The 144,179-nt window shown below is 43.9% G+C and overlaps 3 protein-coding genes and 1 long non-coding RNA gene across 12 annotated transcripts; 2 read left to right on the forward strand and 2 right to left on the reverse strand.

Moving 5' to 3' along the window:
• Window positions 1-1,549: 1,549 nt before the first annotated feature.
• TBPL1 (TATA-box binding protein like 1) lies at window positions 1,550-9,945 on the forward strand. 4 transcript variants are annotated; one of them, XM_083498218.1, is made up of 7 exons: window positions 1,550-1,744; window positions 4,222-4,413; window positions 6,040-6,122; window positions 6,238-6,301; window positions 7,485-7,588; window positions 7,681-7,775; window positions 8,740-9,945. In XM_083498218.1, the coding sequence occupies exons 2-7, from the start codon at window positions 4,279-4,281 to the stop codon at window positions 8,817-8,819; spliced, it is 561 nt and encodes a 186-aa protein (XP_083354344.1). In that variant the 5' UTR covers window positions 1,550-1,744; window positions 4,222-4,278; the 3' UTR covers window positions 8,820-9,945. The 4 variants fall into 4 exon arrangements, with proteins under 4 accessions (XP_083354344.1, XP_083354346.1, XP_083354347.1 ...); XM_083498220.1 differs by having other exon boundaries at window positions 1,573-1,744; window positions 7,681-7,823; XM_083498221.1 differs by having other exon boundaries at window positions 1,689-2,126; window positions 7,681-7,823.
• Window positions 9,946-11,114: 1,169 nt separating this feature from the next.
• Window positions 11,115-32,797, reverse strand: SLC2A12 (solute carrier family 2 member 12). 4 transcript variants are annotated; one of them, XM_083498156.1, is made up of 8 exons: window positions 32,682-32,763; window positions 28,838-30,173; window positions 27,269-27,415; window positions 25,096-25,609; window positions 20,062-21,390; window positions 16,109-16,231; window positions 14,788-14,920; window positions 11,115-13,148 (listed from the first exon to the last, which is right to left on the reverse strand). In XM_083498156.1, the coding sequence occupies exons 4-8, from the start codon at window positions 25,193-25,195 to the stop codon at window positions 13,049-13,051; spliced, it is 1,785 nt and encodes a 594-aa protein (XP_083354282.1). In that variant the 5' UTR covers window positions 25,196-25,609; window positions 27,269-27,415; window positions 28,838-30,173; window positions 32,682-32,763; the 3' UTR covers window positions 11,115-13,048. The 4 variants fall into 4 exon arrangements, with proteins under 4 accessions (XP_083354282.1, XP_083354283.1, XP_083354281.1 ...); XM_083498157.1 differs by lacking the exon at window positions 27,269-27,415 and having other exon boundaries at window positions 30,067-30,173; window positions 32,682-32,787; XM_083498155.1 differs by lacking the exons at window positions 27,269-27,415; window positions 28,838-30,173 and having other exon boundaries at window positions 32,682-32,797.
• A 5,918-nt stretch (window positions 32,798-38,715) lies between these two features.
• Window positions 38,716-111,279, reverse strand: SGK1 (serum/glucocorticoid regulated kinase 1). Of its 3 annotated transcripts, XM_083498188.1 has the most exons (14): window positions 111,099-111,279; window positions 79,742-79,957; window positions 63,470-63,545; window positions 45,038-45,113; window positions 44,177-44,252; window positions 43,715-43,819; window positions 43,220-43,303; window positions 42,972-43,103; window positions 42,494-42,606; window positions 41,979-42,102; window positions 41,479-41,574; window positions 40,843-40,998; window positions 40,632-40,721; window positions 38,716-40,108 (listed from the first exon to the last, which is right to left on the reverse strand). In XM_083498188.1, exons 1-14 carry the CDS (start codon window positions 111,165-111,167, stop codon window positions 39,941-39,943), a joined length of 1,581 nt encoding a protein of 526 aa, XP_083354314.1. In that variant the 5' UTR covers window positions 111,168-111,279; the 3' UTR covers window positions 38,716-39,940. The 3 variants fall into 3 exon arrangements, with proteins under 3 accessions (XP_083354314.1, XP_083354313.1, XP_083354312.1); XM_083498187.1 differs by lacking the exons at window positions 63,470-63,545; window positions 79,742-79,957; window positions 111,099-111,279 and adding an exon at window positions 51,034-51,229; XM_083498186.1 differs by lacking the exons at window positions 63,470-63,545; window positions 79,742-79,957; window positions 111,099-111,279 and adding an exon at window positions 45,328-45,617.
• Window positions 111,280-129,218: 17,939 nt separating this feature from the next.
• LOC310704577 lies at window positions 129,219-134,493 on the forward strand. Its single transcript, XR_014524893.1, has 3 exons — window positions 129,219-129,350; window positions 131,900-132,088; window positions 133,627-134,493. It is a non-coding gene; the product is annotated as an uncharacterized lncRNA (long non-coding RNA).
• The last annotated feature ends 9,686 nt before the right edge of the window (window positions 134,494-144,179 follow it).

The raw sequence follows: 144,179 nt of genomic DNA on the forward strand, positions 1-144,179 counted from the left end.
AAGAAGAGCCCTGCTGGATCAGACGGGAGGGGTCCATTTAGTTCTGTGATCCTGCCAGGTACAACAATAAAAGTCAACCTAGCTTGAACAAATGCTTGGTTGTTGCCAAGCCACCACAATGTTCTTCTCACACACTTAACAAAAGAAATGTTTAAGTCTGGCTCCCAAGTAAGTGTGTACTGGGGAAAGTCCCAGTACATGAGAAAGATGCTCCTATACATGCAAAGTAGAACAGAACACATGCATCTGAACAAGCAGACTGTGCAGTGATGCCATTAGCCAAAATGAACAACAACAATCTAAATTTGATGCATATAATTATACAAAATTTAACTCAATGATAGCATGCTTCAATGAAACCATTAATATTCCTGGAGAATATATTACTATTCTATGGAGTTTTGGGGGCACAATCAAAATTTAAGGAAGTAATAGATTTAGTAAAAATATTAAACTTGCATATGATTAACAATTTAATCTATTTGCAACTAATTTAAGAGTAATATAAGTAATTTACTAGTGTCAATTTGCATTTGCTTCCCCACTGAGAGGGCCAGCTGCAATTTTACACATGAGGAAGACCTACTCAGTTCAACTAACTACTTTCCTATGAGTAAGCCACATTAGTAGTAATAACTTTATTATTTATACCCCACCCATCTGGCTGTGTTTCCCCAGCCACTCTGGGCAGCTTAGAGCATATATAAAACCTAATAAAATATCAAACATTAAATAAGAATAATTTTAATTGAATTCAGTAGGGCTTACTTGTGAGTAGACATGAATTTGCTTGCACCGCTTACCAACAAGCACGAAGCATCGCCCCCACCCCCTCAATCAGTCTCACCTCACAACTACCCAATCTCCCATTTCAGCATCAGGCTACCATTGTTAAATCTCCCCTGCCTTCATTTCCCCCTGCTGTGACAGAGAAGGGCCCTGCCCCAAAGCACACATCAAAAAAAAAGGAGGAAAAGCAAGCAAAAGCATAATTTAATATTTTTTTAAAAAATTAAAAATCACCTTACTCTTATTACTGGGAGGGACTCCATCCCAGCATAAAGCCCTGCGTCAGCCTCAGACAGGCAGCAAAAGGGCACCAGGGTCGCTCGCACACCAACCAAGAAAAGCCTCGTGGAGTCGCACCTGCTTGCGCGCTCGGCCTTCCCTCCTTTTATCCCTGGAGCAGGGCGGGCGGACAACGCTCACACACCCAATCAGCCAGCGCCAGTGCGAATGGCAACCTAAACAACCAATCGCTGCAGCGTCTCCATGCCGTGCAAACCCCTCGCTATTTTAAGGCTCGCGATTTAAGACGTGCAGCGCGTGGGGAGGAGGAGGAGGAGGAGGAGCAGCAGCAGCAGCCGCAGCCCCTGCCCCTCCCCCCGCCTTGAACTCGGGCCGGAAGACAGATTCCGCGCCTCCGGGCTAGCCACGCCCTCCTTCCACCGAAGAAATCCCACCGCCTTGCCTTTCGCCCCGCCCCCTCCTCGCCCCGCAAGCCCCGGCGGCCGTTATCCGGAAGTACACCTCCCAGGGAGAACATCCGGCTGCCGCTCTAGGCGGCGGGGATGCGGGCTCTGTCTATGGTGTTCGCGCGCTTTGTGATGTTTTATTGTGTCGCGGGGATTCGGTGGCCTCGAGACCCGGAACAGCTAGAGAAGGAGGCGGCGGCGTCTTGTTGGAACGGCGGCGGCGACGGGTCGCGCAGCAACTGGGCTGCGCGGGAGCCTATAGGATTTCGGTGAGGAAGAGAAGGGGAGAGGAATCAGCGGCCGTTGCGCGGCAGTAACGGTCCTCGCGTCGCTAAGGCGTCCTCCGCCGGGCCGGGGGGGGGAGAGGGGGAGGGGCAGATCCGGGGGGCTTCCCTGCTCCCGCCGCCCCTTCTTGCACCTGAGAAGGAACCGAGCACCGAAAAGAAGGCGGGATCCGTGTGTCCTTTAAATACAAAACTAAGCAAAATCGGGCAGCTGCTTTTCTACCCGGGGCGGGGGATTCCCTCTCCCTCCTCCGCCCGCCCCGCTTCCCCCGTCTTCCTTCTTCCCCGCGCATACCGCTCCATGTGAAGCGCAGCCCCCTCCTCCTCCGTAGGAAGGGAAGAAGCGCAGGAGGAGGCAGGAGAGCAGGTAACCCAGCATCCCACCCCCCACCCCCGTCCGCAGATTCTGGTTTGTCTCCTGGCAACCCTGAGTGACTCAGATTAGCCAGGAGCCTTTAGGAATAAGGACCCGCTCTGATCACTGCCAACAGGGTTTAGGAGAGAATTGCCTTTTTCAAAAAACGAGTTATCTTCCCCCCACCACCTACCCACCACCTCCATCTCTCCTAATGGCAAACGCTGAACTCCCGTGCCATATCGGTATTGCAGTGAAATTAGCCTATGTGCAGACAAGAAAGAGGTTTCCGTTCTCAATGGGATTGCGGCTCATGTAAAGGACCAGGCTTGCACTCTGGCGTGGTGGACAGAGCCAGGATTGTCACTTGAAGGGGCATGCAGCGCTCTTCGCAAGTTAGGGTTAATGCAACCCCTTCTGGATAAAGCTTGGCCAGAGTTGTTCATCGCCTTGGTAATTTCTAGTCTGGATTACTGTAATCACTTGTATATATAGGACTGCCTTTGAAGATTCTCAAAAATTTGAGTTAGTACAAACCACAGCTACAAGGTTACTAACTTGGGTTGGTTATAGAGAGACCATATCATTTTGCCAGTTCTTAAACAGCTATACTTATTTTCTGCTCTGTTTCTGGGCACAGTTCTGAGTCCTGGTTTTCTATAATGTCCTAAATGACTTCAAGCCTGCCCACCTGCCCAAACACTACAGTACGTACCAGAGGCTTTCTTCTGAGTGCCGCCACCATCTGAGTTTAGGCAACTGATGACCAGAGAGAAGGTTGTCTTGACTGTAAAGCCTTCATATGGAATGCCTTACTAAAGAAGCATCCCTCTAGGAATATATATACCTTTATTATGAGGTATCACATAAGACTGCTGTGGTTCAGTTGCCCTGCAGAGCCAATTGTTAAAGTTAAAGGCTAGAAACTTGTATGTATACAAATATCAAGGCTTGGGAAATGGATTAATGCCTCTTGAATAGCTAGAAAGTGTAATATCTTTGTATGTACTACAAATACCTGGGTGGGTGAGCTGGGTGGATTGGCTATGACTCAGCTTTACCAGCCCAGGTACTCTGTGCAGCACCAACAAATATGTGTATGCTCATCCATAGAGTTTCAATCTGTCTTACTCAAAAACTTGTTTGGGAGCTGGATTGTGAGGCTTTCTACCTGATGTTTGGCTGGAGAGACAGACTACTCCCTGGTGATATTTGGTGTGATCGTAGCTGACTTCCCCTGAAGGGATAGGGACCTATTAAGATGGCCCTTTTCCAAAGATTTATGGTACCTAAGGGATTCCTGAGCACACTGGATTTTTCAGCCCTTGCTCCAAGGGATTTTCCAGGCAGCACTGCTGGTGCTCCAGTCTCACTGTGGAACAGCAGGATGATCAGGGCTATCAACACAATCATTCCAGAAAGTCATGAGGAGCCCAGAAGGTTCCTTGTTTTTCCGAGGACCTGGAAAGCAATAAAGCAGGCTGGTAGATGGCCACAGTGACACCAATACCATCAGTGAACCACCCAGCAGAGCTTTCTCACATGGTGAGCAGGCTGGTCAAGTCCAATTTGGGAGTAAAAACTGCTAACCACTCAGTAGCAAAACACTGAGAGCAAAGTCAGCTGCATCCATTCGTAACTTGACATGGCAGTTGCTGCTGTCTGTGGAGGCTTTTAGAGCACCGTCTGGTCAAAATTTGTGAGATAAACATCAGTTGTTACAGCCTGAGGATGCTGGCAGGCTTTTTTAAAAAAACAAATAAATCAAAACAGAGTGGTATCCATTGTTATATCCATTGAAATCAGTGGACTTAAGTTAGAAAGGCTGTTGATTTCAGTGGGTCACCTCTGAGTATGACTTACTTGGATATCACCCAATACTAGTAGTAATAATAAATAATATTATTTTTAAAGTGACATGTCTTTGTGACACTATCCATAGAAAAAATTATAGAATTATCTCCTTGGTGCTATCCTGAATTCATCCCTAGTTGTTTTGCAAAGACTTGTCATGCTTTTCAAAGCAGGACTTGTAGGATATTGAGGCATTAAGACTTTTTTTCTAGATAACTGACCTGTGTACCTTCTCTCCTTCACCACAATCAAGGATGTGATCTTCATGGTGTCGTGTTGGAATCTTGAGGTTTTAATCTGAGTCACCCCAATGGATGCGGAGAGTGATGTTGCCTTGGACATTTTAATCACAAATGTAGTCTGTGTCTTCCGAACAAGATGTCATTTAAACTTGCGAAAGATTGCGTTAGAGGGAGCAAATGTAATATACAAGCGTGATGTTGGGGTAAGTTACTTCTCAGTTTTAGTTCACTCGTTGACTTCTTCTAATAAGGCATATTCAACACATATACACCAATGTGTTGGTTTTCATTCTCTATGCAGCAGTTTTGTTAGTGTTTCAGGGGCATTTTTCTTCTAAAAAGAAATTGCAGAATTTAACACCGTCATACCCGATTTCAAAATACTGCCGTTGAAGACTTCTGAAGTCGGGTGATCTGATAAGTTTCATTTCTGTGTATTGTGTCATTTTTTAATTTATTTTTCTGAAGTGACTAAATGCATCTGTTTATTGAGCGGTACATGATTCAACACATTCTGAATTTTCATTAACCCCACCTTTTTAAATAAGTATTGTGTCATTTTTGTGAAGGTCATTTCAATATTGCAGATACAGCAGCTTTGAGGAAACATCATGTGTTGACATGTACAGCATATTTGTTTGATCAGAGGTGTGTGTGGTGTTTGAAAACAATTTTTTTAAAAAGACCTAAACTTGCTAAGTGTCAGTTTGTAGCCTATGTATGTGAAGTTCTTGACAGTGTGCTTTCTTTTTATTAGCTTGAAATTTGGTTATTAAAACCTGTAGCAAAGCAAAATGTGCATTACAGTGGTACCCCGTGTTACATACCATCCCCCTTACAAATGCTGCGGGTTACGCGCTCTGCTAACCTGGAAGTAGATGCCCCTTGTTGCGAACTTTGCCCCAAGATGCGAGCGGAAATCACGCTCTGGCGGTGCGGCAGGCACCATTAGGGAAAGCGCGCCTCATGTTATGAGCGGTTTCTGGTTATGAACAGACCTCCGGAACAGATTAATTAATAATTCGCAATTATTATATAACCGGAGGTACCATTGTACCATAACCAGTAATAAGCAGTAGATATTTCAGTGACCAAACATGCAAGAGAATGTTATTTTTGGTAGTGTGACTACCATGTGTGCCATTAGGAGCTGGCTTGGTGTAGTTGTTAGAGCATCAGATTAGTACCTGGGAGACCAGGGTTCAAGTACCCACTCAGCCATGAAGCTCACTGGGTGATGGATGACCTTGGACCAGTTGCCTGACTCTCAGCCTAATCTACCTCACAGGGCTGTTGCGAGGATGAAATGAGGAGAACTATTTACACCACCTTGGAGGAAATGTGGAATATAAATGCAAGAAATAAATGAGTTTACTCCCCTTTCATTAAAATAATGACTATTGGGGAAGTCAAGGGCTGAAATAGTTTTTAAAAAACAAAACAAAACTTTGGAGTTCATTAACGCCTTTAAAAAACAGGAGTGGATACATGAAAAACAATAAAAAAATATTTCTTGTCCTGTTACAACTGCCTGTCTACATGTTAGAAGCAAAGATAGCAAAAGATAGTTGCAAGAAATACTGTATAGTGTGTTAATTAAATAGAATAAATGAATGTCTAAAAGCTTTACCCTTTGGTTAAGGTTAAAGTTATCCAGAAGGAAGCCACGATGAAATTAACAAATAATGGGAATAGTAACATGAACATAACAATAAAAGTGTATGAGCTTTAGCAAAAATGGCAGCATTTGAACCTGTAATTCATTGTTCTCTTTTGCTACATCAGGAACTTTCTTTGTTTAAAGTATATTTTTTCCTGACTGATTTCAGAAAGTATTAATGAAACTTCGGAAACCAAGGATTACAGCAACAATTTGGTCCTCAGGAAAAGTAATTTGCACAGGAGCTACAAGGTATATATTGTTTGTGTTTTTTATCACCCATAAAATCACTTCTGTGTTGCTGTATTTTAACCCTTGCTCCCTTAACTTCGTAACCAATCACTTGTGTGGTTTTTTTCCAATCTAGTGAAGAAGAAGCTAAATTTGGTGCCAGACGATTAGCTCGTAGTCTGCAGAAACTAGGTTTTCAGGTAATTCTTTCAATCACTGCTGAATTGTGGCCTTTTAAAATATATTTAATTCAGAGAATTGCTGTTTAAAGAGATCTGTTTCTAGAAAACCAGGTGATTAGGCTTACTGCTGAGCAGATTTCCAGAAATTTGCTTGGCAGTCATGAGTGCTCTTCCTTTGCGTTGCAAGTCCCTGGGTTTTGTGCTTATATAAAAAACCACACACATAGGAGATAAACCATACCTTTCTACTTGTGGGAAGGAAACAAGGGGTGACGCTCTGTTCTTTTTCTGTAAAAGTTTTCGCTGCTGGTGCTGCCTTATAAAAAGGGAAAGGAGAAATCAGGCCTTTTTATTTGTATTTATTCAATTTATATCCTGTCCTTCTCAGAGGAGCCCAGGGCAAACAAGTATAAAACACTAAAAACATCTTAAGACATCGGTTTCTCATTTGCTCTGGCAGGCACAAAGCTTTGCCAAGTCAAGGGAGATCACTTGCTGCCACTAAGACCAAAAGAAGAATTGAACTGTTGCTTTTAAAAGTTAGAGCCCATCAACGTTTTCTATAAAAGGGTTTGTTTGAAATGAAGCAGGAACATGATTACAAGAATGATTATGGTTACAATGATTGTATTTCCCAATACTCAGCAGAATTTGTGGCTGTTGACAGCCATTGTAGCAACTAGTATAAACGATGAAAAGCTAACTGAACTGATGTCAATGCACTTCAGTTAACTGGAAGTTGACATCCTTTCTGAAAAGGTGTAAATGGCACACCCTAGCAACAATTGAGCACTTTTAGGTTTAATGTGCTTAATTCTCTCCCATTGAAATCAATAGGACTTATTATCTTTAGGTTTGGAATTATTGTGCATAAATGTAGCCTTTCATAGTTGTCTGTGATCTCCTTCAGGTAATTGAAAGCTATATGAGTACATTGTTAGTAATCAAGAGAACTCCATTATAAATTACACTAACTTAATTAGGTGTAATGAGACCTGAAAAGAAACTTACCTTGCCCTAGAACTGTCAAAAATTTCTAACTATTATAGAGTTTTAATTGCCCTTTATGTTGTATTTTTGTTCAAAGTTGTATTAAACCACTGCTGGCCTTTTAGTTAAAATGAAGCCAAAATGTGTATAAGTCCTTGGCTTTCAGATTAGTTCCTAATATTTTCATTTGTGTTCTTTTTCTTTCTAAAAGGTGATTTTTACAGATTTTAAAGTTGTCAATGTTTTAGCAGTATGCAATATGCCCTTTGAAATCAGATTGCCGGAATTCACAAAAAGCAACAGACCCCATGCTAGGTATAGTAGATTTTATATCTATTCTCTCTCTCTCTCTCTCTTTTTTATTTTGCATTTTCATTTTTTAAAGCGAACTTTGCATTTCTCTTTAGTTATGAACCGGAGCTTCATCCTGCAGTGTGCTACAGAATAAAATCTCTCAGAGCTACTTTACAGATTTTTTCAACAGGAAGTATCACAGTTACAGGTATTCACCTTTTTGTGAATAAGTAACTTTCTCCGTGTTGTAGCTCAGGTAATTAAGTGTTTGATAAGGTCAGCATGTGTATATGACTGCCCACTAATTTCTGTGTACCTGTGCCATCTGATTATTGTTGTAGATCAGGCATGTCCAACAGGTCAGTCGTAGGTGTGTCCCAGGTCAATTGCAGTATACAGTTCAGTGATCTCCTTAGTGTTCCTTTTAGGACCCCCTCCCCCGCAAAAAGCTCAACAACTTCTGGCAGTGACAATGGTAGATCACAGCCGGTCTCTTTCTACTGTGAGTAGATTGCACTCTCTTGGGAGTTAGATGTGCCTGCTGTAGATTAAAACGAGAGTTGGATTATGATTTGTTTTGGAGATTTCGGTGGTTGCTTGAGCTAACCCATTAGCAGATAGGATTGCCGCATATTTAAGAAGAGATACTTTGATTTAAGCTGTCTCATCTCAAAGCCAACAGGGCACTCAAAACGTAAATCAAAAGTATAACAACTGGGTTAGGTGTTGGATTGCTGGACTTGCCGGTGGCAGTGTCCCAGACAATTTAGAATACTAAGTGCAGGAAGCATTCTTTGAAAAATGAACATCTCTGCTGGGTTTTGTGCTGCCACTTCCTGTGTGGATTTCTGGCCTCTCTGTTTCCTGGTCGTCAGTGTGAGACAATGGAGATCAGACCAGAATGTACACAGATGTGATGTGGGATGTGTGCACATGGGTGAGGTGTGGCATGTGCTGAACAAGCATTTTCAGGTTAGTCTGAATTTACTTCCTACTTTGCCATGTAGCAGTTTTAAGTAATGCTAGCAATGTTGATATATATTGAGAATATTGGTCGATTCAGGCTTTGTTAGAGTTAAGTTCAAAATATATTCATGATCAAGGAACTGAAGCCATAGGGTTAGCTTTTGTGTGTATCCTTATTCTAATGTTTTATCTTGTCCTACCCTCAGGGCCAAACGTAAAGGCTGTTGCCACTGCAGTGGAACAAATTTATCCATTTGTGTTTGAAAGCAGGAAAGAAATTTTATAAGTTGCCACTTCACGGTTAGGCGACCTAACCAAGCACCTTTTATAAGACTGCTGCGCATTGGACTAATAGCAAAAAGAAAGAAGGTGGGGAAGAAAAGGACAACTGGACCAACACAGCTGAGGAGGTGCAAACTCTTGGCCGCGGTGATAAACTCCAGTCCCTTTTGGATTTTATTTGGAACAGTGCTGTATTGTAAAAACAAACGTTTACAAGATACGAAATTGCTGCTTTTTACAAGACATTCTATTTATTTCTGCAGTAATTTCTGTGTGTTCATAAGCAGATTTGTCATGATATGCACTAAATTTGAAAACACTTCTATAGGTTGAGCTTGTGTTTTTATTTGTGAATATTCTTTACATTTTTGTACGCTGACTGTTGGGCACCAAAGAAGCTGTAGACGTTACCCTTTTTCACCTGATAAAACGTGCACAAATAAAAGTCTGCAAAACTTTTCTTTATACCTGTTCTGTTACGTTCCTTCTCCTTTTTCTATTAACAATTGTATATTGGCAAAGTAACTAGAGCAATGTCAGTGTGATCTTCTGCTCTGATTTTATTCCAATTTTTGTGCGCCTGTAAAGTGAATTGTAGCAGACTAGTTTGACATGAATGAGAGATATGTATGTGTTCTAAGGACAGAATTTGGTTTTATTGTAATATATTTGTAACTAAATGCAGAATTTAGGGGATCTCTTTTCAGCCAGTCTAAGCAAGGGTTAAGCATAATAGGCTTGAGTGATGAGAGAAGAAGCTTCTGTTCTGAAGTATTTGGCATTAGTCAAATCAGCTATCCTGTTTCCAGGTGCAGGGTTGTTTTTAAAAGGAAACCTGCCTTGAACTACTGCTAGTGACTGATTTTAATTTTCAGGAAAAAGTGTATTTTTTCATGGATGCAGTTCTATGCTACTTCTAAAGAACTCTGCACATATTTGCCAAATGTTGCTATAGCACTGTTAGAATTATTTTTTAAAAAATGCTAACAAAACAAGAAAGCTTGGCTTTGGCATGTAATCTTGGACTTGAAAAGCCAATATTGAAACTGCATATGGAACAGATGAGTGGTAAATCATAAGGCAAATGAAAATGGTACCCTTGCCAACTACAATAAATATGTCAAAATGCATCTATGTCTCTTTCCCGTATCTAAGTCTCGAGGTGAACAGAATGTGGGCATGACTGCTGCAGGTGCTAAGCATTCATTGTCCAGATTTGTACTTCACATTGAAACAAAGTCACTGGAGTACTGTAAATAAAATCCTATTGAAAGCCTGCCCTTTTTTATTTTTGCAAAATACTGTGAAATATAATGAGAATCTTGTAGGGGGAAATGAATACAGAAGAATCAACTTGTTCGTGAAAGGCAGAGGAGATGTTTGTAAAAAAAAAGGGGGGGACAATGCCAGCCAACCCTAAAAAGTTCTCTAAAAATGTATTCTCCAAGCAAGTGCCATGCACTCAAAGAAATAGAGACACATGAACCAGGTGATCAGGAGAAATATAGCCATAATTCTAATGGAAGGTGAGAAAGGGCTGCCACAATCAGAAACTGCCACTATGGACTGGATTCAACAAAGTACAGTGGTACCTTGGTTCTCAAACGCCTTGGAACCCAAGCACTGCAAACGTGGAAGTAAATGTTCCGGTTTGTGAACATTTTTCGGAAGCCGAATGTGCTCTGTTTTGAGTGTTACACTTCCGATTTGACTGTTATGCTGAGGTCTGTATTTTTGCTATGTCCAGAACAGCATGCAAGGGAAGGTTGTTTCATTGTGCAAAAAAATCTTGTGCTGATGGAACATTTGTTTTGGTGTAGCATTGAATTCCTTTATATTTGGCTGCCAGTTTTAGTTACACACCATAAGTGCATGCCTGAGAACTTTTGGGACCATTTGCATTTTTAAAAGTGTGTGAAATAGGAGGGGAGACAAATTGGCAAGTCTGATAAGGGGAGATAGGTTAATTAATTACTTGATATGTGTTAACTTTCATGACAGTGGGCCAACCACTTACGTAAGAGTTTGATACGTGGCACAAAGGCCAAATCACACAAAGTCAGGAATCCCAGAAACTCCTCCCACCCAAGAAGCAGAGGGCCACTTACCAGGGTCTGGGAAGGTAGCAGGGAAACCCTGAGAACTCTCACACCACCTTCCTAGAGGCTGGAGAGGAAGCTGCCACCATACTTACCAGGCTATGGGGAGGCAGTGCAAGGGCTCTGGGATGCTGTCCCAGAGCCCTCTTGCTCCCTTCCTTAAGCAAGGAAAGCCCAGATAAATGGAGAGCAGAGAATGGTGGGTTTTCCAGGCTTTCCATTTATTTAGTCCCCCCACCCCCATGTAAAGTTGTGATCTCATAAGCAAAGCGAGTGCAACTTGCAGCCTTACGGTATGTGTTTTGCTAATCAGACTTAAATAAAAGTACCAAAATTTATAAAAAGAAAGTTTCTGCCGATGAGCAGCCTGCTTGGGAGGCGAGTTGAGGAGCTGTAGAATAGAGTGGTTGCCACCCTCTCATCTGCTCCAACCTTAGGAGGAAGGCTGGAGGTATTCTGTCACTGCGTTTTCAAGACAACTGAATAACCAAGGCATTACAAGCCAACCACATTAGTTCCTGTCACCCTTTTCTGCACACAACTGTTAAGAAAACAAAACACTGGGAAACCAAACTTGTCATGAAAATAGAGGGTCTTTCTTGCGTTTTTCAAAATGTATTCTTGTTTCAAAGAACCCACATGTGGCAGGTGAAGATGCTTCTGAATCAAATTATGCTTACCGTATTAACTTTCATGGACTAGCAGACTGGTGGGGGCACAAGGATGGTGAGCAACAGCAATCAAGTACAGGCTGATTCATACATTTTACTGAGCCATGTTGTATATCTGCTATACATGTAGTGTTTCAAGTACACTTGAACAGCTGTGATAGCTCAGTCAGTACAGCATGAGACTCTTAATCTCAGGGTCATGGACAAAATATTCCTGCACTCTACAATACTGCAGTTCTATCTGTTTTGGTTACTTCCTACTTAAGATAGAAGGGGATCAGGTCTTTCAAGGCTGCTAGGCCATAGATGTTGCTTCCCTACTGAAGTTTGAAAATACAGCTTAATGGTTGACGCAGCAGTCATTGAACACAACAGTAGTTGTTAAACTATAATGCTTTTATGAGTAATCACAAATAATTAAGAGTGATCTGCCTATGCCATCATGGAAGTATACTTTATCATTCTTGATATTTGCTAGAGAAGTTGTAGCCCAGGGGTAAGTAATCTGTGACCTTCCAGATCATTTTGGATTCATCACTTCCATAAGCCCCAGGCAGAATTGCCCAATGGTCAGGGATGGTGGGAGCTGCAAGGCCACAGGCTAGCCATTCCTGCTGTAACCCCCTATGCCTGAGATTTGCTAAAATTCAAGTGTGCATAGTCTTTCAAGAAACAGCAGAAAGGCCTGTTGAGGACCTCCTACTTTAGTGCTTATGCATTCCTCCCCTCCTGCGCTATGGAAACTTCTGCTTTCTCCTTTAAACTAATCAGAGTTTACTGTTGCAACCTAACAGGGCCACACTGGTTAGTTTGTGGTGCGTTCAAACTAGAAAGTGGATGCTTCCCGCTTCACTGGAGGAGAGAGAAGTGGTCGAGCAGGCTCATTCATTTAACACTAAACCATGGTTTGGCTGCTGTGCTTTAGTTTGGTCATTATGCTAAACCAGGCTGCCTCGGCCCTCCGGATGTTTTTGGCCTACAACTCCCATGATCCCTAGCTAGCAGGACCAGTGGTCAGGGATGATGGGAATTGTAGTCTCAAAACATCTGGAGGGCTGAGTTTGCCCATGCCTGGTATATTACTATCATGATCATTACTATTCTTGCCTATCCTTCATCATAAGGTTCCTGGGTGAGTTGTAGCATAAAAAAATATAAAAACAACCCATCCCATAATAATAACAACAAATACCCACATTTTGGTCAGATTCACAAGCTCTAAACCACTGGTGGAAGATTCTCTCTGGTATATCCCGTTCACCTAGCATAATGTAATATTTGAGAGATTTGTGCGTTACATCGTGAAAAACCTTTTACAGAGTCCATTGAACCAAAAAATACAGAAAAGCTTATTTGTAGTAGAAGAATATGCATATGGAAGTACTGCCAGCATTTCTGAGTATTCTACCATTTTGTCAACCTTTGAAAAATATATTGATGTGGGTTTTGTGCACCATCCTGCCTTAGTAGAATTGTTCATGGGTCTCTTTGCTGGAAAGTTCTATAGGCATCAGTTGATCCTGGCGTCGGCCCCTCCAGCATTGAGTACTTGTTGCATACTTTCTGGAAGAAAAGGGAGGCGGGATCAAGGCAATATATTTTTACTATAAGAATTTCTATCCCTTACAGGCAACATTGGCAGTTGTGCTTTTGGAGCTAATTGAGTTGTGGTTGGCATGGGTCTTTGCCACCTTAGACCAGTGTGGTTTAGATTTTTTATTTTGTATTTTTAAAAAAGTTTTAACATTAAATGGAATTTAGTCAACTTCACACTTGTCATCAGATATGGTCTGACAACCATCATGTGACAGACAACTGCTTGTTAAAAGATGAAACGCGAAGCTTGTTTTGAAGTGTATAAATCATGCAAATAGTACAAATCCTCATTTTCTTTGCATACATAACATCAATTTATATGCATTGTTCCAAATTTTACAGAATTTGGATTTCTCCTAGTTTTTGCAAAGAACACACTGATGAAGAGACAGATACCATTTACAAAGAGCAGGTGAAAATATTTTTAAAGGCAATTTCTCAAACTCCTACAGTGGTACCTCGAGTTAAGAACTTAATTTGTTCCGGAGGTCCGTTCTTAACCCGAAACTGTTCTTAACCTGAGGTACCACTTTAGCTAATGGGGCCTCCTGCTGCTGCTGCCGTGCCGCCGCTGTGCGATTTCTGTTCTCATCCTGAAGCAAAGTTCTTAACCCGAGGTACTATTTCTGGGTTAGCGGAGTCTGTAACCTGAAGCATCTGTAACCAGAGTTGCCACTGCATTCTGAACAGGGAATTTAGACAAATAATAGTATTTTTAATGTAAAAGAAACAAGGCTGCAAGAGTGTTTTTCAATGCTAACTTCCCACCCCAGCTATTAAATTACTATGGATATATTACCTGGCTGACCTTACAAGTGAGTTAGGAATAAAAAATACTATATATCAGCATTAGCTGAGGTGTGAATTCTGCTATTAAAACAACACATTGATTCACAAAGATCCTCAAAGGCCATGGACGTAGCCAGGATTTTTGTCAGGAGGGGCAGAACCTCAGTTTGCTATGCATTTTTATTTATTTTTATTGATGAGGGGGGCAGCTGCCCCCCCGGCTATGTAACAATACCTTACCTGGCTTTGTTAAAGCTCACAGAATTGGGCTCAGTGTGGCCTCTCCATGTAGGATTTATTAATAATGAAGCCACAATATAGACTGCCCTGCTCTATGGAAAGCTTGCATATAGGTACTGAGCCCACACAGAAAACAAACCATCGGGAATGGTGTTAGTGAGCTCTGGGTTCCCTTCAGCCAGTGTGGTGTAGTGGTTAAGAGCAGTAGATTCGTAATCTGGGGAACTGGGTTCGCGTCTCCGCTCCTCCACATGCAGCTGCTTGGGGACCTTGGGCCAGTCACACTTCTCTGAAGTCTCTCAGCCCCACTCACCTTACAGAGTGTTTGTTGTGGGGGAGGAAGGGAAAGGAGAATGTTAGCCGCTTTGAGACTTCTTAGGGCAGTGATAAAGCGGGATATCAAATCCAAACTCTTCTTCTTCTTCTTCAGCTGCTGCCAAGTGTGACACAATACAAGCCCACTAGATGGCAGCTTTTACTTCCAAGAGCATTTGTAACCTCATGAGGAAGGATGTGCTGTTTTTCACACTGCCGTTTACTAGAATTCTGTTAAAAACACCGTAACTTCCATACTTACTGTTTTGCCAGTTTCATAGATATCTGCTCTAGGGAACATCCTTTTGTCTCGGGGATGAAGAAGACGACAAACGCCAATGCTGCCAGGCTCATCATGGCATAAACAAAATAGACCCATGGTAAACCAATGAGATCTAAGAATTTTTTAAAAAATAAATAATTAGTTATTTTAGGGACCTTGTTCTCAGTCCAGGTCAGCAGAGTGGGGGGGGGATCTATGTCTTTCCAGATGTTGCTGATGATCAGCTCCAGCCTATTATGGGCAATGGCCAAAAAGGACAGGGGCCATCAGCCATTGCTCAGTCCCGTCTGTCCTCCCAAAATGTCACAGGTGCAGGAATAAATAGCAGCAGCAACAAAATCGTTCATTAAATGAGTTTCGTTTCCCAGACATGCTGTGTGCATGAATGCGTTGTCTCTCATGCAAGGGTTGAGTCACAACAACCTTAGAGAAATGGGCCAAAGGGTGGGATTTTGAAATTCTCCCAACAGTTTTCCCTCAGGAAAATTGTCAGCTAAGAAATGTTGGTTCACTGAGTGCAGAAGCAGCAATGTTATAGTGGTGGTTGAAGGAAGCAAGCAAGGGATTAGAGGTCAGGAAGGAGCCAAACCTATTGCTTCCTTCAACATTAAGAGAACTAGGTTCACAGTTGCACCCGGACAGTGAAAATGGGGTGCCATTTTGTAAAATAGTCTTCAGGGGAGAGTTGAAATATTTATCAATGGTTTGTGAGGAGATTTTAAAAGAACATTTCAGATATGACTTTTAGAAGACATCTGAAGGCAACCCTGTTTAGGGCAGCTTTTAATGTTTGATGTTTTATTGATGTTTTATCTGTTGGGAGCCGCCCCGAGTGGCTGGGGAAACCCAGCCAGATGTGTGGGGTATAAATATTATTATTATTTATTTATGTAAGTATAGTCAGCTAAAGCCTAACCAAGCATGGGGGAGAAACTAGATTCAGTTTGTATCGAAGGTGAATCTACCTAATTCATGCTTTCTGAAATAATAAGCAAACCAGGAGAAACTGCCATTCTACAAAATTTGCGCTTTCTAAATGTTGCAGTGCAGTTCTCCAGCCAAGTAATGTATGCATAAAATGTGCCTTTAAATGCATGTATGTGAAAATAAGATATAAAAACACATTATATTAGGGAAAATATACTTTGCGTGTATATTGGGCAAACTTGCACAACCCCTGGTCTTACACACATGCAAAATTTGAAGCCAACCTTATTCTTGTGATTTAAACACTCTTCTTAATGCTGCATTTTAAGTTGTGGTGACCCATTACGCTCACCCTTACCCATACCAGCCTTACCTGTTGTAGTCAAAAAGGTTGAGGAGATTAGAAGATTAACACCCCAGTTCATGCTGGAGGTTAGAGCCATCGCTCTTCCTCTGATCCCACCAGGAAATATTTCACTCAGTACCAGCCAGGACACTGAAATTAAAAATACAAATGTAACAGTGTGCGGTGTTATTTAAGGGCCATCTAGTCTACCTTCACAAACCTCTGTCCTGATTCTATGCTCCCTCGTTCCACTAAATTGGGCAACGGCGGGGGGGGGCACAGGTGCCAGAAGCAGCAAAGCCAGTGGGAGTTTTGGGTATTCCTTGATATAAGCTGTAGGGCACACAATACAGAATCAGGCCTACACTCCTGTTTGTCTCTCCCCAGTACTGTACTAAGCTTCTTGCTGCACCTAGTTCAGCATACTAAAGTAAAACCACCTCAAAAGTATTGGGCCAGGGGGCAGCATGTGACCATGGATGGAGAAGTCTGGATAGCTCAGTTGGTTAGAGCGTGGTGCTGATAACGTCAAGGCTGCAGGTTCGATCCCCGTATGGGACAGCTGCGTATTCCTGCACTGCAAAGGTTTGGACTAGATTATCCTCAGAGTCCCTTCCAACTCTACAATTCTGTGATTCTAAGTCATGGGAAGAACACATTATTTACATTCCGAGGGTCACAGGTGCTTCCAGACTGTCAATATGTTCTGGGTGGGATACAAGTGGCAAACTATAGTTGCACAATTATGGCAGATTTGGTGCTCTTCCAAACTGGACTTTTTGCGGTAAGGAAAGTGATGGCAAAATGTACTGGGAAGAGTGGGAGAACAGTCATTTTACCTGCTGTTGTATAACCTCATCACAAATCACTGCTCAATAAACAGCCAGAGAAGTATAATCTCCATGCAGATTTCATGCAAATAGGAGAGATGCTCAATAAACAAATCGGAAAGCAACCACAGCTTCCATTTCTAATGTCTCTAATTAAAAGGCCTCAGGTAGCTGGGAAATATACTTAAGACATGTGTATGCTGTCTTTGATGGCAAAGCCCTCCCAAGGAAGCAGCAAAGCAGAATGAAAACATTTATTATTTTTTTATTAATCTACCACAATCCAACTTCACAACGGAAAAACAGCATCAATTTAAAAGCCCAACATAACTGTTTTGTGAAAATGCGGTTTGAAATACAAATGTTTCATATGTCTGGCCAAAGTGGGGATATGTACTTAGCATTGTAGAACTGTAGAGTTGGAAGGGACTCATAGGGTCATCTAGTCCTGCAACGCCAAAATCATTTGCCCCACATGGGGCTCAAACCCACAACCCTGAGACTGAGTCTCATGCTCTACCAACTGAGCTATCCACCACCTCCCCGCTTCTCTAGGAGACCATTCCAAAGATATGGGTCTGCCACTGACCAGGCCTGCTTCCTAGAACAACACATCAGATGAACCAATGGTGGACCTGTGTACAGGCCCCTGAAGCTGATCTATAAATGACAGCCAAGTTTGTAAGGGAGGCAGCAGTCTTTCAGATAACATAATCCCAAAGTTTCAGTTCTTCTGTTTCAGCATCTCCTTCCATTGTTATAAAACTATTTTCCTTCTGCCAAGAAGCACCAAGAACCCAAAGGGATATTTCCACTTGGGCAATACCAGTACCCAGATGGCAGCTTTTTAAATTGGCAGCTGAAAATCTCAAAATCTCCATCTATCTTTTCTCCACTGAAGAATCTGAAGCACTCTATCTGGCACAGTGCTTGGCTTCCCATGCCCATTCATTGAAGAAGCTACATTTCAGAATAGGATTAGACTGATGCACCCACTGCCTTTTACGGACAACATTCCAATATTTTGTTGAAGTTCCTCGCTGATAATGATTGATAAGTTTGGGTTTAAGGGTTAAACTGTACAGTTGTCATAATAGTACTCTGGCAGATTAAATGTGGATGGAATGCAGGAAATAACCTCTTTGGGAGGCGAGTTATGGAAGGCTTTCGTTGTGGCTGATGATATGAAAATAAAGTAGCTTAGAGTCTTTGGTCTGATGAACAAAACTTGCTCTGTTTCAGCTCTTATGTGAAACCCTCTGGCTTCTTATTGTGGGCATCCAAGCTATATTCCCAACAGGCCTATGCAGAGTGTGCTTCTGACCTTGGGGGAGAGGACTACCTCTGAAACAGGCACTGAGCCAGAGCTAAAGACTCCAGACTTCCCAGCTCCATTAACCTCACTGAGTTATGCATGTTTGCAGATAAGGGACAATACATACTGTTTTCTCCTGAGCACATATACCTGAGAAATTCATTTAAGAACTTTCCTTTTTGACCTTAACCCTTGCCACTGTAACAGGTGCAGCTATGTGGCTGTAATCTAAACAATATAGCAAAGAATTAACTTGGTTTTCTGACTTTTCTTCTTCTCTGTCTAGCAGCTTAAAGACTATTAAAGGAAAGTGTGTGTGTGTGTGTGTGTGTGTGTGTGTTTCTTTAAAAAGTAGAGTTCAAAGTACTTGAAATGGTTTATTGGGTTACAAAGGTACGCATTGGGGGGGTGGAGATCAGACAGATTTACAGCTTAGAAATGAATGAGGCATGGGATATGAAAGCCTCTGAAAGAAATGCATGATTAAGAAATGGTGCAAGCTGAGGAATGCCCAGTAAAAGGGATTATTCCCCAAGCAATAGGGGTGGAGAAAAGAGAGCCAAACACAGGCATAGGCAAACTCGACCCTCCAGATGTTTTGGGACTACAACTCCCATCATCCCTAGCTAACAGGCGGTCAGGGAGGATGGGAGTTGTAGTCCCAAAGCCAGTGTGGTATAGTGGTTAAGAGTGGTGGACTTGTAATCTGGGGAACTGGGTTCGTGTCTCCGCTCTTCCACATGCACCTGCTGGGTGACCTTGGGCCAGTCACACTTCTTGAAGTCTCTCAGCCCCACTCACCTCACAGAGTGTTTGTTGTGGGGGAGGAAGGGAAAGGAGAATGTTAGTTGCTTGGAGACTCCTTCGGGTAGTGATAAAGCGGGATATCAAATCCAAACATCTGGAGGGCCGTGTTTGCCTATGCCTGGCTGAATACATACAGCACACTTCCAAAGGCAAAAGCAAGAGATGGACTAATGAATGCAAAAAACCCTGCTCTGTGAAGAAGGGACTCAGAAGGTACAGCTGATGACTTAGATGATGTTAGGAAGAAGCCCAGTGTGGCTTATGCACAGTCCTGTGGAACTTCTATTTATACATGCATATGATTGGGCTGTCTGAATGATTTGATGAGTTTTCTCAACAGAGATACAAGCCCTGAGGGAAATCTGATATTTGGGAGAGCTGATACTCACAGGGACATATTTTCTCTGCCTTCTCACCTGAAGTAACCAATAAATAAATAAATATAGGATTGTCCAAGCAAACCCAAAGCTTGTGCCTACAAGGCACTGAAAAGTAAAGCTCAGAATAGGCATCTTTATTTCTTAAACTTCAGGCATCACACAGGTGCTTGTGACGAAAATCCCATACACAGAAGGGGCTTGACTGATTTGCTCCTCTGCTGTGCTTGTACCATGCTGGCCCTTTCCCCTCTCCCTCCCAGTAAGCAAGAGCAACTCACCTGCCAGGAAGCTAGCAGGGTGGGCTCGCCCACACTTCCACTTGCCCTGTGCCTAGGAAACCTTGGTCTGAGAGGTTTTCTGCTTGCTCCATCCCGTTTGCCCTGCCATTTCCCCCCATTAAAACCTGCTCTCTACCACTGAATGGGAGCAAACCTCAATCTGCTGTAAACCCAAATGACATTTGCTCCAATTCAGCAGTAAAGAGTGGGTTTTCCCAGGGGAAAGTGGTATGGCAAGGAGACATGTGGATGAGCCTGTCTAACAGAGCCCATGTCCCACCCTGCAAGCCACTCCTGCCCATAGACACTGTGGTCTCTTCTTACTTATCAGTCAAAACAACTTGCAATTAATAAATTGAAAAACACTTACTTGGTCCAAGTCCTATGGAGAAAGCAGCAATGTAAACAAGCAAGGAGGCCAGAGAGAGCCATTTCAGAGCTGATCGAACTTCCATTGCTTCTGCTGCTACCTGAGACTCTGTGTGGCTTGTGTCAGGGGCTCTGCCCCCCACTGACAAGGTCTTGTTCCACCTTTCTGTATTAGAAATGTCAGCCTTCCATTGTGAAACTGTGCTGGACGAAGCCAGGCTAGCAAATTGCTCCTCAAGAGTTTCATTTGTGGAGGTCAATTGTCCCACTCCGTGGAATGTGGCATCTTCCCAGGACTGGTTTCTACAGACAGCAGTGGCATTCACATGTATATTAAGCGTGATCAATCCCATGGTGAACAATGACACAGACATGAGGGATGAGCCAATGATAAGAAACGTCTTGCTTCCTATTTGGTCGACGAAAAGGGTGGCTGGGATTGTACTGACCACTTTGACCACTCCAACACCAGTAGAGGCCAAACTAGCTGCCTGATTGCTCTGAAACCCAACTGCTTTCAAAACAGTGGAGGCATAAAACAAGATGTTAGGCTGTCCTGTTGTTTGTACAAAAAACACTAGAGTGATTCCGATCAGCATCCGAGTCCTCATATTGTCTTTTGAATGGAACAGATCCCAGAAACGGTACTGGTGCTCATCTTTCAAGGAAGATTTGATCATAGCAAGTTCTTTGGTGGTGTCTGTGGTTGTCCTGAGTTTTCCAAGCACTTGGCTGGCAGCTTCGTCAAAGCCTTTCATAACGAGAAAACGAGGACTCGGCAGAAGGAAATACAAAGCAATGGCTTGTAGAATCCCCAGTGGAATGACCAGGCCAAACATGTACTTCCAGCCATGGGAAACACTGGCAAAGGCATAATTTGAAACATAGGCAAAAAGTATGCCCACTACAATCATGAGTTCATTCAAAGACACAAGCAAACCTCTTCTGTGCTGCGGGGCAATCTCTGCGATATACACACAAGTTGCAGTTGAGGAGAGTGAAATGGAAACCCCTATCACAATCCGCCCTATTATGAGGAGTCCGTATGAGGCAAAGAGTATCAGCACTAGACTTCCCAGTACAAGTAACCCAGATGCCAGCATAATGGCAATTCGCCTCCCATATTTGTCGATCAGGATCCCACCAGTCAACGAAGCAAGAAAGGCACCAATGAGAAGAGCACTTACAACTATCTCCTGTTGCCGGCATGAAAGGACTAGGATGCTAGTTAGCTGAAGAAGAGCTCCAGAGATAACTCCAAATTCATAACCCATCAGAAGGCCACTGATAGCAGCAATGCCAGATGATAGAAGAGTGAGCATTCCGAATCCTGGAAATAAAGGTTATAGAAATATTCAGTTTTAGTTTAGTATTTTCAGAAAGTATATCTTTGCCCAAGATTCTTAAGCCAACAAAGATGAAATTTCCATTGAAGATGATGAAAAAACAACAGTCCAGATCTTTGTTTCTGATACTTCCAGTTATTCGAATTGTATAGTTTACTAATAATAACTACTTAAGCTTCATATTTTAAAAAGAGGGTATATGTCTGAGTGTCCCTAAATATTTGCATGCTTGCTTTTGTAGTTATTCCCCGTGTTCTGTGCCCATTTGATCATGAAATCCTTGACTTATTTAAATTTGCACTCATACTGTAATTTTAAGATCAGCTCGGCCAGCTCGTTTTCTCAATGGTTTTTTAATTACTGCTTTTATGGTTTTGTTTTTGTACTTTGCACACATGTGTTTTAATTTTTATTGTAAACCAGGCTTGAGGCCAAACTGAAGAAGGCAAGATATAAATGCTTAAATAATAAATAAATAAAATTAAAAATGCATTGTGGGCCATAGCATGGCCCATTTAGAACTACATTCAGTTTCAAGTCAGGTGGCTCTGAAAAATCATGGATCTCATGTTGTTTCTTCCTAAAAGCCAAGTTTAGTTCAGTTATTATGATTAATAGTTCTGAATCACGTGCCTAAATCCTGTTGGTTGCCATGGTCGTGTCTTGGGCTGGATAATTCCACAGGTTAATTAAACAGCACTCCCTCTGTTTGCAACATTCAGGCTGTGAGTGCCATAACTAACACAGCCAAAAAGGCACCAGACGCATACAATAAGAAGACTACTGACAGACTGGGGGGGGGGACCCAAGGTTTGCAGAAGTGTATAACTTTATATATAAAGCTTCAGGGAAAATCCTCTGGGGAAGGGGGGGTGTTGCTGTGAGAACTGAGCATGCTCTGGTCGTGGAATGTAGGCTGACTACTAGATGGGATAACGGGGGTGGGGTGGGGTGGGGGTGGAGATGCTGGGGCAATTGCCTCAGGAGCATTTTCTGGGGAGAGATGCTCATATCCCCCTCTTTGAGCCAGCCCTGCACCACTTTGCGAGGTTGGGATCTGATCAAATCCTAGCCTCACAAAGCGGCTTGAGGAGAGTGGCATGAGAAGGACGCCGTGCGCCCTTTGATCACAGCCTCCCCCTCCCCAAGGGCCTTGGACCAAAGGGCACATGGTTGTTGCATCTTTCTCATGTCGCCCTGCCCGGATCCCAACCTCACAAAGTGGGACCCTGCAGACACATTGTGGCCTATCAGGTGTACGACAGTGCATTGTGGCCTGACAACCTCCTTACACTCCTTGTTTTGGCAATCTTAGACAGGCAACAAGAAGAGATTTACCGAATATCTGGTGGGCTGTTTCTCGTGGCAGATGGGCTGCATTTGGATCGGTGGGTCAGAAGTTGGGAAAGGGGAAGGAGGTGGGGGTGGGGGTAGGGGCAGCACCAATCACAAGAAAGCAGAAAAGATAAAAGAAAGAGGCAAAGCCTCAAAGTAGTAGTGAAAAGGAGAAGGGAAGAGAAAGCAATTTAACAGTAACCTATTTATTTATTAGATTTATAGACCACCCTTCATTATAATATCCCAGGGCAGTTCACAGAATAAAATGCAGGATAAAAATAAGTAAATAACTGAAACTAAAAAGCAAAGCCAAACAGCAAAGAACTTATTCTGATAATATACACATAATCGCTAATTATAATGAAACAACCCATTTTTAAAAACAAGTAAAGGACTTACCTTAATGCAACAAACCTAAACCTCTGCTAGCCATCATACAAAACATCACACCTGAGCTTTTCAATGGAACATTAAAACTCTCAAGATTCCTCCTTACGAAACCACAATGTTATAATTAAAATGCATCTTGATGCATAAACCCCTACAAGAATTATAACTGACAAGTAGGAGCCGCAACAGACTGGGAGCGTTGCTGTTCCGTGTTCAAGTTAGTCAGCGAGCCGTGTTTTTGCTCTACTCTATTCCAACCACAATGGATTTGTTCAAAGTAACATAGGTCTCCTTCAGGTAAAGGGCTGTAACTCAGCCAGAGAACACATGTATTTCATGCAGTAGATCCCAGAGCAGATACCTTGCATTTCCAGGTCGGAAAAAGGAAAAGACCCATGTCTGAAATCCTGGTGTCACTACCAGTCAACATAGACAGTACTGAACCTGATGTACCAATTGTCTGACTTGGTGAAAGGCAGCACCCAGTGTTCTTACTGCATAAAGTATTTTACAGGCTGACTGCCATTCAGCCATGTTCCTATTAGCAATTGTGTGCATTGTAAAATGTCTTTTAAGAGAGTGCACTTTATAAATCCACGGCTAATTTTGTTTTAAAACTACTTTCTGTATGTATAAGAAACACACAAAAGCTTGAGCAGACACTGAAAAAGTTTAACGCTTAAAATTCACTTTCAGTTGTCAAATGAAAAGGCCCCAAGATCAGTGGATTAAAGTATAATCTTTTCCTTATTCAGCACCAGTACATTCTGTGTGAATATATTTACCCCATGTAGCTGTTTTGTGTTACTTTTGGAACTCAAAAGCTTGGAAGTCAGTGAAGACCAAGAATGAACAACATGTGGGATAAACAAACTGAAGTAACACTGACACTGAGGTTCTTTTTAAAAAAATTAAAATAAATAAAAAATCTAGAAATAGCCACACTGCTCTTGGTGTGCTTAGAAACCAAAGCCAAAATCACTGGTGAAACATGGAAGAGAAGCATATTCTATAAAGTCTAGAGCAGGGTTTCCCAAACCTGGGTCTGTAGCTGTTGGACTACAGTTCCCATCGTCCCTGACCACTGGTCATGCTAGCTAGGGATGATGGGAGCTGTCGTCCAAAAACAGCTGGAGACCTAAGTTTGGGAAACGTTGGTCTATAGACTTGTTTTCACAGCACAACCCAACCAGCCAGCAGCCATCATAGGCAACAGTGGTGCTCCAATGATTAATGCGACAGAGCTGCAAAATCAGGGTATAGAAATTTATAAATAAACAAATAAAAATTGCAAGCCCCATAAGAAAAGCCAGAAGCCAAAAGGCTTTTCAAAGTCCCAACTAGCCACCATCTCTTAAGTACACCTCAGTGATGCTGAGAAAATAAATGAGATTACTGGGGTCCTGTGTGTACTTCCCCTAGTTCCCTGAAAGCAGAGGTATAAATGTGATGAATATCTAACATATTATAAAACTGTTTGTTCAAAAATAGCTCTTCCTTGTATATCAATACAGTGGTACCTCAGGTTACAGACACCTTGGGTTAGACACTTCAGGTCACAGACTCCGCTAACCCAGAAGTAGTACCTCAGGTTGAAAACTTTACCTCATGATGAGAACGGAAATTGCACGGCGGTGGCGTGGGGGTAGCGGGAGGCCCCATTAGCTAAAGTGGTACCTCAGGTTAAGAACAGTTTCAGGTCAAGAACGGACCTCCAGAACGAATTATGTTCTTAACCCGAGGTACCACTGTAATTAGAAAGCCTAAAGACTGAAGGATTATTTTAGAAAGAAAGAAAGAAAGAAAGAAAGAAAGAAAGAAAGAAAGAAAGAAAGAAAGAAAGAAAGAAAGAAAAGATTGTCCCTTTGGCTCTTGTGTTTATTGTTGCTGGGACTTAGTCACATTCTATCACCATCTGTTGCCCTGTAGGCACAATTGTCACTCAGACTATGTAGCTGTACCTGTTTGAGCAGGAAGCTTGTGCAGGCTGCATTTGCTGCATTCCTCTCCTATATTCTGACATTGCTGGCTGAGGTCCTCTGTGTCCTGCGCAGGTACCATGGCTGTAGAAAAACAGCTCGCCAACTTGGTTCCTTCCCAGCGATGACGAGAGGCTCTACAGCGAGAGCGTTTCACCCTTGCTGTCAAATCTGGTGCCTCTGGCTCTTCTGTCCATGGCAGTGTGGGACAGGAGCAAAGTGAAATCTGGAAGTTACTGAGGGATCCGGGAGCAACTTTTTCTTTCTCTTCCAGCAGGTTTTGCCCTTTTTGGTGACACAGGCTGTTGCTATTTTGGGTAAGCCTATCATGAGCAAGTGGGAGGGCTTTTGCTCAGAGGTATTGTTTTTGCCTTTGAACAAATAGCTGGAGACCTTAGAGGGTTGCGCAGAGAGCTCAACAGGAGTTTCAGAGGTTTTGCTTACAGCTTTCCGCTCCTCCAAGCTGCATATTCTCCCTTCTCCTTTTTTTTTGAATCTGTGAAAAAGAAAGAGTTAAAAGAGGCTGCTGTGTCAGCAAGAAGTGGTGCACTGAGCAAACACACAACAGATGGTATTCATTACTGTGCCATTATGAGCAATTAAGAAATAAAGTAAGAAAAATGATCACTTTCAGCATACGAATTAGGTTTTAATAACAACAATAACAATAATCATCATCTGTGCCACAATAAAGAGAAAACAGAACCGCCACCTGAGAGAGGAAAATAGGTATACTCATAGACTGGAGAAGCTCAAAAGCTTCAAAAAATAAATGTCTGCTGCAAAAAGATGGCCAAGTTGTAGCCAGGCAAGCCTTTCTGTGGAAGGAGATCCATGTGTGGAGAGCCCTAATGTGGCTGCTCATCACCTCACAACAGCAGTGGCCACGGCATGGGAGCAAGAAGGGGAGGTGTGGGAATAGGGTTGACCCCGAAAGCCGGGGATGGTGGCTTCATAATTGGGCGGAAGGTGAAAAGGGTACTTGGTAGTTGCAGTGTGTAAGAGAAGGCAGCTGCCCAAGGTTATCATGTGGGTGGTTTGTGTGCAAGGAGGGTTGCATGGAAGGAGGGCAAGGAGGTGGGGAGCTAGGCATGAAGGTGTAGAGGGGTTCAAAGAGGGCTGCAGAAGAGAAGACCAGACGTGGCTCCCAGAAAAGGGCCTGGGAAGGTAAAAAGCAAGCTTAGTAGTTGCATGGGGTGGGGTGGGGAAGCTCTAGGGAGTTAACAGGGGGTGGTAGGGGGTGTTGGGGTGACCAATAGCACAGCCCCTACCTAGTATGTGCACACACACACACACACACACACACACACACAGATCCAGGTTCAAATTTCCATCACTCCTCCACAGTTGTGACTGATGCCTTTCCCTTACAGTTACAGAACATGTTCAGTGTCCCTTACACTGAATGCCAATGCCCCAGACCTTATTGACAGGGGTCTTAAGTATGTTCACATGATGCATGTGTCAATTTATTTATTGAATTTATATACCACTCTATACCCAGAGGTCTCGGGGCAGTTCACAGTAATGTCAGTTAATGTAATGTACTCCATGCATGTACTTACTTTAAAAACAGCCTTTACATCATTTCTACAATATTGTGTCCTCTAAGTATATTAGTCTTTAATGACCTCTGTGCAGTAAGAATCCATTGTAAACAGTGCGAGTGAGAAACAAATGTTTGGCTTTAGAGAAAGAACACTGCTACGGGGGAAGCAGCAAAAAGAGGCAATATTAAACTTATCCAAGACGCTTGGTATTTCAACACTTCAAAACAAAACTGGACAAAGACGCACATCAAAAACCGAGGTGCTTCACTTCCTTGGAACTAAAAGGAATAACATGCAGCCAGCCCACGCTCCCTGCTGCTGCCGAAGAGCAGCTCAAGATCAGCACATATCTGATCACCAGTGGCGTAGCGTGGGTTGTCAGCACCCGGGGCAAGGCAAGTAATTTGCGCCCCCTAACCCGTGGATTTTAGCAGGGGGCAGAGAGCTGCGAGTGCGAGCGCCCCCCCCCCGATGTTGCGCCCGGTGCGGCCGGCCCCCCCTGCACCCCCCACGCTACGCCACTGCTGATTACTAGTATTGCAGGACTAAAGTCTCTCTGACCATGTGTTGACTGACAGAGTGTGAAAGAAGGAGGCTTGAGCAACTAATCCCCAGATAGTGAAGCAATGAAGATCTAAGAGTCTGGACCGAAGATGGCACATTTTCGCAAGATGGGCAAGAACTCTGCACCCACTTGGAACATCCCAAAGTATCTGATGCAACAGCTCTGCTCCTTCCTCTTCCTTAGTTTGCTGAAATAGAATGTGGCATTCTTATGCCCCCCCCAAAAGTGTCTCCCTATTTCCTTGAGGTTGGGTTTTATGCAAAACATTATGCATAACACCACACACAGAAATTCATTTCCTACCCCTCCTATACCAGGGGTGCTGCAATATACAGGTCCTCTCTCCACACTCATAATGATGAGCATTCTGCCATCCAGTATAAAATAGCACCATCTCTTTTGCATAGAAAGAAATGGGGATATGCTTTTCTACCAGCCCGCTTGCAAATACAACAAAAAGCATGAAGCCATACTCACATCAAACAACAGTAATGGGGTACTAGAGGTCTATTCTCACAACCATTCAAGAAAATGTAAATGACAACGGCCGCGAGAGTTTTAATAGCACAAGGATGGAAGACTGAAGAAACCCCAGCTAAAGAATCATGGCAAGAAAAATTGATGGATTATGCAGAACTGGCAAAACTGACACACAAGCTACGGGACAAGGATAACTGTGACTTTAAAGATGAATGGGAACCCTTTACAAAGTATTTGAAGACACAACAAAGCGAACTGGACTCCTTGGCTAGTTTTGAATAAACATTCACAAACTTGTTATTGATAATAATCAGCTAAATAGTTTGAGGATCTATACAACTGCGTAACATGCAGAAAACAGCATTTTTAGAGAAATCAAAGACTGGAACTGAGGGAAGTCGGGGGGTAGGGGGGTGGGTTCTGTGGGGGATAGGAGGGGGAGGGAGAAAAAATGGGGGGAATAAGGATGATATGTTTCTGGATAATGTGTTTTGTTTTAATTTTGAATAAAAAGTTATTAAAAAAATAAAAAATAAAATTTCACTTGTGAGGAAAGCTGAGCAGGTCCTGTGCATGCCTGTCATCTGCTGAATATTGATTATGGTATGCTATTACTACTACCTTCAATCTGAGTTAGTAATGACCAAGTTCAGAATGTGGCGCTGCAGGCAGACAATGCTAGCTAGGGACAGGTCGAAGCAGCTGGGAATCATCAAGGGTTAGGATTTTCCCAAAATTGCACTTAAACACAGTAGATTCTGGTTCCAGCAGCTATCCAGCATCAGCTGCTGAAGTGAATGTGGGAGTTGACAGCAGCACTCTCCTGGTAAAATTAAGCCGTGGATGAGGAGAGTGATGAAATTACCAGTCAAGTCAACAGGCCCCAAAATAAATCAGGAGCAGCTGTTGAAGAAGAACTTAATTCTGCTTCTTTCTGGTCTTGTTTTTTATGGCTTCTCAAAGTCTGACTCAAATGAATTTTCACAGCTATTAGGATGTGTTCTTTGTATAAATTGGGGACAAGTCACATTGAATGGATTTCTATCTACTATGCTGCAACTGGAACTGCTCATTTGTCTTAAAATTGATGAATCCATGCTCACCAAAAGAAAAGAATTGTGTTTGTGACCTTATTACTAGTATTGCACACAACAGCAGATAATCTGTAACTCAGAGGGAAGCCATTCATGCCATGTTGGGTGAAAAGCTGAGACATCAATATTATTCATGCGCAGTTGTCGATCTACGGTAGGAAGGAACTGGAAAGGGCTCTGGCTGCAGTGAATGCATACAAACAAAGAGAGGAAGCACAGGCAAGTCCACACTGCTCAGTAAAGAAAATCCTTTGGAGAGAATGTATCATAAACCCAGAATGCACACTGTACGTGCACTCAGTCAACAAAAGGCAGGTCACATCGCTGCAGATTTTTTCTCTGTGGGAGGGAATCGTAAGTACAATTAGCTATGTTCAGAATTCAACAGACATATGACCTTATGAGCAATGCACTCCCCACAGAGCAAAATGTCTTGTTAACAAACATTAGTACCGTCCAATATCCCAGAACTGACGTCTATAAAGCAGCAGGCTATGTACATCATCTCTACAAGTTACAGTTACTGCAGAAAACCCACTGCTTTTATTCTGGTATTTTGAGAGGAAACCTGTCTCTTTAAACACTGACATAAATATGCCTAGAAGCCTGAACCCAATTAGGAAGTTTAAAGAAGTGCAAGCATGCATTAGCCACACTTCAGGTTTTGCTGAAGAAACTGCCGGTGCACAACACTAGTGTCTCTGCAATCATAAGGTGCAGAGCTGACTTTAGTAAATTAAGTGTACACCTTTTGACCTTTGAATTTAACAGTCCAGAAGGGTAGCTGTGTAGTGAAAACAGCAAAGATGCAGACCATTCAAATAGGTTAAACCTATCAGCACCAGCCTGCAAAGAAGATGCATGCCTGAGACAATTTTTATTGATGCCTAGTGATTGAGTCAGATAATTAATGTACCCAAGCTTTGGGGATATTTCCTTTTTCTCTTCTTGTGTAGCGGTGGGCTCCCTGCTTCCTCAAATCTGTGTTCATAAACATCTAACACGTTCTCTGTCCGCAGATGAAGGACTCTCTTGCCCATGATAGCTCACACAACAACGCATTTATTGGTCTTCAAAAGGCCACTGGCCTATTTGCTATTTCACATATGCCTGCTTAAGGCACTTCTGAATATGTCTCATAAACCCTGAGGTTGTTACGGCAATAAAACAGACTTTGCAATGCAAATCTCTCCCCTTCTTCATAACTATATATGGTACCGAATTGACAAGCAACAGAACAGCACCAACTGGCTCCCGCAGGCACCTACAAGGAGGAGGCGGGGCCCTGCAGTTATCCTGCCATTGGCCACCAGCACAGTCCCTTCATGGGTACTTCACTCTTGGATTTAGCTGCACGGTTGCAGCTTCCGTCTGAAATTGAAGTGTAAAAATAAACAAAGCAGCAACTTATTTATCACCTCATGCTAAGCAGCCATGCAAATTATGCCATAGGCTGCATGGCTCTGCACTCCAACAGGATTGTAACAGATGCCAAGTGCTGAAGGACTGGCTAAGCTGGACACCTGCAGCATCTAGGTTTGTTTTCTTTCCCTCCCTCCCTCCCAATTTCTTTTCCTTTTGTGCCATGCCTTGTAAGCCTAAGGCAGGGACTGTTGTCAATGATATAGAATCATAGAGTTGAAAGGACCCCAAGAGTCATCTAGTTCAATTCCCTGCAATGCATAAATCTCAACTAGAGCATCCATGACAGATGGCCATCCAATCTCTGCTTAAAAACCTCCAATGAAGGAGAGTCCACAGTCTCCTGAGGAAGTTCGTTCCACTGTCAAACAGCTCTTACTGTCAGAAAGTTCTTCCTGATGTTTAGTCAGAATCTCCTTTCTTGTAACTTGAACCCATTGGTTTGAGTCCTACCCCCCAGAGCAGGAGAAAACAAGCATGCTCCCTCTTCCATGTGACAGCCCTTAAGATGCTTTGGGAGATGCTCTGCGAGCCTTTTGTCAGCTGCAGAGTGGGATAAATATGCTTTCCATAAATAAATATAAATATATTTGGCAGAACTCTGAAATACAAATTGACCTAGTAATCCTGTATTTTGATGCCAGACATGTGAAGATTGGCTTTTGTGGTTACAAAATGAATTACTCTGTGCATGCATGCTGGGTGCTCAATTCCACTCAGCCTGATAAAATACCCTCAATACCATTTCTGGTCCTGACAATGACTTCTAAAACAAATTTCCTACCTGAAATTAGGGAGCCATAGCATGTATGTATGTATGTATGTATGTATGTATGTATGTATCATCTATCTATATCTATAGCGCTCTCTCTCTCTCTCTCTCTCTCTCTCTCTCTCTCTCTCTATATATATATATATATCTCAGGGTGGTGGTGGTTGTAAAAGTGACTACCTCAGCACCTAGTCTATCTAAGGCTTATGCTATGTTTACCGGATGTGGTCATTCCCAGTTGTAGATCCCCACAAAAATAACACCATATAGCAGGGCCAGAGGACCTGTGGCCTTCCAAGAGGTTGCTGGATGAGAGTTCCAACTCTCCAACCCAAACATCCTCTTGAGGGACACAGGCTCACCTGTTATATCACATGTCAGGTGTCCAAAGGACTTTGCGTACATAACATTATTCGTTCCATTCCCTTAGTCTTCTCATATGTGGCAAATACCAGCATCAGCTTCAGTAGACAGGTGGTTATCACTGGCAAACAGCATGGAAGAAAAGGGTTAGCCCTCCCCCTTATCTCAGCATTGCAGTCCTGATCACATTCAGGGGCCCATGCGATGGCTACTGAGATTACAAAAAAACAAGTAGGGCAACCAGTCAAAGGTTTTCTGGTATCATATCTAGGCTGCAAACACACTCCCATTTGCTCTGCATCTGATGCACTCCCACTGCTTGTTTGGGAAGCAGCATACACACAAAGTTCACTACAGTCCATAGGTATTGTGTCATTTAAAAAAATGAAATACTGTCCCCGCCCCCCCCCCCAAACCCAGCTTCAGCCCAAGCTGAGAAAAACAACCTCATTGAATTTTAAGCCAGTGATGTGTACACAGCCCTAGTTTGGTCTTGTGAGGCGTTGTCAACCCCCCCCCCCCCATTTTGACAGGGGGTGCTAACACAGGAACATAAAGGAAAGCACAGCTTTGGTCTGCCAAAGATCCATCTAGTCAAGGATCCTTTTCTCAAAGTTGCCAATCAGATGCCTGTGAGAAGTCCAAAACCAGGAACTGAGGGCAGCAGTGCTCTCCACATTTGTGATTCACAGCAACTGGTGTTTAGAGGCACACAGCCTCCAAGAGTGGAGGGAAAGCACAGCCATGGTGGAGGAGCCTGGGGCGGGAGGGAAAATAGCTCATTTGGTTAGAGTGTGGTGCTGATAATGCCAAGGTTGCAGGTTCTATCCACGAATGGGACAGCTGCATTGCCGGGGGTTGGACTAGATAATCAGGGTCCCTTCCAACTCTACAGTTCTATGAAGAGTGGTCCAAGGATGTGGCCACAGCTAAGTGCTGCCCTGAAGCAGGAGCTTCCTCACTCACACTCCAGTCAACACGACCTGGAAACTGGAAAACATCCTTTCTCCTTTCTTTTTAACAAAAGATACCACTGCATATGCTTTTACAGCTTCCTTTAAATTTTCCGGCGGGACTGAGCTGTGGCATTAAAAACAAGCTCAGAGTTGAAGTGGCCCCTCTTCTGATAAAGCCCTGGTGAAAGATGCTTTCTCATATTTGGGCTCTACATAATCATGGTTTCTTTTTTAAAAAGAATGCCAACCACAAGGGTTTTTGGAAGCCAACACTGAATGACAACCTGTCCTCTCAGTTGCCCGAGACCCTCCAGCCCAGCCTTCCCTTTCCCCCTGCCCTTTGCTCGCCCAGGTGTATGAGCTTACCTGCTGTTGCCAGGCAGCAGGGCTGCAATCTCTTCTGCAGGGTTTCCTTTCTCTCCCTGACCTGAGGCTGTGAGACGGGAGGAAGGCGGAGAAGCAGGGAGACGCCAGCCGACCTTCCTATAGCTGCCTCTTTTCAGCTGCTAGAGTGGCCCCTGCTGACAGGAGGGGAAACTGCGGGACTCTCTCCCAAGTTAAAAAGAGGCCTGCTGGAAAAATGAGGTATAAGGGAATGGCTCGGGTGTTTGGCCTCCATTAGAATGTGCCAAAAATGCAATTTGCAAATAAGAGAAACACAAGCTTGTGTCAAGGGAGAAACGTGCTAAGAGGAAGGCACGCTTGGCAAATCCACACTGTGATCAACTCCCGCCCGGAAACCAATGTCCCCACTGTGGAAGGACGTATGGATCCACAATTGGCCTCCACAGTCACTTACGGACTCATTGTTAAAACCATGTTTATGCAAGACAATCTTACTCGGCTACGAGTGATCGCCAAAGAAGAAGACATTAAAAGCACACCACTTCCCTCAAAGAAGCCCAAGAACTGTAGTTTACCCCATTACACAGCTGCAGTTCCCAGGATCCTTTAAATGTACAGTATGGTATGTATGCAGCAGGAAGAAGAAGAAGAAGAAGAAGAAGAAGAAGAAGAAGAAGAAGAAGAAGAAGAAGAAGAAGAGGCGGTGGCGGCGGCCCGGACTAGCTCTTTCCTAGGTCCTGATCTGACATCATCCATAGACTTTTGGGTCAGGAATCTGAGACCCTCGTTCCAACAGAGGATTTTTCCTCTGTCTGTGTGTTGCTGATTTTAGAGTCCTTTAGACATGATATAGGAATTTGCCAGCTGAGTTTCCTGGACTGGAACCCTGCTTCTCCCTCCAAGCGAGTTTGCAACCGTAAGAACTATGTCTATCCTGCAAGACGGCAGAAAATCCCAAATAACCATAGTGCCTCATCCAATAAAGAAAGAAGCAACTACATGTGCTATGTAACAAATGAAAACTTTATTCCTGGTGTCAAAACATTGTATGTAGTTATGAAACATTTTCTGAAGGTCTCAGGAGGTTTCAAATTGTATGTGTTACTTTATGCTTGTTACTTTGTGTTCAATGAATATCTAAATGGAAATTGCAACCTTTCTCTGTAATTGTCACTTCCTTATGTAAACTATGTTTCTTGGGAGGATGAAGGCCTACTCTGTATCCAATCATCCATGGACTATCTGCTGCAACTGTGAAATCTTGAAATTCTATGGTTAAATATCAGCCACCAGTCATCCTTTCTTCTGTGCACTTGGGAAAAGAAAGGGTTGGCGTGTTCACTCAGTCACCTAGACTATACTTACCTTTTGACATGCCCAGAGGGAACAATCTCCCCACACTCCACCTAACCCCACCACCCATCTGCAAAGCCCCAGGTAACCCATGGCATACTTTCTTACATGTACATGATGTAGGCCTGGCACAAACGGGGTGGACATGGGAAATGTAAGATCACCACCGAAGGATATAAAAGCAGGGCCTATCTTTTGTTCTGGGTTCTCTCACCTGCCTCTCACAGACGTGGAAGGGCAGGGGAAACGCTGCTGCAACAGTACTTCAATAAAGATTGGGTCTACTAACCGCCTTGCTTCAAATACTTTGGCTTCAGGCTCCTTCCATCCCGACTGACAAAGGGCTCTTTGAGCTTCTTTGAGTGCAGGGAGGGTTCTGTTGAGTTCAGTCTCTCTCCCGTTCATTGCATTCATCAGACGCAAGGTATAATCTGCAGAGGAGAAGGCAGGCAGGTAGATGGTTACATTGCTCAGTGACATCTGTTAATGATTGCTAAACATAAGAGGCTTTGACATTGAAACAGACCTTTCGGAGAGCATGAAGTTATCTGGAGATTGTGCATTGACTGGCATTCAGAAGGCGTTGAATACTCTTTTGGATACCAGAACTGTCATCTTTTCTGTTATAAAGCACCTCACAAATGGTCTCATGCTATTGAAAAAGTGACTAGATGTACTGAGAAGATAAGCAGAGCAGTTAAACCTGCAATGCAGGCTGTATTTAGGAAGGATAGCTGAAAGCATTGTACCAAGAGGGCATAACAGGCACCGCTTAGTGTCAGGCGTTCTCCTTCTATAGGAGGCTGTGCCAATAGACGCAAAGGTTGCATTTTACTCTCACCTTCCAGTGGAATGTCTAGGGCTGTAGACCTATGTGGAAGTAAGTTCCTTTTAACCCAATGAGGTTTCTGGGTGGGCAGGAATTATCTGGACACACGTTAATTGTGATTAAGTGATTTCCTTTTTCACCAGGTTTTAAAGATTTTGAATTGGGTAAAAGAAATTGCTGTCAATGTCAGTTTTTCTAATAGCCAAATAAGCCATCACATGAGTATGCTGAGATTATCTCACAGCCTTTTGCTTTCTTAGAAATGAACAACACCTCACTTTCTGTATCTGCATAGATTTTGTACCTTTATGGACTTATTTCAAAGCTTTGTATTATTAGTTTAGCTTTCACAATATTTAGCCATATGGACTGACCCAGACCCTGCAATCATCGTCGGAAGCCCTTCGTTGTGTGTCAGCTCAAGAACAGGGCTTTTCCTGTGGTGGCTCCCTGTGTGTGGAATGCTCTCCCCAGGGAGGTTTGCCTGGCACCTTCATTACATAGCTTTAGGCGCCAAGTGAAAATGTTTCTCTTCAATTAGGCACATTCAGCCGATTAACATTCTATGGCTTTTTAAATGTGTTTGTGGGAGGGGGGTTATTGATTTGTTTTTGCTTTATTGTGTATTTTGTGTTCTCATTTTATATTTTCCTGTTGTGAACCACCCTGGGATCTTGGGATGAAGGCCGGTATACAAATCAAGTAAGTAAGTAAATATTAACTCTTTGAATTATTGCTGTAATTAAAATATGCAAACTGATTTATTCTTACTGAGCAAGAACCTGGACCGCATGTCTTTTTCAGCCCACATGGTGGCATCGTTCATCTAAATTTCACTCTAAAAACAAAATAGTTCAGTAGAAAATTCTGCTAGTAGTCCAAAGTTTTCTATAGAGAGCATGACTCTAATAAAACTCTGGCAAGTGTTAACTGGGTGTTCTGAGCCTTCTTTGGTCTCTCGGCACTTATGCTAACAGGTAACGTTGTCCTATCACTTGCTACTGTTTGCTATAGAGGCCAAAAGTATAGTCAATGTACTGATGGAAAAAATCCAGAAAGATAAGTGTGCTAGTTCTCTTGCAGCAAAAACAAGGAGCCTTGTGACAACTTAAAGGCTGACAAATTTAATGTGGGATAAAGCTTTAGTGCATTAAGACCCGCTTCATCAAATGCATGAAGTGTAAGCTGCAGTTGGCAGGCATATATACAGATGGGTGTAAGGAGGGGGGGGGAGTAAACACTGGAGTTAAAGGGCAGTGGGATGCAAAAAGTACAGTCTGTGATCATTCAACTGGAGATTGAATGTACGCAAAAGAAGCAGAGTGATAAATATATGTGCACTGCAATCTTCAGACCATAAAAGCTATGGAATGCAGTTTGTAATTCCTAGAACATTTCTACTTGGTGAATGCAGGGCTTGCCAATGTGGCACTGTGGGCACCATGGCACTCTCAAGACTTCCTCTGATGCCCATGAAGCCTCTAAGTTTCCTTGGTCATGAAGTGGGGAGGGTGATTACCTTTTTCTCCCTGTAAAAGTAAATAGAGCTGAGGGAGGAAACTGAAAGAGTCACACTCTTTCCCACTTCCTCTTTCAGCTCTGTGTGCTTTTCCAGGCTCTGAAATTCTGCTTTATCAATTCCCCTCAGAAGGCCAACCCAGGGGGATTGGGGAACTATGTTTTCGGCAAGCACAGACAAGCCCTCTTCCAGTAAATGAGACAGAGCCTGGATGGTTTGTTTATCCATGCTGGCAATTAGCACAGCCGCTTGTGCATGTACTTTTCACCCTAGTGTAAAACTGTATTGCACCTATACTGCAGTGATAAAACAAGGCTTTTATTGCCGGTATGGTCAACAGAATCATTGCATATAACAAGTCCACTACATTCCTCTTACATCAGGCATGCAGGTGCAAAACAAGGCCATTTGCTGCTATGGAAATAATTTGGCTTCAAAGCAAGACCTTAAATTGGCTATCAGCCACCTCTCACAGCTGAGCTGACTGAACTCGGCTGCAAGACATGGCTGATGGCCACATTAGCTCTTCCCTCTGTGGCAAATTAATTTCACTTCATATAAGCATTTGCAAGTCATGAATATATACAAGAGAAGCAGAGCTGTGTGTATTCTGAATTCCTGCAGTCACAACAACATATACCACATTTGGTGCCAGGTAAGGAATCTGGTGTGGTTCAGTTTGTGGAAAAAAACAAAAGAAATGGGGGGGAGAGCAAGTTTCTAGATCTTCTGGCTGAAAAATAAGGTTGAAAAGATGCTCAGTGAGATGTTCACAGGATGAGGGGGTTGGTGATCCGAGAGAAAATAGAAGCTGCCTTCCTATAAGGACACAGGAGGCAGTTGCTGTTTACTAACACCATAACTCAGGCTTGCTTTCAGAGAGTGGTAGCATCTTTTCTGGATTCCAGTTGTTGTTCTCCCCCAGCCCTGCTCTGTCTTTTTAACTGAGGATGCTGGGAACTGAATTTGGGAACTTGTGCAAAGCACATGTTCTGTCATTGAGCTATAATCCCTTCCCAAAGGGGAGTGGGGACCTGGCTCGCTCCCATCTCCCATGTCGTATGTGGTGATACTTTTGGAGCCTCCCAAGAGCCAGGAGTGGGGACTGAATATTCTGCACATCTGCTGGTCATTTCATGCCCAGATAATAGAGGATGCACATCTGACCAACCACTCTGCACTGGGGTGAAATATGCCTTTTGTGAAAGAGCAAAGAAAAAGGAATGAAAGATTTGGCATTTTCCACTTCTGCTCTGCAAATAATCCCAGCCCCCCAGTCTCTTTAGACAGTTTTTTAAAAAGCAGAGATTGCCCTTAAATATTAGGTGGTGCTCAGCTATGAGTCAAACTTAGTAGGCACATTAAAATTAATAGGCAGAGCTTAGTCACATCCATTAATTTCAGGGGGTCTACTTGGAGTTGGGTACCACCCATTGCAGAAGCACAGGCACACATTCAAAGCAAGGTTCCTTGCCATAGGGTGTGCATTTTCTCTCAGATCAGGTTGGTTAACAGTGGGTGGAAGGTGAGCAGGGAGTTGTGCACACCATCCCCTCTAGCAGAGATGTGAGATGACTCACTTGTTTGAATCGCCAGGTCCTTTTGCTAATCTAAATACATGATGCAACAGGCATGTTTAGCACTATGTGCAGTGTGACAGGTGAGGAGCAAACTGCTTTAGACCCAGGCGGCTCTGTGGTTCATGATTCCAGCTCCAACTTGCAGATTCATACTTGTAGTAAGAATACTGTTACTGCAGTAACATGAACAAGTGGGTTCAACCACCAGGGAACACAGTAGTGGGGTTTTGATTTTGCACAGCATCTACACAAGTTTCTAGATACTTCCCTGGAAAATCACTCCTTTAGTCTGCTGCCCCCAACATGCATGTGCTACTGGCAGCCTGAGAATGCCTATCCATTAAGTTCATTTGACAACGGGCAATCAGAAAGTGCCAGACCAAAGGAGGTTGGATGGCTGTGATAGCATCAACAAATTCTGCGCAAGGATAGGAGTTTTCACTAGCCTATTACCAAGGCTTAGCTGGGTTGGTGGACATGCTGGGCTGCTTGAGGGGTTTCTCACCAGCCAGTTGGCCACTGTGAGAACAGGACACTGAACTACATGAGCCTTTGGCCTGATCCAGTAGGACTTAAGTCATTGATCTTCTCACTGGCAAGCATTTTATCAAATAGCCCAACTGTACAATATTGAAAAGACTACTCTTTCTATAGTAGTTTTTGACCCTTGGATGTTTAAAAACATATGCATTTGTCTTGTGAAGGAAAATGCTAATGGAAAAGTGGTTCAGAAGAAATGATGTCTTGATCTTATAAAAGGAAGAACTGACAGCATTTATAGAAATATTGTCCAAGATTTTACTGCAAACCAATGGGTTTGGTCACAAAAATTATACATATTGTATAATAACCATGTAAAGTACATTATAATAGTGGTATACATTATAAGCCTTTAAAGGTTTTTTTTCCTTTTTAAATATACATCTACTATTGCAACCAACTGTACAAGTCTTTTTACAAATATGTACAACCAGGAATGAAAAAAAATACAAACCATAAATAATGCCCAGTTTAACAGATGAACAAAAAAATGATAATGAAATAAACCAACAGCTTTGATAGACTGCAGCTGGGGCATTTTGGTCCCTAGAAACCCATTCTAAAAATAGAAATATTTATATATATATATATTTATATTTATATATTTTTTTCCATAGCAGCAATGCTTTCTTCAAGCATTATGGGTACTAAGTCATTGAAGCCCATCATCATTAATTTTTACATTTTTTTTCTTTTAAAAAATCATCTATCTACACATATTAATTTATTGTCTTCCAAATATGGAAGGAACAAGCAATGCCCCCCATTGTAGAGTCCTGCAAGTGTCGCACTGATGCTTCTGAACAAAGTCCATCTGAAAAATGTGCATACCACACTGACACCATTGTCCTCATAGCAAACTCGCACATACACACAAAAGAAACACACGTGTGAATCAGGAAACACTCTTGTGACAGGAAAAGCTTTGGAGCTCACAAGATCTCAGGGGGGGAAAAGGCACGTTTTCGTAAAATCATCCCCATCGTATCCAGAAAGATCTTCAAGCTAGGCTTTTCAGAACAAACTCTCAAAAAAAGGGGGGGAAAGGGGGGATGCACACAGGATGTTGTTCTTAAGCTTACAATCTATGGCAGTCTATGGCAGCAGTAGCTTCTTCCTTCTTTCCTTCTAAAGGCGATAGCACCACTTTGGTGGGTGGGAAGAACTGGAAGTTGAAATGTTTTTTGCAAGTTCATTTAAAAGTAGTTAGAATGTGCTCTTCCAAATGAACGGCAGGAACGACGACAACAAAAGCTTCCAGAAAAATAAAATAAAAACGCAGTTGAAATTAAGGCTGCAAAGCTGCCACACAGTGAGAAGATGTGCAAAAAAAAACAAAAAAAAAACCCTCTCCTTTTTGAAGGTGACCAGACAAACTGGCAGCTCACACAGAAGGCCAACAGAAGGGTCATTATTAAATAAAAAAAAAAAAGTACAAACAGATCACTATAATAGAAATTCACAAGAAAGAATCCATGGGAGGGGCATAGGAGAAGCCCAGAAATGCTTCAGCAGCTTCCTTGACGCTGGCAGTGATGAGGATGCTGTCTGAAGACTGGCCAATGGAGTTCGGGACAGGCTCATCTGTAAACTCAGGGTCAAAGTGCCGCAGGTCATTGGGGCCACTCTGAGAAAACAAAGAAGGTTCTGTTGTTAATGTCGGACTGGGAAGAAATGTTCAGATCTTTCCTTAACTGGGAGTGGGGCCTATGTGTTTTCTTGTGTGTGTTTTTTTAAAGTAAAACCAATCTAGGCACTTCATGGGAAGGCAATTACAAAAAACAAAACTGGATCACCCCCCTGAACTCATTCCAAACAAAAATAGAAATCTAATGGGGTGGGTGGGTGTTGGACTGGAGACTGATCTGGATTGTCTGCAGCGGTCTCACAGGTCAACATACACCTTCAAGCTCATAGAGTTCACCTGACCCAATTGCCTCACCTCATACCTGAACTGCATGAGGCAATTCCATCCACTTATGTATAAACTCAAGGCGGCATTTAAAAATTAAGACACCTGCCCGATTGCTTCACATTGAGAACACACTAGAACTTGCTAAAAACTAGCCTGTCATTATTTTTATCTTCAACCCCTGGGTACCCCAGTATAAATAGAAAAGTCTCTCCCATAATTAGAAGACAACACTTACCACATTTGGGTTGAAAGGGGGTGTAATCTTCTTATTAATGAGATCATCCCAGTTAATTAGGGAGAAGAAGATGTGGTTCTTAATCTCCATCTGTTGAGGAAATGGAAATCAGATCAGTTCAGGCAAGAGTAATTGGAAAAGACTGTTATCGTCTAGCCAACTTCCGAAACTCCCCACCCCCACCCCTCACAACTCGCAGGATTATACTTACAAAGTCCTCCTTTGCACCCAGCCTCTTGGTCCTGTCCTTTTGCAGAAGACCTTCCAAAAGGTGTCTCGCAGAGTTGGTAATATTTGGCTTCAGCTGCAGAGGTTTGTTCAAGATGTTGTCATACATTTCTGCTGTGTTTCTGCTATAGAAAGGGGGCTGGAGAGAGAGAAGAGGAAACAGATTTTTAGTCCCAAGAGTCTAACTTACTGTACTGCCTGTATCACAATACACTTAGTTTGATACCCATCTTGAGGCACTGGAATGGCTCTTCTCATGTCCCACCCACCCAAGGAGCATAAGGCAACTGCTTATATCGGGTCAGACCAACGGTCTATCTAAGTCAGTATTGGCTACAAGGCTCTCCAGGGTTTCTCAAGTAGGGAATAATTCCCAGGCAGGGATTGAACCCAAGACCTTCTGCATGCAAAGCAGATGATCCATCACTGACCTATGGCCACAAATATGTGCACTGTGTAAGAGATCCACATGCAAAATATTGGCTCCAACTGAAGTTCGCAACATTTATAAATTCAGTGGAACCAAGATTCAGCTCTTTCTTATGCTGGTAACTACTGCAGATGGAAACATGACTGGTCTGTGTTTGCAATTAGCCAGTTGCTCACTATTTTTGCTTACCAGTCCATAAAGCATCTCGTACAAAACAGCCCCAAGGCACCACCAGTCAACAGTCCGGTCATAGGGTTGCTTGTGAAGGACTTCGGGGGCAAGGTACTATCGAAAACAAAAAGATAGGAAACATTAGAATAAAGTAGCCAGCCTGCATTCTTTTAAATGCTCCACTTAAAAATAACCTTAGTGACCTGATTGAGTGGGGGCTGCACTTGTGGATGACCACACCAATCTTTACATCTGTAGAACTTTGTTCTGCAAGAGTCCCTAGATAACTTTTTCTTTTTGCCCTTAAAGGCTTGCATTTGTAACCTCTGGCCTTTCTCTCCCTCCCCCACCCGCTGCAGCTTTGTCAGCAGGGCTCATCAATCAAAGCCTGTCTGACTACTTCACCTAAACAACACAACATGTCCTTTTGTCCCATCTGGGAAATTCCTCTTCCCTCTGCACACTTTGGGCACATACATCACTGCCATGTAGATAAAGAAAGCAGAACCCAGACCTACCTCAGGAGTGCCACAAAATGTGGAAGTTGTGCCATTGTGTTCTATGTTCTCTTTGCAGAGTCCAAAGTCAGTCAAGACAATGTGGCCTTGAGAATCCAGCAAAATGTTCTCTGGCTTCAAGTCCCTAGGGCAAAGGAAGGAAAATACACAGGTGAGCCAATGGCTCTCAACTCTTATGTTTATTATAAGCAATGGGATTTTATCAGGTTTATTTTTTTTTCGAAGGGGGGTTTGTCCCTTTGAAAACAAACGGGTTTGATAGATAGCCCCCAAGCACTTTCTAAAGGTCATTTACCAACAGGATTTAGTCTGTGTGCATGAGAAGCATCTATTTACTGGTTCTAACCCATAACCTGGAAGCGAATCTAAAAATTTTGTGCTGCACTGATCCCAGTGCCCAGGGTCAGTGTCTTGGTTCCACAAGGTTCCTGACCTCCCCTTATTACATATTACAGCCTACTTCCCACAGATTTCACAGAAACCATGCACGTGTGCAAACCATCTGCTCTGCTTACCGGTAAACAATATTCAATGAATGCAGGTAACCCAGTGCACTGGCAATTTCAGCAGCATAAAAACGAGCTCTTGGCTCCAGGAAGCAACGTTCCCTCTGGAGATGGTAGAACAACTGCAGGAGACAAGGAAGGAGGGGGAGAAATCTGTTAGCGATCCCAAAACCACTAAAAACAATGCATTTAATTAAGCTCTCTCTCTCTATATATATATAGCTAGAGAGAACAATGGTAGGAAATGGCCTAGTAATCCGCTGGCTGCTTCCTGCTGTGAGAGGCTGGCAAGCAGGAGACCCTGAATCTAGTAACTCCTCCCCAAAACACCTCTTCATACTTAATAGGAAGAAAGCACTGCCTTATTTGTACACATGGCAGGGCTGGCTTTGTTTTCAGCAAGAAGGAGTTTGAATAATCTTTGGATCAAGCCCTGTGTATCTTTGGACACACACCCCTTATGGCTCTGTGCATTCTTTCTGCTTACCTCTCCACCATTGATGTAGTCTAGGACAAAATACAGCTTGTCTGCAGTCTGGAAGGAGAAGTGGAGTCCCACCAGGAAAGGGTGCTTCACGTTCTTCAGTAGGACGTTGCGTTCAGACATTATGTGTTTCTCCTAAGAGGAAGGGAAGTAGGAAATCATTCATTGACTGAGCAGCAGAACAGTAGGACTATTATAATTCGTTTGCTGATTGGCATTTCTCGTGAAATGGGTATAATTCAGTTACGTACCTCCTTCTTTTTCAGGATTGCTTTCTTCTGGAGGACTTTTACTGCATAGAAGTGCTCTTCTGCCTTGTGCCTTGCAAGAAGAACCTGAAATAAACCAAGGCACCCCCTTTGTTTAGGTGTGATCATGATGCAAGGGAAGTATCAAGTCGCAACTCAGCTACGTCCTTTCTGCTATCATGAGGCCCATCTACAGAGCAACCCTGCACAACTCAATGGGCTGGCAGTAAAATACCACATATCAACATAATGGGTGGGTGCCACTGCCTTAAGGCAGGGAATGGGACAATACAGCCTTCATTTCCCCTTTGTGCCGTATGATCCATATAGCAAATTTTCTTACATAAATTTTAATGGAAGCTTGCTTTTCAAGAATACTCCACCTCACACCCCTTCATAGTCACCAGTTTGCTTCTTATTAAATCCCCCTGGCACTCCCAAGTATTTTGATACCCTTAATATTACAGGCCCATTGACCAAATGAATATGTATGCTTACCTTCCCAAAGCTGCCTTTTCCAATGACCTTCAGGAAATGGAAATCTGATGGTTTAGCATGTGGGTTAGAAGAAGGGCCAAGGTTGATCTGCTGGGATGGACTGGGCTGCAGTGAACAAAGAAGAAAAAAGGGGGGGGGAATCAAACATTTGTACTGAAATACTTGGGTGCAGATTATTACTTTTTTAAAAACACAGTAAATTGCATTGCATTCTTCTATGGGGGAAAATAATATGCTTGAAAGAGTATGTCAAGTTAAAAATAAGAGTTTTGTCTGCTCTAGAGGGAAATGCTAAATCTTTATTGCAAAACACTTCTTTCCAAGTTGCATCACTACAATGTGTCCTGAATGGAAAAACCCATGCCAGATTACCAACGGACAGAACATCTATCTTTAAAACCTGTTGCTATTACTGTCACATTAAAGTCTCAGGATAGGCTGTGCATAACAGAAGCTACTTACTGGAGGAGAAGGATTGGCATTCATAAGTTCAGGCTCTTGAGGCTGGGAGATCTTCAAAATAGATTGAACTTCAGGGCTGAAAGAGATTAAAGCCAGGATAATTAGTACAGCTGAACAAGGTACAGAACATTAAAAACATTTCACCACTAGGGGGCATGGTAACATTCTAGCTGGAAAGTTTCAGGTTGGCAGGCTGCTAAAAACAACTGGCTTACTAGGTTTCAGGGCTAAGATGAAACCGGAGACAGGAACAAACCATTCTGAGCAAAGAGACTTAAGTTTCCTCTGTAATTAAAGGTCAGAGGAGGGAATGAGGGATCAGGAAATCTAAACTAGGTGCCTTTCTCCAGTTTTCTATTCTTCAGCCAAACAGTAAAACTTAGCTGAATGCAATTAATTCAGAACTTGTGATATTTTAAAATCTAGAAAATTTTATTCTGTTTCCTACTAATTTTTTACAGCATCTACTCTACTGCTGGTCTTTTTTTTCTTTTTTGGCATAAGGTGTATCTACTCAAAAGTGAGTCCAAGAAGATTTATTCCCAAGTGCATATAGGGTTGCAGCTTTAATGACACCCGTTTCTACCACACAGGTGTCACTAAAGTTACTTTCTAGTAAGTATACTTAGGAGTATAAGTCCCACTGAAATTTCTAAAATTTACATCTGCGTAAGCATGCATGATACTGTAAAAAAAAATTAATTTAACAAAAAAACCGCAAAAAAATCAACAATCTCTCACTGAAAGGAGTTATATAATTTCTCATTCTCTGTTAAATTTTAGAACGAATTTCCACGCATTTCCCAGGCAATTTCTGCAGAAGAGAGTAAGAAGAAAAAACAGCCCACAAAAAATACTTACTGTTTGCATGCGTAGGAGTTGGTGGCTATCTTCTGAATGAAGTCATTCAGCCCCATTCGTCTCTGTTTCATGAAAGCTGCAAACAATCACAAGAGAGAAGGGGGTTGTTACAGAATAATTCCCCATCTTCTTTCCTTTCCTTTATTTAATTAACGCACACACACGCCCTCTCCATCCCTTGAATGCAACAAGAGAGCCTCGCTTCTACAACAAGGTTACAATCAGGAGGGCGCACGCTGTTTTATGCTCTTTTTCTCTATCGCTATCTCCTCCTCGTCGTTCCCACTCACCGATCAGTATTGCCACCATCCCTCTCATCTTGGAATAAGTTAGCGTGGATCCCGAAGCTTCGGCTTTGACCGTCATTGCGGACTTTCTAGGTTTCTCAGTGTTGGAAAGAATAATAATCCAAGCAAATGCGCGAGGTATAAGAGTGGATGCGCGAGCGCCCTTCCAGGCAGCTAGCTGTGGCTTGTTGCTCGCTCTGCTTCCGAGTTAGGGAATTAGGAGCGGGGGTAAAGCGCGCAGTGTCAAGATCGTCCACCCTGTTGAGTCAGCTCGCGTCTGCCGCTCCGCCGCTCGCCCCGGGGCTTTATATAGGCGCGGCCTCGGCGACAGCCCAGGCGGAGAGGAAGGAGGGGCGGAGCCAGAGGGGAACAATGAGGAAGAGTCTCGCTCTCCCCCCGCCCCAGGCGCCCGGAGCTGCCGGGAGACATGCAGGCCTGGCGCCCGGCCCTTCCCTTCCCCATGACATGTTCCCCTCCCTTGACGTTAGAAAGGAGTCTCGCAAGCCGGCTGGAGAGGAAGAAGCCCGCCAGCTACCACGCACCAGTCCCCCCCTTTTTATCCTTTTTCACCCTCAGCAAATTGCAGTGGGATTAATTGGCAGCAGTTCTAGAGAGGGGAAGACAATGCAACAAAGCTCTGGGGTTGCAAACAAACCGTGGAGAGAGATGCCAGCCTTATTTTTATGTACTGGTTTATTGCACGGCAGAATTAGAACTCCGCTCTTTGCCTTGCCAAGGCGCTCAGGGCACTTGCTGCGTCCTCGTGGGGGCGCCTCCCCGCACTCGTCCACCCGTGTGAGTTAAAGAGATGTGCCCAGGAGGTCGCTGCCCCTCGAAAGTTAGCACCAATTAGGCTTGGCCAGCAGCCTTTTGTGTGTGTGTGTGTGTGTGTGTGTGTGTCCTTTAAATGTACCTGCCTTGTTCCTCAAGGCCAGCATAACGCGCAAAGGAAGTCCCATTTTTGCCACTCTTTACACTTCCACAGAGAGACCCGCCGCGGGATAGGATAGCCTTGGTTTTTTTCAGACACCCCCAGGTCCGAGATGGACCTCATCCAAGGATCGATTTGTTCCAGAGATAAGAACAAAGGCATTTCCGTTGCGACACTCAGCCCTGTCTCCCACAAGAGGCGCCGAGGGCGGGGGGGGGGGGAGGTCGGGAGAGCCATCTCCAGGTCGTTCCCCCCTCCCAACATGATAATCGGAAGGTACAGCCCCTGGACGTGGAATTTCCATTTTTAATCTATTATGGTTAAATCCACACCGAGAGGGATGCCCTTCGCGACCTTACTTAGACCCCGGAAACTTACTTTTTTATATAAAAAGTACCCGTACAGTTATTATATAAAGCAGTAACCGAGGGTGTCCTTGAACATATTTAGAATGATCAGTGGACAACCACAGCTAATCCACACACACAAACACACACACACGGAATTAGACATCGGGGTTTCCCGAGAGCTGTGACTCCCAGGCAGGCCGGGGCATCCTTAAGACGTTCAGCCCTGCCCTCCTCCTTAACATTAATCCGGCGGCATTCCCTCCAACATTAGCTATTTATGGCACACCTACATAGGAAGAAATCTCCTTAATCTAAGGCAATGAGAGCAAAGCAGGAATCCCATTAGGTCGGAAGGTCCTGTGCCTCTGGACTCCTCCATCAAGGCAGGCAGAAACTGCTCCTACTCTTGAGAAAATACGCCTTGCGGATCTGAGCCTCAGAGAGCAGACAGGGCTGCTTTTGAGGAGTCTCTGAACTTCTTCTGTCTGTTTCCACCCTCCCTTCCCTCCTTTGCCCTTTTCTTTATAAAACCACCTCAAAGCAACTCCACTGTCGTTCAGACTGCGAAACAGAAACCGCTGGAGTCACACGGTTCCTGCTTTTACCAGATGGTATTTATTAATCGCCAGAGAGCGTCGCGGCGGGACGGGGCTGTCCAGGGGCTGCCTTGGCTGGCAAGCGCCGGGAGGCTCCAACCACGCGGCTCCAAAGGAATCCTGGGCCGAAGGGAGGCGTCCGGGGGCGGCTGTCAGTCAAGCAGGAGCTCATAGCAGGGAGGAGAGAGAGTCTCTCTCCCTTCACCCTGCAAGCAGCCCGAATGCAAGGAAGGGAGAGAGACGCAAGCAGAGCTGTGCTGCGCAGGACTTTCTTACCCAGATCCCGGCCAGAAGCCCCGGTCTTTTGCGTTCCCTGTAACACCGGCGGTTCCTTCTCCGTCTCACATCTGCAGATGTTAAGTTTATGGCAGCCTCCCCACCCCCAGCTCCAAGTATGTGAAGCAAAGGGAACCGGAGAGAGCCCCCCCAGAGAGGATCGCTCCGCTCGATCTAAAGGAGAACCTCTGACGTCTGGGGTGAAGGCCGATAAGCAATGGCCTTTCCGTAGGGAGTGACTTGGGGGGGGGGCTCTTGTTTCCTGCCGCTGCTTCCTCAGTCTCACAAGCAAGCGCCCCTTCCAGGCGAGACCCCACAAACCGATTGGCCGGGAAAGCGCCTTAAAAATATTGGGCGTGTGTGCGTGTGTAATAATAATGTTTTAAAACGAAAGAGAAATGCTATCTCATGGTGTGAGATGATGGAAATCTCCACATTTGCAAAAGCAACAGGGAGAGAAAGAGGAAGGGGGGGGGAGCTGACTCAGGCTGCAACGATTTCTTTTTCTTTTTCTTCATTTGCACAATTGTTTGAGAACACTCTGTGCCCGGATGGCGCGTTTATTTATTTATGCCTGTCTCCGCAGCAGCGTTGGGGAACACGTGAGGCGTGTTTATGAATGGAGTTGGCCGGGACGCCGCCCACCGGTGACCTGAAGCACCGGCGGCGGCACGCAACGGACGGCAGTCATAACATATTGCGGGGAGGGGAACGGGGCGCGGAGAGCGAGCGGCGAGCTTGGGGCTGAGACCACCACCCACGTCGCGGCGAGAGGGGGGCACCGCCTTCCGACCCCATTGTTGTTACATTCCACCCCACTGATAAATGCAACACGAATCAATTCAAGACCCCCCGCAAAATAAATAACAACAACAACAACACACCTTTGGGCACTGGGAGAGAGGCAAGCTTCTGATCAAGAGCTCGCCTGCTTATTTAGCTCATTATTATTTGTTAAGTAGTAGCCTTCCCATCGTTCCCCTGCAATTTATTAAAAAGTCACCACCTTCCCCTTTCTCTTTTCCTATCACTTAAATGTAATATCTGCGATGCAAGAGCCTCAGCGAACGGACAGGCCTGCAAGTGCAATCCAGGCAGGATGACTCGGGAGGAAGCCAGCCCGCCCACCAGTCCAAGGGGACTTTGGTGCAGCAATAAAACTGCAAGCACATTTGCTAAAGCTAAGCAGGGTTCGATACTATTTCAAACTGGATGAGGAACCACGTGTTGAGATTGCTGCACTGCAGGGGGTTGGACTAGATTACTCTCGGGGATCGAACACACTAAATTGATTGATACCAACTGGATCCCTGGAATCCACTATTTTTTGGTCCCCGAACGCCGCTCAGTTTTCAGCGGATTTAATTTTTATTGGACTTTCTGCATAAGCCCCGCCTCCGTCCTTCCTCCTTCTTAGCTCCTCCGGCTCGCGCACGATTTCCTGCGCGCGCTTCTGCGCGCCCACGACAACATGGTTTTCCCCGACTGTCCTGTTTCAAAGCTGGGGCGGATGGTTTGCAAAACCCAAAAATCCTAAGCAGAAAGCACGAGTTGGAAACGGGGTAGGCGGGTAGGGCTCTTCCACGCCGGATCTAGAATTAACACCCCAACGAAAGGGCTGGGCGGAAGCGCCTCGGGCCTGTGCGACTCCCACGGGCTGCCAGTTGACTTTGCTGACGCAAGATTGCAGAAGTTGCATTTTGCCTAATCCGTTGATTTTATTTTTTTAAAACACATACAAAACCTTTCGACTTGAATCCTTCCAGAAGTCGGGACTGTAGGAAAAAGCCGGGCGGGGGGGGGGTACACCAGTCCTGCTTTAGCCTCCTTTATAACACCGCAGCTTTGATTATTAACAATAATAATAACAATAAAGAGATCCCCCCGGGGAACTCAACCCTGATCTACAACTTCCTCTGCTCCTTTCCATTACACATATGTCCCCGCGGCCTTTTCCTCCGCCAGTAGCGGCAGGGCAGCTCCCGGTAGCCCCACACAGCTTCTCTCGCAAACTTTACAAGCCTCGCATAGCCAGCAGCTCAAAGAGGTGGCGGCGCCTCGGGACAACGCGCATGCGCTCAAGTCCCCGCTTTGGCTCCTCCTTGCCTGAACCCGGCGAAACTGCTCCTCCGCAGCCGCTTCAAGACTCAGCCTTGGAGCTCCATTCATTCGCGGCTTCATTCACTTATGCTGCTCTAGCGATCAGGTGGCACATGATGCCGAAGAGTCTCCTCTGTGTGCCCGGGCCCCCGCCTTGGCCACTTTTCGCCTGCTTGACCACACAGGAAGCTGCTAGTGTGTGTGTGTGTGTGTGTGTGTGTGTGTGTGTGTGTGATATATATATATATGGTCAAACTCATGGTCTCCGCTTGGGACCCCCAGTCAATCTGCCCATGTGATCTGCTTAACCGGAAATATCTGCCAACTGGGATGGTGTTTTGGCCATTTCACTAGCGGTTGTTAGCCACGGTGGCTGAGCTCTTCTGCCTCCCCCGTTGGAGGCAGCTCGCCTCCGGATACCAGTTGCTGGGAATCGCTGCTGTCCTCCTCAGGCCCTGCTTGCCCGGGGGGGGGGGGCTTTGCATAGGCGTCTGCTCCCCCAGTCTGGGAACAGGATGGCGGGCTAGATCTAGTCCAGTGACCGGACGTGGAAGGGCGCTTCTTCTTACATTTGCAGGAAATGCCAGGAGTCGAACCCGGAGCCAGATTCTGCATTCCCAGCATGAACCACGATGCTTCTCATCTAATGTCACTGAGCCAGCCAAGGCACCACATCGCCTTCTTCAGCATCATTTGTGCTCCCACAACATCAGTCCTGTGGCAGGTGGCTGGGTGAAGCAAGCCAGCTGCCCTGGTGGGCCTTCAGAAGGTCCCAGATTCAGTCCCCGCAGCATCTCTCGGTAGGGTTGGGTTTGGGGGAGGAATTGTCAGAATCCCCGGAGAGCTTCTGCGGTCTGCCAGCCAATACCGAGCTTTGATGCACGAATGGCCTTGGGAGAACACATCCTATGGTATTCACTACATCCTTGGAAGGATGCACTTGGAAAGAAGCCCTGCTGTAACACCTGCCCCCACTCCGCAAAAACCCCCTCCCCCAAACATTTAAGTTGCACTGAGACATCCAAGCCATTGTTCCACTCCTTCGTCCTCTTTGACAAGCCACCTTTCAGGGAAGCCCGCACAAGCAAAGCGAGTTCAAGGCAACATTCCTATGGATTTGCCAAGGAATGACCTACAGGCAGTTTTCCCGTAAGACTTAAGCCTCCAGCATACAAAACCATGGTTTTTACACAGCTCTGTCCATCCACTCCCCCTCCTCCTGCTCTTTCAGATGAGATTGCCTCGGAGCTAATCTTATCAGCGCACCCAAAAAAACAATTGAGCCTCCAGCCCTTATCTCCAGCCGCATCTGATAGGACTATTTTATAGAGAGAGACAATCTAAGAGTGTCCATTTCAACTCGAGAGTCAAGCGCTCTCTTCCTTCCCTAGGTCAGAAGTTGTTGTGAAAGTTTCCCACCGCGGAAAAAAAAATATATAATGTTAATTCGACCAACCTTTCAGCGAAGACTTTTCTTCTTTCCCTCTCATGGTGTTTGTCTCTTCCTCTCTGCCTCCTCCTCCTCAAGATCCCACCACAAGTGCCAGGAGCCGCCGTTTCGGCAACCCTGTTCTAAATCCTCGGGCTTTGTTGTGTTGTAATTCCCAACTAAAAAGCCTCTTCTTTGGGCCGTCCGGCTCTCCGCCAGCTTGCAGGGAGGCGGGCGATGAAATAAAGGAAACGAGCTGATCTGGCTGCCCAGTTTATGAACCTCGTATTAAAGGTGATTTACATACCAGAGAACTAAAGTTCAACAAGAGCCACGTTGTTGCAACTTAACCCTGAGATTGACTGAAGTCAACACTTGCTTATTATATATATACCGTATGTGTACACACACACACACAGAAACATGCCCACACACAAACACACACCCAGCGCGGCAACTAGAAATGCCGGTCTCTTTTAATTGATGCAGCAGGAGACTTGAATCAAAACACAATTTGGGAAGGAAGGAGGGAAGAAAACACAGAGGGAGGAGGAGCCTGCATCTGCGATCCCGAAATGCCCGCGTGACTTCTTTAATGTCCCTGTCTGTGCCCTCCAGGTATGGTTGGACATCAGTTCTTTCCAGCCCTAGCCAGTGGCCATAAGATTATGGGAAGAAGAAAGAAGAAGAATAGGACGAGGAGTAAAGGCAGCCGGGCTCCTGAACATTTGCCATTCTTGTTATCATTAAGATCTTTTGCCAGCCCTTCACAGCAAACTATTCACATGCGATGTTAAAAACCATCAAGACAGATTTGCAGCCCAGCAACATCCCAGTTTGCAGGGTTTCCCACTGGTATCTGGTTGGCCACTGTCAGGACAGAAACACTGGACTAGATGGGCCATTGGCCATTCTCTTGCTTATTTAATCGCATTTATATACCCCACCTCTGCTCCAAAGGTGGTACATGGTTCTGTCTTGGCCCGCTCTACAACAACCCTGCGAGGAAGGTTAGGCCGAGAGGCAGTGATTGGCCCGAAGGTCACTCAGTGACCTCCACGGCCCAGTGGGGATTTGAACCCAAGTCCGACACTCGAACCACTTCCCCACGCTGGCTTTCTTGTGTTCCCCACCTCTGATGTGGTCTGGGAACGCTGGCTAAGGGTTCAAGGATGGGGATGGGGGATGTGGAGGCAATCTGGTCTTTTGTTTTGCTTTTTTAACCGTCGTGGATCATTGTAGGAAGAATCAGGCAGGCGATCTCCCAGATGCACGGGCCACTTGAGCTGAAATGGGTTGAGGAGTTGGGTAGGTGGGGGGTGGGTATCGTCTTACTGGAAGCTTGAAGGCTTGAGGAGGGGGCAGGCCAAAGGCAAAGGGGAGAGGAGACATCGCCCTCCTGCCCCTTCTGCTTTATCCCCGCGTCAGATTTGCGCTGGACGGCGACGGCAGCATCAGGCGGCGTCCGGCCGAGTTCCTCTCCGCTTCCCTTCCCGCCCGCCCAGCCGTCCGCTCCACTTCCCCCCTTTTCCTCTATATAGCAGCGGCGGGAGACAGCCGGGCTCCTGCTGCACACATGTCGCTTGCGCAGGAAAGGAGGCAAGCTGCGCGGAGACTGGCAGCCTTTTCCTCCCAGCCCGGCCAACGGAGGGGCGTGTGGAGGCTGGAGCCGGCGCCCCCACCCCCCTCCAGCAGATCCTGGCACCTAAGCGCTTCCGAAAAGGAAAGCGACAGCTATTGCAGGGAGGGCTTTCCCCGCCGCCTGCGCCTCGCCTGCATCCCTCTGACGTCTCTTCTCCACAAACTCACAGGAGAGAGAGAGAAAGCAAAGGGTTAATAGGCTCCGACGGGGCGGTCGTCCCTAAGCTCCTGTAGTTTAAGTGTGGAATCGGCGACTAGGGGGCGCTCGAGCTCACTTCCCTTTTTCGTAGTGGAGGAGGGGGAAGGGCGCTTTAATGAGCTCCCACCGTGGACTCCCTGCAGCGAGGAAACCACGCCGTGTCCCCATTTGGAAGGGACGGACGCGCCCCTCGTTTTAAAGCCCCTGCCCCCTTACGATTCGAGAACGCGGCAGCCTTGCTGTTATCTGAACGAAGGCTACGGCCGGCAGATCAAAGGCACTTTGAAACTCTTGGCACCTGCAGTTAGCAGGCTGTGTCCCTGAGATGAGGGGTGGTTCAGGTCCTCGTTTTGCACGACGGCCTGCAGCACAGTTAGGGCATGTCTGCGTCCGGAAGCTTCCCAGGCTGCTGCTGGGACTAACTGACCCAGAAGCACAGGAAGTGCTCCTCCCTCCGTCCCCAAATAAAGCTACAAAGGAAGGAGGCGAACAGCAATTGATTCCCGAGACTTCAGCATCCTCACTGGCCTTGCAATACGACGCGTGGATCAGCGTAGAGATAGTTTGCATTAGCTGCGTGCCTTCCTCGGGGTAACCGCATGAACCCAAGTCATGCTGAGTTTTACCACTGGCCCATCACGGACCAGCAGTGGCTCGCTAATGTTTCTCCCAGCCCCACTATTATTTCGTAAAAATGTCTGGGGTTGAAACCAGTGGTGTCTACCTAACACCGTGTTGCATTGAACCTCTGTGCTGACCAAATAGGCCAGCAGGATCAGTGCTGTACAGTGATAGTAGAAGTAGCCCCCTCTGCAAGGTTCATGGTTACCATAGAAGGATTAGACTAACAGCTTTTGCATGCAAGACCACATTTCCAGGTTATTTTTGATGGCTTGATTTTCTGTAATGTTCCAGTTCTAACCACACTTATTGGGGGATAAGCTCTGTAAAATACAGCAAGACTTACTTCTGAGTAAAATATGCTTAGGATTGCATAGATCGATGGGTGGTAACAATGTCAGGTGCTTATAGGAGACAATGTAGTAATCAAGGACGTCTTAAATGGTAATGGTGATTTGCCAGTATTGTGGTTAGACTCAGTAACCCCCCAAGTAGATGCAAAGACAGGTACCTAAATGTACCACTGGCAGAGGTGCAAGCTCTTGCTAGCCCCAGCAAATCACTCTGAGATGTGTCTGTGGTGGTGGTGGTGGTTTTTGTTGTTACAAAGCACCTAGAATAGATGTATCTATACATAGCTTCATCCAACTGGTCACAAATCATGTCACAAATTGGGCTTCATATGCAACAGCTCTTTTCAAAGGCCTGAGGACTTATGCTCCTGCAAGCCAAATATCCATTTAAGCCAAAGCACTGAGTTTACACCAGTAGATCCCCAATCTGAAAATGTTTACATAGAAGTAAGACCCATTAATTCCAGAAGAATGTATTGCTTCCAGATAAGTATGCCAGGACACCAGCGGTCCAAACCAGCAACTTAAAGAGTCATGACTAATGTCCCAAACATTTGCTCTCAAGAGATCTTAGTTATGATTTTGTTCTTGTTTCTGTTGGATCAGACCCCGTTACATGTAAACAAGTCCCACTGATCAGAAAGCAATTTGTTTCCACATTAAGTGCCCTTTGGCTTAGGCTATGTTTTTTTTTTGTGTGTGTGTGTGTGTGTGTGTCTGACCAAACTGCGGGAGGCAGTGGAAGACAGGAGTGCCTGGCGTGCTCTGGTCCATAGGGTCACGAAGAGTCGGACACGACTAAATGACAACAAGTGTGTGTGTGTGTGTGTGTGTGTGTGTGTAAATACCCCCCCCCTGGAATCAGTGGGCCTACTTGCAAGTAATGGCCTCAAACTAACAAGGCTTGGATGCAGAATAATTTAGCTGTGCTTTGGCCCCATTGAAATAAATGTGACAAATCAGTCACACAGCTAAGTGAAGTTCCATTGATTTCAATGGGAAGAACTAATCTCAACTAACTCAGTCTGGGTGATTTGTGGTTCCTAGTCCTGTTTAGCGTACTGAGACTGTTGGCCTCGTTTTCACTGCTTTTCCTAAGCTGCAGAATGGATCTGGCAGTGTACATGTAAGCTGTTGACAATAAATAGGGCACATTTAATAGATTTAATAATAATCAATTTAATTATTGCAATAGCAGGAGGCTGCCGAAAGACTGCTGGACACGTCTCCAGCAAGGAGATTGATATTGGCTGGGAAAGCTTCTATGGATCTGATTTGAGTGCCATATTTTGCCAGAGATAAATTTGCTACCTATTTTACAGTATTTCAGTTTGCTGCTGGCCATATCGTGGGTTTATGGCACTGTCAATAAGAAGCTTTAATGCCAGGGGATTGGAAGTGCAGGATCATAAAGTGATGAGCCCTGAACTAGGAGAAAGTAATTCCCCAACACGGAAAATTACAGCATCTCTTAGCTGGCATGACCTGTAGTTAAAAAGTATCTGATACAGTACTTTCAGTATTGCTCCAATATTCCCTTATTGTTGGTTGTTAAACTAGCTGCAGTTATCAGAGAATTGTGACCTGGTGGTGACCTGGTGCACTCCCAGAGGTGATGGTCTGTTTGCTGCCTGCATGACCCAGCCCTTAGGGGGCTTCCAAGTGGAGAATTTTGTAAATCATTGGAGTGCAGAGTTGGAAGGGACCATAAGGGATCCTCTAGCCCAACCCCTGCAATACAGGAATCTTTGGCCGAACAATGGAAGACTCAGAAGGGAAATGGGGATCAGTGCCAGTCTCAATTGGACCTGCATTTGAAAACCCACACTTGCAAGCTTCTCTCCCTGTCAAAAGATATTAATGGACATGAGGAAACAATGGTCTGGAATGCCCATGTGGTTTGCAATTGGCTCTAGCAAAGAGGTTTTCTCTGTGTTATGTTGGACTTTCTGATTCATTGCCGATTAGTGATTGCCGATCAGGGTATTGTGAACAGTCTCATGAACGATATATAAGAAGTGTCTATAGACTCTGAAATGTGCGGTGCTTGTAATTGAGAACAGAGCATAATGGAAGTCTAGGTATATGGGCCTGTTCCTCCCCTCCCCCAGAAAATAAAGGCGAGAGATAGGGACTGTCTGCCTTGTAGTTGATTAGATCAAGACAGGGAGTCCCCATTGCTAGGCTTCATTGGAATAGCATGGAGAAGAAATATTGCCCCACCTTAATTTACATTGTATAGGAAACTCCACATTCAAACACCGAAGTAGCCCTTATGTCATACCTGGTGCAACACACAGGGTGTACTATAGCATTTTGTGCTGTGCTGTATTGCAGTTTTAATACTTTCTGAATTCTAGTTTTTTACTCTCTCTTTTTGTTTCCTGATTTTTGTGGATCTATGGCTCAAAAGGTAGGATATGAACGTTTAATAAATGACAGAAATACAATACTCATAATGACATACGCTAGAACATTCAACCTATTCCATTACTCAAGCAGGACGCTCTAATGATGTGCAACTGGAAGCTAATCTCATCTATCCATCTGCCTGACAGAGAGTTGTTCCATTACCACCTCTGTCTCAGAGCCTTTTAAGTGGGACCAAAAGCCCAGCCAAAATGAAGGCCTGGGAGCTGTGCAGGCACACAGACCCTCATGATTCTGCTGAGCATCAGGAGCCAAGGGAATCTGTGGGGACCCAAAGGGGAAAATAGATTAGATGACAGAAGACATGTGCCCTTAGGTACATGTCCCCTGAGCGAATGCACAACCTATAGTAGGACCCTTTCAGCCAGAGGTGGAGAAATTCATCAGCCTCAACAACAACAACAACAACAACAACAACAATGTTGTTGTTTATTCATTTAGTTGTGTCCGACTCTTCGTGACCCCATGGACCAGAGCACGCCAGGCACTCCTCTCTTCCACTGCCTCCCACAGTTTGGTCAAACTCATGCTGGTAGCTAATTATTTATTATTTATACCCTGCCCATCTGGCTGGGCCTCCCCAGCCACTTTGAGTGGCTTCCAACAAAGTATTAAAATACAGTAGTCTGTTAAACATTAAAAGTTTCCGTAAAGAGGGCTGCCCTCAGATGTCTTCTAAAAGTCTGGTAGTTGTTCTTCTCTTTGACATCTGGTGGGAGGGCGTTCCACAGGGTAGGTGCCACTACCAAAAAGGCCATGGCCAATGCTCAGGGTTGATAGGACATGTAGTTTAGCAACAGTTTAGCAGTGTGTGTGTTTAAAGATGGTTGTAGCCTATCTCTAAATTCATCACTGAATTCATCCTGAAAGTTGTTATTACTGGTGTAAGTATCTGTGAAAAGTGGATAGCTGTTTCTGAGATGGGGCCCCAGGTTTAAAATGCAAGAAATACGTCATAGCTTCAAAGGAGTTAATTTGTTTATGTAGCCAGACTTGAAGCCATGCTTCTGCTGCTTGCAAGAGGGTTGTAAAGCAAACACAGAAAAAACGTGTTGAGCCTTATCTGAAAGTGAGATTGCTTAAGTCCCTTTCTAAAGCACTCAGATCTCATCTGAAATTACCCCCATAAGCATTCACATAAGCCTTTGTAACTACTGTGGTGATCCCCACTTTATTGTTAACAAACGCTTATTATGTATGTGTATGTCAAACCATGCTCCCACTTGAAAAGTATGCGTAGGCCCACTGTGCTTCAGCCGGTCTGAGGTCATCCTGACGAAAGATTTGCAGTCAGGCAATGCCTGAAGTGTTGACCCAGTTATTTGAGGAATGTTTGCCTTTGGATGTTGCAACCACACGGTCACAGTTCTCTGGGCCAATTACCTTGGCTGCACCTGGAGCAATTCCCCCCCCCCCCATCAATTGCTTCCATTCATACCTTAGTCAGTGTTTATTAAGAAGGATCAACACACACGCATAATAGCTGTGCACACATCAATTAGCACAGATCCGTTGAAGACAAGCTGGTTGGTGGAAAAATGTAACCGCAGCAGTACTACAGCCATAGGACAAGGACAGGATAAGTGCCGTTATTAAATCACTGGCAATGTTATCGCCACGCATCTTTAATTCTTGTAACTGAAGAAGGCAATGCATATTCCATGTGCTGCTGCAACAGTGTAGCCTGCACTGAAAGAAGCTCCACAGAAAATAGAAAGAACCAAATTAAGGAAAGTCTCAAATGTTCCATCAGTAGCCAAGTGGAGAACCTGTGACCCTCCAAATGTTGCTGGATCACAACTACTATAATTCCTGACCACTGGCCTGCTGGAAGGTGCTGAGAGCAGCTGGAATCGGACATTACTGGAGTGTCTGTGATCAAGCTGTGGTGCTTTAGGCCAAACATATTTCTGCTAAGAGTATTTACTGTGTTTTGGTGGAATGAAGAATTTGATAAAGATGGACACCTGGTTTCAAACAGGAGTGGCTTTTCTGTGACTCTCCAGATGTTGCTGGATTCCAGCTTGGCTTAGTCCAGGCATCCCCAAACTTGGCCCTCCAGATGTTTTGTGACTACAACTCCCATCATCCCTAGCTAACAGGACCAGTGGTCAGGGATGATGGGAGTTGTAGTCCCAAAACATCTGGAGGTCCGAGTCTGGGGACGCCTGGCTTAGTCAATGGACAGGGATGGTGGGAACTGAAATCCAGCAACATCTGGAAGTCTACTAGTTAGCCATTTTGCTTTAAGCAATGCTGACGGGCTTTTGCTCATTAAATCGTAAAGTTTCCTTTCCTTCCTTTCCTTTCCTTCCTTATCTCAAAAGGTCCCACATTTGGAAATCTGCATGTTTAATTATATTTAATGATTACTTGAGTACACGGCACCTCGTTAATCAACACAGGGCCAAACTGCATGAGATGCTAAATGCGTCAGTAGAAGTTGCTTATCTCTTTCTTTAACTCAAGCAGGGACCATGATAAGTGATAAGGCAGGAGGCAAAGCTTTCCTCCTATGCCACAGTCCCAACAAAACTCATTTGTCCAACTGTATAGGAGAATCCTCACCACCGCATATGGAGTCTTTACTCTCCAACAGAAAGCAGCTCTGGGACAGGGTCTGCCCTTTGCTGGGCATCAGCACCTCCTCCACATGTGCCATGGTCCCAACCCCGATTACACAGCTGACACAGTGAAGGGGCAGAGTTAAAAGAGAGAGAAAGAGAAGGAGGGGAAATTTCCAGTGACATTGCCATTTTAAACAAGGCAACACAATTCTTGTCTTTTTGGACAAAGAGATGTATGCCAGAAAAACATCCTGTACTTGTCGTTACCATTATAGCCTAGTAGCCATGCTTTTGGTATGCTGTTGTTAAGTCTTAGATTATTATTCACTGCATCATTCACGCTGCTATTTAATTCTCAGCAAGTAATTACATGCTCCTATGTTCTATGCACATAAGGGCCTGGCTTCCTACGGCAATTATCTCCCTGCAATCATATTTCTCAGGATGTGATAGTCAAAATGAAAAGGATGGCAAATTGATTTCCACTATCAGTTAGCTAAATTGATTTCCACTATTTGAGGATCTCATTATTACCGTGCCGTTTGATTTTCATTTGCCTAAGTACTACACTGATCATCCTGCAACCTGGCGCAAAAACAAACATTTACTGCTGAGTGGTACTTAGAATCTCAGGACTGTAAGGTGGAAGAGTAACCCAACACACCCACACCCACCCAGATGGATAACCTAAAGTCATCAAGATTACACCGCATGGCACAAACTGAATGCAGAAGCAAAAAAAGAAAAAGAAAAGAAAAAGAAGAGGCACCATTGGAGGATTCCCTTAAAATGCAAAAAGCAGCTTTGGAGAAGCAATCTTGACAAGATTGTGAAAGAAAGATAAAGGGTTGAACTTCTCCTCTGCACTTTCCATGGACCTGAGGCTGCTTAAGTTTCCTCTCTGGAAGAGTAATGAAATCCCCTCTATACAAGATTGGATCCAAAAGCTGACAGAATATGCCGAATTAGATGGTTTATCAGAAAAGATAAAGAATAAATCAAAACAGGAATTCCTTTCTAAATGGGAGGTTTTTAAAGAATATCTGAAAAATAAATATAGTAGTTTAAATTCTGTTGCAGCATTCGAGGAACTTCAGTAATAGTTGCTAGGTAGATAGAAGAAATTAGATTTATTGAGAATAGGTTTAATTATGAAAATGTGTATTGGCAATAAGTAATATGAATTTGAAATATGGAATAGACGGGAAGTTGGGTCTTTAGTGTTAAGACCAATAGATGTTTTATTGTTTGCCAAGAAAATTATGTGTCTATGGTTATTTTTGTAATTTGTTTGTAATTTTGTATTTGTGTTTCTTTGTGTGTGTTTTTGTTGTTGTATAAATAAAGATTTTTTTAAAAAAGTTTCCTCTCTGCTACTCTTTACATAACAACAACAAAAATCCTGATTCCTGACCATTGATGGCATTCACACATTTTTGCATTTGCACTATTAATGTCATGCCTAGTTTGGCCTTCAATCAGTAACGGCGGTTGTTAAATCCACCAGATGTCAAGGAAACTATCTCTTGCATGGCACAGCTATATTTTTTCCTTGTTCCTCCCCGGGCTTTGGACAAGTTCCTATTCAAAGGAGTTCCTTTGAGCCTCATGGTTATATTATTCTATGCATCTATGATCATTTGTCTCCGCCTAAAAATATAATGGCTCTCAATGAAGCCAAGAGTTTTGTGTACTGGAAATAATTCTGCCTATGAAGCATCTTTCCAGTTGATTTGCCAACTAAAATGCAGAGTCCTGCAGAGGCAGCAGGACAAGCCTTCAGTGAAAATAGCTCTGGAGTTTAGATATTGTCTGGGGGGTGGGGCTGGATATTGGGATTGCCAAAGACAATTCTGACCATCACGTAGAAACAGAGGAAATTGCCTTGCAGTAAGCCGGATCACTGGCCTAGTTAGTGCAGTGTCATCTTGTCTACACTGCCTGGCACAACTTCCCCTAATTGGAGACACAAGGGATTGATTCTGGGATCATCTGCATTCTAAGTATATGACCTACCACCAAACTATGGCCATTTCTGGTGCAACTTTTCAGATGTGGCGGGGAATGCATCAATGCTATAAAATAAAAACTTTCAACAGCAGTCAGTCACGGGGAACTTGCAGACAATGTCAGGGACTCTGCCAGTTCATGTGACAGATGCATGCAGAATACAGAACATGCCTGTGGAAAATTACAAGTACTAGACTGACAGCAAATCCTCCCAGGACCATTCTCCAGCTATTTGCTGCTTTACACAGAAATCCAAACACTCTCCACCTGAAAGTTGCATTCCAGCCATTCCAGTGGAAAAGACACCCCGAGGAGTGAAACTGTCTGCCAAAGGTTCAGGGACAAGCGCGTCCCCTGGATGATTCAGCGGACAGGTTAACTTCAAAGTCAAGCTGGAAGCACTAAAATGGAAATATTATCAAGGAGCCTAAGGGAGCAAACACTCAACTGGAGCCATGGAGCAGCCAGAAAAAACAGAAGCTGAAGCTGATAATCCAAGGCTATCTGGCAACCTATACAATCACAGATGCAGTATGACCTGACTTACTGAGGTTGAATAGGATATTAAACACACACACACACACACACACACACACACACACACACACACGACCAGTGGTTCAGTCTGAATCCTGAACCCTCCAGATCCTGGTGTTTGACCTTAATCAAACAGCTGCATCCCAGGAGTAAAGGTGAAGACACATATATCCAAATCTGTGCATATTTTGTTACGTCATAGACATGGTGCCATGAAGATCCCTGTAATCCCTCTAGATTAGGCATCTCCAAACTCGACCCTCCAGATGTTTTGGGACCACAACTCCCATTATCACTAGCTAACAGGACCAGTGGTCAGGGATGATGGGAATTGTAGTTCCAAAACAGCAGGAGGGCCAAGTTTGGGGATGCCTGCCCTAGGTGATTGCCTAGGCCTCTTTGTCTGGTCCTCAGGACCAGGCCTCACACCTCCTCTCTTCACAGCCCCTCGCTGGTCCTGCCATGCACCCCCCTTGAGCATTTTTTCCTGGATGGAACATGCCATTGCCTGGATATAGATTAGAGAGTGGTGTGTGAAAGTACAGTCATACCTCATGTTACATTTGGTTCATGTTACGTTCTTTCAGGTTACGTCCTGTGGCAATCTGGAAGTACCGGAAAGGGTTACTTCCAGGTTTCGCCAATTGCGTTTTGCGCATGTGCACAAGTACCAAATCATGCCACGCACCTGTACAGATACGGCGCTTCAGGTTGCTCTCTTTTCATGTTGCGAACGGGCCTCCAGAACGGATCCCATTCACAACCAGAGGTACCACTGTATGTAGAAACATGCCTATTGTACCAATTAAAATGAACATTAGTTGCTTCACTGACTTGTTTCTGGCCTTGCCAACCACCAATGGTATGTGGCCCCAGAAGGTTGCACAGAAAGAAATATAGTCCTTGAGTTGGAAAAAAAATCCCCTCCGCTGATCTGGGGAAAGTCATCATACAGCTAGGGAAGAAGACTTTAGCGTCAACCCTTTTTCACATGAATATATTGCTCTGCTGTGATCCAATCCATCCCCCCCCCCCCCTAGGAATTACTCTACCACCACCACCAATCAGGTGCCCTATGTAAAGCAATCTACCTGGGGGACAGACTAAAGAGGGAGAAAAAGGACTGAAGTTATCTCATGTGAACAAAGCCTTAAGGACTTAAAGTGAACTTGACCATTTCAATTAGATACAGTTCATTTAGAACTGACCCACTTTGGCGCCTATCAGCTGAACAGTAACAAATGCTGGAGCCCTCAAGTCGATTACTGCACTTTTGTAAAAATGCCATAATAGGGTTAGAACATGATAAACTAAATGGGCAATTAAACAGCGACTCTTCTCGGATTGCTTAAGTTAGCAGTAGCCTTATTGTGCCTTATCAGTCCGAGAGATTCCCTTTAAGCAGTGTTCCCAGTCACTCTCCTATGCAGATTTCAGTTTCAGATTTCCTTAAATATTATTGGCTTGGGTTGAGCACCCTGCCATTGGTTGCATAACCACCAGACCATTCATCCAGCCAACTGTTCTGCTAAATATCTAAGTGAGACCCAGATCCTGGGCCCAAAACCTAATGGGTTCATGGGGCTGGACAGAATATAGGTGATACAAATGGTCATAGTGCATGTTAAGGTATGAAATTTTATTCCACAAAATGCACGGCCACCAACTTAAAAGGAGGCTAGACAAATTTACAGAGAATAAAGCTATCAATGGTTCATAGTCATGGTAGCTGGGCACTGCTTCCAATATTAAAGCAGTCTGCCTCTGAATATCAATTACTGGGGAGCACGTGGAAAGAGGCCTCAGATTGGCAGAGTTTGCCGTAGGCATTTGGTTGGCCACTGTGGGAAACTGGATCCTGCACTAGAGACACCCTTTCTTTGATCCAGTAGGGATTTTCTACCATCATTATTCTGAAGTAGTGTAACCCTCAATGCAAACCCTCTTTTGCAGGCTCAAACCTTCCACCACACTTAAAAAGAAGAAGAAAATATGTTAGTTTGGGATGCAGTGTATGCATATTACTGCACAGGTTTCAAAGCAGTGCAATATTAATACTGACTGCAGCATCCTGAAGAATATGCCTTTACTTGTTAAATCCTTACCTGAGTCATCATTAGTCCAGAAAGTTCTCTGGTCAGGTTGAGCCAACAGATCTTCTTTACTGTAAAGTTCTTTCACCTATAAAGCAGAAGGAACAAAACGTATCTTGAAACATCTGAAACATTTTTCTACTCCAAAGAAACCTTTTAAATACACAGGTGTATTGTATACAGGTGTATTGTATACAGCTGTGCATTGAAGTGTGGACTCTCTCTTTTGTGATATAGTTTCTATGTAAAGTTTATGAGATTTCTTTACACAGTGTTGAGGGAGACTCTTATCTCAGCCCTGTCAGTCAGACTGCCTGCCCATACCCAGCTGGTCTCCTTCTGGCAAAGGAAAATTCTCGTTAGTTGTTCAGGGAGGAAAAGTGTAAACGAAAGACTTAGTTGTGGTCATTATAAAAAAAGGTAAAGGTACCCCTGCCCGTACAGGCCAGTCTTGACAGACTCTAGGGTTGTGTGCTCATCTCACTCTAGAGGCTGGGAGCCAGCGCTGTCCGCAGACACTTCCGGGTCACGTGGCCAGCGTGACAAAGCTGCTCTGGTGAGCCAGAGCCGCACACAGAAACACCGTTTACCTTCCCGCTAGTAAGCGGTCCCTATTTATCTACTTGCACCCGGGGGTGCTTTCGAACTGCTAGGTTGGCAGGCGCTGGGACCGAGCAACGGGAGTGCACCCTGCCGTGGGGATTCGAACCGCCGACCATGCGATCGGTAAATCCTAGGTGCTGAGGTTTTACCCACAGCGCCACCCGCGTCCTGGTCATTATACACATCACCAAAAATAGGATCATAACAGGGACACAGATTTGCATTAAGTGTGCATATGCTCCTTCTATGTATAAATGCAAATGTAGAAATGATTTATACAATTTAAATAGCAATCTGGTAAATCTTGCTATGGCAGAGAAGGCTAGGAAAATGTGTGCCTGCTTAATCTACAACCCAGGTGCTAACAACTGATGGGCAACCTCAAGGCCTCTGCTCTCACTTCTTGTGGCTCCTTATCATTAAGTCAGACTTGGACCAAACAGCTATTCAAACAAAAGTACTAGCTTTGGATGGTCTTCAAATAGAGGAGTATAAAGTAGGTCACATCCCCCACCCCACCACAGTGATGACTGAGGGCAGAGAAGCCCCTTCTTTCCCCACGAGTATTGCTGCTGTGTGGTGGTGAAGCAGAGTTTATCCGACACCCTCAGAAGGTGTACCTGCACTCTGCTCTGAAGAGGTGGGACAGTGTAGTCTGGTTCCCAGAGACAAGTGTATACACACACAAAACTTAAGAGGTGTTTTTTTTTGGGGGGGGGACCTAAACCTATTTACCTGCATCTGGAAATTCCCTGTGTCAGATTATATGCAAATTTGTGGAAGATAGATCTAGATCTAGATATACTGACATCTTCTAAATACCAAGGCTAGGAAAGCACATGGACGAAAAGTACTGTTAAATTACAATGGTGTAAAATTGGACATAAATATTGTTTATATCAATATATATTGATATCAATATATATCAATCAACCTCCAGATGGGAAGCATATTTATGTGCTTTCAAGACATGAAACCAAACACTCTCAGCATCACCACTCTTTCTGTGGACAGTACATGAATTTCATAAATAGTGAGGAAATATTTTGTCCAGTGGTCTACTTATGACTAGGTTGAAAAAAGGCATTGATTCACGAATGCTAACTCTTCCCCCACCACATTCTGCCCCCAAACAAGAAAATGACCAGGGAATGCTTTTCTTCCATCCCAATAACTGAAGACCATATGAACTGGCTGGAAGTTTTGTCCTCTTGAACTTGCCCATTAGTTGCATTTATTGCTCTTTCGATTTTTGTTCCTTGAAAAGTTTTGCTCCAGAAAACATGAGCTTTCTGCATGCCTTCTTCGTGCACTCAAATGGCATTTCCCAATGTACCTGCTTAGATTTCTCTTGATATTGCTTAGACTAAGTCAATTTGGACAATCAGACAAATTGCTTAATAGGAATGGCTGGGTCTTTTCGTCTCTTTGATTGTTTGGCACACTTAAGCGTTCGCAGATAACTACTGAAAGTAGTCAAATATTTTAAAACACCAGTTAAGACAATGGGCGATCAGGAGACAAAAGCCCTGTGCAGTCTATCGTATCATTACACACTGAACTCGGAGTCTCCAGTTTCCCAGGTATGTTGCACTTTGACCCACAAAAATAGAACACAGGAGCTTAAGCATTCATTTGATCGGCCTTAATGATTCTTACCTAAGGAATAAGAAATGTTTGGCAGAATACAGTGACTCATGGAAAATTCTTACCAGTTCCATACCAGTACTTATATTTTATATTGGATTTAAAATTATAGGGCATTTTGCTGCCAGAAGCTTCCCCAAAGAAGCTTACAACCAGTGTCTTTGAGACAGGAGTGTGACTCTGTCCTGCCATGTGATGCCCTAAACCTTTCTGACACAGGGCATGTGGAAGGCATTGAGGCATTGCTCCTGGTGGTTGTAAGTTGCCCACATCACGCTACCATAAAGCAGCATGCTCAACACACCAGCCTGGTAGACCTTCATCTTGGTCATTAGCATCACATTCTCCCATAGCCTTTCAGAGAGGTGAGTCATTGCCATAGCTGCCTTGCCAATACTATTGTACAACTCAAAATCAATGGAGAGGTTATGAGTTATGGTGGAGCTCAGGGAGACAAAATCATGTACATCTCAAGCATGTCGTCATAATCAGTGCAGATGTGTGGGGTGCTGGCAGTGTCGTGACCCAGGATGTTGGGCTTTGTCAGGCTGACTTTAAGAACAGAAGGAAAATGTGCTCTGGCCCAATCCATCAACTGGAAGCAGGACTGGCCCTACCTTTAGACAGTGTGAACAGGGCACCTTGGGCAACAGATGCTGAGGGATAGGGAGCAGTTGTGAGGTGTTGGAGGACAGAGCTGCTCTGTGGCATCAAAGTTAGCCTGCTGCCTTCAGATGTCCCATCCTTAGGGCCAGATTGAACTAGCTGGTCCTGCTCAAATAAGGACTTCCACTAGTGCAATGGGCTCCTCCCTTTCCCCCACCCCATGCTCCCCTAATTGGCTTATGAACCCCTCAGAAGAGCATGTGGGGGAAATAGTTCTGCAATATTTGCTCTGATAGAACATTTGTAACAGCACACCATTGAATTCTAACCCCCACTGAAACTGAAGTAAGATTCAGTTGCCAGTTTGGTTGGTTTCTGTATGTAGAATGGTGAGTACTGTCCTGTCATTTGCCTCAGGTAAAAAAAAAGGTGGGGGGAATTGGGTAATCCCAGACTGGAAGACCAAGGGCTGCTGAGTTTTCGTGTCTCTGTGCATATATTTTTTCTGGGTTTGGGGATAATGGTACTATTATCTGTTGCTTGTAAATCACCTTGATAATAATTTGAAAGGCAGAACATAAATCTTCTAAATAAACAAACAAATGAATACCACAGCTGGTGACATAATAATAAATCTTTGATAGATAATGAAAAGCCAGTAGAAAACCTTAACATCTTCAGCCTCTTTCAGACAGCTGCAGCTGAGAGCGGCTTCATGGATGATGTTGCTGCAGAGATAACAGGAAGTGCAGCTGTCTCACACTTCCTGTTTCTCCTATCTCACACAAGTTTCCACATCTCCTGGGTAGAAAAGCAGAGGCATTCTCAGTTCTCTGGGCCTCAAAGAACCACTCTTTGAAGAAGACTTGGAAATTATGCACCATCACTTCCGATCTCATGCTTCAACCCACATACTTAACCAGGAGGGCCAGTGCCAACCATGTAATGGCTGAACACTGACCAAGGGAGTGAGGGACATGGGTATGTGAGAGTGTGTGCCACAACACCACCCAATGTCTGAAATCTTTTCCACAGCATGTCTACCAAAACCTGATTTTACTCTACCTGCATTGTGTGTGACCGTAGTGGTACTTTCTCAGGGGAAGAAACCCCCACCCTGATATTATTAGAAGCCAGCACCACATTTCTACATGGCTGCAGCCTATTCAGGGATGCCAACATGTTTAGCCATCAGCATCAGATGCTGCCAGGAACATTTTCAGCCCTGCTTCCAAATATGCATCCTTAATAGATGGAAGAGGTTGTTGTTGTTGCTGTTGTGAAATGGGGATCCTGTGGCTCTTTGGAAGTTGTTGGGTTCCAGCTCCCATGCTGGCTGGGACTGATGGAAATTGGGAGTCTAGCAACAACGGGAAGGCCACAGGTTCCCCACCCCTACACTACAGACTGAGGAATAGACATCTGAAGGACAATTTTTGGTCAACCATGTAGATACAAGCCCTGGGCCCTGACTGGAGGGGGAAATGTTTTTGTAGGGATTTCTGCTTGGTTAAGTAGCATGCTTCTGAATGTCAGTCGCTGGGAATCATAGGTGGGGAAAATGCTATTGTATTCAGATCCTGCCTGCAGCCTTCCCATAGGCTAGAATCATAGAATTGTAGAGTTGGATTGGACCCTGAGGATTTGGAAAGCTCTGATCTAATTCAACCCCTTGCAGTGCAGGAATATGCAGCTGTCCCATATGGGGCTCAAACCTGCAAAACTTAGCGTTATCAGCACCAAGCTGTAACCAACTGAGCTACATCTGGTTGACTACTGTCAGCACAGGATGCTGGTCTAGATGGGTGTTTGGCCTGGTCCAGCAGGGCTCTCTTGATGTTCTTAGTGACCAAGTAATACTGGTTACGGAGTCTCTGAATGAGTTGAAATGACCTATCATATTGAGTCAGCGCTAGTTCTTGTATAGACAAGTCTTTAATCACTCCCTGAGTACTATCATAAAACTGACTGTTCAGATTGTTTGTACATAATGTTTGCATTAAGGTAATCCGATGAGCCATTCTCTGAGTTCCGTCTGTAGAAAATATGTTTTATGGATTCACTGAGGGCATTTGCAGTGATTGTTGCCCAGTTTTGGAATGGCCTCCCAAAGGTAAAAGACTGGTGCTGACACGGGACTCTTTTTGGCAACACGTTAAGATGTTTTTATTTGCCCAGGCATTTCATTTTGAGTACAGTGGGGCAATCACTGATGGGTAAACTATGTTATCTTTTCAAAAATCCTGGCAAAGATGAGACTATTGCAAAGTGGGAGTCTCCTTAGCGAGTTCACATGCACTGGGATTTTCCACTGAGATAACTTCCTTGAGTTAAATGACTTCCATTTGAAAAGGACAATGTCCATGCAGGTGTATAGGCAGCAGGCCCCAGGCAGGTGTACAGATAAAACAGCACAGGAGCTTTTGCACAGCTGTTGCATGTGCTAATCAAACCTGTGGAAAAGTTTCTAAAAGTTACTTGCTAGGGCTGAAAAAGTTAAGGTCACATTCAAAGGTCATTCTGAGCTGCAGGTCTCGCTAAGCCCAATTAAGCCCATGTAGATGAAGCTGTGTGCTGACTGCACCACGCCAGGGCTGGCATAATTTAGGAACTACTTTGGACAGGAGTCAAGGAAATAAGGGGACTTTGGATCCTGCAAAGCCTTGGCTGCCCCAACGTACCCCATTTTGGAACCCCACCAGAGAGCATTCTGCTGCAGAGCGTTCTGCGGGTGTACAGGGGGTGGGGTCCAGCAATGAAAGTGCTGCTCTGCTGGTAGACCTCCCTCTCTGCCAGTTGAGTAGCACACACCTTGTTTCCTGCAGGCTCTCTGATGGCCTTGGGCTAGCTTTAGCATCGCTCCACAATTTGCATAGTGATTGACGAATGACAGAAGTACTTAATGATCGGAGGCATGATATCACTCAGTTTTCCACCATATTACATAGAAGTACTCCATTGTCAGTTGCTTTCCCAAAACATAACACTTTAGTCTTCGAAAAATCCAGGAGTGTGAAAAAGTTGGAATGGAGTTAAGAGAATCTACATCTCATGAGTCAGAAGAACAATGTGGAGCCTTATTCTAGCCATATATTTGCAGAGTGGCATTGTTCAACATTTCTCTGGCTAATGAGATGTAAGCATGCAGTGGCCAGGAAAAGCTTTTGAACAATCTTTCTGTTAGGCTTAGGATATTTGGCTTCTGTAAATGATGCTCTGTATTGTTGCAGGCCACCCCAATATCTGTGAAGTGGTAGCAAGATTCCAGGGGGTTCCAGGTGCTCACCCAGGGTTGTGTTTCTGCTGGGAAAATCGAGGCACAGTGGAAAGTAGTGTCTTTAAGAAATATGGTTTACTTTACACATATCTACACCTAAAACCTTCAGTGGAGGGGGTGAAGAACATTACACCCCAAGAGTATCCCTCATTATTCCTTTCATAGCTTCAGCAAGCTTGGGTCCAAAGAAACAGCCAGTCTTGGTCCCTGCTCTCTCTTTGCATTTGATGGCTATCAACACCTTTGTCATGCTTAATGACAACCCAGGCTATACCCTGAAAAACAAGCTTAGCCTGCATTTTTACACTGCTAAGCTGTCTCTCCCCCCCCCCCCCCCCGGGAAGACCCCAAGCATTTAGTAATTTGTAGCATTCAGTAATTTCTAACATTCACAAACTTTTAAGAATTATGGGCGCTTTTGTACCCCCAAACCCTAGTATCCCAAATCTGTAATAGTACTAGTATGGGTATAACGCCTTACAGCCTCCAGAATTTCACAGATGAATGCAGGGACACTTCTAGGATGCTTATTCTTACACCAAGGTCCAAGGATCATTGCCTGAGGGCCCTGGCACTTTGTTACACACTACCGAAAGTTCTTGTCTGCATTCTGTATTTATTTACTCTGCAATGACTGGTCCTATAATATGCTGATCAGCTCAAATTGATCCTCAACAGCAGTAGCATGTGAAATGTCATGGAGTGGAATCCAGTGTTGCACCCTTCCAGTCCTTGCACAACTTAACTAGAATGCCATACCAGTGACTCTTCATTTCTTAAAACCTCTCAACAGAAAACAGATCACAATCTCATGTAACTTTGGCATGTTGACATTTTGACATTAAATGTCAAAAAGAATTGCCTTGTGCAACTCAGAAACACATTTCTGATCCAATAAGAGGCACACGAAAAGCACTCCCTCCTTCAAACTAATGCTTCCTAACATGTTTCTTTTGTTCATGCTTAATAATTAAATTATTAAGAACCTGGCCAAGGGCACAATTTTGTGAACAGAGAATGGTCATTTAAATTGCTGTGTGTTGAGCATAACATAGACCTCTTTTCAAATCATGAATGTGTCACTAGTGGCAGGGGATATGCCTGCTCTGCCCAGGGCGGGCACGCTCCCGAGGGGGGTGTAGCACAGAGGGTGCCCTGCCAGGCATGGGATAGCCGCTCAGGTGCCCGGAGCAGCATGCAGGCCCTGCAGCTGGGGGCAGAGCGAGCCACCCATGACGGACATTTGGTGCGCCGCCCACCCGCGACTCCCAAGCCTCCCCCAAGAGGGAAGGGGGGAATGCTGATGGCAAAGCGGCGCAGCTCCTCCCTTACCCCGACGGCTTGGGAGTCACGCTGAATGTTACCCCCCCCCCCTCAGTGAGATCACCCGGGGCGGGTCTGCCCCTACCGCCCCCCTTTCCTACTCCCCTGTGTGTCACAAACACTGGGTTTCTTGGATAGATCTGTTTCTGCTGGAAGAAAAGCAGCAGCTGAAGAATGCCAGCCTCCTTCTCCTGAGACCCTGGTCAGGAATTGTCGTTTGAGTCAAACATAGGCAATAGGAACAATAGTGCTATACTATCTCTTAGTTTCTGTCCTGATGGCCAACAACTTTCATTATAATGTTTAAAAGGTAAAGGTAAAGGGACCCCTGACCATTAGGTCCAGTTGTGACCGACTCTGGGGTTGCGGTGCTCATCTCGCTTTATTGGCCGAAGGAGCCAGCATACAGCTTCCGGGTCATGTGGCCAGCATGACTAAGCCGCTTCTGGCGAACCAGAGCAGTGCACGGAAACGCCGTTTACCCTCCTGCCGGAGCAGTACCTATTTATCTACTTGCACTTTGACGTGCTTTCGAACTGCTAGGTTGGCAGGAGCAGGGACTGAGCTCACCCCGTCACGGGGATTCGAACCGCCAACCTTCTGATTGGCAAGTCCTAGGCTCTGTGGTTTAACCCACAGCGCCACCCGCGTCCCTTATTATAATGTTTAGCTAGATGTAAATCCAAATCAGCAAAGGTCCCTTGTAACTTTAATTAGAAGCTTTCTCCTTCATTAGTTTCAATCTCTCTCTCTCTCTCTCTCTCTGTGTGTGTGTGTGGGTGTGTGGGTGTGGGTGTGTGGGTGTTGGGTGATGCCCAACTACAGTAAGTCTCACACAGAGATGACCCACTGATATTAATGCACTTCTCCAACTCCATTGATTTCAATGGGTTTGCTTTTACTATGACTAACACTGGATACCACCCTGGGATATTAAACAATCACTCATCAAGGGCCCCATACAAATTCAGATTTAGAGTTTAGGAATGGATTTCCCTTAATTCCCACGTGCTTAAATTCACCTTTCCGGATTAGTGCTGCCCTCTTTACTTTCCCACTTGGGAAGAGGCAGCAATCCAACCCATACCAGTGGTATTTGCTTTTGACTATGATGCCTCAGAACCCTTGAACAGATTCAAGTGGGATTTAATAATGCTTGAGTGCAGTCACTGCTGATTTGCATAGCAGGCGCCTGACCTATCATGTCTCAGATCTGAGTCATACTAAAGATTTGCCAGCTTTCCTTGGAATGACATTTGTTCTGTCATCAAGCATTGGGGAAGGGGAGGAGAGGGGGAAAGAGGAGGAGCACCAGCTGCGTGCAGCACAGTTTGATGGTGTTCATTGGAATTACATATAATTTTAGCCTGCCCATTTGCTGGCTCTCCTTCCCCATGCCTCATTTTAAAACTCTTTGTGTTCAGCTCTTCTGACGCATCTAAATAACTTTCGTAATAACCCTATATCAAACCATTACTAAACCATGGAAGCAGATATGGTATTTCAATTTAATAATCAGAACAAACATCCTGCTCTCACAGAAGATCCTCTCTCTAAACTACTCAGATTTTGCAATAAAAACTCCTTATCTTCTTCTTAAGAATGATAAGGCACTAGAATGGCAGAAAGACTGGGCATAGTAATATACCTGCTATCTCTGTACTGTATTTGCTGCTCTGTCCAAGTAGGTACTTAGGTTGGGCAGCCTAATGGATCCACTTTTGGAGAAGCAATGGCCAAAAACTCGTTTTAAAAATCAATTATATCTGATATCTCAGATATGTCACTTTCTGGATAGCTAAGACCTCTTAACAGTTATCTGTGCTTTGTTACACCAAGGACTGACTACTGTCATGCATTCTGCATGGGGCGGCCCTTGAAGATGAATCACATGGTGCAACTAACGCAGGTTGCCACATTAGCAGCCAAGAGCATATTCAGCTGCTCTTGTGCCAGCTGGGCATTGGGCCTCTGGGTTAAATTTAAAATGCTGGTTCTTAGTTTTTCAGAACATTTGTCAGAACATGTGTGTACTCGGAAGTGGGACACATATGTTCAGAGGAAGTGCCTCAATAAAATTTAAAGAGCCTAAGACCTTGCAGACTGCACATGCTCATAAAATGTAGACCAGAGCTTTCCAAGCTGTGTGTTGAGACACGTTAGTGTGTTGGCTGCATGTGTCGTGCGAATGTTCCCTGCACTCCTCCAGGGCTGGAAAGGGGTTAGTTCAATCTCTGGTTTGCTAGGAAAACTTAATTACAGTGGTACCACAGGTTACATACGCTTCAGGTTACAGACTCCACTAACCCAGAAATAGTGCTTCAGGTTAAGAACTTTGCTTCAGGATGAGAACAGAAATCACGTGGTGGTGGCGTGGCGGCAGCAGCTAAAGTGGTACCTCAGGTTAAGAACAGTTTCAGGTTAAGAACGGACCTCCGGAACGAATTAAGTTCTTAACCTGAGGTACCACTGTAATACAATATTTATATTGCCGTCAACCTAGTCATTGAGAAGTGACTGTTTAGGAAATGGGCCAAAGCTATGGCTTCCATTTCAGAATTTTGGCTCAGAATTTGAGGGATGATTTTGGTTTTTGCTAACTCACATAAACCAAACACTTTGCAAACCAGCTACTGTTGGATTTTAAAATGCGGGATGCTGAAATACCCATGCTCTAATTGCTCCCAAATGCAGATTTAGTTATTTTTAAAAACTGATTTTGGGTTTTAAGACTGGATGACATGTGTATAAATAGTCAAAATTTTTATTAGCCTCCATAAGCTCTACCTGGTCACTCATCATGCCAACCGTATGAAGATAAAGTGGACAAAGATCAGACGATGGCTTCAGAAGCTGCTGCTTTCGTGCTTCTGAGCTACATTTGTCCATCCACTGTGAGGTTTCATGTGAATGCTTACATAATGTAGTCCCCCCCCCCATTAACCTTTCTTAGAGCCACTTTGAGAGGGGGCAACCGAGAGCAGGAAAAACTGTGGATGGCCTCACGACTCCTCCCTCGCTTTCAGTGGCCTCTGCCTGAAGCAGCTTTTCAACCTCACAAAAGGGCAATCAGGCCACAGTTAGAAGCATCTGTATGCAGGGCCAGTTCAAGATCTCTTGGTGCCTGAAGCAAAGGGCAAGATGCCATCTCCTCCATTCCTGATACAGAAGCTGATCAGATGGGCACTTGGAGCTGACTTCAAAGCTGGTTGAAGGGCCAGTATCATTCCTGCACAGCAGCAGATACTGGTGTGGGGCACTGCTGCCTGCTCACCTGGCTCACCTGGCCTCTGCTCAGAGGGGGAGAGGTGAGGCTGGCATGCTGCAAATGCACACCAGCAGAGCCAATCCAGTATTGCCTCTGGCCTACCCATGAGGTGGAGTGAGGCAGCCACCTCAGGCACGGGGAAGTATCCCCACAGGTGCCCCACCCGCCCCTACCACTGCTGGAAAAGTGAGGAAAAGTGGCAGCTTCTGGCTAGATCTCTCAGAACTATTATGAGGTCTCACTGGAAGCCTCCACAGCTGCTTGACCCCAGTAAGCAAGGCTTTGGTGGAATAGCAGTAGCGGGGATGGTGCCTCATGTCACCTCAGGCAGCAAAAAGGGATGTGCTGCTCCGGTCTGCCAATGCATTAGCACAGGGGTAGGCAACCTAAGGCCCGTGGGCTGGATGCAGCCCAGTCGCCTTCTCAATCCAACCCAGGAATCAGCATGTTTCTACATGAGTAGAATGTGTGCTTTTAATTAAAATGCATCTCTGGGTTATTTGTGGGACATAGAAATGAGTTCATTCCCTCCCAAAAAATATAGTCCAGCCCCACACATGGTCTGAGGGATGGTGGACCGGCCCATGGCTGAAAAAGGTTGCTGACCACACCACCTGCACCACTGCCTCCCGCCTTCCCCTCTGCCTCTGGGTTGGCAGCAGTGATGCAACCAAATGAAGGCCAGGTGAGAAGTGTCTCCACGCCATGTCATCCATTACTGTTCCCGAGGGCCCCAAGTCTAGCTTAGGAGGTGCAGGGCAGGCTGCATGTCCAGCCCCCAACCCTCAGCACCTGAAATGCTGTTTGTATGTAAGGTCATCAGCTATGTCAATCTCCACTGGACCCACAAGAGGCCCCGTGATATCACAGCAGACCTTTGTTTCTCTTGAAAGTGACTGAGTTGCCCAACAGACAGAGGCTCAACTTTTCGGAAGCCCCAGCCTGAGACACCACAGATAGCTTTGGACCACATAGCTGACAGATCTGGGGCAACAAGGAAGCATTTGGTCCAACATTCATCTATAGGCAACTTTGGGCTAAGTCCAAAAATATGATTGGGTACTTACAAATGCTGCTTTTAAACGACACCTTACCAAACAGTGGCACATGAGTAGAGGGTTGGAGCAGCAGCGATACCCTTTCCAAAGCAGTCATGCTACATTCACTGGTGTGAGGGCATTAACAAGATCACCCAACATGGCATTTTTGGCCTTACCCCCCACATCTCTGCCACTGAGAGGGCACTGCCGCTGCACTGACTCCTCACCTGCTGCTGCTGCTGCTGCTGCTGCTGCTGCACCTTACAGGTGTTAATAAATTGCACCAATTAAAGTTGCAATCCTAATCATCCTTACTAGGGAACAAATGAACATAGTGGGACTTATACTTTCTAGCAAACATGAACAGGGTTGTACTATTAGAGTCTTTTTGACAGACAATAACAGATTTATCTTGTTTATTGGGTAAGAGAAATGTTTGATGTATCAGAAAAATATTTGGAATTCGTTATTTTTGAAGTCTTTAGGTCAAATAATCTAAAAACAGAACTAAAACACAACACACTTGATTTTCTTTTTTCTCCTGCCAACATCATTTAAAACTGCTCTACTTTTACTAATATTTCTGTGGTGGGCGACAAAGCAAATCAATAAATCAATACAGCACAACTATGCCAGAGAAAATCTTATTGAAGGGCTTATGTGTTTTCCATGTTAATCCAAGAGTTGCACAGCCAGTTTTGAGAGAGAGGGGGGGGGCGGGGGGATATTCATCTAAAAGCAAAACTGGTATTCAAACTTGTTGTGCCAGCTCTTTTAAAGCTAGGTTATTTTCAGTTGCCCTTGTTATGTAATGTGTGCTTGGCTTTGTTTTGAAAGTTAAGGTTACAAGCATCGAATGAGGCAGCACATGCTTTAATTGGCAATGTTCACATGGAATAAAACAGAAAAAAATCACAATCCTTTTAACCTAGTCAGAGGTGTGTCTGTTTGAGCACCTCCCACATTCCCAGTTCAGCGCTTGAGGGTTAAAAACTGCACATGAGAGCAAAAGCAAGGATGATGTATCAGAGAAGGCAAAACAATTTTAATTCAGGGAGGTGAATTATCTGTGCCAGAAATGCTGGTCTTGTGACCCTTCCTATCCAACAATGCACTCCAGATGGGCTGGACTTGAAACACAATTGTTCTGTAGCTGATGGCAAGAGATCAGAGTCATTGAAGCTGCAAGTTTGATCCCTGCAATGCTGCCTATTCAAACACAGCTCCAACACTTGCATTTATTTCGAATTTATACTCTGTCTTACAAGTAAGGTTGCCATATTTTGAAAAGCAAAAAAGAGGACGCTATGACAGCCATTCATAGCAAATAAACTCAATTTTTACCCCTGAAAAAGAGGGTGTGTCCTGGAAAAAGAGGACACATGGCAACCCCACTTACAAGACAACCAGGAACCTCAGGACAATTTAACATGCACTTAGTGTACACTTACATGGACACTAATGTATGCCAATATTCAGAGTAAGTGATGAAAACTACAGAAGACCAATCCTACAGGGCCCTGACTGAATGCTCTGTTATGATCTCATTCGGCCATCCTTCATGTCCCCCACTTCTCAAGAATGGATTTGCCAGCACAGCAGATCTCAGGGAGGCCCTCCTCACAAACGCACCCAGAAGTATGGGAGCCACTTTCCCCATGATGCAATCCTACACCACTGGGTAGTGTCTGTGAATTTCCAAACATATGGGCAAGGCTGATTGTTTAACTTTCCCATCCAGTTGTGCCTTTCCCTTGCCCCTTCACACACACTGTGGTTTTGGTGATCAATGCCATCCCTCCCTCCTGCCCTGAAAGGTGCCCATTTGGTGCAGAAGCGCCACAACATTAGTTGCACCAACACGCTTGCTTTTCTTGAGTCTGCACTTGCCGCTTTGGCGCAGGATTGTGCTTCGATGGCAGCAGCTGACATGCCTCTGGATGAGTGTGCAAATCCTTAACGTCGAAATACTAGTCCTTGGATGTCAAAGGCTCCCTGCCTGCTAATCTTTCATGAGCAAATCCTCTGGGTTGTCCTATGTGCATATCGTGCTATGTGCGCATGGTGCGCTTTTAAGTGACCTTTTCAAACTGTGTCAAGATTGTGGAATGGCATCTCCTCTTTGTGCTTTTTTCCTGCTGAGGAAACATCTCTACATCTCTACGCTGCCTTTAGCAAAAGGAAAGAGGGGTGAAGAAAATCTCCATTCAGCTAAATCTTTTCCATATGAATGTGCAAATGTAATGGAAATCAGCTATTGAGGCCTTTTTTGTGCAGCAGGCTCCGACAGGCCTGAGTCTTAGAGCTAGCATAATAATTTACACAAGTGTCTTTTATTTCTTTAATTATTTGGTCCAAACTTCATATTTTAGGGGAAAGTCATCACTGGAACTCAGCTTCTGAAGAATAATTAGATTTTTATTATTATTATTATTATTATGGCCAACATTTTTATTCACCTATTGCTGTTTCTTTTTTAATGTGGAGCTATTACTGTTTTCAAGTACCTTTTAAAAAACTCCTATCATAACAAAACCAGGAGATTTGGAACCCTTCCGTGGCTTGAATGGTCCACAATGTGAATTTTGCTTTCTGAGAAACCTGGATCTGTTTGGCTGCCAAAATCCACAATGCAGAAGGAGATGCAATTTTAATACAATAATCTGGCTAGGTTTGCTATATTGGAATCCTCTTTTTGCTGGGGCTGCTTCTGCTGCAGCATATTGCCTGCTAGCTTCTTATTAAACAGGGATTTGTTAAGGTTATTATACTGAATGCTACATTTCCTTTTTTAAAAAAAACCTCAGAGCCGTTTATGTGGTGCTGTGGTTAGAATGTTGGACTAAGACTGCTGAGAGCCAGGTTCAAATTCCCACTCAGCTATGAAACTGACTGGGCAAAGTTGGGCCAGTCCACTCTCTCTCATCCTAACCTTCCTTCCTTCCTTTCTTCCTGGGTGGTTGTGAGGATAAATGGGGTATGTGTGTCACTATGTGGATTGCCTTTTGCTCCTTGGAGGAAAGGCAATATATAAATATAATAAATAAGCACACGGGAAAGTGGGTCTTCCAATCAAGCACTCCCAGTCAGTTCACCAAGTCAGTGTTAACAATTAATGGTGCTGTGAGGGCTGCCCGCGCCATATGCTTTTTCTGAATATTTAGACCAGTTTTATGATGGAAACCATTTGGCTGGCTCTGCCAAACACAGGGGGCACAACTGTCTATGATGGAGGATTGCCATAAGGCCCCATGACATACTACAAAATTGCCAGGAAAATGTCCCCGTGGAAGCAACAAAATAAGAGTGGGTGATAGGTGTCTTCAGTTCTCTCCATTAGAAACATTGGAAGCTGCCTTAAACCAGGTCCTAGTATTTGTCGATCCAGTCCAGTATTGTCTACTCTGTCTGCAGCAGCTCTCCTGGACCTCAGACACCATTCACATCAGCCAATGACAATGGCACTGCTGTGTCAGAGGAGCCCTGACCTTACCACTGCCCTGCCCAGTCCAGTATGGATGCTGGCTTCAAGAGGGCTCGGCTCCACTGCACTGGCTGCTACTGATGCTAGGGATTGAACACAAGGTCTTCTCTATGACAGATAAGTACTCTACCACTGAAGTATGATCCCTTCCAAACTAATCCAACAAATGGAGAGTGTTCACACTTATTATTTCGATAATGGATGGTGACACAGGGGGCATTGCAAGGAGTTCGGCACCATAGGTTGTATAGCCAATGTTCTTATTAGACAAATCCATGGAAGAGATATGGATATCAGTAGCTACTAGTCATGGTGTTCTCCCTCCACTCTCAAGTCATATGCCTCTGTATACTAGTTGCTGAAAGTCATAAGTGAGGAGAGCTCTGGACCACTCAGGTCCTGCTTGTGGATTTCCAGTTGACCTGACTCAGTAGGGCCCTTAGGTTCTTACATTGTGCAGATGGAAGGCAACTTGCTCAACCAATCTTCCTGTTCCTCATTCTCCTGAAGACTCAAGCCTCCCCCCAGAAACCCTCCCCAGAGGACCAGAGGAAGGGCTCTGTCATATGGGTTTTCAGTGGAAAGAGGGAACTGTCAAACATTGAGCGGAGGGATCTTGCACAAGTGGAGCTGCTACTGGAGCAAGATCCTTTGGCCTGATTCCAAGTGATTTCCTCCTTGTCACTGCAGCTCCACAGGGCACAGCCTCCACTGTTCAGGTGGGCTCCCAACCCCTTTGAATCAAATCAGGGGTGATACAAAGGAGGGAGGAGGGAAGGGCAAGATGGGTTGCACTAGCTGTTTTCCACTCATTGGATACAGCCCCCTGCCTTTGTGCAAAGTCAACACATGCACAAAAGCTAGATGGGGCTTTTAGCTCACATCTCCTCTAGCTTATATCACTTCAGAGGGACCCCCATTTCACCCTTGAATGTATGAATTGCAGCCCTTTCCCCATGGAAAGCTAGGTGTAATATGTTCTTATCACAGCGGAGAACTGCATGTGGCGTGAGAAGCGAGGAAGAATCTTGCTTACTTTGCAGCTTCTGTGGTCTTCCCAGGAACACGACTCTGTGTCCTGTGGGACAATCCCTCTTGGAAAAGCGTGGTCACTGAAGCACATCTGACATAACGGAGCCTCAATGTCAGGCTCCCCTTGAGGTATATGCATCACAGTGGACCCCGGGTATTTGAGGCTGCTGGCCTGATGTTTTTCCATGCTCACCATAGGGCTCTTAATCCATCTTCGTACCTGTAAACATAAAACAAATCCTCCGTTTAACATCTGCCCTGCGGATTTTCTGACACAGGCTGTTTAATGCAAAGCACATGTGGATAATCAGATGGCGATGACTAACATTTGGACTGGGCTCAGAAGAAAATATATATATTAAAAAAACAGTCTGAAAGTCTGTTTGAGGGAGAATGCACAAATCCACCCTACCCAGAACACTACAGAAACCTCATGCATTAAGAATAGACATACTGCAAGTGTTAAACAAGTTCAACACATTTTAGTCTCACTCTGCTCACAGAGTAACAACTTTTATGTTCAACTGCTATCTCATTACTTCCCATTCTGTTGATAGCGCACCCCTGGCAGCAGTGATGGTCAGATTAGGAAGTGCCTGTTCTGCATCCTTGGTCTCCTCTCTGCCTTTTTGCTGTAGCTTTTTGTTCTGAGATCCCACACACAGGGTGTTGCAGTTTCAAGACATCTCATCTCATTCACATTCTAATTTTGCAACCTGCAGGCCCTTGAACCAATGTTACCTTCACTCCAAATCTGCTTTATCCCTACCAAATGAATCAAAAGTTGCAGTGCTTCATTTTCGCCAGAGGAACAAATAGCAGTCACAAACTTACAAGGGAAGTTCAGGCTGAATGAGCACAGCAACTCTTCTCAGTAGACCTTGCCCCAATGAGGTAGTTGAGAAGACTGAAGGTTCTCACCTTCCCACAGTTCCCTAAGTCTTTTTCTCCCCAGATCCTTCCCAAGCAGGAACCAGGGAACCAGGCAGAGGGCCTTCTCGGTAGTGGCACCTGCCCTGTGGAACTCCCTCCCATCAGATGTCAAGGAAATAAAAAACTACCTGACTTTTAGAAGGCAGCCCTGTTTAGAGAAGTTTTTAATATTCTGCTGGGAGATGCCCAGAGTGGCTGGGGAAACCCAGCCAGATGGGTGGGGTATAAATATTACTACTACTATTAACTTCATCTTGTCTTTCTTTGCTCTGCCCTCTTCACTAATCTTTGTGTTCTGGGAGACCAGGGGGGAGGCGAGCTGGTCACAGCAGGAGGGGGAGACTCCCTGACTTCTTCAGCAGTTTGCCTCTTGGCCACACTCCTGTCCAGCCTCTGCTTCTGCCTCTGATTTTGGACTACTCCCTGCCACAGACTCTTCCTGCTCACTAAACCCTTTTACCTCTTCAGCTTTCAACACCTCCTCCTCCCAGTCTTTTCCCTCTGTCCACTCATTGCTGTCCCACCACCAATCCCCTGGCTCTGTGCCTTCTTCCCCTGGGGAATCTCCGAGGGGGTTCCCTGGATGGTGCCTCCCACCATTCCTGTGCACCCAGTCAGTCCATTATATCCTTGGAGGAAAAGGTGGGATATTAATGCAATAAGAGAAACACTTTATTTCTCATAAAACAACTGTGGGTCTTTTGGGGAAGTGGGTTTGTTGTGCAAGACCTATATCTATGCAAGCTGAATTTGCCCATATGTGACTGAACCTGCTTCCAAAATAGCAACAGTCAGGTTTCTGTTATCTTTCTGATTCAGAAGACCCTCTCCATTCAACTATTTAAAAAGCCCCTGAACTAAAAACAAAACAGAACATAGTGCACCGTCGACTGTATCTGTCAAGTGGGAGTAACTTTACCCTCTCTGACAGGGTTGCTTGGCTGATGAATGAGAAACGCATTGAATGATTGCAGTTACAGTAACACAGGATGGCTCAAAGCTCTGTTGTTGCTTCCTGTGTTGTGTGTGGTGTAACCCAGCATAGAATTTGGGGTGGTTTGTTTGCATGTTCTGTATTAGATCCAGGCTCGTGCTCTGAATGGGGAAATTAACCGTTTCATGAATCATCATTCCTGCCATAGCAGTGAGAGTGCAGCCTGGCATCTGGTAACCAAGGACACAGGTAAACAAACACAATGACTCTGATGAGTTGCTAAGTCTGAATTTTGTGCTGTTGTGTTGGTTTGTGGGGAAATCACACAAACATACCTCTCTATGGACACAAAAACAAATAAATAGACTCATCTTCTGGGGAAGGGGGAATATGCCTGTCATTTTCCTATGTTTCCTCTGCCTGTGTCTTTCACCCGCTCCAGGACTACTAGTTTCTGTTGATTAGTTTAAATTGTAACTCCTTTGATGTTTCTTTGAGGTCTCCATCCTTTTGTGTCCTTCAACAGTCCAGAACCCCTGCAGATGGGTCCATGATTCATATAATGTCCGTGCTTTTCCAACAAAGCACAAGATTTAAAACACACACACTCACACACAGGGCAAAATGCCGAGTGAAATCATTTTTCCATGATGCAAAAACCAAATGTGTTTTTGATCTGTCTTCTTCTGTTTTTATAATTCCCACATTCCTTAATAGGGTACATGGTCTGTTCTTTTTAGTCTTGGTTTTTTGCCAGACTGTTTTTTTAAATATATATATTAAAAAAAAGCTTTTCGTTTCAAGATTTTTAAATTTAATTCACTTATTTTAGTTTGGCAGGTCTTCATGGCATTCATTTTGCCAAAGATCATATAGCCTGAGATTATTTAGCACATCATAGATGTGAAATCATCAGTGTGTGTTTTGACCTATTTACCAGGGCTTGGTATCGTGACAAGAAACATTATATTTTCTTGGACAAACAGACAGTTTCTTTTTCAGCTCAGTCATGCTATCAAAGACACTGCATTAGGTGTATCTACGTCTATTTGGTTTTGCATGGATGGAGTGGATCTAAACTTTATTACATCTGCATCAAAAGCCGATGGAAACTTTCTCCTGGAAACATTTACTAGCCATACTCTTAATATGTTTTCACTATGGGTTTTGGCATTGGTAGAAAGATGTGAATTATTTAGAATGAGAACTTCTCAAATTTGACCATCAGAAGTCAAGCCAAGTCAAGAAAAAGTATGTGAATTATTTAGAATTAGAGCTTCTCAAATTTGACCATCAGAAGTTAAGCCAAGTCAGGACAATGTACATTTGAGCTCCTCACTTCAGTATAACTGCTTCCCTAAGCCCAGCAGCTATACACCCTTTGTTCCTGGCTTACTACAAAACCATGAGGAAACTATGATGAGATGAGTCAGAGAATAACTCCTGACTTCCTTAGCTAAGTGGGATAAGCTGGGATGCGATGAGTGATCCAGTGGGCAATGGAAGCAGTCATGGAGGCCCTTCAGAGAGCTGAAAAGAGGGATATAAATAACTCTTATAAATAAATACAGTGCTTTTGTCAGGCCCAGCATCCTTGGACAGCATACAGGGCACATGTTTCCAGGCAAGGGCCACCAGAACAAGCATTTACTGTAGGGCCACCAGGGATAGTCAAAGACATCTTGGCACCTGAGGCGAACCACAAAATGGTGCCTCCCCCAGCCAGAGAAGAAGGGGTGAGTGAACATCAGGAACAAGGGGGCAATAAAGATCTACATCAGGAGCAGGAGAGGGAGAGATTTGCAGTGCCTTCTATTCATCAAGAAGACACTGTAGAAGTGAAATGGGGGAGGAGGCAGATTGGCCTCCAAGGAGAATGCTGCAGTGAGGGATACATTCCTTGGAGGTCAGATCTGCTGCCCCTGTGGATCCTGCCACCTGCTTCACCTTGCATCACTAGTGGCCCTCACTGCCACCACTTGATTCAGTTCCTCCATTCCAGCAGTGCAGCAGCCTGTCACTCACATCTAACTGACACCAGGAATTGTATTTTTTGGAAATATAAGATGGCACCTCTCTGACTCCAATGGGGTGGAGGGAGCCTACCACATCCAGGTAGGCACATCCAGGAGAGTGAGTTGTGGTTGTAATACCACTAGGATGTCAAATGGCTGTGGACAGTGGCAGATTCAATGGCAATGGCTGGGTTTAGTGGTTAACTAGTATGTGGGTGGAAGCATTATTGCAATCTCTAGGGACCAGCTTGGATTTGCGTCTCTGTGTTTACTGTTACAATTGAGCCACTGGATCCAAGAGAGATTTCAACCACCTGGTCTCCCAAGCAATAGCCTAGCAACTTACAAGAGGTGCTGGCTGCTGCCTTGCAGCCACAACGCTTCCTGTTGAGTGCTGCTGCTGAATTTTATTTTATTTTTAAAGCGCAGATCTGATACCAAAAGCTGAAGATGATTTAAGTACTGCAGGGGAGCAGAGTGAAAATAATGGATCCAGTTGTACTTCTGACAAGATGTGGACAGAGACATCTGCCATGGAGGAGGCTTAAGCCGTTCCACACCTGACAAGTACCCCCTACAAATATTTCCTGTGTCCAACTGACTCCCCTATAGTTTTACAGCCAAACCTAGGGGCAGAAATGACTTGCCTTATACCAAGTGATACTATTGGTCCATCTAGCTCAGTATTGTCTACATTGACTGGCTGGAGCTTTCTAGGGTTTCTGATGGGAGTGGAATTGTTAACTAGTTTTAGCAGGTGTGTTGAGTCCTTGAAGCAACGAAGGGCCATAGCTCAATGACAAAGCATCTGCTTTCCATGCAGAAGGTCCCAGGTTTGATGCCTTGCGTGTCCCAGTAGGTCTGAGAATGTCACCTTGTCTGAAAACTGAGAGTCCCACTGTCAGTGTAAACAATACTGAGCTGGATGGACCATTGGCCTGACTCACTGTAAGGCAACTTCCTGTGTTCCTAATAAAATGACCAAGAACATCTTTATTGCAGCTGGGCAGATTAAAGGAGGCCAAGGAAAGCTTGGTGACTTTAGAAAATAAGCACAAACACTTACTGTTGCTCTTAAGACTCTGCAGAAATGTCCATCACATCCAGCCCATGTTAATTCATCTACTCTACAGCTGGAACCAGCTAAACCCCATTTGATCATGTTTGGTTAGGCAAGGTTCAGGTTCACATGTGTCCAGCCAAGCCCGATGTGGTTTATTAGCTTAATAGAAGCAGTTTAGGTTTCAGTCCTGTGTGCTGCTCCAAATGAACCCCATAACCCACAGAAAAAAAGTTCTTGAGGTCAATTAACTGAAGGCTGGATTTGGCAGAAAGTTCCTGGAAGCTGAGCAGGCTTTTAAAGCTCTTGCATTTTAGACAGCAGAGATAATGAGCGCTTGGTATCCTTGTTAGCAGCCCCGTCAGCTTTTAGAAATGAACCCTACCTTGTGCTATAGTTATTTTAAACAATTCAGCAAAATAAGCACCTATTATTACTGGAACACATAGTGGAAAAAGTGGATAATTTAATATTGAGATTGGTCCCAAAGTATTTCAAATGTTGAAGAAGAAGAAGAAAGCTCAAAAGACAAAGAACTGACTGGCTTTTTACTCTGTTGCATCAATGCCAAGAGCTGATTTTGCTTGTGGGTCACATGGGAGAATACTGTTACTTTGCTCCTGAAACAGCGACTGGAAGTCCTCTGATGTAGGGTTGCCATGTTTTGAACAGCAAAAAAGAGGGCACATTTGCCGACTTCTACTTTTAACTATGGATCGCTCTACCCATGAAAAAGAGGACATGTCCTGGAAAAAGAGGACACATGGCAACTGGAAAATAATGGGTTGGTTCTTATGAGAGTCATAACGGTGGTGGCAATAAGCTACCCATTTCCCTCTAAGGAAGTCCTAGCAACATCTGATTTCATTGACGTAGAACCAGTATGCCATATTGAAAACATAAGTTAAGTGGATCTGTGAAAAGTTCAGCCAGTAGTGACTGGTGCTAGTTGGAGCTCGTGGAGTGGGGAGCAGAACAACTAATTGTAGGTGGAACCAGAGGTAGCAATGGACAGAGCCAACTACTTCTGGTTTCCTCCCCATCCTCCTCCTTTGCAGTTTGTATTCAGGGTGGCCAGATTCTTTTTAGAGACCAGAGCTCCTGTACCTTTAGCAGTAGGATTGAAAATTCCCTCCTCTACACAACTATGTAGGAGTCCTGTCCTCTTTTGCATCTGGTCAATACATACAACAGAAAGGTCTCTCACCTTCTTTCAGGTGTAGGGAACCTTTGGCCCGTCAGATGTTGCTGAACTGCAACTCCCATCAGCAAGCACAACCAATGACTAGGGACAATGGCAGTTGTAGTTCAGCAACATCTGGAGGGCCAGAAAGTTCCCCATACCTGGTGTAACCATCCTCACTTGGTTTGCCATTCTTAATCCATTTGGAAGAGTTTTCTCTTTCCTTCTCCCTCCTTCCCCGTCTTCCCATTTTTAATGAGTCTGGAAAGAAGTGCTTCCATCTCTCTTTTTAGACAGAGAAGACAACATACACCTCTAATTGATTGATGACTATATACGGGTGTCGGGAGTGGAGAAAGAGTGGACTCTGGTTCTGGGTTTTCTTTCAGGAAGCTACAGCCCCAGTTTGCCAAGCTGAAAAACTATCCCTGGAATTACTTTGTAGTTCTTGTGTTTGATGGAAATGCCATCCTGCCATGCCAAAATTTGTTTTTGAAGCATTACTGTTCGGGCAGAGATCCAGAAACAATATATATATATATTTCTTTAAAAGAGCAAGGCCAGAACTATGCCAAGTGATCCAAGTACAGATAGTTCAGATATGGTTCAGGTGAGGAGTGCTTATAAGGTAAATATCTGATCTGCAACCTGGCTGGGTTGGAGAGAAGCCGGTTATTAATCCTAATCCACATTGGAATTGTGACAAGCACAGACACTCATTTGCCCCCAAGGCAGCTGTTCCATTGACACCTTTCGCAAATAGGCCTTTTATTTTGCTAAAAGGTATTAATGTATTTGTAGAATGTTGGGCTATTTTCTCAGGCTTCTTGGAGCTTTTTACTAAAGAAAAACATGATATCCCATCCAGTTAATTCCTTAGAAAATTGCCAAATGTGCAATTGGGCAAGATTTGGTGAGTCATTACAGGATTATTATTTTCCACCGTTCACAGCTTTTCCTGTTATATAACAGTATACAGATATAGCTTTTCAGGCATTTGCAGTGGCATCTGTCAGTTCAGCACACTTGGGAACTCAGTCAGCCTTAATTCATAAATCCACCTCATTCATAGTAACCACAAGCAATGTTTCCCATGAGAGAACAATATAGCAATGTTTCAACTGCTGTCAGTGAAAACAATTGATCAGCCAGTCAAAGCGATTGCTATGTGTATGTTCTGAAGGCTGCACACTGACTTTGCATTTATGCATGCTTACTTTAGAGTAAGCTCTACTGGACTCTGTAGGACCTATTTCCAAGCAAACATGCCTAAGCAAGTCCGTTTCAGAAGATTAACTGGACTTCTGGATTCTATATATTTATTACCAGTATCCGAAGGCTTAAGCATTATGATGGAGTCCCTGAGATATTTTTAATGGTATTCTGACTTTCCAGGAGTCTGTCTCATCCTTTTTGAAACTCAGTTACACTACTGGGCAATCCTATTATGGGTGGCAGTGAGTTCCAAAGGTCAACCAATGCAGTTTCCCCCTCTCAAAGCACTTGAGGAATCCTCATATACAACTACTGAGTGCTATGTAAAGGTGTAAAAAATAATGTTATGCACAATACATCTTGGAGAAAGGAGCATAAGATTGTATTTGAGGGCAGGGGCAGTCAACAGCACTGTTCAGACATTTGTCAGAACATGTGTGTACTCGGAAGTGGGATACATATGTTCAGAGGAAGTGCCTCAATAAAATTTAAAGAGCCTAAGACCTTGCAGACTGCACATGCTCATAAAATGTAGGCCAGAGCTTTCCAAGCTGTGTGTTGAGACACGTTAGTGTGTTGGCTGCATGTGTCGTGCGAATGTTCCCTGCACTCCTCCAGGGCTGGAAAGGGGTTAGTTCAATCTCTGGTTTGCTAGGAAAACTTAATTACAGTGGTACCTCAGGTTACATACACTTCAGGTTACATACGCTTCAGGTTACAGACTCCACTAACCCAGAAATAGTGCTTCAGGTTAAGAACTTTGCTTCAGGATGAGAACATAAATTGTGTTCCAGCGGCGCGGCAGCAGCAGGAGGCCCCATTAGCTAAAGTGGTGCTTCAGGTTAAGAACAGTTTCAGGTTAAGTATGGACCTCTGGAACGAATTAAGTACTTAACCTGAGGTACCACTGTATGGTGTCATGAAATGATGCATGTCTAAAAAGTGTGTCACCAACATGAGAAGTTTGGAAAGTTCTGCTATAGACTCTTGCCTATGAGGCAGGGGAGGGGTAGCTAATGTGGGACCCTCCAGATTGGGACATCAGCCCCAGCCAGCATGGCTAATGGTGAGGAGTGTTAGGAGTATAATACAAGGACAGCTGGAGCGCAGCTTTTTGGCTACTTCTGGGGTAAGGCCTGGGCTAATAATCATGAGCAGGCATGGCCTGCCCCCCCCCCCCTTTCTACAAGGCATCCTGAGAACATCTGGACAGGGCTTTGAAGAAAGCAGAATTTTCCCATGGCATGCTCACGTCTCTCTCTCTCTCTCTCTCTCTCTCTCTCTCTCTCTCTCTCTCTCTCTCTTCTATGGTTGCCTCCAGTTAAAGATGTCTTGACTCCAGGCTTAGGGCTTATCCACACTTTCTCTTGTCCCGCTGCCTCCTCCCTGGAGAAAACAGCTATTTAGCCTTCAGTCAGAGAAAACGGCAATTCAAGCTCCCCCCCCCCTTGTCACTTGTTCTGATCTATCACTAAATAACAAGTTTTAGCTCGGAAAGAAGAGGTGCAAGGGATAAACCACTTGGATCCAAGCTTTCTAGGCATGGCATGTGGAAGTGTGGACGAGATCCTAGTCATAAAATGTGCAACAAAGACTGAATATTATGTCAGGGATCCAGCAGGCAGCTGGGACTTTGAGGATCAGAGCTCTTCTGTTCCAGGGAACACAGTCTTGGCTGAGCAAGATTCCAAAGTCCCATCCCTTGACCGCAGAAGAACTCCCTCCAGCTCAGATATTTGTGCTCTTTTTGCACCATTGAAACAAAATGTACTTTGGCCAGCCTCGACTCTCAAAACAGATTATTTTTGAAATGAAAGCGAAAGCTCAGCTTTCACTTTAGAAAGTCAGATTAGGGTGAATCTTGGCACATTCCCAGACATGCAAATCCTGCTGGATTCTTTGACACCCAGTTCATAGCCACTTAACAATTTGTTTTCTTGGTCAATCAAGGATGGAGATCCTGCTTTCTTGATGTCCCCGGAATGCTAGTGTCAAATTGAATTGCAGGCTGACAAAGTCTCACCACTGCTTCATGTTTCTTTGTTTCAACCCATTTGTTTTCGAAGCTCTCAATCATCCACTTCTTACTCTGCAGCCACTGTTCCCTGAATGAATATTCATTTCCCCCTCCAGACAGTAACTTATACTGTGTTTGAGATCTAGGCCTGCTGATGTGTTTGCATGTATTCTGTGTCTCAGCAATATCAAATGCTTCCTCGTCCCCTCCTGGTCTAGCTGCAGTCCATCTGATCTGCTCTCTCCTTCCTGCAGCATTATCTCATTGCACCTCGGACCACTTTTGCAAATGTAAGGTGCACATTGTATGCAGAGCCCATGGAAATAATCTCCCAGGAACCTTAGGGGCAACGTTCAGGAAATCCACTTTATATGGCCCTGGAACAGATTGTCTGCATGAAAGATACATTGTCCGAGCTGTGTACAGTTGGTTAATTAAGCAGGCTGATTAATGCCAGAATGGCAGTTTATATTGCTGCTCCCTGGTTTGACTTCGGTATTTAGTTCTGTTTTGCCTCACTGGAAAAGTAATACGGTGAGAAAACAAGTTTGCCAGATAACAACCAGCTACTGTTTCATTCCAAACTGCGCAGTGTGTCATTTTGCTTAATGCACCTATTATTTCAGGTGGGAAATGAGTCACCTAAATATTTTGTTCACTCTTCGAAATGATCTAAGAGTGTGCAAATGGCATGAAACTAAATGACAGAGGTCACTGTGGCAGTTTTGGTCTTGAGACAGAATTATTTCAACATTTCTCAAAACTATTTTGACCCCCTTTCCTGTTCCACAGTCCAGCACAGCCTATTTCTTTCACTGGTGAAAGTGCTGACAGCTTCTGCTGAATGGGAGGTTCAGTGTACAGGGCCAGTAATCCAACACTGGTTTTAGCAGAGGAAAGGTAAGTGTGGTGTAGTGGTTTAGTCAGGGATAGCCAAAGTGGTACCCTCCAGATGCTGTTGGACTGCAACATCCATCACCCCTACTGTTGACTGTGATGACTAGGGATTATTGGAGCTGTAGCCCAACATCTGGAGGTACTGCAGTGGGTACCACATTTGCTGCCTCTTGGTTAGGCTGTCAGGCTAGAAGTGGGGAGACTCAGCTTCACATCCCGAAAACACATTGGGTGACCTTGGGCCTCTCTCTCTCTCTCTCTCTCAGCCCAATCTACTTCACAGGATTGTTCTGATAAAAGGGAAAGGACAGAGAAGAACCATGTGTGCTGCCATGAGCACACTGGAGAAAGGTGAGATATAGATGTAAGAAGTACATCTCTGAACCTTTCCTAAAGTTACACCCAGGAGAATGCCAAAGGGACAAAGCAGCAGCAGTGATCTCTTCTTAAATCAAGATAGGATGCGATGTTAGATCAGAGGGAAAGCAGCCACTTCCACCAACCCAGCGTTGAAGAACATTGGTCTTCTGCCAAAGGCTATTTAACCACCCTTGGCTGGTGGGAGGTGTAAGACTCCACAGCTGTAGGGTTCCCCCTCCCCCTAAAATACAGGCTGTTCTTCCTGTGCCATGCCCACACTCTTTTTTAAGCCACTGCACTCATGCACATTGGGGCCATAGGCCTCATATGCAGAGACATCAGCTTATACAACCAGCACAATGCCAGAAACACCATATGCATGAAAACATTGAAGGGGGGGGAATGGAGTGTCAGAATTATACCCAAGGTATCATGCACCTCTAAGCATATGGAGATTAAGCATATAGTCATACCTTGGGTTACAGACCCTTCAGGTTGCCTGTTTTCGGGTTGCGCACCACTCCGAACCCGGAAGTACTGGAACAGGTTACTTCCGGGTTTCAGCACTTGTGCCTGTGCAGAAGCACTAAATTGTGCTTTGCGCATGCGCAGAAGCGCTGAATTGTGACCCGCGTGTGCGCACACGCAGCACTGTGGGTTTCGAATGTGCCTCCCTAACGGATCATGTTTACAACCCAAGCGTTCGCTGTATTATACTTAGTTACTTTAAAGAGGGAAGTTTCTAGGTTGAAGTGCATTTGGGGTACACTCATGTGTTTTGTTGTGCTGGGAAGTCCCTCTTCAGTAAAAGAAAGAGTTGCATAGTGTTTCACTGGCCTAGGGGAAGCTTGGATTCTGGTCCCCACTCTGCCAGGAAGCGCAGCTGATGACCTTGGGTCAGTAATTCTCTTCCAGCCTAATCTACCTTACAGGGTTGTTGTGAAGATAAGGTTGAGGAGGGAAGAATCATGTATATCACTGTAGAGCATATAGAGCTGCATCCTTTAAGTAGCAGGGGAATTATAAAGCTCCCTACTGGTCTGCTTATTTGCCACAAGTGCCTTCACATTGTTCCCCAAATGGTTCTTGTCTAAACAAATGAATAAATAAACTAAGAAATCAAGCACAAGTGGTGGTTGCGGTGGGGCTGTTGACTCAATCTTAGGCAACGGAATGCTTGCTTTTCAATGGAATCACTGCCTGTTTTGATGCGCTGCACATGCTCTCAGTGTGCATTACGGGTATCGGATGCCAAACGCTGTATTGTACATGACACAAGCAAAATATCCTCCTGATAGAAGCTTTTTTCTTTTTTTTTAATGCTTTTGTGCTAGACACAATGCAGGCACAATGAATGGATCCTGTGTCACCCAAATCATTCTGCTTATAGCTTATTTCATAGAATGGCAGTACAGACAGGCCAGAAGCCAGACTTGCACAACTCATGGCCCACCAAGCCGAATGCAACCATGCAGGGCTCACAAAGGGCTCAAGAAACCACCTGTTTTTGCAGCCTGCAAGGGACCAACAAAGCATTGAGATTGCTTGGGAGGTCATGGTGCAGGACTGACTTCAACTTGGAGGATGAGAAATTGTGCAGGCCTGCCATGAGCTTGGCTCAGGGGTCTTTCAGACTGTAATCCTACCTTGGAGTAAGTTCCAATGCAGGGGGCTACTTCTGAGAAGAAATGTATGGGATTGTGCTGCAAGTCTAATTTTTTTATTATTATTACAAACATAATCACCATGGTCCATCACTGTGTTTCACATTGACAGCTCAAGAACACAGGCTTGGGATCCCTTAACAGTAAAGAGATTACGAATCGAAACAGATGCTAAGCATGCACAATTGCTTAAGGCAGTGGTTTTCAACCACTGTGCCGTAGCCTTGAATGATGGTCAGGGGTACCGCAAGCAACACTGGCCTCTGTCCCTCTTTCCTTCCTTCCCTCCCTCCTCTGATGCCCTCTTGCGTCTCTGCCTCCCAAAGGCTTGCACAGCTGTTTGTTGCAGCGGCCCTGGCTACAAGCTCAGCAGGAGAATGGTGCCTCTGGGGCTGGCCAGGGGGTGCTGGTTGCCAGGAACTGAGGCAGCATCAGAGTAAGCAAGCAATTGGGTGAGGGAGCCCAGCCAGCCAGTCCACCATTCCTTGCTGTTGGGAATGGACAGACAAGTGGGAGGTCAGGAAGGTGTGCTTGCTGTGTGCAAAGCCTGCCTGGGAGCTGAATGCCCAGTGCTGAAGGGGAGCCTTTCCACCATGCAGGCCCAGCAGCACCTGCTGCCTCCCAAGGTTAGGCAGTAGCCTCATGTTCACCTCTGGCCAGTCTCCATTGGGCCACATAGACTGGAGGCATTCTCTTCCCAGGACCTTGTGGGGCATTGTGAGGAGGCACTTCTCTTTGGGGCAGGGAGGCAGCTCAGAGACCGAGGCAGCGGAAGAGGCTGCCTGGAGGACTCCCAAGGAGAGGGGAGGGAAGAGGAGAGGAGAGGAGGTTGAGGGACACTCCACAAGAGAGGGTATTCAGAAAAGGGTGAGAGGCTGCCAGCTCTGCAGGCAAGGGGTGATGTAACTGGGCTCCTGAGCCCCACAGGGGTGCCACAGAAAGAATGTAGCTGGTGGAGCCATGGACTTGAAAAATTTGAAAACCTCTGGCTAAAGGTCATAAGAACATAGCAAACTCAGATTGATCGCAAGCCCAACATTCTCTGCAAAAATCAATGCATGTTCAGTGGCAGACTGAAATCCATCCAATTGTTCACTAGTAGACTATAGTCAGAGAAGGGACGTGGGTGGTGCTGTTGGTTAAACCACAGAGCCTAGGACTTGCCGATCGGAAGGTCGGAGGTTCGAATCCCCGTGATGGGGTGAGCTCCCGTTGCTCAGTCCCTGCTCCTGCCAACCTAGCAGTTTGAAAGCACGTCAAAGTGCAAGTAGATAAATACGTACCGCTCTGGCGGGAAGGTAAACGGCGTTTCCGTGTGCTGTTCTGGTTTGCCAGAAGTGGCTTAGTCATGCTGGCCACATGACCTGGAAGCTGTACGCCGGCTCCCTCAGCCAATAAAGCGAGACGAGTGCTGCAACCCCAGAGTCGGCCACGACTGGACCTAACGGTCAGGGGTCCCTTTACCTTTTGGACTATAGTCGATCCAGCACTGAACAAGACAAGTCCAGGTCTGAATTGCTATGCTGTAGAACACATGCTTTGCATTCCAAGGTTTGTTCCCTGGCTTCTGCAGGCAGAGCTGGGAAAACTGACACCATGGAGAACTGTTGCTAATTAGTGTAGAGAATACTAATCTAGATGGACCAATGGTCTGGCTCAGTCTAAGGAAGGTTCTTCTGCTCCCCAGGGTCAGAGAGAGACAGATGGAGACAACAAGGCTTGACTGGGCAAGGCTGAATTCTACACAAGCTCTCCATCCTTTGCTAGCACAAGAGCACATGATTCCACAGTAGCATAATGTACAAGAGTATCATGTCATCATCCATAAACATCAAACAGGCAGTGACAACAACAAAAATATTTCAGACATTTATACTGCATTGTATCTTTTCTCAGCCTGCTATTCTTCCAAGCACAAACTGCAAGAAACATATTGCCTGCCTTAGGTTTTTTTTTAAAAAAAAATAATTCTAATAGATTTGCAAAAATTCTTTGCTAGGACCACTGCAACACAAATCCTTGTTTTGGAAACAGATGATGAAGTGAAGCCAGCAACAGTGATTCACCAGTTGGAGTCTCAGGGCTGGAGGCTTCCTCATAGCTGCTTGAGCACTAGGAAATCTATGTCTGAGGTGGCTTGCTTTCATTTCCTTATTCCACATGCCCAGTTGTTTGTATATGAATATATGTGAGAGGATTCCAAAGACCTTTCCTGGTAAACAACTTCCCCTGGCATGCAGACAGGGTACAGCTTTAATAAGACTAAAAATATGCATTACATAAGGGAGGGTTATCATCTAAAGCGAAAAGCCCTCCAGGTAGGAGAGCATCTGGGATTTCATTTTGGCGTCCATACAGCTTCATTTGAAAGCATCAGAGTTTGGGTCAATGTGACCCAGACTGAACAGAAGTGGCTCAGATTTCCTTAAAAACTAAGTGATTCACAGACAGGAGAGAGACAAGAAGGCAGGCAATGCATAAAGGCTAATAACAGATGCTAGATAACATATAATTTTGCAAGTGGGTACATGAAAAACACACATACCAGGATGGACTTGTCTTTATCAACACACCATCAAGCCCTGTCTGAGGTCTGTTTTTCCTGTTACGATTGCTCATCCTGATGAGAGTGCACTTCCCCTTAGAAGTACATTTTTTACCTGTGGCAATCGTACAAAGCGCAACCAGGGATTTGTAAACAATCTGCATTGCTGCTGTTGTTTAGTTACTTATTTATCTGATGGATTTATAGCCTGGTCTTCCTCCACTATGGAGCACAGGGTGGTTCACAACAATGATGATAACAAAATGCCATGATCATAATAAAACAATTTCTGAAACCAATAAATAATATAAAATAACATTGAACAGCGGTGCTAAAACTCTCTGCAGAATTGCATCACAGGGGCTGAGAAAACATAAAGAGGGCCCTTCTGGATCAGACCAAAGGCCCAACTAGAACAGGATTCTAGAGTCACCCCAGGAGGACACTGGAGGGTAGCACTATCTCTGTCATTCTTTGAAAGACGATCATCAAACAGTGTGACCAAGTTTGTTTAAGTGCTGTAAAGAGATCTGAAGCCAGACTGAAATCAGTCAAGAAAGCCTGTTTCCTTCAGGGTATACCCTCCAATATTTCTCTGATGAAAATAGGGAATAATAATAATAATGATAATGATAATGATAATGATAATAATAATAATAATAATAATAATAATAATAATAATTTTACTATTTATACCCCACCCATCTGACAGGGGTCGGAGAACTCCATACCCTCCAACATTTCTCCATAGGGACATGCTAAGGAAAAGCAGGACATTCTTGGATCAAACCAGAAACCGGGATGGCTTCTGTAAATCTGGGACGTCCCTGGAAAATAGGGAGACTTGGAGGGTCTGCCAGGGTTGATTGCAGCTGGCTTGCCAACATCCTCTCAATCAACTTGGCCAACCACTCTGTCAGTCACTTTGATGGTGGCAGTGAAATATACAAATGAAGTCTGTGACCGTGTACCCCTGTACCTCGGAGTAAACCCTATTGAACTCAATAGGACTTGCTTCTTAGTAGATATGAGTAGGATTGCGCTGCTAATGACTTGCCTTAGGGATGGGGAATATGTCACCCTTCAGATCTTGTTGGACTCGCACTTCCATCAACCTGAGCCAGCATGGACAGTTTACATGTATGATGAGTGTTGTAATCCAACAACATCTGCAGGGCCAGCTATCTTCCAACCTAATACACAGTTAGAATGGTGTTACATTGTTTCCTCGAACATTGCAAATTAACTTAAACTTCCAAAATGGCTGTCATTTAACATTGTTAAATCACCACAGACCATTGCCTCTGACCACCTCAGGCAGGCAGTCCAAAACTGGAAGCCAGGCCGAGAGATGATAGCAGCCAATAATCCACAGGCAGCTCAGAAGTTAATTTCAATAAATGGTATCCTTGAGGCCATTTTTGCTGCTTCAGTAATCTGGTTGCAAGCCAAAGTAAAAGGTGGACAAGATGAGCAAATCCACCTGCCAGAGAGAAAGCCAAAATAGAGAAATATTTCTCCCCTGAGAGGATTAGAGGAAGGATGGAGTGTATAAACTAGAGACTCAAGGAGGAACCAGCACTAAAAGCATTAAAGGAATTATTCAACAACACCATAAATCAAAGCTGCAAACCTAGTTATTAAAAGTGCAGCCATCCAACTTGGACCCCAGGGGGAACATAACCAGTGACATTACTCACAGATGAGCCACTGTCAAGACAAAACGTACAAACTATGAGATAAACAGCAGGTTCAAAATAATAATAATGAGCTGAGATACCTATGTTCCTCCTGAGGACTCTGCCGCTTCTTTTCTGCAAGGTTTTAGACAGGCACTGTCTAAATTATAGTGCCCCTACTCTTGAGGGATGCATTTAGGGTGACAGAATATTGCTCTTCAAACACTTCAGTGGCTGTGGAGAGACTTTTCATGCACACTTACAGCTCCACTTCCTACACTGCATCCTAAAGCTTGGAAGAGCGGAAACTGAAATCATAGATGATGCATGATCTAGAGTGCAATCCTGCACACAGGTAGGCTACTTAAATCCCACCAATGTCAAAGGGCTCATTTAATCACCTTACTCTGTTTGCAGCCACTCACATAATAATGCCCTGTCACATAATAATAATAATAATAATAATAATAATAATAATAATAATAATAATTTTACTATTTATACCCCACCCATCTGACAGGGTTACCACTCTGGGTGGCTTCTAACACATATAAAAACATAATAAAACATTAAACATAAAAAACTCCTTCTCTATACAGGCCTGCTCAGATGGCGCAGGGGTTGGAAAACTCCATACCCTCCAACATTTCTCCCTAGGGATGTCCTAAGGAAAAGTGGGACATTCTGGGATCTAATCAGAAACTGGGATGGCTTCTGTAAATCTGGGACATCCCGGGAAAATAGGGACACTTGGAGGGTCTGACTATGTATGCCTTAATGGACAATTCATATGAGGCCTATTTCAAAGAAGGGTGCATAGGGATTATTGCAGCACTGAATCAGATTTGTAGAGGTGTAGAGGAAGCTCCTGTTGGATTTCAGTCACTTCTAATAGCTCTCAGTGTTTTGCAAGAGGACTATAGAGGATCCGTTTTGGGGAATCTCCCCATCTTGTACTTCTCTGCTATCTGATATGCTTTGTATTGAGTCGGGGCTTCATTCTGGACTGGAGAAGCCACTCCTCTATGGTGTGTATTTCTATTAGAATGATAGCAATTCTTTCAACATGCATCTATACAAATAAATGGGCACAGGGGTGCCAACTTGAATAAAATATTGTGGGGGTGTGTGTAAGCCCCACCCTGCATAATTGATCACATGACACAGTGCATGCACACCATTTTAATGGCAATGGCCATTCACTTTGGGGGGCCCCAGCCTCCTCAAATATTTTTTGGGGGGAGCCCAAAGGGACCTCAGCCCCTAGGAGTTGGCTCCTTTGAATGCCATATGCCAACTTTATGCAAATCTGTGTCCTCTTTTGGGCCTCTCTTTTTTTTTGGTATTTTCAATCTGAAGGCCCTCTGCCTGAGTCCTTGGAAAGCCCCTGCTGGCCAGAGGCATGGCTCTGTGCCAGGCAACTTCGTATGTGTACAAACAGGAGCATTGCCATAGCAAATACTGCACCACTGTGTAAATACAGCAATAAGGGAAGTGGAGTAAGATTTTGCTGAGAAAAAGTCGGAATAATAAACCAGACTAGAGTGCAGACTGGGGAAGTATATAAACAGCGGACAGACCGAACCCCTTACGTTGAGGGAAAGAATGTAAACATCAGGATCCCAAGTTTCTTTAAAATTACCATGAAACTAAATATCCTTGTAGCAATAAATCTGAGCTCTTGCTTGGGGATGAGCACCAAAGGGAACGATGTTATCCTTGCACCGGCCCTGAGGGAGAACTATGCATTCGCTTCACATTCCTGTGGGGACAAGATTGCTGAACAAACACGCGAACCTACTGATTAGTGGCCATCTCTGCTTAAAGAATAAATCTTTAGAAAAACACACCTGGAGAGATGCTTGACACCAAAGAAAGTGAACATGGAGCAGTCCTAAAAGTGAAATCCAATGCTATACATATTTAGTAGGCTTCCCAGCCAGGGAAAGACGGGGGGGGGGGGTGTAGTTACATAAGCTGCTTTTCGTTTCCCTTTGAATTAGGCTTGGGTGCGATTGAAAATGACTTGATCCAGATGAAAGCAGGCACCTGAGCCAATTTATTCAGGCAAGCGTCATTAGGGAGGTTTATGTTTATAGGAAGAAATAGCGAGGACTTTCAAACATATTGATAGCTTTAGAAACAGTGTCACTGCCAGAGATCAAGTGAAGGAAAGGGAGGGAAGAGAGACTCCTTGTGGGATCTCATGTTTATTTGCATATTTACAGCAAGGTGGAGGAGCAGCAATCAGATATTTCTGCATTCAGACTCAAAGATGCTCATAACTTCCTGAAAAGATTCATTAGGGAATCCTTGCCTCGGAGCTCGTCTGGCTCCTACTTCTCTCCAACACACTCACCCTCCAGATACTCCTTGGCATTCATGAGATGCTCTTTATGGATTCCCTTTGATCTGAGGCATCATCAAAGGCGAGCCGATATCTCTGAGTATTTATTCATGAATGTCTCCAGTAGAAGTAAATGCGATCTGTCTCACTCTGAAACTCTGTCCTAACACCAACAAACCGATCCGGCCCAAATCAAAGCACTTTGAGGTCTGGCAGATTTCAATGGCAGTGTTGAGCACGGCCTTCAGTCTCTCCTGTTGAAATCAATGGACCTTAGACATGCTTCATGTCAGTCAGAAGGTGTCTGAGCTGATGAATTAGCTATGAGGAGAGGGAAGAATGCTGCACTCCTAATCCAAATATATGCTTATGCAACAGCCATGGCTACTTATGTGTTGCCCTGGTAAGGTGGTGCAAACAGAACCAACCAAGGGGAGGACAGGAGAAAGTAAATATAGCATCCCATTTCCCTTTCAACCTGTTTGCTGACTGAAGGGTGAAGCAAGGTTAACGGGAAGGCTATCAAGCCCGAGGGTAGTTCTGCTGGTCTCTTGCAGCAGGAACAATAACTTTAAAGTTTTAGGGCACTTTAAAAACAAGCAATAATGCATTATGCCGGAGTATCCTTGTTCATCAAATGCATGAAGGTTGGTAAGGGAGGGATATATAGTGTTTCAGTCACGTACTTAGGGCTTAATTGCATCTGGGAGTGAGGACAATTCAAATTCTTGAATGTCTTCCTTTGGGCAGAATTGCCAGATGGAGGGGATATGTGAGCTGCCCTGTGGATAGAGCTTTGGAAATGTTGGTCATTCTGCATTCCACAAGGGGAAGGCAAATGTCTAATCTCCCAGTCTGATAGGGGAAAGGTATATCAGTGGGAGGGGAAAGTGGTACACTGCAGAATGCAAAAGCCAGTGTCCAGGCAGTATCTTTGAAGAAGTGAAAGGATATCAATGGCTCCTCATCATGATGGCTATGCACCACCTCCAATAACAGAGGCAATATGCCTCTAGATACCGGTAGCTGGGGATCATGAATGGGAGACAGCTATGCGCTCATGTGCGGCTTGCACATGAATCTAGTTAGTTACTGTGAGAACAGAATGCTGGACTAGATGGGCCTTTGGTCTGATCCAGAAGGGCTCTCTCTAAGCCCCTGAGGAAACTGTGCAGTTTCAGTATCATGGTTTTAATAGGCACTGACACTCACTCCCTGCAGATGACATTCGTCGATTTCACAGTGTGACAAAACTATGGCATTCATTTCATTTTCCCAGGAGCTCTTATGCAGCTTGTTTGTCTGCCAAAGCAATGCAATGGCCTATTTGGCAACCTCCTGCATCAGCTACCGAGGAGATCAAGACTTCTGTATTGTTCTCTTCTCGCCAGACGTGCTCATAGTTTCTGACTTTGCACTGGTCTAGCGCCAGCTGGGATCGTCTAAGGAGGGCAGCCTACAGTAAGTGATGTTACGGCTGTTGAGATGAGTTATGATAGCAGAACTGTCATCATACTCAGCAGATGAGCAGCTTCCAAGAACTGCATTCCAAATTCCCTGTCCTTCCCTGAGCACAGATATAGACATGTTCAGAGAGGCACATCCAACACGCACAGGAGAGGGATGGGAATATCATATCATTCTTCTTGTCTGCAGTCATTCAAATGGCATGAATGGTATGAAGAGCAAGGTAATGTTAAAATGTCCAAAGCTATCTAATGCCAATCAGATCTTCTTTTCTGGATGAAGCCTCCTTTCACACTTTTGCTGTATGTTCCAAAAACAGAGTGAGAGGCATCTACAGATGTTGTGTTTAGAGGCCAGAGACAGCAATAAAGCTATACTTATTAGATGAAGTGGTTTATTTTACAGTACTTTCCTTGCTCACATTTAACATGCAGACTCATGCTTTCCCTTCCAGAATTTTCTGTGAGTCCTGAAGTGGACTAATTTATCCTTAGCTCAGAGCACTTTGGAATCCTGGTCTGGATCAAGCAACAGATCATAGACATTACAGGAGAGGGACTGAAAAATGTGGAGAGTTGGCATGTCCGACACTTCAAGTCTCCTCTATGCATGATGTTAGAAAGGAGATCCCATAGATTTTATTCTCTGCCTTTCTCCTCTCAGTATTGCACCACATCTACTACACACGGATACATATGGATACAGAGGTACCACACTGTAGAAGAGATCCAGCAGAGGCAAAGGGTTGAATAACAGAATCATAGAATTGTAGAGCTGGAAGGGACCAAGGGTCATCTAGTCTAACCTGCTGAAATGGAAGAAGCTTAACTAAAGCATTCATGACAGATGGCCATCCAACATCTGCTTAAAAACCTCCAAGGAAGGAGAGCCCACCACCTCTTGTGGGAGTCTGTTCCACTGTCAAACAGCTCTTACTGTCAGAAAGTTCATCCTGATGTTTAGTCAGAGAAGTGATATGGAGGAGATATGGAGATCTCTTCATCCTCACAATTTCCCTTTTCCCTTTGCCTGTTTCCCTTTGTCCTTTTCATGCTTATATTGCTACCTCACAAATGTTTCAAGACCATCTCCCTCGTGGTTTTAGTTTGTGAGAGCACCAAGAGATATCTTTGTGGCCACAAACAATTTATGTACTTCGTGATCAAGGATGTTTTCTTGGATTGCTGTTGCAGTAGTAATTTTTTTAAAAAAGGTGCTGGTTGGGCTCATCCTTCTCAAATTTACACGTGGATTATGAGAGTTCATAAACTTGTATATACCCTACTTAGCCCCTACCAAACTGAGCTTTCACCTGAGAGTCTGAGAAGCACTGGACATTCTCTTTCCTTCTTTTGATTTGCTCGAGCAAACCATTGCATGGCCTTAGGAACAGCCTTTTTTATAATAATAATAAAAAACTTTCATGAAAATGTCCAATTTTGTGCATTGTCATCTTCTCAGAAGTATTTCTCTCATTTCACCTTGTCCTCTTCCCCATCTGCTTAGCACATGGGATGCTCAGAGGGGGTCTGCTCTGCTGAATGCATGAGATAAAAACATTCTAAGTCTGTTCCAAAGAGAAGCTGAGCACCTGTATTTCTTTTACTAGATGCAATTAAACTTCAGTGATTCAGTTGCCCAGTATCAGGGGAAGAAAAGTATGATGGGAAAGACATTTGCTTCTTATTTGGGTTGCAGCCCACCAGAGTCTTATTTTGTTGAAATCTGTTTTAAATGCTACTTACTAACAGTTGAAGAAAGGGAAAAAAAGAATGCCTCCACCTTTTTTTTTTTAAAGCATTAGACAGATTTAAAAAATAGGCAACTGTCCCAGATCTAGCTGGCATTTTCAAGATTTCCCCTTCCATCTCCCGAGGGAAAAGCCATTATCATCCTAAAGAGTCTAGTTTGCAGTGGTTTCTTGGATCTATTCCTGGCTCTGCAAAAGTAATGTTGCAAGAAGCAGAGAATAAAGCATATTTCCCATGAATTATACCACAAATGCTACTTAACCACATACAGTCAGCTCTAAATGTTTCTTTTTAAGGGACTTAAATACTGTTATAGGGCTCTTAATATGCAATTAGAAAACAGGCAAATAATTATGCACTCTCCTCCTCAGCAGCTTACCCCCCTTGAGCAAGCAAAGCATTTTACCCCATCTCACTTGCATGCTAATTACATAAATTGTTTTCAGTGCAGGAGATCAGACCTAAAATGTGCTGATCAGTACCCTAATAGATACTGCTGCCCTCTCCCCTTCCCCATTGTCCCTGACCATTGGCCATGCTGGCCAAGGTTAATGGGAGCTGGCACTCGACAACATCGAGTGGGCCAGAAGTTAGCCAACCATGGGTTAGACAAGTGAAGGATGTGTCTATCAGCAAATAGTAGCCAGGAAAGCTAAACAGATCCTCCATGTAGCAGTAGACCTCTGAATTCCAGATGCTGGAGCCAATGAGAGAGAATGGCCATCACCTGCATGTCCTGCTTCTCAGCCCTTGGCAGTCCAGTCTGGCTGGCCCCCTGCCAGGCTAGGTGTGATCCTGTCAGTCAGTGCATTTGTATTTTATGATAATGCAATTGTAATAAGGAAGTGCCTTTGAGCATGTGCAGAGTCTACCACCTCACCACAACGAACCTTACCTGTGCTGGATTAGGACAAAGAAGATATATAGGAGTGCATGGCCCAAGTAGGCTTGAAGCCCAGGGCATATTCACTTCAGAAACTGGTCACTCTTGATTCTGATGTGAGTGAATTTTCCAAAACACAGAATACCATGCCTAACTCCTAAGCAGTTAGGAACATAGGAAGGTGCCTTAAAGCAAGACAAACCATTGTTCCATCTGGCTCAGTAATGTCTGCATTGACTGGCAGCAGCTCCCCACAGTTTAAGGACAATTCCTCCACCCGGCCCTTCCCAGAGATGCTGGGCATTGAATTTGGGACCATCTACATGCAAGATAGATGCTCTTCTGTGGAGCTACAGCCCTTCCCAAAGGTTGGGGGGGCAGCCATTGTTCCTGAGCTTACTAGCTATTATCCTCTGTTGGAAGACAGAGCTGTGTGTGCCACATAGCCTCTCTGTGCCTCCTAAACTAATCCTGCTTTTCTCCAGTGTGATGGAAGTGGTGGCCCTATTGCCAGCATTGATTCAGTTGCCAGTCCAGTCAGCTTCTGAACATGGAGTGAGCAGGCGACAGGCGCCATCTTGTCTTGGGCTGACTTGTCTTCATAGCTTGACCCAAGTTGCTAATTACTGAACATTTCCTAGGATAAGCCAGTTGACAAGACTTTAATCTTTTTCTCAGGCTTTTGATTAATGAACCCTAAATCCACCCGAGTATAAATAAACAAAGAAGAGTCATTCCTTGGATTCTCTCGCTGCCTTTTGGAGAGTGTTACATTCTTGTTCCCATTCATCATTTATTTATCTTTTTGGCCTTTCTCAACGGACAAATAGCTTCCCCTTAATAAAATTGGGAAAAGCTGAGGTTGCTGCTTTATCTGCCACTGTGCTTAGTAAGACGGACATTTTGGTGCTTGCAAAATGTTTCTTTCTCCCTGCTCTCTTTCCTTCATCCCATTTGATCAGATGTCACACCATGTTATTTCATGAAAGCTGAAGATGATCTCTCTTAAGAAGCTGAGCAATAAACTTTTTTTTTTTTTGAAGGGAATGAGCATCAAAGAGAGAGTGGGGAGAATAAAACGGTGCACTTTGAAACAGCTTTTATTAAAGCCATCTGGCAGCAATTTCAGCATATATAAATATGCAGGCATAGGAAGAAGTGTAACCTCTACATCCCAGGAGACATAGAAAATGCATTTCAATATTCCCCGCCCCATGGTTTACTGATCAGATCTTCTTAGGATATCGCCAGCAGGGTTGCCATACATCTGGATTGTCCCAGACATATATGGAATACTTTTGTCGGCAGCAGTGTCTAGGAGGAAATCGGGAAAATGTCCAGGAAAATCTGGACGCATGGCAGCCCACATCAGCAATGCCATTTTGGCTGTTTTTCCATAAAAATGGCATTTCTTTTTGTGATTTTGCCCCAAAAGCTCAACAACTTTGGGCAAAACTTTAAAAATATGGCAATCCAATCCTAATTGCCAGTCCAGTCTACAAAGTACTATGTTTTGTTTTTGAAAATTATATTACTAATATGAGGAAAAATGGAATGTGCATTGCCTGCCCCTTCAGACCTTCTACTGAATGTGCAGAGGGCAGGGTGGTGGAGCAAGCATGGATGTCAACATTAGGGCAGCCCTTGGAACAGTATCTGGACTTACAATCTTGTCCTTCGGTGGTGTTATGAGGGTGGTTTTTTCCCAGGGTAGGCTGTATGCCTGAGCCCCCTTCTAATTCTGGGATCCAGCAAATGCTAAAATCTAAGCAAAGATTCAAATTGTTGAAATAGCCAGACAAGTATCTCTAAGTATGGGCCATTAAGGTAACAAAAGAATTGGCTGTGTGCGGTCATGTTGTTTGGATGCAACTACTCTATTCCCAAAGCAGAGACATCACCTTGCCAACAAAGGTCCGTATAGTTAAAGCCATGGTTTTCCCAGTAGTGATGTATGGAAGTGAGAGCTGGACCATGAAGAGGGCTGATCGCCGAAGAATTGATGCTTTTGAATTATGGTGCTGGAGGAGACTCTTCAAGAGTCCCCTGGACTGCAAGAAGATCAAACCTATCCATTCTGAAGGAAATCAGCCCTGAGTGCTCACTGGAAAGACAGATCCTGAAGCTGAGGCTCCAATACTTTGGCCACCTCATGAGAAGAGAAGACTCCCTGGAAAAGACCCTGATGTTGGGAAAGATGGAGGGCACAAGGAGAAGGGGACGACAGAGGACGAGATGGTTGGACAGTGTTCTCGAAGCTACAAAAATGAGTCTGACCAAACTGCGGGAGACAGTGGAAGACAGAAGTTCCTGGCGTGCTCTGGTCCATGGGGTCACAAAGAGTCGGACACGACTAAACGACTAAACAACAACAACTCTATTCCAAACTTAAAAATGGAAAGTTTAATGCTGGTGATCAACAAAAGAGGTTTAAAGAGTCTCTCAAAGCAAATCTAAAAAAATGTTGTGTAAGACAACTAGGAAACACTGGCCTGCGAGCACTACCAATGGTGTCATGGACTTTGAAGACAATCAAACTCAGGATGAAAGGGAAACATGTGCTAAGAGGAAAGCACCTTTGACAAACCCTCACTGTGATCAACTCCTGCCTAGAAACCTATGTCCCTACTGTGGAAGGATGTGTGGATCCAGAATTGGCCTCCACAGTCACTTACGGACTCACTGTTAAGACTGTGTTCATGGAAGGCAACCTTACTTGGCTATGAGTGATCGAAGAAGAAGAAGAAGAGGAAGAAGGGTGCTCACATCCTCAGCTCACTGGTAATTAGAAAGACAAAGGCCAGAACAGGGAGTTGTGTGTGTGAGCTAGAAGTTGGCAAGCTGCAAGCTGGGCTTCTGGGAGACAGAACCATGCCTGATGTCTGCTGAAACCCAAGGCTGGGCTATGGGAGAAGCAAGACTCTCTTGGGTGTTAATGCTATGAACCCCTCCATCATAGGCTCAGGGGCTATATATATGTAAATAAACCATACATCATAAAGACACCACAGATCTCTAGGTAAGTGACTGGAACCCCTGAAATCTATCCCTGCCTGGTGATTGGGGTGGCGTGCAATGTAAGATCAAGCTTTCCTCCCAGGCACAATTGCTGTGGTGATGTCACAGAAGGCATGTAGATTTAAATGGGGATGACATCTGATTTCTCATTGAGCGGGACCAATGTTTCTAATAACTATCACTTAAAAGTTTCTAAGCATGAATCATCGCGCCTCTGACCTCCATCTAGCAAACTCAAATATTTCTATTCTGATGACCCCAAAATGTTCGGAAATGTCAAGAGACAGCGTGAAGCCAACCAAGGGGGAATTATACCCCAGCAAGGAGAAACACACACGGCCAGGAGCAGTTTAAGAAGTTATTTCCTTGGTCTTTGTAGATTAGGCTACTGATGCACCAGAATGATGCCACTCTGTATCAAATAGTAATTATTTTCTCCTCTACTGAAAACAGCTAGGAAATGAAAGAATACACACACTACCAGTCTAAGCTCTAAACGCATGTGTGATTTTTCTCAAAAACTTAAGAAATTATATCTGCAAGAAATTATAGGAAAATCCCTACCTTACTATAATAAAATAGAAACAAAAATAGCTTGTCTAAAACACCCACTTCCTGGCATTGCATAATTATCCAGACCTTCAGAAGGGGGGCCATTTGCATGCTGAAACAGGTAACTCCTATAGGAAACCCCCCTCATGCCTCTGTTTGCACCATGTTTTAAGACACACACTTGAAAGAGAGGGCAACCCCACAATGCTGGAAAGATATGGAATGCATTCCAGGTTATTGCTTCAGGGCGCATATAAATTATGAATTGTGTGTTATTGCTTTTGTTCTCTTATGAATACGGTTTCAAGAGACAAGAACAAGCACACGTTTGTCTCCTTAAGAAACAAGAATTCCGGTCTGCTTACTGAGGACACTTTTGCTGTCTTAGTCCGTTTCTTCTATGACTGAAAAATTAAATGCTTGATTTCGGTCAGGAATTGGCAGGCTGTGTTCCCTCAGGAGTTGTGAGGTGCCAAGTCCTGTCAGCTTCAGCCAGCATGTTCAATGGTGAGGAACCAGGGGAGAAGCAGTCCAACATCTGAAGAGCCACAGACCCCACACCCCTGATTTAAATGAATGCAGAGTATTGTTAATAAACATTAGACTGCAGCCAACCAGGTCCTACTCTAAGCAGACCCACTGGGAATTAATGGTGTTAAATCATGACCATTGATTTCAATGGGTTAATTCTGAGTAGGGTATAATCCTTAACAGTGTGAAGTTTCATACAATCACTATAACATTTAAAACAGGTTACTGCCTCCTATATGTGCAGCATTAGAATGACTACACTGGTGGGCTACTGCAGCAGTGCATGTAACATCAGAAGAATCTCACGTCATAAGCCAAGTACTCCCAGTTTGGGATTTTGTGGCTGAAAATAACAATTTTTGGTTTTTTTGTGGTTTCAGGATCCAGTTCATCAAAATAACATTTTCTTAATTATAGCCAGTGCTTTTGGGGGGGCGCAGGGGTACGCATACCCCTAAACATCTTAAGTTTGGCCTCATTGAGGGGCAGTATTTCAATATGAGTAGGAAAATGAGAGTACCTCTAAACATTATTTTTTAAAGAAAAAAGCACTGGTTATAAAGTTCATTGGCAGGCACTTTTACAGAGTACAGTGGTACCTCGGGTTAAGTACTTAATTCGTTCCGGAGGTCCGTTCTTAACCTGAAACTATTCTTAACCTGAAGACCACTTTAGTTAATGGGGCTTCCCACTACTGCCATGCCGCCAGAGCACAATTTCTGTTCTCATCCTGAAGCAAAGTTCTTAACCCGAGGTACTATTTCTGGGTTAGCGGAGTCTGTAACCTGAAGCATATGTAACCTGAAGCATCTGTAACCCGAGGTACCACTGTATTGTTGTGGGTCTGCTTAGATCACCAAGGAAGCAGGCAACAAAATTTAGAAAGGTTCTCATGTTGCCTGGAATCACAGAATTGTAGAGTTGGAAGGGACCCCGAGGGTCATCTAGTCCAACCCCCTGAGATGCAGGAATCTCAACTAAAGCATCCATGACAGATGGCAGTCCAACCTGCTCAATTCATACAAGTTCATTCAGCATGATACCCAAATCTCCAGCAACTTTAATGATAATTTTTTCCCCATATTTCCCAAATATGTTGGCTTATGTATTATGCCAATGGCTAAGGGCCAAACTGAACATGCCCATTTTTTATTTCTTTTTAAAAAATGTAAATAGCCACAACATCCTCTTGACCAATATTGAGACTTTGGTGGGTGAGCTGTGGGACTTTGCCCTTTCGCTCACTGCCATGTTTCCAATGAAAATCACCCTCCAACTCCTGAGATGCTATAATCAAGGGTAGGGTAAAGTCTTTTTCAGCAGATCCTTGAAATCTGGACATCCAAAAGGGGCTCTGGATTTCATGAGTCTGTTGGTGAGTCTTACCTATTCACACACACTTTTAAGTAGAACACACATAAATGAGTTCAACATGGGGAAAGCATAGCAGGCAAATAATCATAATGTGATTTTCCTGTCTGATTTTTGGCAGAGGCTGAAGCTAGAAAAATTCCTTGGTGATGGTTAAATTCTATTTGGAGAAAATTCTGCAATGAATTTAGAATGAATGTAACACAAGGTACGGTTGTACAAATAAAACACAAGAGCTGAGTAACCTTTCCAAGTTGACATCAATCAGATATTGATTAGAAATAGTCACTCAAGGTCTAAAACATCAGGGATCCTGTGGCAAATAGTTCACAGTAGCTTTGGATCACAGGAAGAACTCAGGATAGTGAGGGATCAAAATGTCTCAAAGCAATTTGTCAAAAATATACCACTTGCATTAGGTTTTCTGCCTGCAATCTCTATCCTGAAGCCCAATCCTATGCACAGTTACTCAAAGGTAAAGCCCAGTTTCAGTGGGACTTTACTCTCAACCAGGGCTTCAATTCTATCATCTTTTACCTGGGAGTAAGAGATCATAGGCCTGAAACACCATTGAACTTAATGGGACTTACAACACCATCCTGTATATGAATCCAGAAGTAAGTGAATTTAAGATTGCATCCTTAGGGACAGATTGCAGACCTATTCTATGTTCATAATGTGGCTTAAATGAACATGTGAGGAGCTCAGGGCACGTGCAAGTGCATTAGCTCCACCCCCATCCTCATCGCCCTCCACCAATTCAAGTCCACAGGAGGTTACTATGAATTTAAGAACCTTGGAAAGCCCAGATTACAGAATGTGCAGAAGCTTGGGAGGCTTCCCCAATGCAGACAGCCATCCTTGAATGTGCAGGGAGCAATGCAGATGGGGCAGAGCTGGCATGCTCATGGATGCTCTCCCCTCCTTGTGTGTTAAGCCATATTATGAACGCCTGAACAGGGCTCATGGCCGCAGTGAGGACAAGTACTGCCATACCAGCTTTATAGGAAGCTGTCTTCTAAGTTGGACCTTTGGTCCATCTAACTCATTGGTAGTGACTCTTTGAGATTCAGGCTGGGGTTTGTTTCAGCCCTACATGGATATGCTGGAAACTGAACCTGGGACCTTCTGCATGCAGATGCTCTAGCAATGAGTTATGGTCCTTCCTTGCTGGGGAGATGTCTTCAGTTTTCTATCTGATGCATGGAGGCTGTTGCTCTTGACATCATTCAGAGGTCCTAATTTATGCCACGGAAATGAAGAGGAGCTGGGCACGGGTGTCTGAGCAGAGGTTCTCCGAGTTTGACTGGTGGGCTAAACGAAGTGACAGCTTCCTCCATATAAGGCAGGCGGGAGGTGAATGGGAATGGGTGAATGAATGAACGGAACTGTCTGCCTTGTTTTACTACTCCGCCTCATTAAAGAGAATCCCCAGCCCTAATCATTCAGAAAAACAAAAGAAATCCTTACAAGAAGGAACTAGGTAGAAGCTTATCCACCTGTGTTGGCTTGAAAAACACAGTCTTGCTTTTGTCTTGCTTGTTCAGAATTCCTGTGTTGCCACCATAGGGGGAAAATGATCCTGCTGTATTAGCAAAATTCGGTGGAATATTGGATCCCTGAATGATGGTGGGTGCTGTTAACATACTACTAAGGAACTATATGGGAACATAACTGCATGTATACACACAGAGATTTCCACAAGCATTGCAAAATGCAGCCTTTCATCTCATGAAACACTAATTGCAATTATTTGGACACACTGAATCAAGCAAGCAGGCTAAGATGAACCCAAGTATTTTGGTGGAGCTAGGGATGCTGTCATTGTCTTATACAGCAAGTGCCTGCCTGATGCTTCTTCTCTGCCTCTGCTCTTATTGCTATTTGGTCGGCCGTGGGTTACTGGGTAGATTATAGGCGGTGCCATAGTTTTGCTGAACCTGCAAACATCTTAGCACAAAGCAATGAATGGAGGTGATATAATGCAGCACTTTGCTAGGTGTGAATGAATGGGCTGGAGCCAGCAGGTGAAGTGGACAAGAGAGAGGGAGACACAGAGTGGGAGAACTGGAGAACTGGGATCCTACTGGCACTCAGTTCTCATCGTTATAGCCACATATTATTGTATTATATTAATGTGCATAATGCTTTCCTATATTTTCACCTGTCAGATCTCACCTTTATAATTCGACATTTCAGGGCATATGCCCCCATTTTACAGAAAGAGGAATTAAAGTAGGTCACAGAGCATTTCCACCACCCCACCACCCCAAGATGGGAAATTGAGAGGGAGGAGAAAAAAACCAAACAGATTTGCCAAAGAGAGTTAATAGTTAATTAGACAACTTCAGAATATCAGAAAAGTCCCTCTAGGTTAGCTCAATGGTTTATCTAGCCTAGTGCTTTGTTTCCATCAATGGACAGCTAGATACCCCTGGGAAGAGCACAACAGTTCTCTCCTGTTGTTGGTCCCCAGCATTTGGTATTCAGAGATATACTGCTCCTGTACATGGAAGTTCCTTTTAGCTATTGTGGCCAATAACCTTTGAAACAAGAATCAAAACCCCTTGGCTCTCTCACTATACCTCTGGTCCTTCATTGCTAATGCACACACCTCTTTCTTTAGGTATCTTCCTCCAGATAGTGTCTTGTTCTGGGTGCTAGACAGAGGTCTGTGAGTAGTAGCAACACATTCCTCACCAAACAGCATTTACGTAATCATCGCCCAAAATGCACTTTCTGTTTGAAATTGGTACAATTACGCCACTGTTTAAAAAAATGACCATAGTTTTGCATGCTATCCATACTGGCGGGTCGCTCTTAAACACACACACAAACACACTCCTAATGCTCCCGCGTCTCTCTCTCTTTTGGCAGCACAGTAAATGATCGCATCAATTAAAAAAAAAACCCAACGTGTGCTCAGAGAGCATCCTTACCCTCTTTTTAAAGAACTGAAAAGCGGAACACTTCTTGACTGGGAATCCATTCATGTCTTTGTTGACCATTTTCCTCGAGGGAGGCGGACACACAGCAATAGATCCAGGGCAGGACTCCCTTTCGCTAGCAGCGCATCTGTTTCGCTCAGCGTCCCTCCTGGAGCCGGTGAATGAAGACAGAGCAGGGCAGGAGAAGCACAGGCTGGGCTCAGGCGACTTATCCCCTCTCACACATTCATTCTGCTGCACTGGCTACTGCAGCCTCGGCAGCAGCTGTTGCTGACTGGCTCTCCCCCCTCCCCAGTTGTGCTTAAAAAGAACGTTCCATATACATGCACATCAAAGGAGCCGCTATAGAATCCAGAGACAGTTAGCCAATCAGCTGGGGATGAGATGCAGGGGAGGGGGGGGGGTGGACCTGGCTTCGCTTTACGCGGTATGGTTCCTGAAAGCCTCCTAAGCAAAAGCAGACAGGCAGGCAGGCAGGCGATTGCTCTTCTTCAGGTGATGGTGTGATTCACTGCTGTTTGGGAGGAGAGAGATGGTTTGTGCAAGTTCCAGAGGGAGATGCAGTTCAACAGCAGCAGCGGGGTGGAGTGGGGGGAGAGAGAGATGCACAGGAAGCGGCAGCGGAGCAGAAATAAGTGCAAAGGATGGCGGGGGGGGGGAGAGCTCAGGGCACAGAAGGAGCACAAGGCAATCTGTTTCCCCCAGGGGAAAATGATACTGGCAGCTCTCGCATTACAACAGAGCCGTCTCAATACAGACAGGCGAAGGAGACTATCTTCGACGAGAACATGCCAGCCTTGGAAGCACAATAGACGACATTAATTTGAAACAACAACAAAACCGTATCTGAATTTTCAAAGGATGGTAGAGTGGTGGTGTTTTGCTCTTGCTTGCTTGATTTTTGGTGGCAAGATAAAATGCAGGGGAGCAAACTACTAGGGGTGTGATCATATTTTTCTATAGGATGCTCTAAGAAAAATATGATCATACACCGCCGCCTCCACATTTTCTGCAGGGATAGGAACCAGAAGAGACATGCTTAATGTGTTTCTGATGTGTTTCTGCTGGGCTTAATTTCTCACAAGCCCACAAGTTCCTTTTCAACATTAAGGTAGTCCTGGAATATGTTATTTATTTCAGAAAAATATATATATACCGCTTGATTGTAAACATCCACCCACCCCTACCTCAAAGCAGAGTGTATACGAAATGATCAATGATCAAATAATTTCGCAAATAATTTTGGGAACTGTGGTTAACAGTTCTAGGAACTGTAGGTGTGTGATGGGTAAACTACAATTCCCATAATTATTTCGTGTGTGTGTTAATTCTATAAATGTGCTTTAAAGGTTTGGTGTGCACACAGCTTATATCTCCTATCTCAAATCTGCAATAACATGCACACTTAGTAGCACATCTGTTTGAAGCCAGCGGGATGTATTTCTGAGTATGTGTGCTTATGACCAAACTGCACAATTAACTACTCCCCTGCCCCCATAAAATTTCAGGGTTTTTAATTTTTTTAAAAAAAAATCAGTTATTTTTGAGATCTCTAATGTGTTCTGAGTCAGACAAAGCTTTGATCTGCCACTTGCACTGTAGCTTAACATAATTCTGTACCTCTCTAGAAGAATTTCTTTACTCCTTCTGCTTGTTTCCCGGACAGATTCAGTGCTCCTATTAGCATATTAATTGTATACCACATATCTTTAGTGATACTTCATGGACGTGGTGATATCATTTCTTACTGTTTTATGAGTATCTGCTCTACATGCCACAACAATCCCCCTCTTCAACAAAAGCATGTTAAACCTATCCTTACTTTTTATTTCTTCCCTATATTTTGTTACACACTACCACACTTTATTAGCCAGCCAAGCCAGCTATGTCACCACTGGAAGACACCTATTCTGAAGTGACTTGGAGGGAAAGCGTCACCAGAAAGGTTAGGAAAATTCCACACATCACATTGAATAGGGTATATCCAGACCAGTACAGTGATTCAAGTGATTTTCACGTTGAAATAAAGTGAATGGTAAGCGTAGCTTTGTTCTTTGTTGCATGGCCTGTCCTAATGCTGACCTTGCAAAGAAGTCCACCAAAGTCTACAAATAATTTTTGGCAGCTTGCCTGAACACACATGTCAATTATATGTAGGACATGAACTATTTGGAAATGAAGAAAAACCCAGTCCTCTTCCTCTTTGCACAATATTCCTTGTTTGGTCTTCTGCAGGCAATTGTTGCTTTTGACAGTTGACTAGACAAATTGCTATTGACCCATGCCTGGAGTATAAATTTTCACTTCACACTCTGTTCCTGAGAAAATTAATACCTCATTTAACACCCTATTGATCATGCCCCTTGTTCATGCCTCTCACCATGGCTGTTGCCCTGCTTCCTCTTGCTTTGAGATCACAGTCTTTTCTCTCCCCCCCCCCCATTTCTGAAACCCAACCAAACCTGGTTTTATCACTTCATCAACAGAAGTTCCACTAAATTTTGTTTAAAAAACAAACAAGAGATACACCTATTCAGATGTTCCTCCTAATGCTTCAGAGTTCTAAATCATGTGGGGAGCTGAGACAGACTCAAGTAAGGAAGACCATAGTTCAGTGAGGAAGGGGTGTAGCTCAGTGGCAGAGCACTCACTTTGTGTTCAGAAGGTCCATAGTTCAATCTCCAACATCTCCAGGTAGTTGAGGAATGTCTCCTGCCTGAAATCTTGGAAAGCCACTTTCTGACTTGGCATAAAACAACATTATAAACTCTTGTGTTTCATTGGAGAAGTTCAGTCCCCAACGTAGAGAGCAATAAAGCCCTTGATGGTGACACCACAGAAGGGTGGGGCTAACTCCTGCTCTTTTCCCTTCATGAAATTGGAAATACATGGGGGAGTGGGGAGAGAGCATTACATGTACGGAAATGCTTGAATAGGGCTTCTGCCAAAAAGACATCATGGTCACCATTTCTCAGTCCAACCTACCTCACAAGATTGTTATGAGGATAAAACTGGCAGCAGGAGGAGAAACTAAGTCAACTTGATCTCCTTGGAAGAAATGTAGGATACAAATGCACATATATAGAGAGGGTAATAGTTTATCTGAAAATATCTGAAAATAAGCTCTCCTCCCTCCCAGTGTAGTTTGCACACTATAGGGAAGTTTTTGTTGCAATGTGTATAGGGGGAGCAATTTATATCCTGCTGGGCCTATTTTGAATATAATAAATATAGAAATTGTATCCAATAGTGGCTTAGCAGAAAGTGCTTCCAACCTGTGCAAGCGGGGAACCCTATTTTCAAAAGAAAAAACAAAGCAAGTACAAAAGGGGAAATTGTAATGACTGTGAACGGTCAATCATTGGGACTCCTAAATATTAAAGAGTTGAGAAATTGTGGGGAAACACAGTTTTTTCACATTCTGTAGTATGGGTTAGAAAAAGGCATGGGAGCCATTTTTGATGGTGATGTATGCAAAGAAGTTGAAAGAAGAAGAATTTAGAGATGCAATTTAGCTGGCAAGCTGGTTTTGGTTTCCAGGATCGCTGATGCTGCATTGGAACGAGCACTGCTGACACATGTGCTTTCCTCATACCTGCTCAACCTGTACATATCTAAGCAGATCATCAGAAAATGTTCATAAGTCTCCACCAAAGCCTCCCCCATTCACTCTCTCATTCTGCCCACCTGGAAATTCTACAATGGAGGAGCAGTAAGAATATTCTTACAACAGCATCTGTGCGTTCTTGGCAAAGGACATCACCGGTGGTGCCTGGTGCCCATTGGGTCTTGCAGGGCAGAAGGCAGAGAGACCGACAGCAAGTGCATCTGGAGCCAGAGCCAATGACAGACAAAAGTTTCATCCCAATCCTCCTGCCTGCTAAATTCTATAAGAGCAATACTGACACTAGCAAGGAGGAAGTTTATGGGTGGTGCCATCACTTGGGCTGCTTGTAAATAAAAAAGTAGGCAGGAGCAGGTGGCATTCACCCTGGTGGACCAGCCTCCACTGGCTAAGTTTGGTGAGCACCTCAAGTCACCTGCAGGGTGAAGGCATGCTCACCCCCCCAACCTCTTTTTTTGCCAGCCAGCTCAAGAGGTTGTGGGATGGGGAAGACTTTATTGAACAGCAGCTAGAGTCAATGGAGGCTGAAAACTCATTGCCCTCAGCTGGCCTTTATGGCTGGATAGCTATGATAGGTACTTGGATGGCACTGTGTCAGGACTGGGGTGGCAAGTCAGTCCCCATGCTTGCACATACCCCCTTTTGTGATTGCCTTATAAAACATAATATACCCATAATATTGTTTTTGGGTCTTCATTGCAAAGTGTGTGTGTGTGTGTGTGTGTGTGTGTGTGTGTGTGTGTGTGCGTGCGCACTTGCATGAAAGAGCTTAGAAGCATGACCATTAAACTGTGCCATTCCCTGCTGGTGTTCCCTGCCGTTCCCGTGATTTTGCAAGCGTGTCTTCTTAACATCCATCCCTTTCAATGTTGACAAATTTCTGGAAAGCGTCACTTAACATATCAAGTTGGCAGGCAGAAGTAAACAGAGGTGTGGTGCCGTTTTGAAATGACAACTCCTCCAGCACTCTCAGCAAAGAGGAAAGGGAACAGGAGGGAATTTCCAGAGTTGTAAGCCTTGGAGGCCGCTTTGTGTCTGGAGGGGTTAGCAGAGGAAAGGGCTGCCATGTGCAAAATCTGGGTTGTTGTGGAGCAGCCTTAGGACTCTGGTTTTACCTGTTTCTGTAGTGATGATGAAACATGAACTTTGCCCAGAGGGGATCTAGGGCTTCTCTCCAGAGCTTCATCTTGATCTAAAATTGTGCAGTGTGTGCAATGTAGCGATCTGCATTGACGCACCCACTCATTCACCCACGCTGAACATTGAGCAGATGTGTACATTGCAGTAAATGTTGAGACTTGCTGCATGTTGCCATTTATACAGGAAGGCCAACAATCTCAGATAATGTTTGTGCATGTTCTCCACCCCCAAACTCAGGAAGATGCCAATGAATGCCAAGAGTCACCTCACTGTGATTGCCAGCATCTCCTTCTTTATGTCTGAAAAGGGGGGGGGGCAGCAAACGGAAGCGCCAATGGCGCTGCTTTGACTGCAGCCTTCCTGCCGTGTGAAGTGGGGTCAGAGATCACCTTGCCATGTTGTGCAAGAGCTTCAGCAGAGCTTTGTTCCTTACTTACGAAAGGGGGAAAGGACAAAGCCCTTGCACAACATGGCAAGATGATGTAGGGAGCCATTGATCCTATCTCTCCACACCTGAAGACGTCCGATTCTTCAACTATCCCAGTTTTAGTAGAAATCAGGTCTGCATCATGCAATACGTGGGAGAAGAGACTTTCATGCTGTAAGCAACTTGTTGGATTCCCAGAAGCTACAAGGGGACTGCAAGGAGCAAGGAGGTCTGGCCATGGCTAGCAACAGAGGCTGGCATCTCTGGCACCTTCCTTTGCTTTCACCCCAGCAGGAGGCCTGCTGTCAACTGCTGGTGCTCTTCAGCCTCACAGTTCCTCCACATTGCTGTCGCTGTGCACCTCCTCTAAGCAAGTGAACAGTGAGAGGAGCAAGAAGGAGGGGGAATAACCTCTGCTTGCCTTCTCCTGGCTGTGTGGATAAAGTACAAAGGGAGAGGACAAGCAAAGGGGCAGAGGTGACATCAGCAAGGAGGAGGAGTGGCCCAGAGGCCATATTGCCTAAAGTTTCCTCCAAGCCTGGAGCCAGCACTAAGTCCAGCTCCTGTGTGCCTATCCTTTTTGCACCCTTTGAACCTATAACCCCCTTTATTTTAGTTTGCATTATATCAATGAAAAACATAAGAAAATTCCTGCATCTTCAGTCCAAAGGCCATGTAGTCGAGCATCCTGTTCTCACAGTAGCCAGCCAGCCAGCCAGCCAGCCAGCCACCTACGGGAAGCCCACAAGCAGATTCAGAGAGCAACAACGCTCTCCCTGCATGACATCCCCAGCAATTTGGCTCTGACATTGGAGGTTGCCACCATTCTGGTTGCCATACTATTTCTTACCATCTGCTCAAATGCTGCTCTTGGGATAAATGATTTGAATCGAGCCGCCCCCACGATCTGTAGCTGCTGTACCAATTGCATGAGTTTGGCTTCTATATGGGCACCAAATGTGGATTTTATGTTGAAGCGCAGAATGCCAAGTGCATCCTAGGAAGAAGACTAGATTAAGCTTCTCTGGAACTCAGGGGGTTGTGCTGTTCTAATTATGTCTGAATACATCCTCTATGGCCTTGCTTAGAGAGGCAAGGTAATGAAAGGTCATTATTATCTCAGGCTGCTAATTACATTTCTTTGCTCTATCTAGACTGATCAGCCGGGGATAAACGTAAAAGCAGGAGCGGATATTTATTCAGAAAGTTTATTAATCTCCCCCACCCACCCTCCCACTCTCCTGAACTCTTTTTCTTTTTGTTTCTGAGATCCATTCACACAAGGAACTTCATTCAACAGCAGTTCTATTAGATTACTAGATCCTACCTTATACAGGTTGTGGGCTATCAATTCTGATGTTAAATGAGTTCTCTCTCAGTTCAGCCTTCCACAGTTCAACTGCATTTGTTTACTACTGTGAGTACACCATCAGTCTGTGTTGCGCAGTTGAACATCAATGAGATTTTCATTGTGGATAACAAATCACAGGTGGGTATAAAAAACCCCCCAAAGAACAGGTGGCTGTAACTGAGGAGATAGGAAGCAAGGCAGCATTATAAGGCAGCATTTTATTGTTATGGTAGGATAATAGTTACTGATCTAGATGCTAATCGTCTTCCACATGAGAGCTAGGAAATCAAACCAAATCCATTTATAGTCTGGTTACAGGTAGCAGGGTCAGGGAAGCTGGGGGGGGGGGGTTGATCTAACATTGTTGAACATCTCATGCTGAGAGGGACAAATATATCTCCAGGCTTAATTTATGGCTGTGCTATCCAGGGCTTAACCTCAGCATCTGTTTTCAGAGCCGGAGCTTAACCCTCAAACAGATGACGAACAGATGACAGTACCTCTATAGAATTATGGAGTTGTGAGGGTATACGCTGTTCCCTTAAAGGACATTTGAAGCACATTTCCCCTGTTTGTTAAGGGCTGGTGGGAACCATAACCCTGTGGGGGCTGAACTACGGTGCCCATAATTCTTTGAGAGAAAGAATGTGCTTTGAATGTACCTGCGGGACTTGACATCTTTCCGCAGGGCCTGCAAGACAGAGCTGTTCCACCAGGCCTTTGGCCAGGGCAAAGCCTGACTCCCTCCTTTGGCAATCCTCACAGAACTCTAGCCCAATGGTTGCCATTAATCTGATTTGAATTAATCATTTATAATGAAATGATTTTAAAATGTTTTATCATTTTACTGTTCTTAGCCGCTCTGAGCCCGGCTAGTTATTATTATTATTATTATTATTATTAGCCCTTGCTGAATACTGGGTCTACAGTGCAAGATTCAGCTAGAGCATCTCTAACAGATGTGTGTCTACCCTTTGCTGAAACACATCCAAGAGAGGAGAACATACCACTTTCCAATGCATTCTGCTCCACTGTCAAAAAGGCCCCACTGCTAGGAAGTTTCTCATGTTTAGCTAAAATTTGCTTTCCTGCCGTTGCCACCCATTGGGTCTAACCCTGCTCTCTGGAGCAACAGAGAACAATACCATCATCTACATTACAGCCATTCAGCTATTTGAAGACTACTATCATGCCTCTCCTTAATCTTCTCTTCTCCAGGGTAAACATACCTAGCTCTTTCAGCCAATCCTTTTATGAGACTTGGTTTCCATGATTTTCATCATCTTGGTTGATGCCCTCCTTTGGACATCTTCTTCATCATGTGTTAACTTCTATGCCATTTCCCCACAAAATTGTGTCCAAAGTGACTCAGAACTTGTCAAATGAACAACAAATGAACAACGATTCAAAAATATATTAGGAACAATTTGATTTAAGTATGGTGTCAGTATTTCTATACCTATAACTTTGTGCTGCATAAAAGGCGGGGGCAAAAGAGCATTGGAGAAATGTCCCAGCGCACTGCTAGAGGAGTGGGAACAAATATGGATAGAGAAAATACCAGTAATACACACCAGAAAAGGCTTACAGACTGAGGAATGGGAGGCAGTGAAGACAGAAAGGGGACAGTCTATGAGGAGGGCAAGAGATAGACAAAAGAATAATAAATTAGTTCTGGGTTTGTAAACCCAGTGGTGAGACTTTATCTATGGGAACTGAGACACTCATAAATGAATTTTCACAAAAATTTCACATCAGTAACTGGAACTTCAGTAAATATCCATGTGGGAGATAGTTTGGGTTTTCCCCAAATTAGAGGCATATTCGCACAGATTAAAAATTTATTGGTTTTTTAAAAAATGGTTTTTCAGTGTCATCAACATTGCAAGCATTCTCCAATTATCATTTAAATAAGAACATGCAGGGAATTTGGGGGGGGGGAGGAAACTACTCATAAATTATTCCAAAGTGGGCAAAAATGCTTTAAGAAACATTTGTCTCAGAGGAAGAGAAGCAAAATTGCAAGAATAACACAGACTGGTAACAAAGATTCACAATTGAAGAGGTGTGAATACAATTGAGTAAGTGATGGTGATCAGCTAGCTGGCATCTTCTGGAACATAATACAAATGGAATAGTGATTCCAGATGGAGGCAAATGCATTGAATAAATCCCAGATTTATTCACACGCAATGTTTCCCACCCACGATGCACAGGCGCAGTAAAATATGGCTAGATCACATAGTTTATGGGAATACTGTATGCTCATCATAAAGTATCTTTTATGCATATTGAGAGGATTGGCCTACCCAGAAGAAACCATTTGATCCTTTATTATCACACACAACTCTTAGGAACTATCTGTGATATGAAGGGCTGGAAAACAACATTGTTGTCCTTGCTTTACTGGGGGGTTCTTTCAAATTCCAGCATAAAGATGTTTCACTCACATGCGAAGGATGACCTGGGGTGGGAGACCATTCAAACTTCCCCCCTATCAGGCAATAGCACTTGAAGAGTCTGTTGAAGAGAACAAATGCCTGTAGTGCCTGCTTTGAAAGACAAGGTGAGATGAGATGATGCTGGCAATGCTTCATTCATTGGTGATGGCTTATGTGCAAACCCTGGGCATCCTTTGCTGACAATTTGGCTTGGCAAGCATAAATTGTTGAGTTCCAAAAGGAGAAATGGACTACGTTTTATAGATTGTCTTCCCAAGCGCTTTGTACATGTGAGGTTCCCATTACTGGCTAAGGAAGAAACAGTCCAGAGTCTTCCCACCCCCGCACCCCCGCTATACACAACAATGGAAGATGTTCACCTATAAGAACTGAGTTATATTCCTGGCTGACAACCAGCTTCTCTAATCTGAATGGCTCAGGTAACATTTCTTCGAGTGGGGTGAAATGGCTATGTGAGACTTGGCAATGTTATTTCGTTCTCAATGAGCTGCTCCATTTTCCTGCCTTAGCGTTTATGCTAAAGTCCATTTTTCCTGTAGTAAAGTGAAAGTCACTAATTGTTTCAGATTTGCAATTAGGGAATTGCAGTTTCATTTGTAGCAAAGCTTTGATTGTGGCATAATTGTTCCAGCAGAAAAAAAATGACTTTCCTATCAGAGGCTTCTGCTGTGTATTCATACTGTGCACATCTTTGGTGCTGTATATCTTTCCATTTTAATTACCAAATGTTTCCCCACAGAGCCTTTGCAAACCTTTGCAGAACTGGTGTTTGTACTGTGTGACTCCCACAGTACAAAAACGGAGAGTGGAAATGCTCTCATGTACAACAGATGAAGGCAGAAGAGCAAAAGATAAATAGACATTTGATGTTTTAAATGCTTTCTCCACATTTTGCCAAATCCTTGTGAAATGCCATGGGATACATCAAATTTCGATAGTTTTAAAATTTGCATTTCTGGGCCATGCACTTTTCCATTGTTTTCCCTTTCAAGCCAATGTTCTTTTATTGAAATCTCTCTACTACCATTGGATGTCTTTCACTTTCACAGAAATGAGTCCGTGTGGACTGGTTCTGAATCTTGAAATGTGTAAGTCTGGAGAATGACAATAGCGTTTCAAAAAACTGAAAGGTTTAAAGAGACTCACTGTTGGTGCTGTGCACAGTTTCACTTCTGACAAACAGGTTGTGGGACAAAAGGAATTTGAGAGGGGGGAGAGATGTCTCACTCAAACTACTTTCATCTTTCTTTCAAATTATTGTTTGTCTTTAGTCACAGTGAGTCATTTTAAAATGCTACCTTTCCTGACAGAGTTAAGCAAGGTGAAAGCAGCTTCTGTGAAATGGGATGGTCCCCACAATGGCAAGGAATATAATTTAAGGCTTTAGAGTGTGAGATCTGAGTTGAAAAAAAGGTCTAAGATTGCTTTCTCCCAGTGCAGCATTTTTGGAATGAGATCAGATAAACACAGGGCTTCCTCAAATGGGCAGACTGGAGCTAGGGGTGTAATAATGTATGTCTGAGTGTGCAAACACCACTCCTAGTTTGGATAGACTGGAAGCAGGACAAGGAAAGTGAGGCCTAAGGTAGTGATGTCAGCAAAAGCTGGACAGGTTCCGCACAGGGAGCAAAACTGGGGAAATGAAGAGATATATAGGATGCAGGAGAATCAGAAGAAAATCACAGGGAACTGCACAGGGACACCATTGATTTGTCTGCCATCAATCTTGCCTTCACAGCACTTTCTTCAGATAGCCAATCACCAGAATATGGGACATTTGAGCACAGAATGAACATAATTTTCTTGTTGTTTGTAATGAAAATGCTATAAGACCTCTAACTTGGCAATAGTATGAACTGTTGACATTTCACCGGACAACAACTTGAAGTGTTGTTTGGTGAAAGTTGAAAGGAGCTGATTTGGGAAACGAATATATATCATAAATAAGAGAGAAAATACCTTAGGCTATCCAAATCTTTTATTGCAAGGTTTGTGGGCCTTTAAAAAATTGTATGATTGTCTCTTGGAAAAATATCAGTTGGTTTCCACAAAAGTAATGTTCCTCTTTATTTTTATTTTTAACATCTGGGTCACAGATAATGAGTTGATGGTCCACTACAGCAGAGTATTAGTGTAAAAGTAGGAATAGGTTGCTGATCTCGAAGTTTCAAATCTGGCCAACTAGAAGTTACAATTGGGAAATCCTGTTTGATCTGTTAGTACATCCTGTATTGCAATGCAATACAAGCCATATCTGAAAACCGTATTATACTCAGTGGACGCACTTATACTGGGGCTTATTAAAATGTCATTTGCTGTGCCCCCAGACAACTCACTTTCATGCATGAGATAATGCATGGGCATTTCAAGTAGTTTAAATAGTTACCATGGCGATAACCTTCTTCCTACAATATTTCCACCTGCTATTCATAGAGCTATTCATAGATAGCTCTCATTAGTGCAAAGCTCTCTACTAGGTAGATAGCCATTTTGTTCCAATAACAGGAAGGATCCTAGTGACAGAACACCTTAGCGCCTGCTCCCTCTCACATGTTGTTTGTTGTTGTTTAGTCGTTTAGTTGTGTCCGACTCTTCGTGACCCCATGGACCAGAGCACGCCAGGCACTCCTGTCTTCCACTGCCTCCTGCAGTTTGGTCAGACTCATGTTTGTGGCTTCGAGAACACTGTCCAACCATCTCGTCCTCTGTCGTCCCCTTCTCCTTGTGCCCTCAATCTTCCCCAACATCAGGGTCTTTCCCAGGGAGTCTTCTCTTGTCATGAGGTGGCCAAAGTATTGGAGCCTCAGCTTCAGGATCTGTCCTTCCAGTGACCACTCAGGGCTGATTTCCTTAAGAATGGATGTGTTTGATCTTCTTGCAGTCCATGGGACTCTCAAGAGTCTCCTCCAGCACCATAATTCAAAAGCATCAATTCTTCGGCGATCAGCCTTCTTTATGGTCCAGCTCTCACTTCCATACATCACTACTGGGAAAACCATGGCTTTAACTATACGGACCTTTGTTGGCAAGGTGATGTCTCTGCTTTTTAAGATGCTGTCTAGGTTTGCAGGAGCAGGCGTCCTTTAATTTTGTGACTTCTGTCACCATCTGCAGTGATCATGGAGCCCAAGAAAGTAAAATCTCTCACTGCCTCCATTTCTTCCCCTTCTATTTGCCAGGAGGTGATGGGCCCAGTGGCCATGATCTTCGTTTTTTTGATGTTGAGCTTCAGACCATATTTTGCGCTCTCCTCTTTCACCCTCATTAAAAGGTTCTTTAATTCCTCTTCACTTTCTGCCATCAAGGTTGTATCATCTGCATATCTGAGGTTGTTGATATTTCTTCCGGCGATCTTAATTCCGGCTTGGGATTCATCCAGCCCAGCCTTTCACATGATGAATTCTCCATATAAGTTAAATAAGCAGGGAAACAATATACAGCCTTGTCGTACTCCTTTCCCAATTTTGAACCAATCAGTTGTTCCATATCCAGTTCTAACTGTAGCTTCTTGTCCCACATAGAAATTTCTCAGGAGACAGATGAGGTGATCAGGCACTCCCATTTCTTTAAGAACTTGCCATAGTTTGCTGTGGTCGACATAGTCAAAAGCTTTTGCATAGTCAATGAAGCAGAAGTAGATGTCTTTCTGGAACTCTCTAGCTTTCTCCATAATCCAGCGCATGTTTGCAATTTGGTCTCTGGTTCCTCTTCCCCTTCGAAATCCAGCTTGCACTTCTGGGAGTTCTCGGTCCACATACTGCTTAAGCCTGCCTTGTAAAATTTTAAGCATAACCTTGCTAGCGTGTGAAATGAGTGCAATTGTGCAGTAGTTAGCGCATTCTTTGACACTGCCCTTCTTGGGGATTGGGATGTAGACTGATCTCCAATCCTCTGGCCACTGCTGTGTTTTCCAAATTTGCTGGCATATTGAGTGTAGCACCTCAGTATGCCAGCAAATTTCACAGGCCCTCTCACACAGGGCCATCTAATAAAACTGTCCTGTGGGAAGGGCGCAAGTAGAGCAATGGAGGCAGGGACACTGAGGTCCACCTCTAAGGGTCTTCTGGCAGTTCCCACACTGCGAAAAGAGAAGTTGTAGGGAACAAGGCAGAGGACCTTCTCAGCAGTGGTGCCCACCGTGTGGAATGCCCTCCCATCAGATGCGAAGGAGCTAAAGAACTACACAACTTTTTGAAGACATCTTTAGAAGGCAGCCCTGTATTGGGAATTTTTTAATGTCTGACATTTTATTATGTTATAAGCCACCTAAACTGGCTGGGGTAGCCCAGCCAGATGGGTGGGGTATTATTATTATTATTATTATTATTATTATTATTATTATTATTATTATTATTTCAGGCACTGTACTAGCTGGACTATCTGCTCTCTCTACCTGCCCTTCACCCACAGCAAGCTCTTATGCCACCAATGTTCTGTGGCACCACCAAAAAAGAGGACACAAATTGGCATCAAAATGTAGAAATACATCTCACCATTGTGGGGAAGACTCTAGCTTGGTGGCCTGTGTGCCTTCTCAGTCTGCTGCCTAGGAATTAACTGCTGATGGGCAACTTCAAGGCCACTGCTCACCTTTCTTATGATTCTTTCTCTTTGGACCAGATAGCCCATGCAACAGAGGACTATTCTCTGTTAAGTAGGTCACATGGCCACTCTACCCACCATCAAGTCTTTTTTATACGTTGATATTTATTGAGGGTTTTTAAAAAACAAACAACACCAGTAGCACCAACAAGTATTTTAATGTTACTTTTAAGCTGCCATGGAAAGATTTGTATCCTTCAAAGTGGGATTTAAATAACTGCAATATTGATAAATATCAATTGAGCAATAAAGCGATATCTATGGCTAGGTAAAGGTAAAGGGACCCCTGACCATTTAGTCCAGTCGTGGCCGACTCTGGGGTTGCGGCGCTCATCTCGCTTTATTGGCCGAAGGAGCCGGCGTAAGCTTCCGGGTCATGTGGCCAGCATGACGAAGCCGCTTCTGGCGAACCAGAGCAGCGCACGGAAACGCCGTTTACCTTTCCGCCGGAGCGGTACCTATTTATCTACTTGCACTTTGTGCTTTCGAACTGCTAGGTTGGCTACATGGCTGTAAAAGATGCACTGTGTGTCTTCGGACACATTCATTCCCTGTTTCCAGTAGAAATAGGCAGAGTTAGTATACAAAATGGATTATAGCACATGCATGATGCAGCTGGCAACACTGGGCCGAAAAGGGGCACTGCCACATGCTTTTGTCATTTACAGAAGAGGCTTCCAGGGTTGTGCAATTTATTCACTTCTCAGGTTATACAAAATGAGATCTATAATAGCTGTAATAATGCCTTCCCTTTCAAATATAGTGGTGTGTCTGGTAGGTGGAAATTATGAACAGCACAGTTGTGTGCTCGTGCTTTTAGGGCCTCTGAAGTCTTTTTATTCTAAGTGAACAATTCCTTTCTCTTCTGAGAAAACTCCGGCACAGTTTTATTGTCTCAACTGGGGTTCAATTGTGCTGACTGTTGGTTCTGCTATTCTTCTTCTGATCTGCTGCTCTCCAAGTAGATTTTGATTGTTGCTATATTTTGAGTGATGTTTGGGAATTGACTTACACATGCTGAAAAGGAAGGTACCATATTTTAATTAGTGAGCTAACTTAATAGAACAGGAAGGGAAATGTCATGTATAGGGATGGATTTTTACTTCATTATAGACCTGGGGTCAGACAGCTCCTTCCTGCCATTCTGCTTCCAAAGGCTCAAGAGGGTCCTTTCGATTAGGATCTGACACTGAACAGAATCCAGGGGGACAGTGTAAATTGAAGTTGTGTCTTTATATTTCCCTAAAAGGGGATAGCTCATTTTCCTGACCTGCATATTCAGACTGGAATAGTGACAAATCTAAACCCTTTTAGGGGAAACAAGAAGCCTTGCATGCAGCAATTTACCAATCTTTCGTGACATCTCCTTTGTGAAAGGTCATCTGTAACCCTTGGTGACCTGTGACATTAAAGTCAAAGGAAAGGCATTTAGGGGCTCATTATATTGATAACTTATGACAGACAATCATTATAAAGATGCATGAGGGAATCGATAGGCTTGTCTGTTGCTTAAGGCATTTCTGCTCCATTAGTCTCCAAGGCTTGACTGAGCTTCCTCATTGAGCCAATTGCAGGGTGATATTTAAGATATGGCACTGTAAGGGGTGACTGTATAATGCAAGTTGAAATAATCAAAGTATAAAGACTATCTCTTTTTATACTTATAGGTAATTATTGCTGTCAATACTGTCAATTTTCATACTTCCTTACACCATGCTTCTTTTGCTAGATCTTTAAAATTCTTCCAGCATTTTGCAACTAGTAAATGCACCACTACAAACAAACAAAATCAAGCATTTCCAGATGTTGCTGGCTTACAACTCCCATCTTCCCTGACCATTTGCCATATTGGCTGGTGCTGATGGTAGCTGGTGTCCAACAACATCTGGTGAGCAGCATGGCCACCCCTGAACCAGTCCAACGTTCTGTATCAAATAGTGGCTAACCAGTTGCCTCTTGGAAGCAAATCAGCACCACATGAAAGCAACAGTCCATTCTTCTTCTTGCCATCTGGCATTCAGAGATTACTACCTCTGCATTTGGAGAGTTGTGCCTTAGGGCACTGGGGAGAATACAGTGATTTCTTCCAGTCCACTGATTCCTCCATGGTTTATATTGATTACTCCATTAGGGATGTTTTAGTAAAGGTGCTCCTCTCACAGGAATTGTTCTCTAGCAATTATATGGATGGTCAACTGGTCTATAAGAATGCCTCAGCAATGAGACATAGTCAGCATGAACATTTCATGTTAAATTGTTACCTTGTGCTCACACTGGTAAGCACATTACCAACCTGCCTCTTGAGAGGATTTTTGGGGAAGTGCATTTGTTCTTCTGACTCTCTCTTGGAATATGAGCTCACAATGCTCAAATTCGCAGTTCTCTTACCCAGTAAGCCTTTATTGCAGCATTGTGGTGTAAACCACTGAGCCTTGGCTTGCCGATCAGAAAGTTGGAGGTTCGAATCCCCACAACGGAGTGAGCTCCCGTTGCTCAGTGCCTGCTCCTGCCAACCTAGCAGTTCGAAAACACGTCAAAGTGCAAGTAGGTAAATAGGTACCGCTCCGGCAGGAAGGTAAATGGCGTTTCCATGCACTGCTCTGGTTTTACCAGAAGTGGCTTAGTCATGCTGGCCACATGACCCAGAAAAACTGTCTGCGGACAAATGTCAGCTCCTTTGGCCTGTAAAGCGAGATGTGTGCTGCACCCCAGAGACGTTTGTGACTGGACTTAACTGTCAGGGGTCCTTTACTTTTACCTTTTAGTGCAACTATAGTGTAGACTAAGCCAAACCTTAAAGGGGAAAATTGACTTCTAGTCTTCGGACCACCACTTTGGAAATGGAGCAATTCCTCAGAATGCAAACTTTGGCCATCTGAGGCATAGCTGAACTCTATACCTTTGCAATCCTACAATTCTTTATGGCTCTGGTATTAATCCAGGCATGGTGAGCCACAATGAATAAAATGAATGTGGAACAGTTAAAATCCCTGCTTCTGAATTAACATCTCTAGCCCACAGCTATGCCATCTGCTGCTCTACGATTTATGAGTAGTAAACTCTCAGTCCTCTGTCCCATACATTTCAAATGCAGAGCTCCAGGACCCCTACGAACGTGACTAGGTTTGATTTATGAACATGGCTAGTGCTTCTTCTGTGGTCCATTATGAAGATGCTCTTTCACATAATAGAAAACAAGCCTTGCCACATTTCCATCTGACAAGCACTGAACGTTACGAAAGTATTTGAAACTGCCCAATTGGAAGAAATGAAGTAGCAAAGCAGACTGGTAATTCTCCAGCCTAAATATGTTTTGCGTTTTGCTAACAGCAGAAAGTAAAGCATCTATTATAAGAGGATGCATTGTCATACTGCGATCATTCCCTAATGCTATCTAGTTCACCTGTGTGCATTTGATTGATCCTGATGTTCATTTTTCAACCTCTGTGGACCTTGCACGAGATAGCTTGGACATACAGTGCTTTTTTCAAGCCCTCAGCCTCTAGGTTTTTGAACCTTCCACTATAAACAAAGCAGGGGTATGGATATGTGTGTGCATGCAGACATATCTTCATCATACAAGTACCCTGGGGGAACCTTTCAAGAGGATGATTCCTTCATTCTGATTAGAGAGGCGTGTGAAGTGCAATGATTATTACTTTGCCAAAGGCATCCAGAACACCTCTGAGGTTCTTTGGGATGATGAGAGAAAGCACTAAGTTGAATGTGAAGTCCAAGTGAACAGGAACCTTGTTTTTATCTCTCTGAAATGCAAGGATAAACATTTCCTGAAATTCAAGAGAAAACAGATCACAGCTCATGAAAATGTCAAGAGCATTTTGAGGTGACCACTGCCCATGATTAGGTGTCAAAGGGACACTTAAGTTCATAGAGTATTGTATTTTGTTGGTTTTCACCCAGTGGGTATGTTTTCATTCAGTATATTTTTGCTATGGATTTCTTTTGCAGGTTAACTTTACTCATGCATTGGAAGATAACCTGCCATGCCAGGAGTGGGGACCCCTTGTCATCTCAAGGGCCACCTATGTTCTGTGCCATCTTTTGAGGCCCAAATGCCAGTGGTGGGTGGAGCTGGAAGCAGAAGTAGGCAGGCCGGACTGATGCTCTTTTAAAAATAATGGTTGCTTTGAAATCATTGTCATTTTTACATGTAATTTTTTTAAGGCAAATTGGCTTCCAAAAGGCAGAATGTGTGTGTGTGTGTGTGTGTGTGTGTGTGTGTGTGTGTGTGTGTATGTATATATATGTATATAATTAAACACAAAGGAGTGGAAAGATGCAGGGTATAAATCCAGTGGAAGCAGCACAAGGGCTACCCCTGGGTCCTTTAACTAAATTTAGACCTCATTTACATCTGTGCATCCCTGATTGAACTGCTGCCTTGGTCCTAAGAGAAGAACTCATTGCCCTGCATTCAAATTTGCATTGGGTAATTATAAGACAGGGTGATTCACTGAGCAAGTCACAGCAATGCCAGGTTAGAATTTGCATTTCAAACATACTGCAGATGATTCACTGCCATTGTGCTATATGAAAACTGACAGCAGGCTCAGGAGGAATTGAACCACATCGTATGGAAAACAAACTCCAGCCACTGCAGAGGCCTTTCGGCCGGGTAAGAGAATTTGACTGGTAGAACTCTGCACAGAAAGGGGATTTCCAGACTGTCCCTATCTTCAGGTGAGATTCAGTCAGCATATTCAGGTGGTGAAATTATCATTGATAGGGAGCTCTTGCACCACAGACCCCACTTCCCCAAAATATCAGACATTTTGTGATACAGAAAGTGATGGGAGAATGGAAAGTGTGGGGTAATACTTGGGTTTGATGCAAGGTCATCTACTCACCACCCTCTGTCACAAACAAATCAGAATAAACAGCACCCACAGCCTAGCCTCTGCTTAACTGAAGCCATGCCCTTCTCGATTTTCACAACTGGCTGGCTTACAAAGTAGACTTTCCTGAAGGACAGTTACAACATTGCTCTGTTGCCAGGGAAGAGTAGGAGGACAGGAGAAGAAACTACAGTAGTACCTCTGGTTACGAACTTAATTCGTTCCAGAGGTCCGTTCTTAAGCTGAAACCGTTCTTAACCTGAGGTACCACTTTAGCTAATGGGGCCTCCCACTGCTGCGCCGCCGCTGCGCAATTTCTGTTCTCATCCTGAGGTAAAGTTCTTAACTCGAGGTACTACTTCCGGGTTAGCGGAGTCTGTAACCTGAGGTGTTTGTAACCCGAGATACCACTGTACAAGGGAAGCATGCATTTGATTATTGTGGGCAGAAAAGCCATTCGGGAATAGGGGTACAATTTGGAATGGGAATCAGTGAAAAGGAAGTAGGGTTTAGCATTCCAATATTGTTTTTCCAGTTATGATTACTTCTCTATAAGTGGCTTTGACTCTTTGGAAAACATTTGGGGTAACACTGGCCTTTATTCCAAGATCACCTCATCCCTGGATTTTCTTTCTGCTGTGCTTACATGATGCAGAAGTAAGCTGAAAGCTAGGAAAAGGAACTCAATAACTATTCGGGACTTTACTCCTCTCTGGTTTTTATCGTGTCAGTGTAAACAATAGCACAGTCATTATCCTGGGTGGGTGGAGTTCAAAATCCATGGAAAACAAGAAGGGCATTGTGAACAGGCAATTTGTCATCTGAGATTGCATGAATGCAGATATGGTACTGGGGAAAACTCTGGTATGAATCTTTGTGCATTAAAATATTTCTACCCCTCATGATTGTGGAGGTGTCATTGCTGTACCCAAGTAAGGCTGTGTTCACACCATACATCTAAAGCACATTCCTTTCCCTCCCTAAGAATCATAGGAGCTATAGTTAAGGCCACCAGGAATTGTAGCTCTGTGAGGGGTAAACTATAGTTCCAAGGATTCTTTGATGTGTGTGTGTGTGTGTGTGTGTGTGTGTGTGTGCTTTAAATGTACGGTGTGTGTACACAGCTTAAGAGTTTCAGGGTGTACCAAGGAAAAGTCCATTCACAAGAGCTTCTACAACCAACTCATTGCAAGTGCTGCCATTTAATTTTATTTTAAAAAAGAGAAACACATTTTCACAAAAGCTCTGAATTGAGGGGGGGGGAGCCCATAAAAGGTTTCATAGCTTGAGGCAGGCAGCCTGCAGCTCATTCCTTCCTGCTTACCTCCAGTTACACATCACCTTACTACATGGTCTTGGTGCCCTTGGTTTATTCAGTCTCTTTAACTCCTGCAACCATAATGCTCCCTGCCGAAAAGAAACACATTTTGAGTTTTGCAGTTTTTGAATTTCAAAGATGTGAGTTTCATAAGAAGGCATTTCACAGTCCTCTAGTTCACATTTTGTCCAGCTTGATTTGACATGCACGTGGAAAGTGTGCTAATGCCTTCATTGACATCTGACAATTTCATGCATAAAATTAGTGTAATCTTAGAAGTGTTTTCTTTATTTTGTTTCAGCATTAGTTCAGTTTGAGTGGCATGATGCATAAATAATATAAGATAAATGCAATCATGTAGCACTGTTCTTTTTTTGTTCATTTGTTTCTAATATATTTTTTAATCTCCAAGGCTTAAAAAGGATCTGCTTATAATGGCGCAGTCTCACAGACTGATCAGTTTGTTTATTAATACCATACAGATGTAAGTTCTAAAGAGGAGTACTGTGTAACACTCCTTTTATGTTGGATAATCACTGAACTATATTAAGTAAAGACTTCTTATGACAATGGGGGACACAACTGCTACATAGCTGGAAGCAATAATTGGAGACAAGTTCCTTATTTCAATCTAACAGTCTCCTAATGTGGTAGTCTGGATACTTGAGAGACCTAATGGAACCATAATTTTATGAACATAGAACCAACAAATTATTTCTTGTCCTCAAAAGCTTTTGATGTCAATCAACAGCTGGATGATTTATACCATCTGACTCGTGATATATATATATGCTATTCAAGTTTTAAATTTGGCTATCAAAACCATTCATCAAAATTTACATTTTTCTTTTTTTAAAAAAACAAAACATCAGCTGTGTTTTGCTTGGTCTAAAAACAGTCTCAATCTTTGGAATATTCTCGGCATTTTCTGTGATTTACAAATAGTCATGTCTACCAAGAAAATGAGAGGGCAGAATTACATGTACCCTTGTTGTCTCACATTTCTTTCAGCACCAAAGACAAGCAGATATCTGAAATACCTGACATAGCTGCAAGCCAAGTGAGACTAGCACAGCATGATGGGGGAAATGACCTCCTTAGGACCCAGCTACCAACACCTGCATGAGGAATCCCTACAGTCATCAGAAAAAGGAGGGTGCTTGTGCCAGACTGGAGTTAGCCTGCTGAGATATGCATACGGTATGTTCTCTGAAGCTGGAATGACATGCCTTCTCCCCTGGCAAGCCATTTGTCACATGAAGGTCTAGAGGCAGTACCAAAGAAAATAAGCAAATGTGTTGAGAAATAGAGAAATATGAAAGAGGAGTTCCCTGACCTTACCTGGATCTCCTAATTTTTCAACAGGTGCACCGAAAAGTAAAATGCAAGATTGTCACCCAATCCTAAAGCATAGTACAGTGGTACCTCTGGTTATGAACTTAATTTGTTCCAGAAGTCCGTTCTTAAGCTGAAACCATTCTTATCCTGAGGCGCGCTTTCGCTAATGGGGCCTCTGGCGTGTGATTTCCATTCACATCCTGGGGCAAAGTTCGCAATCAGGAGCAGCTACTGCCGGGTTAGCAGAGCTCGTAACCAGAAGCGTTCGTAACCAGAGGTACCACTGTAAAGTTCTATAATAAACACTAAATTTTGGACAGGTTTTGTCATCTCTTTTAAAGTTATTGTAAGCCACCCTGCATGATGAAAATGCAGAGGAAGGGTGGAATATATATATCATAATAAATCAAACACCACACTTGCCTTTACCATTTTGGAAAGTGTTATATAGACATAAAAAATAAAAAAACAACCTCTCTAGTACCACACAGGTGTACTTATGTGACACACTTTTTAAAAGACCATGGAGAGCCCATGTGAGACTATCCCTTCCCTTACTACAGCGCCTGGTGTCTCACAAACCTCTGCTTTTCTCTCAATTTTTAGTTCTTTGAACAATGTGTGCTCTCCTGCTTCAAGTGGAAGTCCAATATTATGCATGTTTTCTCACTGTGCTCAATGACATTTACGGCACAGTCCTAACCATGTCTACTCAGAAGTAAGTCCTACTGAATTCAGCGGGGCTTACTCCTAGTTAGATGGAGTTAGGACTGCAGCTTTACTTATTGTGTAGATCTATGTGTTTAGAATTGCAGCCACACTATGAGATGAGTGTGGGTGTCAGTCTGTGCACACAATGTACATTTAAAACACATTTTAAGCACATTACCTCCCCTGCAAAATCCTGGGGCTATAGTTTACCCCTCAGAGAAGTGAAATTTCCAGCATGCTTATCAAACTACAATTCCCAGGATTCTTGAGAGGAAATAATCTGCTTTAAATCTATGGTATGCACACAGCCTTAGCGTAAAAGCTACTGATGCTACCAAGGTAATCCTAGCTGGCTCCATAAGGAAAGGAAAAACTTTGCTATTTTCTATTAAATTCCTAGGAAAAGTTGGTTTTGAGATGGATGTATCTTTCTCACATGGCAAGTTGCAGGTTTGCCAAATGCATCCTATTGCTTTTACCTCTCTCCATGCTTTCCATTCCCCATATATATCTCTGCAAAGCAGTTCAAGAGGGGACGGTTGATGGACAGACAGTCAGACAATCGACACTCACCACTGTACAAGTTGTGGCAAAAGAAAGAATAGTCAATAGATTGTTCAATATTGAGTTCCTGTATGTTATAAGAACAGAATGTAAATGCGTTCCATTTCATGTTCCCACTCCTGCAGTAGCTCCAATAATGGTTTCATGACTATTCCAGCAGGAAGCAGTGAACTGCTTATGAAAAACACCGTAGATGTTGGGACACGTCAATGCAAGAGCAAGATGGAGCACGCACGCTGTGAATTTTGCTTTGCCAGCTGTGACTTACAGCATGTCCAGATGGATGTAGCCAGCCTGATTATTAACACATATACTCGGGGCTTACTGTAAAAAGCTGTTGTTCCCATGGAAGATTGCTTGGAACACATGAACAGAAGTGTTGAGACTGTGAGAATCATTTGATCAGCGCAGAGACAGGCGGGGAGGGTGAGCTTGGGTAAAGTGGTATCATATGTCAGCAGAACGTCTATGCATTACATAAGAATGGGATTGCATATAGACATTTGAGCTAAGCACCCCCAAGCACTTAAAGCAAGTTTGCACTAATGACATATTCAGACACTGGCTCACCAGACCGCCCAGCTTTATATATTCAATGTCTGTAGAATATTGGACAAGCATATTAACCAGATGGGTTTTTCTTTCTTTCTTGAAACGTGTTCTATTTAGGGAACACATTGTGGGGATTATAGAGGCAATGTGCTGCATGATAAAAATAAGTTCCTTCTTTTATTTTCTGATGGTTTAGCCAGAGCAGTTTTAACAGATGACCTCCACTCTAGCTCTTGTTTCCCCATTATGTTCCTTCTGAGCAGTTTAATTGCTGTGTTTCTGCCATCCTCCTCTCCTCCAAAAATGCTGAAAACATTTTCTACAGTTGCATTGCAGCCCTTTACAGTGTGAACTGACTGGTGTAACTGTACTGCCTGGTTGGGTCAGTAGCACGTAACATTGTTTTTCTGCATTATTTGCCCCACTGCCATTAACGTCAACATCCCCCGTCCTCTTGCTCTCTCATAAAACTGGCAATAAACTGAAACTGGCAGGTCTTGGTGGTTCACTGTGCACCTACACTTCTGGAAAAATACATTTACGCTCACAGCAGACCTCAGGTTTCCAGAATTTATGGTGGACTGGGATGTCCAGCTGAGGGGTAGGGACAAAACATGGCACAAATACGTCCCAGCCAGCACCATCCACTACTGCGGATGGGAACAAATGAAATAGGGTTTGAAGGCATAAAACTGAAAGTGCAGACACATAATCAGTAACCCACACAGCCTGTCAAACCATTAGTCCATCTATATTACTACCATTGATGCTGAGGGGCAGCAGATTTTCAGTGTTTCAAGCACTAGTCCTTATTGCAGATATTCATATTGTGCAGCTGGAAGCAACCGGATGTATTAAAACTGACTCCTTTTGGAATGAAACACTGTGCAGGCCCATTAGATTGTTGAAAGCTTTACTTGCGGAACTTTCTTCAAAACGGAACAAAAACATCAAAGATACATCCAAATAATTCCATACAGTACTGTGTACAAGTCCAGCACAGGTTCACCTTCTTAGAAATAAAAGGTTATTCCAAACAGACCTGCAAGCAAAGGTTTCTCACCTTACAGCCTCCATTTTGCCTGGAGCACATCATTACTCCCACAGAGCCTGAGAACAAAAGACTCAGCCACCACCTTTCCAAGATGGCAAATTTGCAATTTAACAGCTCTCATATGATGCAAGGTTAATCACTCACGTGTTAGCTACTAGAGAACAACAGTTTATTATCAACCCATCAAGGAGCTCAGAGAGTTCTAAGTATACTCCAGTGGAATTTCCCTGTTAAGCCTTTTCAGCAATATATACAGGCACTCTCCATTTCAGTGCCAATTAAACAATTATACTTAACAGTCTTTCCCAGCCTTATCTGTAGTTACCAAGAATTGAACCTTCCATCTTTTGCATGCAAAGCACGTGCTATTGAACTGCATCTCCTCTTTTACCCTACTCTTTTGGCTGCCTCTTCTGCCCTGAGCTCACCTTTTTGGCTACTGCCTTCCTCCCTGCTCAGGCAGTCTAGATTGTGTGTGCATGTAAAAGGCAGTGGAACGGTTCACAAACAATGTATGGGTGGATGAGACATTAAGGCAAACCTTGGTTTAGCTGCTATGCTATGTTGTCTTAAAAATCCCATGGAGGAGCAAAATGGCTCCAATCTCCTCCTTGAAAGTCAGCACATTTGCGCATTCATACTAAACCATAGCTTGGCTTGGTATGCTGTGCTAATGCAGCCAAATTCACTCTTCTGTTTATTCTACTTTCCTCGCCAAAGTTGGTGAGGACAAAAGCTGGGCTTCTTTCTTTTTAATTCTTGAAGTTTATCGCCTGTTCTTCCCTGGAGACCTCAGCAAGCAGTAATGCTCCCAAATCCAGAGACAATAACAGAAATAGAATTTTTAGAATTTGTACATTAGAACGAGATAATACACAATTGCTACAAAGCTCCTTTGGAAGCATCTGTAATCTCATCTTGAATTGCTCCTGCTAGCTTATCCTTGCCTCTGGACTTAGGGATTCTAGCCAAATCAAAATAGTTCAGCTACAAGAACGAAAAATTCACGTTCAACTATATAATCTAAAGTGGCTGGTGCTCAATTGTGACTGCTGATCAAAACTAGTTTCCCCGACCTATAGTTGTAACTACTGTGGGGCAGTAAACAACACCAATGAAAAGTCACTACTGCAAATTATAGTCCAACCCTGTGCATGTGTACCCAGAAGTAAGTCCCCTTGAGTTTGACAGTGCAACTTTGTAGTGTGCTCTTTATTCTATTTCTTTGCATCATTTCTACAAAAATCAATGAAATAAACAAATACACTACAATTATAATTACAGTACCCAGCACTGTCTGTACCTACAGCATAAAGCCACACAGAATCAGCATAAAACTTTAGCAAAACAGAATGAAAGCGTAATAGCATAACTATTGGCTATAGCCTTGACTATCAGAATGGTTTGGGATGAATAACAACTCTTGAACTGCTACAAGATGATACTTGCATTGTACATCATCACAAGTACTAGACAGGGAGAAAGCCAAACACAGTTACTCTGTGACATTGATTCATATCAACAATAACTAGTAGCACATAGCAGGAAGCAGGAAGAGAGCTTGGTGTGTGTACTGCAGGAAGTGAGATGTGGGTGGGTAGAACCTATGCTGGCATTGTTCAAGAGCTTGTGCAGAATACAGTGACACAACAACCTTACACTGGAATTTGAATGCCCTAGTTATTGCACTGGTGTAGACGGATACCCAATTGATCCATAATCTGGTGCAGATTGCACAGATTGGCTGATCACCACCAGGCAGTCAACAGCCAGCTGATCCACAGATTCTTACAGAGCACTGTATACCATGATCCTGAAAACATTATGTTTATTTCTATGTAAAAGGATTTAGGAGTTGGATTTTTACCTATTTATTTTGCTAAGAGCTATATGCAAAGGTTACCACCAGTAGCTTCAGAATTACCACTGGTGGAACCAAAAATTATCTAAATTGTGAAAGAAAGCTAAGCTCTTTCAGAGGAATTCAATGTTGCACTAAGGCTTTTGTTCTGTCACAGCAAGCATTTGGGCTTGCCAGACAGAAGGATCCCGCTCTCTGTTCCGGGAGTTCTGTTAACTCATACTGAAGGCAATTTGGGGAGGGGGTATAAAGGGGGAGGAGGGAAGGAAAAGCCCCATTGCAGAAGGCTTCTGCTGACAGGACTCATTAGCTGAACTCCGCCCCTTATGTTTGCAAGACTAATTTTCTTTTTCTGGCCTCTAAAATTTACCCAGAAACCTTCTACATTATATGCACGATGAAACGACATCTCGTACTTGTATTCACTTGCTCCAAATATTTATTTTGATTTATTACTTTAAATCTATGAAAAAAGATTGAACAATAGTACTTTGATTAAAAATGTTTAGAAAAAAGAAATATCTATATTGACAAAAAAAAAAAAACCCTTGCATGTATTAATCAAGACATATTGCCAAATCCCCACTTCCATGGCAGTTCAAAAGAGACAGTTTGTCTAACAGATCTCAAACGCTGGGGAATAATGTAATATCTTTCCACAGAATCCCTTTCAATTATCACCTTTAGACTCTTCCCCTGTGACTCCCATGGTAAATACCTAAGAGCCAGTTACATAAAGGCTCTCTGATTAAAATGAGTCTTGCTAAGTGCTGAAGATGTTAGCTCTTATTTTGCCACAACTGATAAATTTAATTAGTTGTTTCAACCACGAGACCCAATGCGAGACCATTAAGCTTCCGCTACTCAGAAGGCTTTATATCCGAAGCTTGTGTAGTGCAAGGATTGGGAACCTCTGGCTCAGAGTCTTGATTTGGCTCAGCAGGGGTTGCAATTTCACCCACATGGTCATTACTCACAAGCCATGCTCATCAGCAGCTGATGAGTGGTGAGATCAAGCCCCTTGATTGGCTCCTTGATGGAGTTCCCCATGTTTTCAGTATTAAAGGGTCAGTGTCAACGCTTACTTGTTAGAAAAAAGTTCTTCCACATCTATGGATAAAAATTGGGTGGTTTCATTGTCCCCTTTTCTGTGGATAGTTTCATGTCCACTACTTGAAATGCGAATAATTTTATGCCTGTTAATTAAACGTCCTAAATAAAGTAAATAACATTGAACCAAGGATGAAATAAAGAGGCATGCATGGAGAACTATTTTCAGACCCTGAGCTTAAAGTTCCCCACCCCTGTTAAAGGATATACTGGATTATGCACCAATATTGTGGTGGTTTATCTGCCTGCCCCCTGCATAATTGAGGTATAGGAAGGCTCTGCAAAATCCATAGATTAAGCAGGTGGCGTGTCTGTTATTGACAGCCATCGTAGTAAGTAAACTTAAGCAAGTAACAGCATTTGTATTTTAACTAACTGGAAGAGTGCCTCTTATTATAGTACTGTATCTACTGTGTCACCTTATATGTCCAGGTACACACTTGTAACAGCCATACCTATAAAACCTATCACAGAATGTCTTTCGCTTTTTCTGCTTCTTCTAACTACATACCACAAGTGATGCATCAGTGATCTGAAATGGCTAGCAGCGCTTCAGCAAAGTCCTTCCAGCAGCACATTAGGGGAGAGCTGTCCAGCTCGCAGAGTTCTCATTACTTTGAAATGAAATGAGAGACACAGACCATTAACTAGAATTGGGGTCTCACTCTTTTCCTATACTGACTCAGCAGGGTAGCCATCACATACACACACACACTGCCTCTGGCAACAGCATCCATAGGACCGTTTTGCTTTCAATACTTGATGAGCAGCATCTGTGCATTTCGTATGGTGCATTCAAGGATACTGTTTGTCGGATGCCACATGAAAGGTATTTTCCCTGCTACCATGGCCTCTTAGTAATTCAAGTCTACCTCCAGGAGCAATGTTGAAGTGATGCTCAGAACTCTTCCCAGATAAACAATGAACCTGTGCTTGGATTTCAGAGTAAAGTGCACCAGTGGTCAAACAATTTCACTTCTCTATAGAGAGGGATATATATTAGCTACTATCTTGCAGGATCATTTCCTCTATTAATTTAGTGAACAAATACTGTTTTTGTCATTGCTGATGATATGTCTTAGCTTTTCTTATTTATTATTCTTATTTTTTGTTTTGTTTTAAAAGCATGTTGTAAGCTGTCCTGGATGTTTTATTGAAGGGTAGCATAAAAATATATTAATGAACAAAATCATTTAATTTGGGACTGGAAGCTATAATGGATGCATGATTGCTGGCCTCGGCCCAGCATCTCGACCTGAAGGAGCATCTCCACCTCCATCATTCAGCCCAGACACTGAGATCCAGCGCCGAGGGCCTTCTGGCGGTTCCATCACTGTGAGAAGTGAGGTTACAAGGAACCAGGCAGAGGGCCTTCTCAGTTGTGGCACCCACTCTGTGGAATGCCCTCCCATAAGATGTCAACAGCTACCTGACTTTTAGAAGACATCTGAAGGCAGCCCTGTTTAGGGAAGTTTTTAATGTTTGATGTTTTATTGTGTTTTTAATATTCTGTTTGGAGCAGCCCAGAGTGGCTGGGGAAACCCAGCCTGATTGGTGGGGGATAAATAATAAATTATTATTATTATATGAAAGCACAGGGAGCTGCCTTCTAACAAAACCGCCCAGCATCCCAATTATCTCAGCACTGTCTACATTGACTGGTGGTGGTACTCTAGGATTTACCAAGCCCTACCTAGAGATGCCAGGAATTGAACATGCGACCTTCTGGATGCAAAGCAGGTGCTCCACCACTGAGCCACAACCCTTCCCTACAGCCACAACCATTCACTACAACTTCCTTCTATTTCTGTCTACGGGAGAGCAGGTGGAGGAGAGAGTGTTGCATATGCCACAGGTTAGATGCCTCCTGTCTTTTAGTGCAGCTCTGCCTGTACTTGAAGCATCTTTCCAGGGCTACAATTTGTGAAATCAGCTCTGTGCAGTCCCTCTTCCATCCCCTTCAAGGGGTTCTTCCTTATAGCTTTCACTTCCTGCCATTCCAGCGTCTGCTTGCCAGTGCTCCACTGACTTGTCTGGCAAAGTTATGACTGGGAGGAGGAAACGTCATTTGCAAATATTCATTCCCTTGCCCTACATAGAAGTTCCCAATCTCTGCTAAAATGTGTGGCGAAGCTTCTTATGTAAAGCTCTTGCCAGACTCTGCAAAAGGCTTTTCATGAAGATTCAGTCATCTGTGCTCTTCATAAAATCACCTTTCTCTGCCTTGACTTCTTGGAAATGTCACAGGGGGAAGCTATGAAGGATGTGTTAGAACTTGGGCCTTCAGACCAACCAAAAAAGCAGATTTTCCATTTGCAGTAAAGCAGCGATGGCTGCAATCAGTTTCATTCTGTGCCCACATAGCAAAGCAGGGAAGCTGTGGTGGGAAAACCTTCCTGGATTTATGGAGCTGCCAGCTTACCCAGTGATCTATGCTGTACCTTGTATTTCCTGTTGTAGTGGGATGATGAGGCAGCTACTAACCCTCACCTGTATTTCTTTCTGGTGCTAGCATCTTCCATGATGGTTTAAAAGACCACACCAGAGAATAGCTGGGATAAAGAGGCATGGAGGAACATGCTTAGAAGTATTTTTCTTCAGAAAACTAAGGCTGTGCTAAAGCTTCCTGCTAGGTCCCTCCAGTGGACCTAGGGCTCAAAGTTTTGGGGATCATTTCCTTTGAGACTACAGCAGGGGAGGAAGGGGTTAACCCCCTCCCCCACTTGCCAGGGTTCCAATTGAAATTTCCCCCTATCAATGCTACAAATGCAACCTCCAGTCGCCTATTAAACATCACATCTTGTTTGGCCTCAAGTGAAGCTAATGTACTGAGATTCACATTTGCTAGGGCGGGAAAGCTCCATTTTGTTGGGAAATAATTTGTGAATTAAATATGTCTGTACACAGCACAAAAGAAATGTGATAGTGGAGAAATGCTGGCTGCAAAACATGGATGGGGGTATGGGAACAAGCAATTGACAGAAACGCACTGGCAGATCTTATACAGTAGTGCTCATTTCTGTTCATTGCGTACAGAAAAATACTGATTTGCAACCCAGAAAACCATTGGAGTTTTGTACTGCAATTTCTCCATTATTTTCATGGATCACAAATTTGGAGTGGTAACCAGTTCTTTTCTTCTGTTTTTATGGGCGAATCATGACAGAACAGAAGCATGCATTCACATAAAGGGTGGCAATATGGCCAAGGTTTTGTGACGTGAATGAAATTTTGCACAGCATGGTGGTATATTTATCAAAAAGCCACAGTTCACAATGCAGCAGAGGATATGGTGTTAAAGGAATATTAGAATCTGGGACAGAAACACTAGCATTATAACCAGGAAAACTAATACTCCCCATATCTAAATGCACCCATAATATTTTGCTGTTGTAATATGTCCATAGTTCACTGATATGCTTTTAATGCTGTACTTCAGACAAGCTGGTCCTGCTTTATGTGTTTACAGCAGCTGGTCCAAAGTTGTTTCTCTTTCCTTTTTTGTACTGAATCTGTCCCACTCAGCTGTTGGCAGTTGTGTAAGAATGTCTGTTAAACTATGATAACCTCAAGTTGATATGAGGTTAAGTTGGCTTGAGGCTTTGCGATGATATATTATGACACTGGTATGTGTTGGGAGTCCTATGACATCTTCTAGAAATCCTGCTAGAGATAATATAAATATATCCATGTACAAACTACTGACTGTTTCTAGAGATCAGAAGGGAAGAACTAAATCAAGTGCCTACTACCCTCTTTTATTTCTTTTTCAGATCCTGGAATACGTTGTCCTTTATTGGCTCTTCAAGGAGCTTTGCAATTTCTTTCTGTTATTTCTCAATATTTCTCTTTACTGTTGTGGCCAAAGTTATAGAAGGCAAGATGCCGTTCTAAAGCTCCCATAGAACGTTGCACTTTGAGTAATATAAGGAAGAGGGCATCCTGAGATGATAGCAACTGTAAATCATTATTTAAATTGCTTATTTTTAAAAGCGCTCTCAGGGACTTTGGAGCTGGGTTAAAGAGCAATGCTAGCTCTTTAATGCTATTTTTAACTCCCACGCCATATGAACATTAAGTAAACATTTGCTTTCTTTCCCACCTGTGCAGTTGGCCTTACAAACGATCTTTATGTCCTCCATTATGTGCTGCTTAGGTTTACTGCATTTGGATGTTCCCATCTCCAATTTCATATTAGAAGCATGCCTTCTTGCAATCATAGTTTGAATCATGGTTTAAGAAAGCTGTGATGGTCATAGAATGACCATGTGTCCTGTTTTCCAGAGAATGGGACACTCCTGTCTTTGAAGAGGTGACAGAGGATAGTTCTCCATTTGAAGAGTCCATGCCCAATTTCAAAAGAAAGACCCATAAGAAGGAAGCCACCAATGGCAGCTGCTGAAGTGTATGCTGAGAAGTCACACAGCTCCCCTGGTCTCATCCTTGTCCCTATGTATTATATTCATATTAAAATTATAGTAATTCTTTCTAAATTTGCATCTGCACATAAAAACGAGCATACACAATTCCTTTCCCCCCTCTCTGTGTCCCCTTTTAATGATGCACGTACTGTCTTTTTTGATAACTCACAAATGACCATCCCAGACACAAGCTCTTCTTCAGCTTCCTCAGCAAAGGGGCAGAGCTTGGCCTGGCTTCAGGAATCTTCAAAATCCCACTTCAGTCATCCTATCCCTTGGTTGCCTTGGGCATAATAAGAGAGCTGCTGGATCAGGCCAGGGGTCCATCTAGTCCAGAGCTCTGTTCTCACATGGGAAGCCCACAAGCAGGCCCCCCTGGCAAGAGTGCTTTCCTAACTTTCAAGTCCCAGCAACTGTTCACATAGTGAACAGAGAACACAGCCGTCATGGCTAGCAGCCATTGAGGATAAGGGTGAGTCACTCTCCCTCAGCCTCAGTTCCCCTTCAGTGAAATGTGAATAGGTCACAGTGCTGGCGACAGTGCTGTCAAGAATAAAGACATAGATCAGGAGTGTATATAAATGGATTTAATATAAGCATCTGCTGTCAAATCTCCTGTTTGCTTCCATTAGGGTTACAAACAAGTTAAAAAATTTCCTTGTCTCATATAGTCAAGAATTCTAATTCTGTGGCAGATCTTCCTCTGCAACTCAAGGGCTCTCCTCAGCCATTTCACCAATGTCTTCGGCTGAGGTTGTGTGTGGCCGCTAGCACCACTTTGATCCTGAAGCACCATGTCAATAGCAAAGATCAAACCTGCTCTTTCTCCATATGGACTCATTTTCTTGGCTGTCTTTCTCCTTTAATTCTCTCTGAGCTGGCATTACCTAGCATGTTCCTAACAACCATGGACTTCTATTTCCTATCCGGAGACAGATAGCAATGTTTGTACAGGTGCCCTGGTCTGGAGAAGGGAATGAATATTTATTTTCTATACCACATAGACAAGCAATGGAAACAAAGTCATCTTTTCAACCGAAATGAATAAATGTAGAATCTATGAATTATGTAGAGAACGAACTAAATAGCTTTCCTATTTATGCAGAACTATAAAAGCCACCTGCTGGTCTAGAGAGCCTAAAGCCACCATCTTTTTGGAACCTCCCATCTCCTTGGAAGTTATTGTGCGGTAGTTGCTGGTCACGACCAGGTGATTTTAGACAAGCCATTGTTCCCTTGCCTATACCAATAACAAGTAAAAGAGCCATAGCCAGAACCCCGCTTCTCAAGGTTGTTATAAGGACGTGGGAAATAGATCATGCAGCACCATGCATGTGCCTTGCTGATTCACCCAGCACTGCTAATAAATGGCCAACAGCATAGGTACAAACCAGTGATGTCCTCAGCCCAAGCCCACCGAAGGCTGCATGTAGCTTGCCTGGCACTGCACTATGTCTGCATTCAACATACCCAGGGCTGTCCTCCTTCTCAGCTGAAACTCAGCAGCAACTGTTTCTAATAATAATAATTTATTATTTGTACCCCACCCATCTGACTGGGTTGCCCCAGCCACTTCAGGTGGCTTCCAACAGAATATAAAAATACAATGAAACATCAGATATTAAAAACTTCCTGATACAGATGTCTTTGGAAAGTCATGTAGTTGTTTATCTCCTTGAC

Source organism: Podarcis liolepis (genome assembly GCF_965112155.1).
Source record: "Podarcis liolepis genome assembly, chromosome: 3".
NCBI lineage: Eukaryota > Metazoa > Chordata > Lepidosauria > Squamata > Lacertidae > Podarcis > Podarcis liolepis.

Excerpts from the sequence above, each read along its gene's own strand:
- TBPL1 (XM_083498218.1), top strand. The coding sequence starts at position 4,279 with ATGGATGCGGAGAGTGATGTTGCCTTGGACATTTTAATCACAAATGTA. Across the intron at positions 4,414-6,039 it reads TATACAAGCGTGATGTTGGG|AAAGTATTAATGAAACTTCG; the intron begins GTAAGTTACTTC and ends GACTGATTTCAG. Across the intron at positions 6,302-7,484 it reads TGCAGAAACTAGGTTTTCAG|GTGATTTTTACAGATTTTAA; the intron begins GTAATTCTTTCA and ends TCTTTCTAAAAG.
- SLC2A12 (XM_083498155.1), bottom strand. The coding sequence starts at position 25,195 with ATGGTACCTGCGCAGGACACAGAGGACCTCAGCCAGCAATGTCAGAAT. Across the intron at positions 16,232-20,061 it reads CTCCATAGGACTTGGACCAA|TGTCCTGGCTGGTACTGAGT; the intron begins GTAAGTGTTTTT and ends TTTTAATTTCAG. Across the intron at positions 14,921-16,108 it reads AACCTTTTTGACTACAACAG|ATCTCATTGGTTTACCATGG; the intron begins GTAAGGCTGGTA and ends AAAAATTCTTAG.
- SGK1 (XM_083498188.1), bottom strand. The coding sequence starts at position 111,167 with ATGGTCAACAAAGACATGAATGGATTCCCAGTCAAGAAGTGTTCCGCT. Across the intron at positions 43,820-44,176 it reads ATGCCAATCCTTCTCCTCCA|CCCAGTCCATCCCAGCAGAT; the intron begins GTAAGTAGCTTC and ends TGTTCACTGCAG. Across the intron at positions 43,304-43,714 it reads GAAAAGGCAGCTTTGGGAAG|GTTCTTCTTGCAAGGCACAA; the intron begins GTAAGCATACAT and ends GGTTTATTTCAG.